The 142,366-nt window shown below is 40.0% G+C and overlaps 9 protein-coding genes and 4 long non-coding RNA genes across 18 annotated transcripts; 6 read left to right on the top strand and 7 right to left on the bottom strand.

Annotated features, from left to right (window-relative positions):
* Positions 1 to 969: 969 nt before the first annotated feature.
* On the bottom strand, positions 970 to 3,760 carry LOC104603809 (glycerol kinase). The gene is made up of 4 exons (XM_010267964.3): positions 3,476 to 3,760; positions 2,542 to 3,191; positions 1,849 to 2,049; positions 970 to 1,333 (listed from the first exon to the last, which is right to left on the bottom strand). Exons 1-4 carry the CDS (start codon positions 3,687 to 3,689, stop codon positions 1,289 to 1,291), a joined length of 1,110 nt encoding a protein of 369 aa, XP_010266266.1. The 5' UTR covers positions 3,690 to 3,760; the 3' UTR covers positions 970 to 1,288.
* Positions 3,761 to 3,893: 133 nt separating this feature from the next.
* On the top strand, positions 3,894 to 9,478 carry LOC104603810 (uncharacterized). 2 transcript variants are annotated; one of them, XR_736272.3, is made up of 2 exons: positions 3,894 to 4,245; positions 9,293 to 9,478. It is a non-coding gene; the product is annotated as an uncharacterized LOC104603810 (long non-coding RNA). The 2 variants fall into 2 exon arrangements; XR_736271.3 differs by having other exon boundaries at positions 9,289 to 9,478.
* Positions 9,479 to 12,049: 2,571 nt separating this feature from the next.
* On the bottom strand, positions 12,050 to 14,873 carry CUC3 (NAC (No Apical Meristem) domain transcriptional regulator superfamily protein). Its single transcript, XM_010267966.3, has 3 exons — positions 14,134 to 14,873; positions 13,241 to 13,515; positions 12,050 to 12,864 (listed from the first exon to the last, which is right to left on the bottom strand). The coding sequence occupies exons 1-3, from the start codon at positions 14,333 to 14,335 to the stop codon at positions 12,232 to 12,234; spliced, it is 1,110 nt and encodes a 369-aa protein (XP_010266268.1). The 5' UTR covers positions 14,336 to 14,873; the 3' UTR covers positions 12,050 to 12,231.
* Positions 14,874 to 28,583: 13,710 nt separating this feature from the next.
* LOC104603812 (uncharacterized) lies at positions 28,584 to 29,436 on the bottom strand. Its single transcript, XM_010267967.3, has one exon. The coding sequence runs from the start codon at positions 29,278 to 29,280 to the stop codon at positions 28,792 to 28,794; it is 489 nt and encodes a 162-aa protein (XP_010266269.1). The 5' UTR covers positions 29,281 to 29,436; the 3' UTR covers positions 28,584 to 28,791.
* A 2,642-nt stretch (positions 29,437 to 32,078) lies between these two features.
* Positions 32,079 to 34,014, top strand: LOC148791172 (uncharacterized). The gene is made up of 2 exons (XR_016076691.1): positions 32,079 to 33,349; positions 33,485 to 34,014. It is a non-coding gene; the product is annotated as an uncharacterized LOC148791172 (long non-coding RNA).
* Positions 34,015 to 47,946: 13,932 nt separating this feature from the next.
* On the bottom strand, positions 47,947 to 51,518 carry LOC104603813 (plant intracellular Ras-group-related LRR protein 4-like). 2 transcript variants are annotated; one of them, XM_010267970.3, is made up of 5 exons: positions 50,998 to 51,518; positions 50,004 to 50,667; positions 48,785 to 49,698; positions 48,494 to 48,686; positions 47,947 to 48,206 (listed from the first exon to the last, which is right to left on the bottom strand). In XM_010267970.3, the coding sequence occupies exons 2-4, from the start codon at positions 50,647 to 50,649 to the stop codon at positions 48,540 to 48,542; spliced, it is 1,707 nt and encodes a 568-aa protein (XP_010266272.1). In that variant the 5' UTR covers positions 50,650 to 50,667; positions 50,998 to 51,518; the 3' UTR covers positions 47,947 to 48,206; positions 48,494 to 48,539. The 2 variants fall into 2 exon arrangements, with proteins under 2 accessions (XP_010266272.1, XP_088744670.1); XM_088888544.1 differs by having other exon boundaries at positions 50,004 to 50,908; positions 50,998 to 51,517.
* A 7,980-nt stretch (positions 51,519 to 59,498) lies between these two features.
* On the top strand, positions 59,499 to 65,225 carry LOC148791171 (uncharacterized). Of its 2 annotated transcripts, XR_016075992.1 has the most exons (4): positions 59,499 to 60,518; positions 64,088 to 64,150; positions 64,299 to 64,392; positions 64,492 to 65,225. It is a non-coding gene; the product is annotated as an uncharacterized LOC148791171 (long non-coding RNA). The 2 variants fall into 2 exon arrangements; XR_016075991.1 differs by having other exon boundaries at positions 59,503 to 60,518; positions 64,299 to 65,225.
* Positions 65,226 to 65,358: 133 nt separating this feature from the next.
* LOC104603814 (exopolygalacturonase-like) lies at positions 65,359 to 67,695 on the bottom strand. Its single transcript, XM_010267971.3, has 6 exons — positions 67,329 to 67,695; positions 67,046 to 67,186; positions 66,755 to 66,931; positions 66,359 to 66,648; positions 65,999 to 66,227; positions 65,359 to 65,879 (listed from the first exon to the last, which is right to left on the bottom strand). Exons 1-6 carry the CDS (start codon positions 67,548 to 67,550, stop codon positions 65,652 to 65,654), a joined length of 1,287 nt encoding a protein of 428 aa, XP_010266273.1. The 5' UTR covers positions 67,551 to 67,695; the 3' UTR covers positions 65,359 to 65,651.
* Positions 67,696 to 70,364: 2,669 nt separating this feature from the next.
* LOC104603815 (uncharacterized) lies at positions 70,365 to 71,909 on the top strand. Its single transcript, XR_016076813.1, has 3 exons — positions 70,365 to 70,749; positions 70,979 to 71,051; positions 71,371 to 71,909. It is a non-coding gene; the product is annotated as an uncharacterized LOC104603815 (long non-coding RNA).
* A 1,961-nt stretch (positions 71,910 to 73,870) lies between these two features.
* Positions 73,871 to 77,497, bottom strand: ER-ANT1 (endoplasmic reticulum-adenine nucleotide transporter 1). 2 transcript variants are annotated; one of them, XM_088887120.1, is made up of 3 exons: positions 76,994 to 77,497; positions 74,755 to 75,165; positions 73,871 to 74,337 (listed from the first exon to the last, which is right to left on the bottom strand). In XM_088887120.1, the coding sequence occupies exons 1-3, from the start codon at positions 77,258 to 77,260 to the stop codon at positions 74,026 to 74,028; spliced, it is 990 nt and encodes a 329-aa protein (XP_088743246.1). In that variant the 5' UTR covers positions 77,261 to 77,497; the 3' UTR covers positions 73,871 to 74,025. The 2 variants fall into 2 exon arrangements, with proteins under 2 accessions (XP_088743246.1, XP_010266275.1); XM_010267973.3 differs by having other exon boundaries at positions 74,755 to 75,144; positions 76,994 to 77,493.
* A 13,364-nt stretch (positions 77,498 to 90,861) lies between these two features.
* Positions 90,862 to 98,681, top strand: LOC104603818 (NAD(P)-binding Rossmann-fold superfamily protein). Its single transcript, XM_010267974.3, has 5 exons — positions 90,862 to 91,355; positions 93,856 to 94,198; positions 96,064 to 96,332; positions 97,091 to 97,287; positions 98,008 to 98,681. The coding sequence occupies exons 1-5, from the start codon at positions 91,166 to 91,168 to the stop codon at positions 98,452 to 98,454; spliced, it is 1,446 nt and encodes a 481-aa protein (XP_010266276.1). The 5' UTR covers positions 90,862 to 91,165; the 3' UTR covers positions 98,455 to 98,681.
* A 138-nt stretch (positions 98,682 to 98,819) lies between these two features.
* Positions 98,820 to 101,960, top strand: EXPA20 (expansin A20). The gene is made up of 3 exons (XM_010267977.3): positions 98,820 to 100,418; positions 100,558 to 100,876; positions 101,296 to 101,960. Exons 1-3 carry the CDS (start codon positions 100,289 to 100,291, stop codon positions 101,597 to 101,599), a joined length of 753 nt encoding a protein of 250 aa, XP_010266279.1. The 5' UTR covers positions 98,820 to 100,288; the 3' UTR covers positions 101,600 to 101,960.
* A 1,060-nt stretch (positions 101,961 to 103,020) lies between these two features.
* On the bottom strand, positions 103,021 to 108,808 carry LOC104603820 (AT-hook motif nuclear-localized protein 10-like). Of its 2 annotated transcripts, XM_010267979.3 has the most exons (6): positions 108,556 to 108,808; positions 107,339 to 108,003; positions 106,160 to 106,212; positions 104,853 to 104,984; positions 103,848 to 104,009; positions 103,021 to 103,604 (listed from the first exon to the last, which is right to left on the bottom strand). In XM_010267979.3, exons 2-6 carry the CDS (start codon positions 107,793 to 107,795, stop codon positions 103,365 to 103,367), a joined length of 1,044 nt encoding a protein of 347 aa, XP_010266281.1. In that variant the 5' UTR covers positions 107,796 to 108,003; positions 108,556 to 108,808; the 3' UTR covers positions 103,021 to 103,364. The 2 variants fall into 2 exon arrangements, with proteins under 2 accessions (XP_010266281.1, XP_019054392.1); XM_019198847.2 differs by lacking the exon at positions 108,556 to 108,808 and having other exon boundaries at positions 107,339 to 108,316.
* Positions 108,809 to 142,366: the final 33,558 nt, after the last annotated feature.

Raw genomic sequence — 142,366 nt, 5'->3', positions numbered from 1 at the left:
TTTTTTTTTTTGTCGGATAGACCTTGGAAGGGGAAAAGTATGAAGATTTTGATTGTTGACATGGAGCTTTTACTGTGTTCCATACCGAGAGAATGTAATAGCCACTATTGGACGGAGGATCGAACTCTAAAATAGGGCACATATCATATAAGGTATATGACAATATTTATATAGGTGGTGTGCAAATTGGAAGGTGAAAGCTCACTTTGGACTGTGGTGCAGGGTTTTGACTCTAGAGCAAGGTTTAAAGTATGGATACAGACAAATGTGTGTATCATGCATTTTGGGTGACCAATACACTAGTTTTTTTTTTTCGGAGAAGTATGGATTTGCCCAATGCAGATTTCTGATTTACACTGCAGAACTATAAACATTCAAAAGGACCACAACCTACACTCTATGCACCAACTCCCGCCCGTGAATTGGCATCAATTCCGAGCTGGCACCTACCCCGACAGTACTTTGAGCCTATAAATTCTGACCCTGGGCTGATTGGTCATTCTCCTTTTTTTTTCATATTTTTACAGGGGGTCTATAATACAAGTCTACTGGCCACCACACATTGATGTACACGTTGACTCAACCAAACACACAGGAATATTGGTGATATAAGGTACAAGACATGTTTCCAATGTGTGGCTGGTGAACATGGCCAGAAATGTGTTGTGATCATCAGATCCGAACTCCGATAATACTCCCATTTAAAGTTTAAAAACATCAAAAAATAAAAACCCCTTAATATTAAGTGTTTCGGTGACTCCCCTAAAAGATACTATGCACCTTACTTTGAAGTTTGAACCTAGGTCTAGAGATCATCTTCATGGTGTTTTGCTAAATTTTAGTTTTGGACAAGGTCACAAGGCCATCAAATTTAAAAATTAATAGAATAGCATAATAATGAAAATACATTTCTCAAATTCTACATCATGATGTCTTGACCACAAACCAAGATTAGATGGACTCCAGGGGTAAGAATATGCCCTTTCTCTGGTTTAACCTTAGCCATTCTATATGATTTTGTAAACCTTTTTTACACACACATTGAATATAAGTGACGGTAATATTTGATGGTGTGTACAAAAGAAGAAAAAAAAAAGATGGTCTGCCGGCATAGGGTCATTTCCTCTACCAGACAACAATGTTTCTTGCGGTACATAATAAATTGGTGCATGATTAACATCAGAGAAATTTTAGAAAAAGCATCCTTACATGGCTTTACTGAGCGTGCCTGTGAATACAAGTTGTCAATTTCATTTATTTTCTTGTGAAATTGTGTTGATATCATGGGCTATTCATCCTCTGAGGCTACAGTTTCATGTCCAATAGCAATTTCCTGTAAGGCGGAACTAGTGTCAAAGAAGCCAGAAATACAACTAATATTTCTTCAGAACTAGCATACATGCACCGACTTTAAAGACGAAAAATCAAGGCTTTGACCTTCTTTTTTTTGGGTCCGGTCTTTTGGTCTAGTGGGCTTTCACTTGCCAAACGGGAGAATACCGATTTTTGGTCTAGCAGTCTTTGAAAAGTCCACTAGATCTTCTGAAGAGACTTACCAAAGAGGGCAGAAATATTAGGACACCAAACAGCAATGCAGAAAACTAAATCCTAATTGTCTTGGATTTTACAGAATTGGAGTGACAACAGAGCCAACCTTCTGTGTGATCATTCATAATTCATGGTTCCAATTCTGGTTGCCTCAAAAGCAGGAGGATTTAATAACCCCTAAGAGGGAACACTGAGACCTAAAACTTGTTTAGGCAGGACGCAAGATGACAGTGCAGGTGGTGGTAGGAATACCAACCAGCTCGCTATGAAGTAAGAAGACTGAGTATAGAAAGAACTTGCCTTCAGCTTTCCATCTTTGGAGAAAACACATCTTGATGTCATAGTGTGCCCATTGTCTAATAACCATCCCACTTCCCCACAAACTTCACCATTTTCTCTTTCTGTCAATGAACTCCATAATTGTTTTGGGAGAAGTATAAGACCGTGTTTATCTCTTACTGTTCTTTCTGCTTTCTCATCAACAAATTCTTGGAGAATATTCTGTAGGATTCAGGACTAGTTAGAACTACATATGAACCTTGAAACAAGTAACTGTGTGCATGTCAAAATACCCTTTTCATTAGTCAAGTGAATGTTGAATAACAACTACCCTGTGGTAATAATTAGAGAGGACCTGAAAGCATAAATCCTCGTACAACTACAACATTTAAGGGGCTAACCAATTCCAAATGGTCTTGCAATTCGCAACATAGGGCCATTTATATTCAAAATAAGAAACTCTGAAGAGAGGTAAAATTGGACTGTGACTTTGATTCATCAAAAGCATAAACATAACGAGGAGAAGAGAGGACCTCTGATATGGCTTTTTACAAACTACTAAGCACCAAGTTTTTTGAGTTCGAGTTCTTAAGCATGATTCATAATAATGAAGAAGTTGATAATAAGGCATGGCCAATATATCAAAAACAAAAAAAAAAAAGAAGAGAAAGGAAAAGCAACCAACCGAAAAAAAGGGGGAAATATTGAACTCACAGTTTGGGAACCTTGGAAGCTCGCAACAGTCTTAGAACCATTCCATGTGCCGAGAACTTGAGAATCTTTCAAGGCATCGGTGGAAGCAAATCCAGAATCGCGAAGAGCACACCCACCAAGTTGTTCCCCATTTCTGAATGGGCCATACCACTGCTCGCGAAAGACCCTGATATTCTGCAACGATGAGACCGTATCGTCTAAACGCATAACTTGAATTATCCTCACACGCGACTCCCGATTTAGAGGATCAACCAAGCAATGCTCCAACTCCAACAGTCTGTGCATATCTCGGTCATCATCATCCTCCACAGGCCACATAGCTACGTAACATCCGCTAGGGTGATATGCAAAGGCTGCAACTTTGTTATCTGGTCCTCCCACATTCCTCTCATCAACGCTATACCGTGTTGCAGCATCAGCTTCGCACCCAACAGTAGGAAGTAGCTTTATCAATTTGTACGACAGAACACGTTCCTTTGATTCTGCTAGTGTAGGGCATTGCGTCTGCCAATCAAACACCTGAACTTCCCACTCCCTAAAGGCTTCCGGTACGACGGATTCAGGAAGTTCAATTGGTTTTCCTTCCTTTGTGAAATCTGCTCCGTGCCCGTCCCATTCCCCAGAAACATTTCTAGCGAACTCTGCCCAATCTATCATCGTATATAGACAGAAGAAGGAAATAGAAAGGAAACAAACAAGAAAATCATTAATTTTAGTATTATAATATATTTACTATAGTAAACTTGGACTCGGCTAACACTATCATATGTAATTGGGGCTTGTATTGGTTTACAGTTTTGGGATGACAGTAGATCCTAAATAAACACACGAACACAACAACAACAACAACAACAGCATCATCTTGAGCTTCAGTTGTGGTTAACAGCACAAAGCAAGGAATCGAAGGAAGAAATTAGAGAAATGAATGACTTACTACTGGAAATCGGATCCGATATCTTTTCCTCAACTTGGAAATCAGAGGTGACCTTCACTGCAGAGGCAGAAACAGAAACTAGTTTCTTACATGGGAGACGTCGAGAGGGAGATGCAGACTTGAGTATGAAATTAGGGTTTCGGAGGTTTAAAAGTGGGAAATTGTGAGCAATTAAGGTTTTATTGCGGGGAATAACGTTTGCAGAAACTACCATTTGCACACTCTCGAACTCTCTCTCTCCCCGCCTCTCCGCAAAACAAGAGAACGAGAGGGAGAGATAAAAAATTAGCAAAGCAAAGGTAAGGAACAATGAAAGGGGAGCAGCCAGCAGAGACACGAATGCGACACGTGTGAAATATTTTCTGATGATTGACCAATTGACCATCCTATCCATTCATTGATGATCAGCACACAATCGAATGGAGACCAGCAATTCCGTGCACGTGGCAGTTGAACTTTTTTCTGACATTTTACATAAGTACCGGGGGTTATGTGTCCACAAAATTCATTGCCATGCCTTTGACACGTATAAACCTGATAGTTCGAGCTCTGACATTGACATTCACCATTGTTGGAGGAGAGAGAAATAGGGGCTCCCCAAAGCAATCTTTCATGGCGTTTATGAGAGGAGAACCGCTGGTGGCAAAGCTCGCAGTGCTAGCGAGGTTCGTTGTTCTTCCAGGAGCAATGGCCGCTGCTCTGATCTATTCTCCTCAACAGGACCCCAACAAGAAGGGCCATACAAAGTAGTGTGATTCATCCCTTTCCAGGTTCGGTCTTTGGCTCTCCCGTTTCCATTATTTTGTTTAAGAGTTTGGGTTATGAATTTAGTTATCTGTTGCTTTTTAATGGTTTTGGTTCGTCTTTGTCTCTGGGTTTAAACGATCTTCTAACTAGGGTTTTTGTTTATTCTTTACATGGGTTTGGCATTCATTTATTTGCAAATTTTCTTCTTTTCTTTATTTTTCTGTGTATTATGTTGGTACATCAGCTTGTTATTGGTACTGCGACTATTATAGATTTTTCAATTGTCGAATCGAAAATAAGAGGAATGAATTAAAGGCGGATATTTCTATTTTAGAGTTGAATTGATCCCCAATTTGGCTGAGCTAATCAAGAGGGCTGAATGTGGTTGAAAAATTCAGAACAAGAAGGGTCGTCCTTCCGCACGGGATAACCTGGAAATAGCAGTAATATAGACTGCACCATACACTTCTTAAACTTGGTAAGATGAAAAGTAATCCTTAATTGTGTTCTCAGTTGATATAGAACCATGCTTTAGTTTGAATTTAGAATCTTGGGTCTCCGGGCCAGGCTAATAATGCTCATCCCTCGTCTTTTTGTATCTTTGTTCATTCTATTTTACATATTAATAATTTTTTTTTGGATTACTCACAAAAAAAAAGTTGAGGTACATATATGCTTCGATTGTGTTTGAATCTATAATAACCCAGAACTTGCACGCCCCCAGTGTATTGGTTTCAGACACAATATGTCTTGGGCCTTGAGGGGAGTCACGAACCATGAGGAGTTGTCAAACCGGGGGCTTCGTACACATACACGCACGTAAGACTTGTACACTAGAGATGGACACCACTTACAACCCAAAAGCCTAAGCTTTTGAATTATGGGCCACTCTTGTATATGTCTTTTGCACTTCTTGTGTCTTTCCAATGTGCGACTCTCTTTCATTCCTCATTCCATACACCTACTCACATGTGCATCCCAACAATATGTTGCCAATATGTCACCGGATACTGCATGTTGGTATCCATGTCACCGGATTGCAGGCATAGATAATTAGATATGGAATCAAATTCTACTAGAGCCATGCTTTCATGACTTCAAATGATTGTTCCAACCTAATTAGTTCTAATTCTGCTACAATGTGGATTTTGAATGCTAAAATCCCACATTTTTCTAAGTTTGCCCTGTTGTGGTAATGGTCACAAGTAATGGAATACAGGCTTCGATTCTTCCACAAATCCCAATTCTGCCCTGATCCAAACATAATCTTGTCATCTTTTGATCAGCAGCTAGCCATTTTAATTTGTTGTGAAGAGAGTGCAATCTTTTTGTCAATTATAATGCAGAGAAAGAGAAAAGGACAAAACATTAGAAAAAAATAAAAAATAAAAACCACACACACACAAAACGATTTTGTGGTTCTTAATTTGAGCAATTGTCCATGGACAAAACAAAATCTGAGGCCTTTGATTAGAATACAAAATCAACCTGTTAAACCTACAAAACGAAGCTACTCCAACCCCAGCTCCATGGACAATTGCTCAAATTAAGAAATATACCTACCCTAGGGGTATAGTTAGATGGCAGATCTATACCAGTTAAATCAACCTGTTAAATAGAAATCATACAATTTTTAGATGGCAGATCTATACCTACCCTAGGGGTCATGGCTTGGTGTAATGGTAAATTTCAGGCTGAAAATCAGGAGAACACTGGTCTTATCCAGTCCACCCTCCCAAGACCCCAAATAGCTGAGACCAACATTGGGTAATGGCCTTCTTATATGTCCTTTTCCCTGTCATTGTTATTACGAATCTGGAAAGCATTAAAAACTGAGTGAATTATCCTTGGTATATGGGGAGTCATCCAGTGGACATGATTAGGTGAGTGTGGTTGGGATCAAGTAGGGCCATATGCAAGTCTTCTGAAGGATCCATCTGCTGCAGTAGCATGAGGTAAATTATTGAGTTTTCTGCAAAAAGAAAGACATTGTTGTCATCATCATCCAAGTCTTATCCCAACTATATGGGTCAGCTACACGAATCCTATTTTGCCTATCCATTCTGTTTAATGCCGTATCCATTGTTAAATTATTGGTACTTAAATCATTCTTATTGCTTATACCCATGTCCTTTTTGGTCCACCCCTTGGCCTTCTAGCTCCTTCAACTTGTAACAAATCACTTTTTACAAGTGTTGTTGATTATCTTCTATGCACATGACCAAACCATTTTGGTCTACTTTTTTTTTTATCAAAAGGCGTGCCTCTAGCCACTCAGGTGGGGCGCATTTGAAGGTATGCACCTTGCCTAGGTGCTAGGCGCAGCGCTTTCAAAAGACGCATGCCTAGGTGCTAGGTGCCTTGCCTAGACACACTAGGCATGCACCTGGTGTGCCTTGCACTTCAGCCTAGAGTATGCCTTTTTTAATTTATTTGCGCCTTTTTGTTCTTTTTTGAACCTAACGGCTAGGCTGGGTGCTCCGCTGCTCACCAAATCTCCAAGAACTCCCTATTTGCTAATGTTCATTCATTTATCCTAGTAAAATATTTTCTTAAAAGACAATTAATATTATAAAGTCATTTATTTTGTGTAAGGATTAAGCATTTAATACCCTAACATGGATTTGTTTGGGCTTGCCTCGAGAGGCTTGGTACAAAGGTGGCTTGTAGAATCAAGAATGCAAGATGTTTTACATCACACTAGCTATTTGAACTAATGCAATTGAGGTAAAAGATAAATTGTGGGTTTTACATGCTTGAAAATGTTTTATATATTTAATTTTCTTTTTAAATTTTCATTTGAATACACTTTACATGTTATGCGTATGTATTTTAATTTTAGATAATAGGTTTTTTAAAGCATTTATTTTGAAACTAAAGTTTATATTTTTATTTATATTGTGATTAGTAATTTTTTTTTTATTTTTTTTATTTTTAAATTTTTTTGAAAAATTTTGCCATTTTTTGTATTTTTGCACCTTGCTTCGAAAGGGCACACATCTCACGGGTGCAAATTGCCCCTTGCACTTTTAAAACATTGATTTTATCACCTATTGGAGCTACTCCTACGTTCATATAAAAGACTTCATTGGAAAAGATATCACCTATTGATTTATCAAAAAAAAAAAAAAAAGACATCACCTATTGGAGTTACTTCTAAGTTCCTACAAAAGATTTCATTGGAAAGGGGAGACTCCTATACCCCAGATAGTTGCATTGAAGGCTGAGTTGCGTTGAATTGAGTTGAAATGAGTTGAGGGAGACTTTTTCATGCACTTAATAAGGACCATTAAATGGCTAGAATCTTGAAATAGTAAGGGGTGATTACCCGGTGATGATGTCAAGTTCTTTCAGAAAATCTCTTTTTTGACCCATATCTATATGTACCGCAAGAAAATGGAGTGCTGATCGAGTGTCTTTTAAAAGGGGTGAATGGGTGTTTTTGGTGTTTTGACACTTCTCTCTTTCCCTGCCCCCATTGTGGTTGGAGATTTTTTCCTGGTCCCTCTCTTCCCCTTGCCCCCATCATGGTTGGGGATTTTTCCTGGTCAAGGATACTTTGAAGGTGTTTGGTTCTTTTCTAAAGATTCATTCTTTCCTTGTGACATTGGATAAGATTCTTATGGTGTTTCTCATCATTCTTAGCAATGGAGAGTGTAAGGAGGAAAGTATTGGCAATCAAGATAAGTTCTATGCACATAACTGGCATGCATTGAGTTATGTTCCTTGAGGGATTGCTTGACAACCTGTAATGGAAAGGGAACTCTTGTTTATTTGAGAACAAAGCTAATGATGTGGAGGTTATTGAAGAGAGGTCAAATGGCTCTTGGTGCAGTGGTAAATCCTGTTTCAGTAGATTTTTGGAAGCCCTTCCTTGTAGGGTTTTGTGTGTATTCTCATCTCCTTTATCTATGATAGTAATAGACCTTTTCTCCTTTTGGGTCATTTGGTGTTAGTAAGTTGTAATTACAAAAAATCCTTTTGTTTTCCTTCATAGTCATGGCTCAGTATGATGTGTACCTATTGTTCCAATGTTTTCCCCCTCTATTTGTGTCTCCAAACTGAACTGGATCTTAACTGTTACAGTTGGTGGTTCATGGCTCAGCATTTCAACCATTTAGCCCAGACAGTTCATACCATGTCTCCATCCCTATGCCACTATTGACTGTATTGAATATTTCTAAGAGTTATATAAATCTATGGTAACTGTGGGTGTTAATGTTTTTCATATAGTTGATGCACGTGTAGTAGAGAGATCCCAAATGGGTTTTAGGAACCCCAATCTGTCACCTTTGAGGCCAGGGTTCTAATTCCTAGCAAATGGATGTTTAAAAAAAAAATCCATTTTTTAATACCTCTCCCTTAATAAAAGATAAATAAATAAATAAAATAAGAATAAATAAGAACATGAAGGTCAGTGGCTCCAAATCTTGGTTATTAGTATTAGTAAAGATAGAACTGACAACCCTTGCTTGGAAAAAGGGACCGATGATCATAATGCTACTGCAAAAGTAGTATGACAGTAACTCAGTAAGCTCAACTGCAAAAGTAGAAGAGTACATCTAAACTGTTTGGTTGTTCAGTCTGAACTGATTTGGTACCAAGGTATTGATTTCAAATGTATGATAGTTCAATACAGTTGGGAATGAAAATTCTCTCAGTATGAGGTAGACAAGTAGAAGTAAACAGCATGTAGTTTGAAATCTCCTATGCAGATGTTATAGCAGAAGTGAAACGGTAAATTGAAATCCTCTCCTTGTATGCTTTTATGCACAGAACTGTATGGATACACATTACACAGATTGAATTGTTCAACAGAAGTATGCATTTTTTCTTGATAAATAATTCCCATACAATGTCATTGCCACTCCAAATAGGAGCAGCTCCTCCATTTTCCAAAGGGCTTTGAAAAGAAAAGGTTATTTCTGTTACAAGTAGGTGTCGTAATTTGTAGTTTAGCGAGAAGGATTTACATAATCCTCACTTGTGCTGTATAACCGTATCTATATTTCACCCTGAACATATTATAGCTAACGGTGTTTTCTTTTTATGTTTTTTGTTTTAAGATAGGAATTTACAGCCACATAGGATGCAAGTTTCGACTTTGGAGTGCCTGAATAATTTTTTTGGGATGGCTGTGGTTTCAAGGTTATTTTTCTTGTTTTGCACCTAGGTTTTTCATTTTAGATGTGGGTAAAAAGACTAGTGCTTGTGTTGAGATTTGAATAAGAATGAAGACTTAAAAAAGTTTCTGCATTTGCATCTTGGACAAATGAAGATGATGTTCAAAATATGTATCTTTTTTTTTTTTTTTTGGCTTCGAATATTGAAAATGTAGATCTACTCTTGAAAACATCAATCGAATTGTAGCCAGTAACACCATCCATAACAGTTATCAACTACTAATGCCCAGAGAAACAGCAAAAGAAAAAAGAGTGGGGATGGGGTGTGGGAATTGGGCACAGCAAAGTGTGAAGTCATTTGTAGGGCCCAATTAGGTTGGTATTGGGCATATTGATATGGCAGGGAAATCGCATCTAGAAAAGTCGAAAGTTCGCTAATTTTGAGAGACACCCCCTCACGTGTTGCCTGCCAGAGAACGTGTGCTTTGTTGTTGTCGCCTTCCTTCTTGTGTTGAGAGAGAGAGAGATGAACAGAGTGTGTGAGGGAGGAAGATGCCAAAATGGCAAGTTCGTAAAGCCTGTGGGGATTCGTATCAAAAGACCCTGTATTCTTTGGTGAAGTGAAAGTATACTTTTGCTGGGGGGCGGGTTGGGGTTCGTACTACTCTCTCTCTCTCTCTCTGATTTGGACCCAGCTTCAAAATCCCGAATTCGTATTTATTTTTATGCGCTGATGGATGACTTCCACTACTAAACCAATGGAAAAAAGAAAAGAACAAACTGACATAAAGTTATTGGTGCATAATTGAATTGTAAATGGCGACAAAATTATGTGTATGGCAGAATTGTTGGACTTGGGCCTTTTGGGGTGGTTGTACACAGCAGATGGCTGCTGTTCAAGTCATCAAACCCAAAGTCTTTTCAGATTTAACTCATTGGCTACTACTACCAGGACACAGCACAAAAGAAATAATAGGCCCTCTGGTTTCTTCTTTTCTTTTCTTTTTATTTTTTGTTGTCTTTCAACTTCAAGCTCAAATTCTGCTATTTTCTATTCTTTACTCTTTTTTCCCCCCTTCTGATCTAATCTATCTATTGACTTTTAATCTAATATGTCTGAATCCAACTGATGAGTCTGTGTGTCATCTGATTATTTCCACTGATATGTGCTGATCAATCTTTACCAGATGTCCTGTTTGTGTTTCGTACTAAAAATGGTAATATGTGAGAATATCGTATAACAATTCTCTCTCTCTCTCTCTCTCTCACGCACATTTGAGGTGCTGCTGCTATTTACTAGCAAATGAAGAAGCGCCCATTTTGGCCACTTCTTAGTAAGGAAGGAATAGGAAGTGCCGAGTACCGACTAAACCGTATGACAATTTTGATTTAGAGGTTCCCTTCCCTGCCACTTCCATCATTTAATTTTCAAAACAGACCCAAGGAAGTTTGTTATGCGAATGATCTAAGGCTTGTTTGCCCCCTCAAACAAGTAAATCTCGAAGTCCAACCTAACACCTAAAATGCTGTATTGATGATCGACTGATATGATGCTTATTTACTGATACATTGCAAAATTTTGATCCATGATGATGATGATGTGTGGAAGAGAAAGAGTTATTTTCTTAAATAAATAAGTGATGCCTACCTGACCTGACAAGCGTCTGCAATGTGCATGTAAGTTTAGACGGAATTTTGTTTCAAGCTCACAACCATTTTGTCTGTACTGTAGGCCTGTAGCCATTCTCACTCACTCCAAGTCCCATGCCCATGTTCCATGCATGCATGCTTACTAATTCCACAATGCTATGCCCTGACCTAAATTCCGTCTCAATTCATACCCCCCAGGAGTGGGAATAGGACTCCCCTGTCCTCATTCGGTCATTCCTGACTTATTTTTCATGTTTTTTGTATGTATTGTATCATTGTATGGCCCCCTTTCTTTAAAACTTTGATCCACTCTCTTTAATTTTGTCAGAATCCTACGGTCCACAACTTGGTACTCAATTCGGTCAATCAAGTCAAGGCTCATGAAAGCCCATGTCCATTTATCCCAACCTCCGGACCTACATGTCATGACTCATGACTTGAGAAGCTTTGTTTTGCATGGTAATGTAACACTTAACAACTTAACCATTAATGAATGCCATATCCCCCATGCATGGTGCATGTGCATGTGCATGTAGCATGTCATTCACACACACACACACAAAAGACATGCATATTCACTTTTCCTCCCAAACAAGTGACAAGGTAGGCATGAAGAAATCTTCTGGTCTTGCTTAGTCCTTTATTACTTTACCCTCCAATCTCCATGTCTTTTTTTTTTTTTTTTAAGTTCATATCCTCAATAAATCACAATCGACATGCATGCATGCATGTGAGTATATATGGTGGCATACATCATCGACATACGATTAGAAGAAAATAATGGCGATGGGAGAAAGGGAGGAACATACGCATTATTATGCCACACCCAATTCGCGTGCTTACATGCATTCATTGCAGCTTGTGACTTGCGAGTTCAAACCATCAATTATCTTACAAATTTGAGGTGACGTCCAATGATATTACGCCAATCCTATCCTATCGTTGCTGTCACATCACAGTCACAGACACCCCAACCCTTTCACAGTGTACACAGGCAACAGTCGCGCAGAACAGAGAGAGAGAGAGAGAGGAGTAGCCGGAGCAGGCCCAGCCAAAATCCAAAGGAAGCAATATCAATATATATAACTTGCGACAGTAAGTCCTAAAAACAGCGGAAAGTCTCCAAAATACATATATAAGGAAGGATAGATCAAAGAACAACTACTCCCCACATTTACAGTAACAGTACAATCAACATAGTGATATAGATTCTATAGATGGAAAGCAATCCGCATCCTAAGGTCCACATTCTCCAAGGCTTCTGATGGGAGGATCTAGCACCATCTCAAAGCCGGCTCTGTTGAAAGCAACTGAAGTGGACGTCTCATGAACACTGTCTGCAACAGCCGTGAACCCCACCACCCCACCACAACCCATCTCGAAAAACATGGGGTTTTGACACGGGCTTTGGTGAATTTTATCCCCCCAGTGTAAGTTAGCATCCATTGGTTGAAAATGGGAAAGCATGGACTCTGTCTTGCACTGTTTGTGAACAGCAGATTCCTTCAAACTGCACTCTTGATGTGAGAGAAGCGACTTGATCAGGAGGTTGGATTGTGATGGGTTGTTGGGGTTTATGGTGTTTGGTGAAAAGGAGGCCTCCTGCAAGCTACTCATTGTGGAAACTTGGGGCTGATGAGTCACGACTGGGTTTATTAGGAATTCCAGCTCAGTAATTCCCTGCTGCTGTGTAACGAAATAAGGGTTTTGGAGGCTCTGAATTCCCATTAGTGTCACTTGGGGTTCCATCTGTGGAGGCAAGGAGGTTGATGGGGACGAAAATGTTTCTAAGAGGTAGCTTTGTGCTTGGAAAAACGAGCTTTTCTTCTCTCCTGTTTTGTGAAATATTCTGCAAATAACCCATTCCTCCTGCAATTTTATTTTTGCTTGCTCAAGTAAGTCAAATGGATGTTCAACTAAACCTTTTTTTTTTGTTTTGTTTTGTTTTTTGACAAGTATTAAACTAAAACTTAAAAGACATAATAATTAGATGAAAAAAAGGCAGGAAAAAGTGAGTGGAAGTGTAAAACTGAACTGAATTTTTATTTATTTTTCCTTTTTTTTTTTTTCAAAATCAAAGCAGGCCAACCAGAATCTAAACAAGCCAAAACGAAAACTACGAATAACAATAATAACGATTTCTACTACTAACGTCTTGCATGTGCCAATGAGCACAGCATAAGCTACTTTTGTATTATTGTCTAAACTGTTAGGCCGAGAGAGAGAGAGTGAGTGATGAATCTACCTTGCACGTGTGATGATATGCGAAATCACCATCTAGGCGGTACTCGTGCATGACCCACTTGGTCTTCTCACCTCGGGGAGCTCTACCCTTGTAGAATACTAGGGTTTTCTTCATGCCAAGCAGAGCTCCATTTGAGGCACTGTAAACCTCCCTGTCTTTCCCTGTGGCTTTCCAATACCCAGCTTCGGTTGCTCGGTTAGTCCTCAAGCCGGTTGGGTACTTTCGATCTCTCAAGCTGAAGAAATACCACTCTCTCTCCCCCATCTTGGCTATGTCTGAAAAGTCAAAATAAAAAGAAGGAAAAAAAGAAAAGAAAATAATGACATAAATAACAGTAGACAATGCTATAACTATCTCTGTCTCTCTCTTGATTTGGTTGTGGTGTCAGAAAATTTTCCCAACTTTGAGATGGATTTTCATTCTAAAAACGAAAAAAAATGGAGAGAAGAGGATATCAGAACTTCAATAGTTTAATCCATACTCTTGACAATGACAGAAAATATTAAAGAAATAATGACACAAGGAAAGAGAACCAAGTTATCAAGATATTCTTAGGGTTCTTGCTTGAAAGCTCTCCCGAGTCCCAACTTAACAAGAAACCCCATATACAAGAAAAGGGACAAGTCATTTTAAGTTCTACATGCTTTGCAGATAAAGAAAGTGAAGACATAAATCATTCTCTTTAGTCTTTACACTTTACAGAAAAAGATGTCTATTTCAAATTTTGGAATGCTATCACGCGAAGTAAAGATATAGACCATAAACGAAACACAAACAGAAGCAGTTTCATGTAAGCTCTTAAAACCCATGAAATAAACAAAGAAAAGAAAGAACATGAAGAATATTTATTTCTTCGATTTTGTTTTTTTTTTCACTTTCTTCATCAATCATACCTGGAAGCTCCCATGGTTCACATCTATTAAGGTCAACCTCTGCAATCTCAACACCGGAGAAGCTCCCTTTAAACACCTTTGAAGCCAAATAAAAGGTTATAAGCTCTTCATCAGTTGGGTGAAACCTAAACCCTGGAGGCAACCCTTGCTCGTTGGTATCTTCTCCATGCACTTCACATAGGATTTCTTCCATGGCTAACATCAACACAGCGACACTATACGCTGCTCGCAACGCAAAAAGCTATCGAGAGAGGGAGAGAGAGAGAGAGAGAGAGAGTACGCTTGCGATGTAAAAGCGAATATAAACGAATGAGTGGTAGTATATATAGAGAGAAGCACTGAAACCGAAGATAGGGTAAAGTTATTAGGCTGGGCAGATTTGGGTTCATTAAAGGCTATGAAGGGCCTGCAAAAGTGCACCTGAAACTTGAAAGGATCCCAAAGAGGCAACAAAATAGAAAAGAGAAGGAAATTAAACCAAGAAACAGGGGGGATTAGGAAGTAAATGTAGAGTTGGTTGCAGAGATTATATATTTATGCGTGCGTGTGTGAATGAACATGGTACCGAGAGCTTTTTCAGAGTGGAGTTACACATTTACACGAGGGAAGCTGCAGCCTGGAGATGAGATGAGATGAGATGAGATGATGACTGTTATTAGTCATTGCCAACTAAAATAAATAGTTGATAACAGTAGCTCCTGTTGTTTACTTGTTTACTCATCAGTACTAAGTAGTAATGTGTCGCAGAGGAGTTTTGATCTTTATAGAAGTTGGCCAATTCCCATTTGGGGTTTTGGGTAGGCCTCGGGTTGACCCGGTTAGAAAAAAAAATGATGACTGTGACAGAGCTGACCCACTCTCTCACTTCCCGCGTTGTAAAAATTGGGTGACAGTTGGTCCGAACCGAACCCAGGCCGACGTGATCTGCGAAATGGGAATGGCACTGGACCATTATTTTCATGGGAGACATAGGTCTTTGAAGTTTGAAGTGGGATCTCTGGTTAAGGTGGTTGATAGTGATGGATTTCGCAAATGTTAGACAGACAGGGAAGCTAGTGTGGATCCATATATAACTTTTTAATTATAGAGTCAATCAGTTCGTGCATAGGATCTGTTATCTGTATGTTAAATGTACCACCCAGACCCAGACCCAGACAATAAGGTTACTTACTTTCTCAATGGGCCACACCCGCCATCATTCTCTTCTTCTTTCTTCTTTCAACTCAGTCTCAAACAATTATTAATTTACTTTAATTAAATGTTCCCCAAACCACCACCTTTTTTTTTTTTTTCTTTTTTCTTGCTTGAATAATATCATTTCTTCTGTGTTTGTTTCGACTTTGGACGAAAAGGAGGGGGAAGAAACTACAAATTGGGATGGGAATGATGGCGAATTCCCAATGATCGGAGAGAGAGAGAGAGGGTGGGGGTAAGGGAAGGGGAAACTACAAATTGGGATGGGAAAGGTAATAAATGAGGTAGCAGTAATTCCGTACAAGAGGCAAAATTCCCAATGATCTAACCGTGGGATCCTTGATTCCCAGGAAGATTCCTGGGGATCTAACCGTTGGATTTTGGTCCCTTCCTCCCGTTCTCCCTGCTGCCTGCATTAACTTGCATTGTTGTCGTTGGTAGCAAGTAGCGATAAGTGGGGAGATGGCCTGGTTGTAGCAGGGGACCCAACCTCATCAAATGGTCAATGCATGGTTTCAGATCAATATTTAAGCATTCTATTCTATCCTTTTCCACTTGAATTAGGATGTCTGATCTGATGCATGTGTGAGTAATGAAATGACGAGTAGTAGTGGAGATGAGATGGGCATGTAAATATCAAAAATTAAAATGGGTTTACGCACACTATCAAGACGGCCGGGGGGCTAGTAGTCCGTTATGGAAAGGTTCCCCTCTGTCTCTGCTGTGGCCTGTGTGTTCGGATCCATCCCATATGGGGTTGTGCTCTTACAAAAGCCTACACAATTAATACATGGTAGTAGTAGTTACAAGCAGTTTGTTTTTCTTTAATTAATGTTCGTTTACAGCATAATAAATAATAAAATAATATTAAATGTGTGACAGGGATGCTTCGTGTGCAGTGAATTTGTATAATCAGACCGTGTCTGATTGAACTCGAGACCCACCAGCAACTAAATAATGGGTCCAGAGACGAGAGAGGCGGTGGACTGGGATGTGTCGTCAAGTACTGCATGTTTTGATGTATGTATATATATGGCAGTTCGCAAATGGCATGAGGTTGTAGAGAAAAGAAAAGGAACAGGAGACTGGAGACGGAGAGGGTGGTGACCCAACCCAAGTGTGTTGGTAATTGGTGAGGGTGAGGGTGGGGGTGGGGGGCCACATTGGGCGAGGGGGTGGGTGGTGAAAGGCAATAAATACCAAGGATCTGTTGGAAGGACGGACTGGCACACCGCCACCACCTGCTTTTCACGGTACGTAAGTCCACACACAGAGATAGAGAGAGAGAGAGAGAGAGAGACGGTGGAGGAAGCAAAGTCAGATCCCCACATTCAATTCTTCCTTTTCGTCTTCTCTCTCTCTCTCTCTCTCTACGTGGATACACTCTACGATGCATACACAAATAATGCGGTGTTAATTTGCATGCAGAATTACATTACAGATAATCGAGATTGGATTGTAGATTTCAATCATAGACCTCGATCTCTCTGCAAATCCATCGTCCCTCGGTGCCCTTTTGTTCCGTACTTGTCCAATAAAGAAAACGACCAAATGAATGAATATCCCATTTTGTTATAAGTAATCTCTCTCTCTCTCTCTGTATTATATATATATAAAGAAAAAGTAAAACGCTTTCGGCTTTCTAAGACACTTACAAAAAGAAATATCATTCCGCTGGAACTGGAAGCTTTATAGGCCTGTTGAATAATGACGTGCCGGCCGATGCAGAGATATGATATGCAGCCAAAGACCGACAAAGCCCAAGCGAGCAACAACTAGACATCTCTCGTGGGGCCGAGAGTTTGAACTTTGAAGCCAACTGCATGCATGATCAGGCTCTCTGATCCGACGACCCAGTTGATAGGGCTGTCCACATAAGCATTATGGCCTGTGGGTAGCCTACAGGAAAGCCTGCTTTCCTTAAGCCAATAGTACTAGAAATGTGAATTTTAGATTTTAGAAAGCCCTCATGGTCAAGCGGCAAATTTTTAACGTTGTCTTCACTCAACATTTCTAGTTTCTAGATAAATAACGAACCTATTATAGAACTTGCTGAATTTTCTATATCAATCTATTATGGATCCTAGAGGTTGAGGGTACATACTGTATATATGTCCACTTGCCTAGATAGGTTTAGGAAATATTTTCTATGTGGGCTTCTGGTTCTTTATTTCGATTCTTTACAAACAATGTATAAGTATCTTTATCTTTTCCTTCAGACCAAACATAGCATAAATGAACTTAATTCCTTACCGGCCTAGAAATGAAAAATCCCATACAGCTAATGGCCCAGGAGCCAGGAAGACGTCTAGTCAATTTGCAGAATGTACTGTCTGATATCAATCAACCAACCCTTCTTGCTAAATGCTAGGTGGCCTTATCTTATGTGGTTAATAAAAAAAAAAAGTTAACTAGAATTAGAGACACAAGGTGAAATATGGTGGGCTTCCCTAAATTGTAAATTCATTAACGCACTTGGGCAGTGATTGAAGAAGCTTTTCCTTGTCAAATCCCCTAAAATTAATTAAGTTGGTAAGTGGCCGCCCTAACTAACTCCCCACCAGACTATGGCATTGGCATTCTTGCTCGCTAGTTGCTGCAGGTTGCGTGTTGCATGCAAATGTCCATCATATCTCTTATCATGCCTGGATTTGGAACCAAATACTTGCTGTCATGGGGTTAAGCCTTTCCAATAAGGATTCAGGAGCCTCGATCTCGATCGTCAGGACGTGTGGTTAATTAGTTAGCAATAGCATGGCTTATCATGTTCCTACCTAGCTACTCCTTTCTCAACTATATAGACGGTAGATCTGCCAACCTCTAACCCAACTAGAGCTCTAGCTAGCTATGTGAATTGTCTCTCAAGTCCCAACGTCCCCCCAGGCCCCAACCCATCAACTCTTATATATAGCTAGGCCTGATTATGGGCTACGGCTCAAACAGATGACTACGCGCTCTGTCGTATGTGGTAGGCCAAAACAATTTGAGTGAGTGGGATAAGAATTAGATATCCCACTTCATAAATTCTTCTTACTGAGACGAGTTGGGATTAACCAATGTGTTGGATGCCTTGGAGACGCAAAGGAGGAGGGATTTCCAAATTCCGATGAGCGTGAGGGAGGGAGGTGCAAGAGAGCTCGCAATAGGGTGCATGTGCCAGACGCCAGAGGCTGGGCTTAGAATTTAGAAGCGACGTGACAGGTCGGATACATTCGTGCACACGCCACATCCATACTAGGAGCATCAGTTTACGTAGGCATGGAAATGCAACCCATTACCATTAAACCTAAGATTTTTTTTTTGAATAGTAAAAACCCTTAGGTTTATATATAGGTGGGGTCCATCTATCTTTTTTACTAGTAAAACCCCATTACCATTACTCTCATCTGTTCTTATTTCGTCGTTTGGTTGTAACGCCTTCTAAGTTCTAACAGCTTTTGCTTTCTTTTGTCTTTTTTTTTCTTCCCACCTGTATGGCTGTATCTATATCTTTATTAATGTACAGACTGACCTGGGGCAACCTAGACAAAGAATAGAGAGACCAAAAATCTGTTCCTAGTCATCCTCTTCTCCTCCTCCAACAGTCCAACCAACCAACTCCTTTCACCCGCCTTTAATTCTCCAACGGTCAATCAATTTACTGTGAACTGTTCCCCCTTTCTATCTCCTCCTTCCCTCCCAGTCCCATTCCCATATAAACGTAGAGGAATGAAAAACATAACATAATAACTAGGAGATCAATGTCCCAAATCGTTCAAAGATACTCCACATTTAACATTACACCTGCCTGCAGGAGTGCAGGGTCCATAGCTTACTAACTAATTCCTAAGTTATACTTGGAAGATGGAATTATTAGGATTCAAAACTCTCCACATGGTGGTTTCCCTTGTATCAAGTTTCAGATGTTTTGCCATCTGGCATTATTTGAAGAAAAAAAAAGACGAGGTGATTGAAGGAAGCTTAAGGAATAATGTTAATATAGGATTTGTAAGGGCGAGTTAAAGAAACTAATCCCAATGGGAAGAAGGCAATCTACGGATTCTACTATCAGATAGACTGACCGACTGGTTCTGCCATGTCAGTATTCCAGATGGAAAAAGGTCTCTGTTACATAACAGAGTTGAGGGAAGAGAGAATTCACTGATGAGTTTTGAACAACAGGCATTCAAGTGGATGGGGGAGAAGTAGCTATCATAATTCATCGATGAGGGTCAAAATTCAAGAACAAGGCCGTGTAAAGCATCAACTATCTTCTTGGTTTGTACGACAGTATCTCTGTAACTAAGAATGCAGAAAGTGTATTAATGGCCGCTCTGTTAAAATACGACAGAAACCTAGACAGAGATTGACCGGGGTATGGTACAAAATATGGATGGAACTCCCACATTTATTACTGTTATTATGCCACGTAACCACTCGGAGTCGGGATCTACTGCTCGTTTTGCTGTGTATTGGTGTGTAAGTTAGGGAGCTTCCCTACACCAGCCCACCTATGTTCCTGTGGCCGAACCACAAATTTCAAGCATTGAAGGAAGGCTATTCACGATGTGAGGAATGTTAGTGAACCGACGCAACAAGATAACAATGACCAACTTGCCTATATTTGCCATATCTTACATTGAGCTTCTCTCATTCTCTGTAGAGCGATTTGGCTTATAATTCTTTTGGCGGAAGTTCGAGATCCCAATTACAAAGTTGGGCCCAATCAAGCCCACAATTAGCAAGCTCATAAAACCATGATTCAAAGCTAAAGGAAGTAGGGAGCTTCCTAACTGTTTTTTGTTACATGCAGGGATCTAGTTACCAATGCAGAACATCGATCAGATAGGGGGCCCAGTGGTGTCAACGGACCGGTTTTGGATTGGATCCCATCCAAAACAAAATTAATTTGGATGGATTGGACAGACCAACAAGACATATCGGTCAATTGGACCAATCCAGACATTATTGGATTGGATTGAACCTAATCTATCCATAATGAATTTATATTGGATTGATTTGGATTGAGGGAATATCTGGTCCGTTGCTAGAAGATAAGAATATAGGTGTCAATGGACCTAGTTTGAATTAGAATTAATCTAAATTAGAACACATTTAAACAGATTAGATGGTCCAAGCATTGAATTGGACCAGTTCAAAATGGTCCAAAATATTCATTGGACAGGATTGAACCTGATCCATTTGTAATGGACTCACATTGGGCTGGATCGGATTGAACCAAATCCAGTGCCATTGACACCCCTAGATTGGCCGCGTTCAATTGCATAGTATATGCATTGGAGCTTTGAAAAAAAAAATACTACAGAGAGTGTTTGTGGAGTTGAATGGTGAAATGCAAATGGTAAGAGGTTTTACATTGTACTAAAAAAAACCTGTGTGACGCATCCGTTGTGACTTTTGTGAAAGCAAGCTTGGTCAAAAGAAAGATCCCAAATAACCATGTTATGTGTGCATGGTTTAGAATTTGTCTAGGTCTAGGATGTGTTTGAGGACCTAGATCAGTTGAATCTAGGGTTGTTATAAATGGCGTGCTTAAGAGGAATGGAAATGCTGCTTTTATGTTTTAATCACACTTGGGGTTCGTTTGGGAGGGCTGAGATGAGGGTTCAGCTGCTTTTAAGCGCTCCAGATAGATTTGGGCTCTCCAGATTTTTTACCAAGCATAGCATATAACTTTTCTGTGAGAATCCACCACACATAGCCATGTATGGTGAAAAAATGACCATTTCAAAACCAAAAACATGATTTTCTACCGAATCTTCTTTTATTGGCATCTCCAATGCTGCCCAGTAAAAACAGCTCAGCCACTGCTTCAACCCTCCCAAATGACCCCTTGTTTTACTAATAGACTAATGGGCCCTTATGCAATTTATGAGCTTTGTTAAGAGAAATTAAAACAGAAGGAGCCCTAAACGGGTCGTGCTGGGCTGGTATGGTACGGTTTACAAAGAGTGTGGGTTGGGCCCTAACGGTCCGTGGGCTATGCCTTCCTCCCCTAGGATATTTTGGGGGGTCGGCCCGTATCAGGCCAGTCTGGTCTGTGGGTCAAGCCTTGGGCCAGGTCAGGCCGTGGATCGGGTCAAAGTTATTTATTTAAAAAAATAAAAAAAAAACTTAAAATTTTAATTTTATATGAATTTTGATGTATACAATTGCTTATATAGTTATATATACAATAATTAAATAAATGGGTTGTGTCGGGTCGTACCACGGGCTGGGCTGGGAGGCATGGCATGGTAGTGCTGGCCATGCTGGCCCGGCCCACTGACCTGAAACCCCAAGCCCGACATTGCCCAACGGCCTAGACAATCGTGTCGGGCTGTGGCACGGCCTGTGGATTATTGGGCCAAACCGGCTTAAGATCATGCCGGGCCACAGGCGGCACAGCCTAATTTACACCTCTACCTAAGCCCCCTAACATGATTTGAAGAGAGAATCTATATCCAATTCAAATATCATTTTTTGGGTTTATGTCTCTCTTCTCTGCACTCAGGAAATGGAATCTACACGTGCGAGAACCCATTTCCAATAATTAATTACTAATTAATAACAATAATTATTAACTAATAACAATAAAAATAATTATTAATTAATTACAATAATTAATAGTGTAATAACATGCACCCATTTCCAATAATTAGTTACTAATTAATAACAATAATTACTAATTAATTACAGTAATAATATAATTACTGTAATAATAATTAGTGATTATCACAGTAGTTTAATAAATATATAATTAGTGATTATAATTAATAATTACTATTATTATAAATATTGTTAATAACTAGATATTTACTTTAATTTTACTTTGAATTAAAATTATAAATATTGTTATTAAAAAATGCTGTTAATAAATTTAGTAACCCAATTTTAATAATTACTGATTATTACAGTAATTTAATAAATATATAATTAGTGATTATAATTAATAATTACTGTTATTATAAATATTGTTAATAAATAGATATTTACTTAAATTTTACTTTAAATTAAAATTACAAATATTGTTATTAATAAATACTGTTAATAAATATAGTAAATATTGTTATATTGAAAATAATTAAAAATGTTATTAAAAGTATTGTTATTGATTATTTAATAAAATATTATAATTACTGACTATTACTAATAAATATTGTTAATTTAATTTAATTTTGGTAATTATTAATTTAATGAATATTGTTAATAAATCCTATTTATAAATTTAATAATTACTGCTATATTAAAAATAACTAAACAAAATTATTAAAACTATCATTAATGATTATTTAATTAAATAGTATAATTACTTACTATTATTGATAAATGTTGTTAATAACATTTTGACAATCGACTGTTCGGCCGTTCGGTTCGAACGAATGGCCCGTTCTGACAACAAAAATTACAAGCAAAAAATTACGGAACCATTATGGCCACCGGTTTTCGGGTCGATGGTTTGATCATCCGACAGTTTGTTCTAACAAAAATTATAGGCAAAAAATTGAGTTTGTGAGGTCCATTAAGTAGTATCATACGTGTTATGTCATTTGAATGTGTGACTCATACGACCCGAAAATGGAACCGTTTTGACCACCAATTTTTGGATCGATGGTTTGGCCGTTTGGTTCGAACGGACGGCCCGTTTTAACAACAAAAAATTATAAGCAAAAATTTACTAAACTGTTTTGGGCACCGGTTTTCAGGTTGATGGTTCGACAGTCCAATTTGAACGGACAATCCGTTTTGACAACAAAAATTACATGCAAAAAATTGAGTGTGTGAGATCCATTGACCAGTATCATACATGTTATGTCATTTGAGCGTGTGACTCATACAACCTAAAAATGGAACCATTATGGCCACCGGTTTTTTGGTCGACGATTCAACCATCCGGTTCTAACGGATGACCCGTTTTGACAACAAAAAAAAATAAATAAATAAAAGCCAAAAACCATTGAATGAGTCAATGGGTTGACGGTTCGACCACTTAGTTCAATGGGTCGTTGATCGATTCAATGGTTTTTGGCCAGGGACCAGGATTGGGGTAAAATGGAACTAGTTGCCTAGACAGTTTCAAATTAAAAAAAAAAAAAAAAAAAAACTGATGACCCATACAACAAAAATTACATGCAAAAAATTGAGTGTGTGAGGTCCATTAAGCATTACTATACGTGTTATGTCATTCGAGCGTGTGACTTACACAACTTGAAAACGAAACCGTTCTGGCCACCGATTTTTGGGTCAACGGTTCAACTATTTAGTTTGAACGGATGACCCATTCTGATAATAAAAATTAAAAAATAAAAAAATGATAAAAAATCATTGAACGGGTCAACTATTCGAGTGCCTGGGTCAATGGGTCATTAACCGATTCAACAATTTTTGGATATGGACCGAGATTAGGATAAAATGGAATCGATTGCCTGGATGACCGATTAAAAAAATAAAAACAGCCAAAAACTATTGAACAGGTGGACGAGTCAATGGGTCGACTGCTTAGATCAATGAATCATTGACCGATTCAACGATTTTTGGCCAAAGACCAGGTCAACGGATCGACGAATTGATGATTCCATTCCAACCCCTGTGAAGCAGGCCCCTCCGCTAGTCTAACCATTATCCAAGTTAGAGCCCCAATGGAAAATGCTAAATTTTGCATTCATTTTTATTAATAAATAGAAATTTGGATTATATGAATCCCAATGATTCCATGGTTTCAACTTCATATACATCTATAGACTTTATCCGGAAGGAGTACAAATACAAATATATAAAATACAAAAACCTTGTATTTTGTATTATTTTTTATGTATTTATAATGCACATAATTTGTATTTGTACTCTTTTCAAACTAAGCCTTAATTGTTTTCGATGTAAAAACTCTATAGTCCGTGTTTTGACATATTTACTACAAATGTTTGTCTCTTATTTACTACAGAAAAAGAAGAGAAAAGAATGTATACAACTGGATTGACTAATGAATGCAAAAGCTACTTTGATATGATGGAGAATGAAACACAGAACCAATAAAAGTAACGCGTGAATTGAGATACTTTGTACAAAACCAGAAAGAGGGAGGCGGAACAAATGTTTTTCTTACTCTATGAATCCAAAATAAAAGAACAACAATCAATTATTAAGAATGAAAGATAGGAAGTATATAACACTGTCTCCAAAGATAGGAAGGAAGAAAAGAAAACTGTGTTTAGATTACTGTCTTGAAAGTATATAACATTATTTATAATTAATCACCTAGCCTTTTCTATCTTCTACATTATGCATCTCAACCAGTTCCCAATCGTTGTTTGATTGATTTCTCATCAATTTTATTTTATCTTTGGAGACAACTATGTGGCTTTCTTTAGAATTATATCTTTTATTTTTTTGTTAATTGTAAATCAGTTCAATTCACATGGGACATATGATTTCTCTCTTTTTTATTCATATTTTATTTTCTGTTTTCTATGAGGGTATTTTGCTTCAACTTGGTCAATTATTGGGGTAGAGAAACAATTAGAATGGAAGCATCGTCTTGGTCCTAGTCCTAAACAAATATATCATACACCAATTAAGCTCCATTAATGCAATATAAAGGAGTCCTATGGCATTCTCAATTGAGTCAATGACGTCCATGTCCAATTCAAGCATTATTTCTGAGTTATTTTGTACAAAAGCTACAATATTTATAACTAATAATTAATAGAAGATTATATAATTAACTATAATTATTATAATAGCATTAATACTATAGTATTATAAATCCTAATATTATATTATCATATATTATTTATTTATTTTTGAATTATAATTAAATTAAGGAAAATTTTCATATTAGTATCTTGTACTTCGGGTCTAGTGACACTTTGGTCCTCGAACTTTAAAACACAACAATTTAGTATTCGAATTTTCAATATGTGCCAATCTTAGTACATGTCATTAACCAACCTGTTAAATAGCTATTAAGTGTCATTTGACAAGACACAAATACAGTTCGAATGCCATCTAATTCTCTTTATTAATCACTCAAACGTTGACAAAAAATGAACAGTCTCAAATCCTTGTCTCTTCTATTCAAGAAAGTTGGGGTCACCAGAATACCCAATAAGATAGTAACCCCAACTTTCTTGAATAGAAGAGGCAAGGATTTGAGACTGTTCATTTTGTATCAACATATGGATGATTGATAAAGAAAATTAGATGAGACTCAAAAGGCATTTGTGTCTTTTAAACGTCACTTAACGGTTGGTTAGCGACAGGTATTGGATTGACACACTTTGAAAGTCCAAGTACTGAATTGCTGCGTTTTAAAGTTTGGGGACTAAAGTGGCACTAGGCCCAAAGTACATGGTACTAATCGAGAATTTTCTACTATTGCTATTAATTAATTATTCTTGAAACTTTATATTTATTACTTAATGTTAGATGAAATTCTTATTAATCTTAAATTTTAAATTTAATGTAATTATCTACATCAATTAAATTTAATAAAATGAATTTCACATCTTTTTTTAAAGGCATTTTTATTTGGAGTTTAAATCGAATTTCAAATTATACTTTTTAATATTTTATTAGTTTTTAATATAGGTTTTTAAATGAAATATTAAAAAAATTTATTAGTAACAAAAATAATTAATAATTATCATCATATTATAATTATTATATTACTTATTTATTTAACTAATTTTATGATAGTAATCATTTATATATACAAGTAAATAACTAATACTGCTATATTTAATAAATATTTATATATTATTTAATTACTACTTTTATGATTAAGTTTATTTTAGATAATTGGATTTACTCATAAAATAATTAAATACTACTATAACTTAGCTCTTTTTGTGTTAATTGTTATTAACTAAGTAATGGTTTAATTTGCTTAAGTTTTATATTTTAATTACAAGTTGCAACTAATGAATTAATATTAATTAATATAGAAATTAGAACTAAAATTATTATATTAATCTTAAACATTTAATTTTCTTTATATATTAACCAAAACATTAATTTTTATTAAAATTAGGGTAAATTGGTCCAGTCCGGTTTTGGGGTAAATCGGAACCAATCAGGTGACCGATTCCCGGTTTTTCCAGTTCAACCGTTTGGTTCGATCCAATTTTGAAAAACATTGATTTGAAAATTGGAATGAACTTCACCCCGGGCTCGGTATTGGCTTGATGAGTAGTTATGGAGACCAGATCTGCTCCTAACACCTGGTGCCTCACACGGGAGATGTTCTCAATGCACGGTGGATGTGCAGATCCCGTCTCGTGGTTATGGGCCGGTGGTGTAGTGATGAACAATTTTTGTTGCATGCACTATACTTCCATACTTCCAGTACTAGTTTTACATGTGTGGTGTGTACGCATGGGTGTTTATAAATACGTGGATATCTATGATGTATCAAATGCTCAATGCAAGTGCAAGATGCCAAGATGGGTGAATCAGATCCGGATACAGCAGCCGGCAGGAATTCCTGTTTTAGTTTTTCTTCTTTTGCTGTTTGCTTTTTCTTTTTTTTTTTTTTATTTTTTTCTCTTTTTGGTTCATCTGGTTTAATTTTTGTACGCTTTGCCACTGTGTTTTCTTTTTCTATGATGTTTCAGTTCTTACTTTTGAGTTGTACATTATTGCGATGAATGTTGGAGATCTGAGGTCCCTGGACCCTGGTGAATGGTGATTGAGTTGAGTCCACAACTTCTTCACGGGCCGGATGTGAGAATTTCGATCCAAGTCCAATTCATCAACTCCCTACAGAGTACAGGCTACACATCCACATCCCAACATATGACTAATGACTCAATTCCAATTTCCAAGCTGGGATGGGAATAAAAAGTAAAAGAGACAACAGATTCTCCAGACCTGAGGAACGGATCAACCGTGAACTCTACTCCACATGCCACATGCACATGGGGGGCATGTGAACTTGGCTTTCTTAGGAAGCTACCTCTACTACCGCAATTGCGTAGGACCCATTCGTACTCATACATGTATGGGGGTGGTAGCTATATTTATGGCAATGCCACATCCTTTTTTCTTTTTCTTTAATTTTTTTTTCTCCGTGTTCATGTCGGTGGCTTTTTTTTTTTTTTTTTTTCTAATGAATTTTGTATATGGTCGTCGGTAGCTATATTTACACCTAATTTTTTTTACTTCTGTAGTGTAGGCTCCGTTTGGTTGTTTGTAAAAGGATGAAAAAACATTTTTACAATATTTAATTTGGTTATTGCCCATAAAATAGCCAAGCAGTGAATAACTATATATTTTCAGTACGTTATTGTTCAAAGTTCAAAGAGAGCCAGACGTCGGCCTTCATTCTCTGTTTTACAGTTATAAGCAAAATATTTGTTTTCTAAGGGTTCAAACTGGTTGCAATCCAGTGATCAAATTGGTTGATACAAGCACTAGCGAATTAGGGGTGTCAATTGGATTGGATTTGGTCCAATCCGATCCAGTCCGATGTGAATCTATTATAAATGGACCAGGTCCAATCTAATCCAATAAATGTTTTAGACCAATTTGGATCGGTCTAATTCATTGTCTGAAGCATCTAATCTGTTCAAATTCATTTTGATTTAAATTGATTTCAACCCAAAGCCAGTTCATTGATACATATATATTCTTATTTTATATCAATGGATCAGATATTAGCTTAATCCAACCCAATCCAATATAAATTTGTTAGGAATGGATCAGGTCCAATCCAATCTAATAAATATTTTGGATCAGATTAATCCAATCCAATATGTCTTGTTGGTCCGTCCAATCCGTCCAAATTGATTTTGGACTGGACGGGGTCCAATCCAAAACCCTTACTAGCGATTAGCGTTAGTGTTATGCAATTACTGAAGCAATCGCTACATGCATCGATCACTTAACCCTTGTCATCAGCACCTGTCTCGTCCTAATTGGAGACAGCGTGTTTCCCGAATTGCTGCATCCTCCAGACAATTTTATTATGTGCAAAGGGAGTAGTGATTGAGTAGACTAGCTTATTCCATAATCAGCTAAGGCAAACAAAATAAAGAAATTCCCCACAACCGATATACAAATTAAAATTTTCACATTTTTTAATACATATCTGGTTTTGATTTTGAGATCCGAAAATATTATAAATCAGAGTCATACAACTAAAAATTTGTTAAAATGAATAAATTCGATGTAGCTACACTAAAAATAACACATGCAACGACCTAATCGATCCCATCCCCTTCTTCAATCTGTGATAATATAATCATCTCTGTCCAACTCCGCATCGTTATTCCCACACGTTAAAAAAAATTAAACAAATATATTTGAATAATCTATTTATAAAATCTACTTACAGCCAATAAATTTCCATTCAACAAATAATGACAATATGAAACCCCAAAACAGAGGAGAGGGATGGGAAAAGAAAAACAAAAGATAACACAAAAATAAAAGAAGGAATTACTAGCCTTAAATCTTAACCTTAGGCGAGAGTCTGTTTGGTTTTAATTAACCTTGAAAACTCTTGCCGTCGTCGAAATTCTTGGAGTAACTATAGGAATCGTACCTATAGGTTTGAGGTAAACCAACATTGTCGTAACCGACAAGCCGTCTGAACTCGGACCTGACCTTGTAGAAGACATGTCTCCAGCTACCTTTGCTGTGGCACCCAAGAATTGCCGTTTCTTCTTCGTTCATCTCCATATCTTTAGCAAAAACAGGCTTTCTTGACAGTATCCAACCCCATCCCCAATCCCACCATTTCCGTATAGAATTGCCGGCCGATTCTCCGATGGCTGACATGGATTTCGATCGAGGAAAGGTCCATGAAGTGGCAGGAGTGGATATCGGCGGAATTCTGAGTGAGATAGACGAAAGTCTTCGACGTAAGCCATGTTCATTAGTGCCTGCTGCTTGAGAGACTGGGAGAGATTGGTTGGTGTGTAAGCAAGGGAAGAAGCTTCGCTTCTTCTGAATGTTGTCGAAGATGGAGCTCATGCCTAGAGCTAGCTATCTAGCTATTGAAGATAGAACACAGACGGAGGAAGAGAAAGAGGAAGAAGAGAGAAGAGATTGGGTTATTGAAATCAGTGTTATAATTAAACCCAAGACTAGAGAGAAGGAGAAAAAAAAAAAAAAAGGGGAGGGAGGTGAGTGGTGAGATGTTGTGCTCACAGCTCTACTACAGGCTGTTTTATTCGTTTTTGTGGTCGATGGGACCATGCTGGATTTACATTTGGGCCAATTTTATTTTTATTTTGTTTTTTATATAAAATTAATTATTTAAACAAATGATGGATTAAAAGGTGGAGAGTTGTATTCCGTCCCTAACAAATTAGCTAGCTAGTCATGAGATGTGAGAATTTCTCAACACGTTGCCAATCAGGAAATGAAATGTCCCGTGAAATGTACGATAACCTCGCTTTCTCTGCACTGTGAAGTGCAGTATAATTTTTCTCTCTTTCCTTGGGTTTCATTCTTTTTTTTTTTGGTGGTGGGGGTAAATTATAAAGACGCCGTCATGCTGTGGCATCCATGGCATTTACCCCAGTAACTTTTCACTTTTGCACTTTTGCAGTAAATACCCAGTAAGATGAATGAATTTATTAAATTAAGATATTTTTTTACTGTTCAATCCATCCTCAGAATTTCTAATTCCACCGCACAGGAGGGGTAGTGGGGTATAACTGTAACATGCATGTAAGAATAATTTAGAAAAAACAAGAGAAGACAAAATAATGGGAGAAGCATTTAAATATATTCCATAGCATATACAGACATGGCTGGCTACCAACCGAAGGCTGGCTCAATTGATCATTGATGTGTTAGCGCTGGTTTATTTCAAACAAAACAGGGAATCAAAACCCAAAACCCGCAACCAGCACTTTAAAACATAAAAAAGAAAATAGACATGGGTGGGTCTGGGGTGATGCAACATGGAAGAGGTCCGTCTCTCCCACGGAAAAAGTACAGACAGAGACAGGGTGGTGACGATTGGATCCCATTAAGGGTGTTTAGGAGCTGCCACATATGTTAAAACCTGACGTATATTGTAGTTAAAATTAACATTGCAAGGATGATATGGATACGCATTATACTAAATTCATCCCGGCTCAGCCTGTAGTAAGTAATAAAATGGCGTTGCCCGGACCCCGGATTGAGAAAAATAGAAAATTTATTCATCTTTCGCCATGATTCCATGAATCACGGTGACGACTGACTCAGCGCCTGTATGAGGTATGAGTTAGCCATCGCTTCCTTGTCTTGTCTTGTGAGCTGTGGACTACGGTGGTCCACAATCAATTGCACAAATAGCTCTGTCGGTTCAGTCGTCCCCATCCCTTCTCCATGTTACGTCTCTCTCTCTCTGACTGCCGACAGTATGGTAATTTTTCCAGTAGAGATTCTCTACTTGTGGTATTTGGTTAATTCATGGAAAATTCTGCCGTCTGGTTCTCCATATAATTAATCTTGATTTGACTCTCCGAATAATTAAACACCGTTGAATTCAAAGAAAAAAAAATGATAATTGATCTTTAGGTAAAACTTATTGTTGTAGCAAACTAGCAATTAGCAGAGCAAAACCAGTCACTAGAATCTCAACGACACAGTCTTACTTCAACTGTCTGAGTATCAAATTAAATGCACATTAAAATTGCCACTACCATATATACCAACCAGGGGAACAAAAAGAAGAAATTCATGATCAGTTTTTAAAGAGGTCGATCCGCTGAACTGATCGATTTATTATTGCATTGTCCCTTCATAAGTAACTTGTTAAGGAAGTTGGATTGATTACTCTTCTACTCTTCAATATTTTTGTTATTTAAACTACAACACACATCAATATATTAAGTTATTTGGTTCATGGTAATTCAGCTGTTATTAAACAGATAATGACTAAACAGGTTGAACCGAATGACTAGTTTGTTACTTTGTCTTCTAATGGATAAGAAAGAAATTGGGGAGTTGAGATGTGTTATCAAACGACATTACCACACGAGGATCCAAAGCAAAGATTCTGATCACCTGGGTTTCAAGTAACTTGATTTGGTCAAGCGTCATACCGATTTTCTTTTTTCTCTTTTCTTCCTCCATTAACGTTCTACCGTTCAAAGAAGCATGATAGCACATGGAAGCAGTAGAGTAGCACCTACTAGCACCTATTCATTATACCCCGCTTCCTCATTTTTTGAGACGTAAAGTCTGTCCATTTATTTCATCTTCGGTTTTTTTTCCCCTTAAACATGTTATTTTGCTCAATAAAACCCAGGCCAACTTTGTGTTTGATTTGAAAGAAAAGATAGAAAAACCTCTAAGTGCAACCTGAACAGAACTAATTAGGCTTTTGCAACGTTAACGAGCAACCATTAAGGAAAGATGCAGATTGTAATACGATACAACCATAATGGTTGTAGAAAGGATTGTGGGTTCATGTGTAAACCCCAATATTATATATTATATACCTGAGAATAATCTTGTCTCATCTTCTGCCTACAATCTCCCAAAATGTTGGCTGGATGCATCCTATCAAAGTATCAATAATCATAATAGTGAAAGCAGCAGTAAGCATTGTTAAGTTTTCATTAAGGCTGTATATGTTTGGTTTAAAGGAAAAGTGGGGAAAGGAAGGGGAAAACGTAAGAAACCTTTATAAACCTTGTATGAATTTTTCTAGCTTTCTTTTCCTTTCCCTATATTTTCCTTCAAACCAAACACAGCCTAAGAGTTCATTTGGTTGAGCCATAATGTTGCAATCATTCATATATGGTGGTTGAGCATCTACTTAGAATAGCTTCATTAATTTTAGAACTGAACCCATATTTTTACTCACTTTCTGATGAGGGGTGATTTAGCCCTCCAATCATGAAGTGTCAGGTTGTCACGGGGGTAGTTCTACAGCGGAAGAAATCCGTGCGGCATCCTGGCCAAGGCAGGCCAGGATAAGCCTTTATGCGCTTAGAGGCTACGAGTTGCCCGATGGGATGGCTCCACCAAAGTCAGTAGCACTGGATCAATGACCTCAAGTCCAATGGCCGGGGCACTCTTCTGGCTCAGACCGGTCCATGGGAGGCGCCACTTACATGCTAAAGGGGGACAACCATAATGCAAGGCAACCATGCGCCGAAGAGGTGACTTGGCACCGACGTGAAGGGACTCCTGAATGCCTATGATGACAGGCACCTGTGTGCCATGATGATAGGCAACCGCTTGGGCCGGAACACACCCGTGCGCTAGAGGCAACGGGGTAGCTCACTCAGCTTGGGCAAGGGGTTGGCGTGGTGAAGGACATGCTTGAGCCACGCCCGCATGCCAAGCCTCCCTTGAGTATCGGTAGCGCAGTGCCGGTCCAACACTGTCCCCATGAACAAGTGTGCGCCCATGAGGAACCCTGGTAGCCATGCTGACCGTTAACCAGGGCCGCCCCGCAAGGGGATGAAGGTCTAGGAGTGCCAAGGTTAGGGACCCAAGGAAGTCGACCACCCCCCTCAAAGAATACGTTAAGCTTTTGGTGGTCTGCCTGAAAATGACATCAGTTCTCCCAAAAATCTTACAGGCGAAAATGACGAGCAATGTCCCTAACGTAAGCCTGCCAAGCATAAACAAGGCTAAGCCTGTTTTGAACCATAACAATGTGACAAATTTGAATCGTTTGATTACACCTCAATGCCACAAGAGGGCAGGTCGGGTGGATGTAGGATGACCTAGGCCGACCTACCTGGCCTATATCCCAGCATAAGAGAGGCTAGAAAGTTACTCCATGACAAAGCGACACATATCACCTAAGGAGGACAAGCTAATGGCCTCCAAGGCCGGTACAACCTCCCCGACTCGGGAAAACAAAGACTTGAGTAATAAATGGTCTTCCGGTGTATCAATCTTCCGACTTATGTGGCAGAACGTCCCTATCTGGAGTAGCATGCTTATCAGTTTAGAGTTGGATGACAGCATATCACCTGCTTGCACGATTTAAACAGTCCAGATGTGGATCACCGCCAATGTAGGATGGACGTATCGAAACAGGGGTTCCGACACTTATACAAGGACCTCACTATTCCTTCAGAAGGTACGCGCAGTCTGTGCAATTGACTCTCTTTCTCTCTCTCTATTCCCTCAAACTCTCTACTCTCAACACTCTCATGGCTAAGTTAAGCATCGGGGTTCATCACTCCGGGTACTCTGATATTCTGTCCTTTTATAGTTCATCAGTGGATCGACCTCATCAGCCCGTCCTTCTGAATTGTTATCTAGCAAGGAGATCAACAAATTTGAGCGACATCACTTTCTCTACCCACAATAGACTACGGCTGCACATCCCACAATACAATATGTTGATGTGTGATTGCAATTCAATGCAGGTAAAGTGTGGATAGAGGGTTGTGAGCAAGGAAAATCCAGATTGGACGTGTTTTTCTCACATCTGAAATGCGAAAACAACTTCTAGTGTTCCCCGTGAGAGGTCCAACTGGAAATGCCAGAAGCCAGCTGCATCCCAGAATCGACTCTGGGTCGCTTGTCCACCAAAAATCTGCCTACGCCTACCCACAATATATTAGTTCCCATGAAATAATACATTTTCCCTATATAATACTATGTAGATAATGAGATATTCTCCATGTATAACTGCGATAAACGTGAACAGAATTCTCGTGAACAGCAGATCCGAACTCCTCATAATCCCTCGCAAAGGGGGCACTAATTGGAACGCCACCAGCACCACCCTTTTATTAATCGCTGTTGAGAACTTTGTGCACACCAAGAGAATGTTGCTTGACCTCTAAGTCTGATCTGGAACATGCATGCCAGCTATAAGTGATGGGGCTACAGAGTCTAGTAGACACCACCATTGAGTCATGAGTCATGACCATGCATGTGTTGCAACACCTCATCCATCAGCAGCCTACCTCTTATTTGCTTGCCACGTCTTAGCAAATTCAGGAGAGGCTTAGCACATGATTTGAGCGTATATATAAGGGTAAGTTATACATAGGTACTTGTATTTTGGGGTAGCGATACAAATTTTGAATTGTAATATTTGAGTATCCTGAATTAAAAAAAAAAATAGATATTTGGGTTATTCATTAGTACGTCAATTAAGCATTACTTAATGTCAAAAATACCCTCTTCGTGTATTTTTTAAATAATTTTATAGAATAAAATTATCATTAGAGATTGCCGTTAGAAAATTTGAATATGTTATTTGCAATCTATGTGAAAATGTCATTATGGGGAGACATTCAATTACTTGAGAATGATCTCAGAAATACATAAAAAGGGTATTTTTTATACTATATACTGTTTAATTTAACTGCCGGAACAGTGATGAATGGACCTAAGTGTCTATTTTTGAGAGTTAAGGGTATTCAAACATTACAATTGAAAGTTAAAAATACCAATACGCCACTTTCCAAAATATAGCTGGTACCTATCTATAATTTACCCCAAGGATTAATTAATGAGGTAGGGACATCAAGTGTATGATGCCAATTAATGGTGGTTCAGTTGCTAGGATGTCTGATCATGCATGATACAGAACTACAGGTATATTGATGTGGTTGTGAGGAGTTCGACTTCAATCAGGGCAAAGCCAATTCGAGCATCCTTTACTATCTTGCATTGAGAATATCTCCATGCTTGTATGCTTTATTTTAAGAGGAAATATTCCCAATGCAAGGGTGAAAATGACTGTTAGGGAACGGTATAGGCACAGCTTTACCCTAATAGAAGCCGATCTCAGTTGTGAGTTATTTTCCTAAATATATGCAAATCTTTAATTAAAAACAGTTGTATTGGAAAAGAGTTGGGGTCAGACCGAGGTGACTAACTCCTCACGAGGCTTAATAAAGGACAAGTGTCTCTCCTCCTGTATCCTTTCCTAACGTAGAAACATCAAAACAGTAGTGAGAGAGAGAGGGAATAATATGATATAATTCACGCCTTTTGATACGAGTTAAGGAAATTTGCCCCACTTCGAGCATGAGGGAAGCTCCATAAAGAGGGAACAGAGGTAAGAAAAGAGAATGTTGTTCTATCTCCCTATCATTTCCATTGTAATGATATTTATAGTGATGCTTAACAGAAAGACAATTACGCCAGAGAGGCACGATGCATAACTAACTAAAGCTGCCTTGAGCTGTTTTTATTCCCTAAATCGAATGGGCTTGGCAATATTCCTTCAAGGTCGTGGTATCCCCTATTGTGGCAGAGCATGATTACCAGACCATTGCAGCATGTATGTGGGGTCTTGGGTACCAACGGAGCTCCTCCTATCATTGCCTTGTCCTACAAGACGGACCTTGTCCTCAAGGTCAAAGTCAAGGAATTGTTGGACTATGTGAGTCAACGGTTCCCATGTAGCATCTTCGATGGGAAGGTTGATCCACTTAATCAGTAGTTGGGTCTGCCAGCGATGGTTCACCTTGATATTCCGAGAGTCCAGAACCCGTTCAGGTACATAGAGTGGATGGGTGTCATCAGTGGTGAGCGGGAGAGGGAATATGGCTGGTAAGGAAGGGTTGGGGCATAGCTTCAAAACGGAGATGTGGAAGACTGGGTGTGTCTTTGCAGTGGGAGGGAGTTAGAGGCGGTAGGCGACAGGGCCAATTCTCTCCATGATTTTGAAAGGTCCAAAATAGCGTTTTGAGAGCTTGTGTGAGGGGCGAGATACAATGGATGATTGTCGGTAGGGTTGAAGCTTAACATAGACCCAGGAATTAACTAAAAATTCTTTATCCCGTCGATGCTTATCCAATTGGTTCTTCATGCGAAGTTGGGCACGGGCAAGGTGATGCTTGAGCAGTGAAAGAAGTTGGGCATGTGGAATTACTGATGTAATCAACCAATGAGTGGAGGTATTATACCAATATTCTGCCCAAGGGAGTAGTTGTACCCAAGATTTAGGTTGATCTCCCACAAAGCACCTCAAATAAGTTTCTAAGGTTCTGTTGAGAACCTCTGTTTGGTCGTCTGTTTGGGGATGGTAGGCACTGCCAAATTTCAGATGCGTGCCTGGAAGTTTGAAGAGTTCCCTCCATAAAGTACTTAGGAAGAGCTTGTCTCTATCGCTGGCGATAAACATAGGAAAACCATCCAAACGAACCACCACTTGAACGAAATGTCCTGCTAACTTCGAGGTCGTGATTGTAGCGGGAAGGGCACATAAGTGGGCATACTTGGAGGGTCGATCAGCAACTACCCATATCATGTTCTTTCCTTGAGCAGGAGGCAAGCCTAGGATGAAATCCATTGAAATGTCATCCCAGACTTGTTAAGGAATCGGAAGCGATTGTGAGAGACCCTTGGGTGTTACTGGTTCATACTTATTCTGGAGATAGATATTGCAAGCTGCAATATATCTCTTGGTGTCCTTGGCCATGGACGGCTAGTAAAAAGAAGAGGATAGACAACTCAATGTTTTGGCATAAATAGAAAGTCCTCTTTGAAGTGAGGAGTGGAATTCCCGTAGGAGGCGTAAGCGTAGGTCAGCTGTAGCAGGGACAAAATGTTTTCCTTTGTATAGTAGCAAGTCATCCCGTATAATATAATCTGAGTAACCCTCACGATGGTCATGGAGCTCCTGTAGTAGTTGTTGGGCCTTAGGATTTGTGGTTATGGCTTGGCATAGATCATAAAAAAAATCCACTTGCTGCTGTTAAAATGCCATGAACAGTGAGAGAGCTAGTTTGGACCACCGGGAAAGCGCATCAGCTGCTGTGTTGGACGAACTAGGTTTGTATTGGATTGTAAATTCGAAACCCAATAGCTTAGTCAACCACTTTTGCTACTCTAGTGTTTGTATTGTTTGGTGAAGAAGCTCTCGAAGGCTATGATGATCTTTGATAATGGTGAACTTCCTTCCATGTAAATATTATCGCCACTTGTGTACTGCTGCGTATTAGCGCACATTTCTCAGGCATAAGTGGAGGCAGATTGGAGTCGAGGGCCTAGTCGCTCACTGTAGAAAGCGATGGGATGATGGGCCTGGGAGAGGACTGCTCCAATGGCCACTATGGATGTGTCTGTCTCAACTGTGAAAGGAATGGTGAAGTCCGGAAGTGCTAGTACCGGGATTGCTGCCATAGCAGTTTTGAGAGCAAGGAATGCCTCCGTTGCTACAGGGTGCCAATGGAATTGATTGTGTTTTAAGAGGTCAGTCAAAGGAGCAATGATGGAAGCATAGCCATGAACAAACTTGTGGTAATATCCGGTGAGTCCCAAGAATCCACGAAGAGTTGTGACAGACGAAGGTTGTGGCCATGAAAGCATGGCGTGAATTTTCCGGGGGTCAGCTTTAACACCATTAGTTGAGAGAAAGTGCCCAAAATATTCAATTTCAGGATGGCCAAAAGAGCACTTAGAGAACTTTGCGTAAAATTGATGCTGGTGAAGAAGAGAGAATACTGAGCGCAAATTGTTGGAGGTGATCAACCCATGACGTATAAACGAGGATATCATCAAAGAAAACCAAAACAAATCTCCATAAAAATGGTCTGAATAGAGAATTCATCGTAGCCTGAAAGGTAGAGGGGGTGTTGGACAACTCGAATGGCATTACGAGAAACTCGTAATGTCCCGTGTGTGCGAATGTAGTTTTGTGAATGTCTGGGTCATGAACATGAATTTGAAAATAATCGGAGCGTAGGTCGATCTTGGAGAAATATTTTGCACCATGGAGCTCGTCCAAGAGTTCATCGACGGTTGGAATGGGAAAGCGATCCTTGACGGTCACTGCATTGAGTGCATGGTAGTTGACACAAAAACGCCATGATCCATCTTTCTTTTTGACGAGGAACACTGGGGAAGAGAAGGCGTTGGTGCTGTGACGAATAATTTCTGCCTATAACATGTCATGGATCTGTCGCTCTATCTCGTCCTTCTGGAAGTGGGGGTATCTGTAGGGTCTCACATTAATGGTGGTGGTGTTTGGTTGCAAGGTAATGTGATGTTCAATGGGGTGGGGGGGGGGGGAAGATAGGTGATTGGGGGTGGAAAAAATGGTTGCAAATTGCTGGAGTAGGTGGAGAATGTCCAGGGCAACGGTGGACGAACAGTTGAAAGGGGAAGAGTCACAGTCAGGGGAAGGATGGGATGGTTGGGCTTCAATGTGGAAGAAGGCAATTGTGGCTTGGTTCGGAAGGAGGCATCAAAGCTAGTTATGGGTAATTGGGATTGGTTGTGTAGGTGATGGAATTCCATGAAGGGCAACAGGTTCACCATTGAGGCTAAAGGACATTGTCAACACCTTATGGTTAGTGGTGATCGGTCCCAACTATTCGAGCCATTGAACACCAAGGACGGCATCAGTGCCGGAGATGGGGAGGAGGTGAAAATCAACGGGAAAGTGGAGTACCTTGGATGAACAAGGTGACGGTGGGGCAAGTTCCTATGCATTGTAGTTGGTCGCCATTGCCGACGGTCACTGATGAGAAGGTGGAGAAATGAAGCGATGCGGGGGTGTAGGAAATTGTGTGTGCTCCCAGAGTCGACAAGGACGGAAATGGGATGGGAAAAAATGAATGTGAGTAAGCGGAGAGTACGGGGGGAATCGTTGCCGTGGAGTGAGATTTCAGGGGATGGTTGGCAGTCGATGTCGGGGTAGGTGAAATTGGTGAATTAAGGTCGAGAAATTCATAATCCTCATCAAGAAGGAGGAGTTGTGGAGTTTTGCACCGATGTCTGGGACAAAATATTTCATCACAGTTGAAGCATAATCCTTGGGCCCATCGTGTTTGTTGCTCAGCAGGGGTTAGGTGACGAATGTTGGGTGGTAAGTTCGGAGGAGGAGGTGGAAGGCTCAACAAGGGTGGTTTGGTGGAGGGGGGTAGTGGCGAGGAAGGGAGTCTCGGGTTGGTGCTCGGAGATGGAAGGAGAGTGATAGAGGGAGGGGGAGGGAAAGATGGTTGAGGGCGACGTTTGGGTGTGGTGTGAATAAGAGGGGTAGAGGATAGTTTATCCTCTCTCAATTTTGCAAAAGAGAGAGCAGAAGAGATAGTGGTGGGTTTGACAACGGCTAGCTCTCGTTGTATTTCGGATTTAAGTCCAGAGATGAAGCAGTTAAGGATTGTTTGAGGGGATAGGTCGTCGATGCGGTTGCAAATGGTCTCGAAGCAGGACTGGTAATCGGTGACTGAGGAGGTTTGGGTTAGCTTGAAAAGGGCGGCCTCGTGGTTAACAAAGGAGGAAGGCCCGAAGCGTTCTTCAATTGTGGTGGTTAGATTGGCCCAAGTGGATAGCTGCTGGTTGTGATGCATCAACTGAAACCAGCTAAGAGCTTGACGGGTCATGAAGAATGTGGCAATGTCAATTCGTTGTTCGTTTGGGGTACGATGGAAGTTAAAATAGCGTTTAGCCTGAAAAATCCAGTTCTGGGGGGTGGAACCGTCAAAGTGTGAGATCTCACAGCGGAGGGGACAAACAGAGATAGAAAGGTTGGTGGCAGAAGATGAGGAAGTTGTTTGAGGCATGAGGATGACAAGGGGCTTGTCAGGGCGAGGAAGACGATGGACCAATTCATTGAGGGTGGATTGAATGTTGTCGAGCTTGGTCTGGTGGTCTGTGCGAGACGAATGGAGTTCTTCGATGGCATCCTCTAAGGCTTTGTATCCGGTTTGGACACTAGCGGCGACTTGGTCGGCCATGGAGGCAGAGCGCGGAACGAAAGCACCAGTGATACGAGTTAAGGAAATTTGCCCCACTTCGAGCGTGAGGGAAGCTCCATAAAGAGGAAACAGAGGTAAGAAAAGAGAATTTTGTTCTATCTCCCTATCATTTCCATTGTAATGATATTTATAGTGATGCTTAACAGAAAGGCGGTTACGCCAAAGAGGCATGATGCGTAACTAACTAAAGCTGCCTTGAGCTTTTTCTATTCCCTGAACCGAATGGGCTTGGCAATATACCTTCGGGGTCGTGGTATCCCCTGTTGTGGCAGAGCATGATTACCAGACCGTTGCAGCATGTGTCGGAGTCTCGGGTACCAGTGGAGCTCCTCCTATCACTTTTCTATTGTCCTTGTCTTTGAACTAGTTATCTTTCCAAATGGGCCAGCCATGGAGTGGAAACTAGAAAGAGTGAAGGTTGAGATGTATTTTAAGATTAGAAGTAGTCCAAATGGGATTAGGAGGTTAATTATGCAAGTTGGATGAGGACGAGGCTACCTAAGATGGTGTTTGGAAGTGTGGGTGTTTTTTGGGACCGATTCTCAAGAAAAAACTCCCATGCTTCTAAAACCCATTTTTCACAAAAAAAGAAAAAAACGTTTTGATTTTGTTTAGAAGTGTTTTTGTTACATAGGCAGTGAACAACACTATGCTCTTTGATAAGGTGATTTTCATCACTGTTTTTCATGTATGTACTGACAGGTAAGCACCACATAAGATACACGTAATCGCCAATCAGTCAACCGTTGGGGGCAATGATTCACTGATGCATGAAACGCCAAATTTAACGTTTCATGCATTGGTGGGGTCCCGATTTACGAGACATGCCTATGGTTCAAGCATTTTTTCAAAAAATGCATTAACCAAACAGTCATATATATGGGCGTTTGTTGAAACGCCTATATAATTCCAACATGACACCATTTTTCAAAAAAACGGCCCTGATTCCAAACATCCCCTAAAGCCTCACCCTTAACTTGACCCAAAATTACAACCCTACTTAATATGCACACCAGTAAGACAACGAGTACCAATAACCAAGATGATCAGTTGCTAACCACTATTCTTATCTCGTTAGAATTTAGAAATAAGGACGATCATCTTACCTTGTTCCTGTAAACAGAAGAGTTTTTTTTTTTTCTTCTTGAAAATTAAGTCCATGTAAAGAGCGAATGCAGACTTGCTGTAGACCCAAAGTTAATCCCTACTTAATCCGCTCCAAATTAATTTGAGAAAAACCCGAAGTCAAAATTTTACAGTGGTTTGTAATGGATGCATAGGGCCCGTAGCCCATCATAAATCACCATTGGGGGTGCGGGGACACAGCCCCCGCGGCGGTATGGACCCAACTCATATTCATCTAATAGGTCCGAACCGAATACGAAGAGTCATGTATTTTGGGGGTTTTCTCTCTTGTATATTGAAGACAGAGTCTTGTGAGTAGACTTGTTCATGGGCCGGGCCGGCCCCCGCACGGGCTTGAACGTGGTTATAGGCCCGCAGGCTTAAATTCATGCCAAAAAGCCTGGCCCGCAATAAATTCGAGCCGGGCTCGGGTTTTGTCAAAATAGCCTGCCTCGAGCCCGGCCCGACCCGACCTAATATTAGACTTAAAGTGAGTAATGTGATTATGTCCATTTGAATAAATGTTTTGATTTAAAAATATAAAACTGTGTTTTAAAATATAAAAGAAAGGGGAAATAAAACATCTTATAGGCCCATTGTTCATTTAAATAGGAAAAAAAATATCTGAATTTTTAATTCTAATTTGAATAGGGATAATTGTTTTTTTTTATTAGGTCGGGCTTCGGGCTTTTTATTATGGCCGGGCCCGGGCCCAAATTATAGACCCGTTGGTTGGGCCGGGCTCAGGCTCGGGCCTACCATATTTCCCTTAATGACAAGTGAAAGCCCGGCCCGGCACGGCCCATGAACAGTTCTACTTGTGAGAGAGGAGTGAGACATTGGGTGTATTTGGAGCTTAGGGTTTTCTATGAGAGCACAACTCTTTATTTCTTTTCCATTACCTACTTCATAGTAGATTTTTGTTCCTCCTTCGCCCGTGGACGTAGGCTATAAGCCGAACCATGTAAATGTATGTATTCTCTATGCTTGTTTTTTCTTTATCTCTGTTTTGTTTTTGGTTGAGTGCCATTTCGAATCTATTTTCTTGGGGTTTTTTTGCAACAAATACCTAAAGCAGCTTATTTAAACTGAAATCTGCTCATTGTGCGCCTAAGAAGAAAGATAAGCTGCAAGCATATGAACGTCATCTTATACGTATTCAAAGAAATTAAAATTCGCAAACAGCAGAAAAAACAATAAAAGAAAGAGGGAATTGATTTACGTCGAAAAGCTTTGTAATTTGGCAATTAGTAGCACTTATTTTCAAAGGAAGGTTGAAGAAGACATACTTTAAGAGCTTAACTTAAGAGTGCAGGTTATATTTTCAAAAAGCTAACTGGTTGGATGGAGGAATTAGGATCACCTGCCAACAAAATACTTTTCGACACCTTACCATCTCATACATGATAGGTTCCACTTTTATGGTGGGTCTCAATCTTATAGTGAGATATGTGGTGTTGGACCATGTTGGTAAGGAGTTAGAATGCATTTTGTTGACAGGTGATCCAACTCTGGATGGAATGTAGGGAATTAGATAGATTTTTCGTTTCGCTCATTGTAGGAGTCAGAGATGAAGCCAATAAGCAGAAACAGTAGTGAGTACTCAGGGCTAATGCCAAAGCCAGTAATAACTCGTCTAATTAAGCTAAAATCTGTTTTTGGTTGGGGCTGAAACATTGTAAAATGTAAATCTTCAGATAACAAATGGTGAGTTTAGTTGTTTAAAAAATAAATAAAAACGGGTTATTGGGATAATTTGTATTTCTGTAATAGAGCGTTGTGCGTTGGCCACAGCTATTGGTCTACAGCAGATCCGACGAGTATATGCACATGGAATTTAAAGCCTACCTAAGGTTACGGTACTCGTGAAAATCCCAAAAAAAAAAAAAAAAAAAAAACCGAAAGGGATCCAAAAAGTCCGGGTTGCTGAACCAGTTCGGCCTCTATTCATTTTTTCAAGGAATAGGTTCTCCGATTTGGTTTTGGTTAACATTGGAAAAATCATCTGTGATTTGACCAATATATCTATTTTTGAAGGCTAGAGGTCTCTACCAATAGAGTGCTAGTGACCAAATTCATTAACGGAACTGCTCAGAATTACAATCTATTAATAATGTTTCTAATAAAAAGGATGGAGAGGAAGAGCAAGTGTAAGAATGAGCAATGTTGAGTGCATATGCTTGGCCAATAGATGGGTTGCCTTGTTACTAAAACGACAAGACCAGTGAGGGATTTGTGATATAAGGAGTTCACAATCAGAAATAGTGTGTTTGATTCTTCACCAAGGAGGAGAAGAATCAGCTTCAAAATAACACTTGGGGTTTTATTTGATTGTATTTAGATAAATATTGTTGAAATGTTATTATAGGCTTTGTAGACTTTATTTTCTTTTGATAAAGGAAAAGAAAAAGAGAGAGAAGCCAAAATTGTGATTAGACAAACATACATGGGTAGGACAACAATAGTGTGGCAAAATGACTGTCAAGTGTGAACGGTTTAGATGAAGATCTGGATGCCGTATGTCCGACTATAGTGGTTGCAATTATTGAAACAGGTGCAACACATCTTTCAATTGGGACCCTATTGGCCTCTTAGACTGTGCCACGGTGGATATCCAACAGCTACATCAACTCAGTTGGATTCTTTGCCCCACGCTAGGAGGGCCTTCCGACCGGTTGGGGTGAGTATTATTCAGTTAAAATCTAAACTTTGAATAAAAAAAAGCTCCTTGTAGTGATTCCTAACAATACATGAGATCGATAGAGCGTAGACCATTAACATCCAAAGAAGCATCAAAATTTATCTTAATAACTTCCCACCAAGAAACTTCCATTGAACATGAATGGGAGGAAGTGAGAGATCCGAAAAAAAGTGGAAAGCTCTCAAATAGGAATTGCATCTCATTATTACCCATACGATTCTTATATTTCCAGAATCCACACCACCAATCCCAAATCGAGTTATCCACAGACCTTAGAGAGATCATGTTAGTGCCAATAATACTTCAAAATTGTTGGGGGGGAGTAAGTACAATCTTTGAATATATGATTCACATATTCTTTCACCTCACCTCCACAAATAACACATATAACACATTTGGGTTATCCATACCCAATTCAGCATCTTTTACTTACCAATTGGATTACTACTGGGTTTATCTATATTTATTTCTTTATACATTCTTAAATATAAGTAGAGAGAGAGAGAGAAAAGAATCTTTAAGTCTTAATTAACACACCGACGGAGCAAGGTGCACGTGAGCTCTACACCTCGTGTGAGTGGAGAATAGTGAAAGTGAATTGTCAAGTCTGAAATATCGGTTTTGTCGGGTGAATTTTTAAATTATTCAAGCCGAAGGTAAAGGTTTTTAACTTTTCAGGATGATTAAATAATGATTATCATAATAATAAAGTAATTATTATAGTGGACGGCCCTGATTACATTTGACTAATACTTAATTCATTTATGAGGTCACTCCATGTCCATGTGTTCATGTGTGTCTCCAATCAATTCCTCTCTTTTCTCTGATATATACTATGTGTTTGGTTCCGTTTATGTTTATTGAATAAACGTTTGTATTTTATTTGTTGGTAAAATCAAGAAATGCAATAATTATAACCGTTTATGACAATTAGGCGCCACTAGCTCTACATCAGCATAACAGTAAAAAAGCGCTTGACAGTTTGTGAAAGCTTTAAAAAATAACTTCCATATATATCTGACGTGCACATAAATTAAAATTGATTTTTTTTCATTTTCGATGCATGCAAAAGAATAAGAGAGAGAAAATGCTGAAATGACGTTTATTTGATACCATCAATAAACATTTACTGAATAAACATAAACAGAACCAAACACTCTCATAATTATATTCAGTAGAGTGTGGAAGACATATTAAAAGATTGGAAGTCCAAGGGACCTTGGGCTGCACAATCTAAATGATCCCCGAGCTATAATCAGCACTAGGGCTTGCTCCACTTCAAGTTTTCAACCACATGGTCTTAAAACCATGGGTTATGGGTATGACTTCTGAGTAGAGTATCTCTTCTTCAAACAAGAAAATATACGACATCCGTTCCGTTCCAACTTCCAATACACACACACACACTCTCAAGAGCAAGTAGGACTGTTGAGTCAGTGAGAACAAATTTACCACTTTAGCTTTAATGGGTTTGTCTGCAGAGATCAAACCTAAAAAGCTCGTTCTCCTTCCTTATGTAAGCTTCTAAACTGAATGGGATCCAGTCTTTAATTTGATCCCCAGTTAACAACCGAGTCCATGTCGATGCATACATACATAACAACTCCGAAGTAAGTAACCCCCACTTGATCCAACGCAACTCAAATTAGTGCCTATTCACGGTGGTTGTGACTTGTGAGGTAAGCGTAAACACCAACTAGCCCGCAGACCAGTACGTTCTAAGATGCATACAGATTGCTTTTTTTTTTTTTTTTCTTTTTGTATTTTGTCGTCGCTTCTCATTTTTGTGTTACCTGGCATAAATATTGTTGTCTCATCTTTTCCTCGTACTATGGATTTTTTTTTTTTTTATTTTGGTAATAAAGATGGATTGGTAATGGTGGAAAGGTGCCTTTTATGAAATTGTTTTTATTTCAAGTCCTCTCTACTTTATTGTTCCATATTTTTTTGTCCCCCACCGCCCAAAAAAAAATAAGTGTCATTTCCCTATAAGGAGTGGAGTGAAATTTTATAAGATCCAAAAAAAACAATATATTCAAATATCAAGGAAAAAAGTCTTCAAGTGGAATGAGCAGACGTTCTTCTTCCAATCTGTGGACCCAAAAACTTTTAATTGCCAGCTTTCACTGGGCACTTGTCAGACAGAAGCCAGCCAGCTGCCCAGACTCGAGCTGACATTTGAGTTGTTAATTGATTCTAGCGGTCAGCCCAGCGCCCAGATGCTTATCACTCCTTCCCCACTTCTTGTTGCCTTGTGCTAGTTGGTAACTCAAAGGAAAGGGCCATCTCACCCCATTCATCATTTTACTGGAGCTTTTGTATCTTATTTTCTTTTCACCTAGAAATGATTCCATAAAATTGGCATCCGGAACGCAGATAATATCACCTTTAATTTGGTATGTTGAGAATTGAGGTGATATCACCATATTCCCTACTATTTCTATCTTCATCTTTCTTTTTCACGGGTATGGATCTATTGAATTGTGGGAACTTGCATCCATCTTCATCTGTCTCACACACACAAAACAGCAATAAAGGGAAATCAAAGGTCACGTCGTTTTCTGCATGATCCAGTGCTCAAAACTTTTACCTTAACCGTTGGCCTCACCCTTTTTCAAAAAGCCTTTGCCTTGGTCTATTCTGATGAGCTTATAGAGGAATCTCTGATGCTGGGGGTAGCTTTTTATTGATGTCCCTTTTCATGGATGGATGGACACAGTACTACAGTACAAGCTCAAGCAAACACTGGGTGCAATGTTTCAAAGATGTTACTTGAGATCTATTTTGGTAAATCACAGCAAAAAGTTAAAAAATTAAAATAGATGAAAAAAAAAAGAAGCAATTTTAGATGCATTAACCCCAAAAGTGAAATTTAGTGCATGGTTTGAGCTATTTAAGCAGAGACCTCCTCTGTATCAATGAAAAGGTTGAAGCCTTTTGGAATTTAAACGGATTCCATAGTTCTTCAAGGTATATTTACGTGAATTGTCCATGGCAGGATAATGTAAAATAAACAAAATAAATGACATATGCTGAAAGAAAAGGTCAGGCCTACAATAATCTGATGGCAATTCCAGTTCAATGTACCTTATAACAACTTAAATACTGAAAGCAGGAATACCAACATGTGATAGGCGGCTTCCATGATGCAGAAACTCTTGTACGCTCAAGATTCTTCTATCCACTAGTTCACATGATACAGTCATTTTGCAGCAACATATATAGGACAGTTTCAGGTGCACATGGTCTGCCCCAGCTGGAATTTTCAACAAATATTACCACTAGGTTTCTGTAGCAGCTTACCTTACCCTCTCATATTGTAAGACAACTAATATATAATTGGATTGGAGTAACGAGTCAACTACAGTGATGTGCCAATACATATGATTTTGTTTTGTTAAAACAAAAATAGCATCCACAGCAATTTGTTCTTACTGAAGTGACAATTTTTTTTTTTTGTTTCAAAAAACACAATCATACATATTAGTGAATACCCCTTGGCCCCTGCATTTGCACAAGACCCATGAAATCATTGGTCTCAATCTGCATTGCATCAACATGAAATGTGTAATATAGGATAAATACATCTATATCTATATCTATCTATCTATCTATCTATCTATCTATCTATGTGTATATATATATATATATATGCAATAGCATTAGAATCTGAAATTTGGAAGATGATTAGTCATATTCATCTCTTCAAAGGGGAAAAGAGTATAAAACTGGGGGTTGACTGATATTCACATGATCTGAATAAAAGAAACATGATTTCGTTGTCAAGAAAATTGAAATTTGTTACTTTTATTATCAGTGGTACAAAAAACAAATGTGCTGAGAATGCTAGAAGATATTAAATTGGAAACTGCAAGATGTTGAATTAAAGATGCCACTGAAAACTTAACCCTAACTACTAAACCTTGTTCAAGAAGATCAGAAATAATAAATATTTCTAAATCTAATACGTTCTGATATTGCATTATCATTGAAGTCTTGAATGAATTTGTTTCACTTAATATCCAGAAAATCAGGTTCTCTTTTCAAGTTACATGTTCAAAGAGATTCAGAAACCTGACTGACCAATGGAAATTGATTCAATGTAATTGAGTTGGATACCACGATTATCTTCACATAGAATGGTGAAAAGGGTGTACAAATTTAGTTTAAAATAATGGGTGTAGAATGCAACATTCTCTTTTTGCTTCCTTTTTTGCCGCTTAAAAGTCAATGGTACATCTCATTGTGAGTTAAAGAATAATAAAAATACAGGGGAAGGAGAACTAAAGATCATGAAAAGTGGTCTACAACTCTACATTACAAGAAGCAAAGATGAGAACCATATCTGTATGGCCCTTCAGCTTCTATGATTGTGGAGCTTGTGGCATGAAGTTCAAAGTTTCAGCTCATAAATCCTCCACTGGACAAGCTAAAAATATCTGCAAGAAAATTAAGTTTATTAGAAACATTTTAACAAAGATAATTAAAAAAAAAAAATGAATGAGCAGATGAGAAATCAGGTTATAACATCATGGAGGTTAACATGCCTCACATTGGTAAAACTATCAAAGCACCTTCTTTACTGATCACGTTTCTTACCAGTATCAATGCATAAAGAGAGCCACAAAATCAAGCTAATGCACAATTGAAAGATAAAAGGAAGATTTCACTAAGTCAGAAGTTCTATCCAGTGGTGAAAGGGACATAAAATTTCAAAGAAACCTACCTAGAAGACTATGTCATATCTTGTTTCTCTAAAAATTCCAAAAAAATCAGGCTTTCACATAATCGAGACCATCATGCTTCCTTTTGTTAGGTCTGGAAAAGAAGCAGAACTGAGCCCATGACTTTTTTTGCTTAAGTGGTTGAACCTTGACATCCCTCTTTGCAACAAGTTCAGCCATGTATTGAACAACTGCCTGAAAGCCACAAGACCATAATTAGACTTGGAAAGAAGCATGGATCCTCAATAAAAACAAAAGTACAACATTAAAAAAAAAAAAAAAAAAAAAAAAACCTGTGCGCCCATTTCTGCTATATGCCTTGGTGGAACTTCCAGAGGATTTTCTTCCACATGGAGCACCCGTAACCGTGATAGCATCCCAAAAGAGTCAGGAAGGACTCTTATCTGATTATTGCTGATATCCAACTCTTCTAGCATTTCAAGGTTTCCAATGGCTCGTGGAAGTGACTGCAGATCAGCAAAATTATTTCCTATGTTCATCTTGACAAGTGTGGTTGCAAGGCACAAACTCTCAGGCACCGATTCAAGCTCATTGAAACTGAGATCCAACTCCTTCAAGTTGGACAGAGATGCCATTGTGGTTGGCAGTTGTTTGATATTATTATACCTGAAAGAAAGAATCTCCAGTGACTCAATCCGCCCTAAAGCTTCTGGCAGTGCTTTAATCCGGTTGTAGTCTGCTCTGAGCTCAACAAGGGACAAGCACTGGCCAATGGTATGTGGGATTTCTTCAATATCATTAGTCTCCACATTCAATTTCTTCAGACTGACAAGGGTCCCAATTGACTCCAGAAGCCATGATAGCCGGTTTGAGCTCAGATCAAGCTCCTCAAGGCGGGCTAGTTTGCCAAGCGTAGCAGGTAGTGATGTTAACTGGTTTCCTCTCAGATCTAGATAGACCAGGCAAAAGAGATCTCCAATGGATTCAGGGAGTTCCGAAATCCTGTTTGAATGCAAGTCTAGCCTTGTTAAGGAAGAAAGGCCTCTAATTGTGGTTGGTAGTGCTACAATCCTGTTTTCGGATAAATCGAGAGTGATCAGGCCTGATAACTTCCCTATTGAGTCAGGTAACCACTCGATTTCATCTATCAACTTGTTCTGGAGGTTGAGCTCCCGTGTTCCTTTCTTTGAAGAGACCTCGATCAAACTGGCCAGTTTTATCAGACTCAACTTCTCGTGTTCTTGACCTACACAACTCATGGTTAAAAAGCAATAAGCTTACAATAATAATTATTTGAAAACCATTGAAGGACCAAAATTTGTGAAATATATGAAATGTTTATACAGTTGAAAGAAATGGACGTAATATCTGAAACGTCAAAACTCCAGATATCCATTTCAAAACAATTCGTGGGAGAAAAAGGTCAGAGCATACAGGTTATATTTTCTTTTTGTTTTTTCAGCATACGGTTTTCCAAGTAAAAATAACTTGAAAGAAATAATAAAAGAAGAACATAATAACCGAACAAGCTAACCAAAAATTCACACTCACCTGAATTGCTTACAGGTTTGAGTGAGGAATCAACGATTTTAGGTCGAGATAAAACAGCTTGTCCAACTCCAATCCCATCAACAAAAAAGTTGGGCTTTGCTTTTTTGACATAACTGTCATCCCTTGTAAACAGCTCGGAACTTCTTACAGATTCTTTCTCAGAGAAGAAATCCGATGAAGCCACAGATGAGGACGCCGAAAAATCCAAAGCAGTTACTGAGGCAGAAGCTGTAGTTGTGGAGAAAATGCTTGAAACTGTAGAAATAGAGCCATTAGAGTAGTCAGCTTGGTTAGAATTGGTAGTGGAAGGAAGGCATTTTGACGCTCTTTGGACCAATTCATCAAACAGAACATGGACGTTTTCGAGATGGAGCAATTTCATAGCTTCTCTTTTCTGCTCTTTGCTCTGAAAGTAAACCAAACTCTTCTGCATCTCTTGCAATACAAAGAATAACTCTTCAGGGACTTCTAGACTCTTTCTCTGCTTTGAAATAACGTCCAACCTTGCCTGTTCTTCCTTGTCGACATTCCGAATCAAATCCTTGGCAGCTTCAACCTCATCTATACCAGGTCTAGTGGGCAGAGATCTGTGAATTCTCATGATCTCTTCAACAACTTCATCCACGGATTGCGGAGTAGAGCCCATGTTGTTAAACTACAATAACTAAGAGGAGGAAAACTAAGGAAATTCAATAAACCTTCCAAACGGAAAACAGGAATTCGTATAAAACAAATTCAACGTTGTTCACTAATATCCAACGTTTCCTTTGAAATTTGGTTCAAATATATAGGGAAACGAAATCCAGCATTTATGAGCTGAAGAACAAAACCCCAGATCAAAACGGAGAAATTACGTACAAAAGAGAGCCAATCAGTCGAAACTCTTCCCACTGAGTTCCTAGAAACTGCTTTAAGTAAAACACCCACACTGTAAACGGATTACCAACTATAAAGAACAAGAAGGAAAGAAGCTAGTTTTGTTTGAAGAAATTACCTAACTAATATGAAAATTGTGTCCCTTTGGCTTTGGGTTCCTCTATCCTCCAAAATTTCTAGTAGACTTCAAACAAACCATAACAAAAAAGAGAAAAACCCACTCAAATGTATTTTTTTATCGTATGTGCAGTGCACAGGTATACATACAGCCAGGTAAAAGTGTAAACCGCAGCTGGAAACCAAGTCTCTGTCTTCCTCTCTACTACTCTCTACTGCAAATCCACACTAGTTATATTATATATATCCAGTTCCAAACTTCCAGTGTGCTTTTACATCTCTCCTTTTCAAAATTAAACAAATAAAATAAAAATACAGCTATTTCAATCCTCAGGAACAGGAAGTTTTGTTAGCCGGTTTCAGATTTTCTATTTTTTACTAAAAATAGCATAGGAAGGAAAACCGTGAGAACGGTTAAGACCCAACTGGAACTGGTTTTGGACAAAAACAACAACATGGAACCTTCATTTTTGGCTTTCTCTTTCTCTGTCAAAGAGATGAGATGATGAATCCCGTTTCCCAGAACTACCCTGCTTTTGTAGGTCTGGTTTAATCAGAAAAACCCCACTCGTTAAATCGCTGTGTTGGTGGTCCATCCGTCCATGTGAAGTATGTGGGTGTTTTAGTAATTAAACTACCTTTTGTATATATAAAGACGCATCAGAATTCAGACATCACACATGAAAAAGCAAAGTTGTCGCAGCAAATAACTGGTTCATTGCCCATTTGCCCCACCCCCACCCAAACCCACGGCCCAAGGCCCAAGGCCCAAGCCCCAAGCCAAGAATACCTTATTGCCAACCTGTCATGATTTGATAATTGATTAATTGTAATTTGTGTGTATGTCTGTTCCGTTGCGGTTTAACCGTAGGGTTGGTGTTACCTCTTACCTGTTAGGTAGGTCCACGCGTAGGCCTTCCATCCATGAATAATATGAATTATCCATTCCATCCGCATCAATTTCCCTCTCTCTTCAATTTTGGAACAAAAACAAGTGGAAACCGGAAAGTGATAAGGCCTGATTGCTAAAAGCAGTCCCACGTGTTCATTATATGACACGTGACACATCCAGGTGAACCATCCCACTGTCGGCCAGCCGCATCCAGCTGGCATTGCCAACTTCCTCTTACACTAACCAACTGCTTCCCTCATTTCGCATTCCGATTGTGCCCCTGCCTTTTGCAATTTATTGGAAGGAAAATTGTCTAAAATTCAACATGAGTTTTCAGTATTTCTTTTAAATTCATCACAACTTTTTAAAACGTTTGAAACTTACCATGTCAGTAAGTTTTTATTTTCTAAAACTCATCTTCCGTTAGTACATCGTTAATATTTCTTAATAAAGGTGTCCATGTCAGTAAAAATAACAATTTTTATGACTAAATCATCTTGAATGGCGAGTTAGAGGAAAATGGTTTTTTTCATTTTTCAATTTTCATTTTTTTTTTTACGTTTTAGTGTTTTGTTATAATTTCTAATGTTTTTTACATTTTTCTACTTTCTACAATCTATAAAATTTCTTGTATTTTTTTATTTATTTGCAATTTCTGTGTTTTTCTATAATTTTTATTTTTGATTTTGCTTTTCAATTTCTATAGTTTCTATAATTTGAAAATAATTTTTATTTTGTGTGCAATTTCTATAATTTTTTATATTTTGTGAGCAATTTCTATAATTTTTATATTTTTTGTAATTTCTGTGTTTTTATGTATTTTATATTTGAAAATGTTTTTTGAACTTTTTGCTTTTTTCATATCTAAATATTAAAATATATGTATATATTTTATATTTTTCTATGAAGATTAAAATGGTAATATATTAACAACCGTTAGTCTCTTTCACGTCAAGTTAGTAACATGGTAAGTTTTAGATATTTTGAAAAGTTGTGATCAGTTTAAGAGATGCTGAAAACTCATGGTGAGCTTTTGACAATTTCCCTTATTAAAACTTATTAGAATGATTTACCATTTACCCAAATTACACCTAAAATTCAATATCATTGCATCTTGATTCTCCATTTTTTTTACCTTTTAAATAGCCACGTGTCTTATTACTTTGTCCAAATTGGCACCTTGAATGCCAACAAATAAACACATTGTCTATCCATCTCATTCTTTTCTCTTTTTTTTTTTTTCTTGACAGATTTGTTAATTGAGATAACCCAAATAAAAAAAAAAAAAGAAGAGATTAATAATTGAAATGATCGTATTCATTCTAGATTCTACTTTGTTTTTTTTTCCTTCCCCATGCGCGTTGGGACCAACCGGGTTGGATCACATCACATGGACCGGATCAAATCATCAATGTGACTCCCGTTTGTTCATTAATTAATTCACATTGAAGCAGGTGGAGATGAATTTACATTTGGCAAATGTTTGATGAAGTTATTGGAGATGTAGGACACTTGTATGGAGACAATAGTTTGCTGATCAAACTCAAGTCGGTTTCACAGAGATCCATCCCCTCACTCTCAACAACTACTTCCAGAGATAATCCGTGAGAGATTAATTAGCCTAGCTATCCTTCCTTAGAGATAAGACTATGGATCATGAAGGTAACCAACCAAGAAAGGGAGTACTTAAAACGTGAAGTGAAAACAATATATAACTAATTAATTGTGAGATGTATGTGACTGTTATACGTAGTTGTGCAACACTACTTATAGCCTGAACCCATCACGTTAATTCAAATTAATCTTTCTTAATTAATTAATACAACAGTAGTTTCTACTTTCTAGTGTAATAGACTAAAAAACTAATAAACCTTAACCTGCTTACAACGAAAGGGGTAGAAATCGTTACAGTTTTTTCATGAAAACACAAAAGCAAAGAAACAACTCCCTAACATTTCTGCTAATGGGATTTAGGAATAATTAATGGGGTCTAAGCAATTATTAGCTAGATCTCCTGTTATACATTTTTATAACCTTTATTAAGCATTCAAATTCCTTGTTACAATAAGGGTAGCTAGCTGCTACAACCTAGCTGCTGCTAGAACCTAGAACTCTCTTTTGCTTGCAGATTGCCAATTAAAGGCAGGTCTTTTATCTGAGCTTACGACCCTATCTAGAATATATCCTTAATTAATGGTTTGTCGAAATAAGAGACCCGCCTTTCTGGCTTTTGCTTTTATATATATATATATATGTATATATTGCATTTTCAGTGTTCTGGTCCCCTTTCAAATCCAAAATAACTTTATAATATATGAGATTCCCAGCCAACATGTTGTGTTGATTGATAAACCCCAATCCACTTAGACTAGACAATTGACTACAATGTTTTTCTTTTTCCTTTCACTTTTAATCCACAGTGTTTTTATTTCCCAAGGGGGGCCCACATCAGATCAACTTAAACATTTAATTTAATTTAAAGACGATTACACATCTAGGAAACAAGAGTCAAGTTCTTTCCTTATACCTACGTAGGCAGCTTTTGTGAAGGAATGCAGTGGACATTGCTTTCTTCCTTGCTAAAAACACCAAAAGAGAGAGAGAGAGAAGAAAAGCCCATTCATTCAAGAATTAATGGGTCCTTTTTTGTTGCAAGATTGCAACCCACATGACAACATGCACACATGGTCCATGCCCCATGCACATCATAAACGACAAGTTCCTTTCAATGCACCCCTGCATCACAACACTTGATTCAATAATTCAGTTCTACTTGGAGCCTTGGAGGACGTATTCAAGTTGGATTTGTCGGAGTTTACATATATCATTATCAAGTTGGATTTAATTTCCATGTATGCCTGTAGAATTAATAATGTCTAGTTTCAACACCACGAGTTACTAGCCATGTATATATATATATATATATATATATATATATATATATATATATATATATATATATATATATATATATATGTCTTGTCTGTATATTGGTTGGTTAAACTCACTCATTATTCGCTTGATCCACCTCAACCCTGGCCAATATTTAGGAAACTCTGTGTGTTGCTATTTTTTATTCATTTTAGTGGTGGAAATCCTTGGCAGGTTGGTAATTAACAACGATGGACGATAACGACACCTTGTGAGGTTTTATATATGGTGGGAGCGAAGAAGAAACAAATATGGTGTCCCACTTGCAGAGTTCATCAAACATGTAACATGAAAACATCTTGGAGGAGAGACAGAGAGAGTTAGTTGGTTTTCATCTGTGTGTCTAATATATCTTTTCCAATGTTATGAAGTGGTTTCATGGAAAATCGTGTTATGAAAAAAGGAAAAATTACGCATGTGTAGGGGATGGTAAAACCCAACAAGTATTACGATATTTCATGCCCAAACCTCCCATGAAATCCATAAAAAGGGACTTAGGCTATGTTTGTTTTCGCTGTAAACTCAATCCATGGAGTTCAATGCCAATGGATTTAAATTTTCATGAACCGTTGAAACATTTTTAAACATTATAAATCAATATAAAAGTACATCCATAAAATCGTTGTATTATTTACATCAATTATCAATGCAAATGCAAAACTCAGCCGATGGGGAGGTTTTCATTGCAAATCTTACACTGAAAACAAACTCGTAAAAATACAGACCGGGGGGTGAAGTTTTACACCAATCTGTATTTATACTAAAAACAAATACAGGTAAATGTGAACCAATAGTAGAGTTTTACATCGATTCACATTTACACCAAAAACAAACTCAGTCCTAAAAATGATAATAGATTGTGATCTGAGATTATATAGAGTGGTTGATGGAACTAACAGCCCCACTTCCTATAGAGTCCATATCTGCTCCTCACATAAGATATGCCTGTGAGGTCAATGTGAGGTGCGTTTTGTGAGGAATAAATCCCAATTTCACTTGCCAAGGGTTTCTAATTGATTGTAATCAAATTTGACTGTCAGTAAGGTGGTGGCTGTGGGGTTGGAGACAGACTTAGGAATTTTAATTTGCTCCTCACAGAGTATTATTTACACCAATCTCACAAGATGTTACAGTCGTGAATTGGAAAGATATCCCCATGAATAACTGTCCAAAAAATGGGTAATATTATGAAGTTCACGTCTCTACCTCACAAAAGTCCCACAATACATCTCCGCCATGTATTAAAAACATCTTCCCATGATGACATCATCAATTTTATACTATCATCGGGAGACCGATACACGTACATTCATAAACTAGAGACAAGAGTTCGAATCTACTCTCAACACACTTCGACAAAACGTTTGGGAATCATACGTTCCCGCTACACGAGACAGAGTTCCATCAGTGGCCCACAGGCGCCCCCACAACCAAATATCGACAAGTGTCCTCACGCATGAGTTTCATCCTTAAAGCGTGCGGAGCTAACGGGACAGACTACGTTAACCCGTCCATTCCATTAGCTCCCAAAAGGCCAAAATCCCCCATTCCCGCTCGATCCTCTCTCGACTCTACTTCGGAGTTCGGAGTACCCTTGTACACTCTCCTTCCGACTTCAGAATCCACTTCCTTCTCCGGCGCCGATGATAATCACCAGAGGTCACACCGTCGGGAGATGTTGGTTTAATTAGATTACTGAAACTATTGTCATTCCAATAAATCTGTGGGTAGCACCTGCGTCTAGTTTGTGGGACAAGCTTTAATGGGGGAGCAACTATAGATGCATAATCCATGGAGTTTGAACTTTGAAGAACCGGAACACACAAATTGAATTAGAATTATGAAAAGGATGAATTCTCTTTTCACTTGAAATCAGATCCAAGATCCGAATTAAATCATCAATGTACAATGAGGACAAATAATACATGCTGTTGTAAAGGCAGAGCTTATCGAACCCTGAATTAGAATCCCAAAATGATGAAAATGTTGTTCACAATTCCACTGAACACCCAGCATCTGTAAAAACTCTACGTGACCAGCAGTCTCCCTACACACCAACTTTGCCTCAGCAGCTAATTTCATGCTCTTGGGTCTTGACTATAACTAATCCTATCTGACTGTGTGTAGATGCCGGCTTGTAGCCACTGCATCCTCCTCCCTCCCAAGCAATAAAAGCTTCTCTGGCTGGGATAACATTTTCCCACCAGAACTCCCGCAGAAACCCATGTATCAGCTCCCAATATCCACGTCCACGCTCACAAATCACAATGCACGGGGAAGATTGTGCTCCCATTAGGAGCCCAACAATACAATTCAAACATTCCCTGTCCATGATTTCCATCTGACCCTGCACTTGTCGTTAGGGGTGCCAGGTGGATTCGATCCGGTCCAATGTAAGACCATTAATGAATATTTTGGACTGACTGGCCCATCTAATTTGTTTTAATTATATTCTAACCCAAACCCGAATCCACTGATATGATCTCTATTCTTATCTTTGATACTATATCAATGGAGCAGATATTGGCCCAATTCAATATAAATTCATTACGGATGGATCAGATCCGATCCGATCCAATCCAATAAATACTTATTATCCAACCGATTCAATCCGGCCTACCTGAAGCCAATACATACATAGATGAAGTAGTCATCCACTGCAATTTGTTGAATCTATTACCATTTAGCATTTACCAACCAAGAGCCACATATGTAGCCTGTTGGCCTGATGTGAAAGGCCAGTTGGAATTTTGCTGGTGATGAAACAATGGAAAAACGCTGGTGAGTTCATACGCTATATACCACTGGCACTGGTGAGAACAGTGACAAAACACCAGTGAAACAATCGGAGAACAATGGAAAATGGGATCTAAGAGGAAGAGGTGTTTTTCATCATGTTGTGGACTTATTGGGAGCATGTTGAAATCCGAGTCCTACTTGCTTTCGTATTTATGTATGTAAGTCATAAAAATTTAATTAAAGTATCATATACTTATATAGATATAATGTGGGCTGCATCGGGCTAACAAAGAACGATTTTGTTATGCTGTTCGCACTGTAGCGGGCTGTGTTAGCACGGCATGACAGAGAGAGCAGTGGGGCTTGGCATGACAGACACTATAGCACGGGCTGGGCTGGGCTGGCCCAACCGTCTTACACCTACACATATATATAAGGTTATACTTATATATGGTAGTTGCCCAAATAGTTTCATTTTAGACTCAACTAATGAATATTCATTAAATTAAAAATTTTATCAAAATTTAAGGGTTTGCAGTGAGAATCTGAATCAAAATCGGCATCAGAATGGTTTATTCCCAAAGTCAATCTGATTCAGACAGGAATGGGAATGAGAATTAGAATCAGCAGGTATGAAATTTCATTCCTGATGGTGCGCGATCTGGAAGCTCCTAGCTGGAGGATGATCTAGACCTTAGTCGTGTAGCGAACTGGACCAAGCTGCAAGACAGAGGATTATAGCACCTAGGGCGATTAACCCAACGAGGTTGCTCTTATGCTTAAGTAAGTACTATGTTGTGATTGTGAGCTAGAATCTGAATGCTAGAGGGCTTGGATGCAAGTAATCGCGCGTACCAGGACCATGGAGGGGTTGACACCTTTATATAGCCGAGTTTTTGCGGCCTGAATGGGCGAGATCCGTTCCCGCTTTAGTCAGGGAGTAACGTATCAGTCAATGAACTTCATTATCGCCGCTCGATTCGGACGGGGAGAAGATAAGGCTTGCCATTATGCGGTATGATCCCGCAATATCCGAAGTCTGCTGGGAAGCTGCTGGGATTTATTACGTGTCACTTCAGTTCCTGGGCCCCGAACTCGATTAGCAGCTGAGGTGGCATTACGCCGAGGTGAGTTGTTGCCGAAATGACTTTACGTCGAGCTTCACATAGCACTGACTAGGCTCCCCTTACTGAGTTGTCATCATACGTGCAAATCGCGTCCACGTGAATTTTATTTACTAGGTTGTGCCAAATTACTCCTCATCAATTCCCAAGGAAGGGACAGAGAATAGCCATTCCCTCAAATGGGGGAATATCATTCCAACAGAAATAGGAATGAGATTCAGATTCCGCCCAACTAAACAATCAGAACCGGAATAGCCCATTCCCATTCCGATTCGAAACCCTTATTCCAGCAAGCTTTATTTGATTTGGAGACATAAGCACAAATTCATTTTAGACCCACATACCTTCTCGGTTGGGGGCATGGATTGGGATATTGGCATATTTCTAGTCCATTCTCTCCGAGATCAAAGCTTTTTGTTATGAAAGCAACTTTAAAGATGATCAACACCAAAGAGATTCTGTAAAGAAGATAAACTAGTCAAGTCTTACAACATTGGTGCAGTAGATCGATGTGTAAAACAAAGTGTTTTTTTTTTTCATTTTGTAGCTTGCATGTCAGTTTTTGGCTCTTTACATTTCCCCTTTGCCTCCTTTGGCTTCATGTTGAGCTGTTATTTGATTTATATTAGGCATGAGCCTTTTTTTTTCTCACTGAAGGTACCCTCTGGTTCTTTTTACCCAAAAAAAAAAAAAAAAAGAACAGAGAAATAAACACTTTGCATAGTAATGAGGCATGCATTGCACATGGTATTATTATATTATTATTGGTAGTGAGAGAGAGATATACACATGCCTAATCCTACAAGTATTGGGCCTGATCGTAGCGCATAAATTTTTGGGCCTGGGCTTGAGCAAAAATTAGAGACAAACCCTCTTATCCTTAACGGAATTTTTTTTCATATTAACCAAGCTAGGAAAGAAGGTGCCTTCCCTTCCCTACGTAGATTTTTTTGTTCCCCAAAAGTTAAAGAAGTTGGATCGCGTGACTCCAAGATGGCAACATCAACTTTCCCTCATCTCTAGTCAGTCTAGGGAGCAAAACAAAGCTACCCATGGTGTCCGAAAGAGGGCGATCTTCTCTAAGAACCTTTGCTTCCTTTATCCCTATATGGGTGTTTTAGACTGACTTACCCAAGTTGGTGATTTCCTTGTTTAGTTTGTTTTAATTTCGCTATGTTAAGTCCGTTTTTTCTGTTCAGTGTTGAAGTTTTGGTATTTTTAGTTAAGTTAGTTTAATCCGTTGATCTTTCTGTGGTTCCTGTAGCTTGGTTTCTCTTGTTTAATGGAATTTCTTGTCCACCAAAAAACCAGGATGGCTTAAAAAAAAAAAAGCTATGCAGCCACGAAAGCCATATAACCTCAAGGACAATTTCAAATAGTAAAGAGAAAAAGAAGCAAAGAAATAGCCGAGACAATCAAACCACATGACGGGAGGGGAAATCTTTCGCTTCTTCTCGACAGAGCCATGTTCTTCATTCCAACGGGTACTCGGCTTCCAACTTCACCGGCAACTTATTCCGACACGGAAAGAAAGAGAGAGGGACAAGTGATGGGTTTGTTCGTGCTGCAAAAGGATGGATTCGTTCTTCATCTACCTGGTACTCCCGAGTCCTCTTTCCAGGATTCGTTCGTGTTGCTGTTGCTGCTATTTACTACGGTGATGATTATTAAGCTCTGCATCTGGATGGCTTAAAACAAAGTTCTTTGGAATCTTCATCTCCTTCCCCCATGGTTCTCTAATGCATTCTTCTCTACTTTACTTTTGGACGGATAGGGGTGTCTATGGACCAGCCTGGTTTGGGTTGGATCCATTTGAATCAAAATCAATTTGAATGGGTTAGTATTGAATTGGACTAATCCAAACTTAATGGTCTAAAGTATTCATGAGATTGGATTAGAACTATTATAGATTTATATTGGATTAGGTTGGATTGAACCAATATCTGTTCAAAGATAAGAGTATGGGTGTCAATGGATCAGGTTTGGGCTGGATCCGTTCTAAATTGAAACTAATTTGAACAGACTGGACAGTCCGGTCCAGACATTAAACATAATTGGAACAGTGCAAAATGGTCCAAAGTATTCAATGCATTGGATTGGACCTGATCCATCTATAATGGATTCATATTGGATCTAGTTGGATTGAATCAATATCCGGTCCATTAACAGTCCTACGGTGTATTGTATTAGAACCATACATGAAGAACGATCAACCTGTTTACTTATCTAGTTCAGGCCTTTATTCGTTGTTTTACAGAGAAAGCTATCTTTGGGGCTTGTCTAGGTCAGGTTGAAACTTCACCGGTGAAACTTGGTTTAACCATGAGATTACTTCATGTTTCTGGAAAAGGCAAGGATTCTATAGTTTTTAATTGGATAAATTTCTTAAACTATCCTTACTATTTGTGAAATTGGAATAGTATATCCTTATTGTTTGACTATTTTCTAATGCAATTCCTATTGTTTCTTACAATTGACTAACTCCATTAGAGCACCATGATCTATGCACATGTGACCCCATGTGACCTATAATTTTTTTTCAAAACCCAATATTACCCTCACCCCCTGAACCCCCACTCTATCTCGATTCTCAGACCTCCCCCTCCGCCTCTGGTCTCTCTCTCCTTCCCTCTTCTTCTTTCTGTAATTCCGCTATAACCAAAGTTTCGAAACCTTAGAACCGGAAAACCTTAAACCTTCGCCTTTGATCTTACCGAGTTCTCTCAGCGCCCTGTGAGCTTTGCGTCGATGGAAGCTCTCCTAGTACTCAAGGGATCACTGATATCAGCATCGGAATCATCGCTCAGGCTTGCCCAGGCCTGAAAACACAGTCACTCTGGAACTGCACCAAGGTTGGAAACAAGGGATTTGAATCTATTGCGATAGGTTTCAATTCACTCGAAAAGCTCGATCTTGTCAACTTGCCAATTGTCGATGATGGATGTCTCCTCGCCATTGCTAAGAACTGCCCCAGTATATCTTGTTTGGCTATAGACTCATGCCCACTTGTCGAAGACACGTCCCTTGAAGCTTTTGCAAGATATTCTTCCAAGATTGAGTGTCTCTCTGTGTCCAAGTGTCCCCTAATCAACGCTACTAGGGTTATTTTGATCATTTCAAGCTTGCCCAACCATTCAAGGCTTAAGCTTGTTTCCCTGACTCTGAGCGACATCGTGCTTGAAGCAATCGGAGGACATGGAAAATGTCTAAGTTGCCGCTGCTAGAAGTTGCAGCGCAGTTCTCTGTTAAACTGTGGCATCGAACAATTCTGAAAACTATCATGGGTTCGTTTGCTTGGGACAAATTCAGACAGGCATCCAAATCCTGGTTCTTAACTAGTTGGGTCCGTGTATTTTATGGTTAGAGTTGAGGGGGGAAAACAAACTTTTGGTCGGTCTGCCTGGCATTCACTCGGGTTCTCTGGTGAATTTACCAAAGTTTTGGTGTGTAGGAAGTTGCAGAGCCAGTCCTGAGATTGTTCTTCGGGAGGTGCGGTTGGAAGATTGTTGGGAAGTAGCTGAGACGCATTGTAGTTCCTTCTTCCCAAACTACTCTTTTCCATTGGATTCGGTACTGAGGGTTGACAGGCTGGTGGCAATGCTATCTGGGTTCTCTATTCCCAACGGTTGTAGGAGATCGTGTCTAGTTGCTGTTGTTGGTGGCTCAGTTGATGACAGCTTTGCCTTGGGAAGTAAATAATCCAAAATAGGAGAGTTTGAAGGGAAATTCAGCTTCAACAGGGGATATATTGCTGGAATATTAGCAGTGGATACAGTGGCTGATTTCCTTCCTCGCAAAGGACCACTGCGGCAGAGAAGGTTAGATTTTTTAACAGTGGTTACGGTGGTTGATTTTTCTCTCTTTTTCCTCTGGGTGACGGCACCGCCCTGTAACTCCACCCAGCGGCGGATCACCCGATCATTCTTCCCTTTCTTTTCCTCATCCTCTCACTATTCTCCCATGTCCGTCTCCCCTTTCCAATTGAAACCGACTCCTATGTTTCGTGTCCCCTTTCCAATTGAAACCGACCATCCAAGTTGCAGCGGCAGCTCTTGATTTCGTCGTTGACCAGTCAACGGAGGAGGCCAACTATGTTCGATTGTTAGGGGCCCGAGATCGGAAAAAGACTTGACAGATTCCGCAAGATTGAAGACTGTTTTTGAGCTCTGCATTTTTTAAGCCGTAAGGCTCTGGACGCCATTGCAAAACCGAATATTTTGGATTCTAAAGGGTAGTTTAGACATTTCGCACGAATTTTGATGGAAGTTAAACCATAAGGGTATAATTAGTCAATTGTTGAAAATGAAAGGCGTAAGGTCAGTCAATTTTCAAACAATAAAAATATAATTAGTCAATTAGCTAAATCATAGGGGTAATTTAAGAAATAAACCTTATGTGTGAGTTTCCCGGACTAGTTTCAATTTAATTTTGGTCATGCATCTTGCTCGAGCATAGGTAGGGATGACAACGAGGCGAGCTTTTCATGAGCTGCTCGAACTTGGTTCGGCTCGGTTTTAACCGGGCTCGAGCTCGATCTCGAACGCAATTCATTGGCTCGATTATTAAACGAGCTGAGCTCGGCTCGTGAGGCTCGCGAGCCATTTAATATATATAATAATATTATAGAAAATAATATATATAATAAAAATATTATAATTCTTAATCTTTTAAATATCAAATAAAAATATTTATATATAAATTTTTTTATTTTTATAAAATATTTTTCTCAAACTCGAATTCGAGCTTATGAATTTTTTTATTCGAACCAAGCTCAAGCCTAGTACTATTCGGCTCGGCTCAACTCGAATCCACCCCTAAGCATAGGCATTGCATTTCTAAATAATCCTTCATTATGAATCCGGTTTCCTTTAGTCTGTTAATGTCAAATCTGCGATATAAGCGCTAGAATTTGGTTAGGACTAGAAACTTTTGAATCCCATCCGACGTTAATGTTAATGTTAATGTTTAGCATTAATTGTCACTTAAATTTCTCTCGTCATTACTTTAGTTGGAGATGCATGTTGAATTTAAAGCTTGAAGGTGCATCTAAATTGAAGAAATTAAAAGGCATTTCATGCAGTCATCTATTCATTGATTTTCCATCTAAGGCCCTCTGGTACGTGTCTATGCTTTCATTATATCTCTGTTTGTAGAGTTTGAAATGGTGGATCTTTTTTTTTCTAAAGTTGATTACCAGGTTGTAGGTTGTTTCAACGTCTTAATTAGATAAAACAAGAGCTGATATCACTTCAGGGGTCTCTTCTATTAATTTGGAAGTTTGGAATCGTATTCATGGCAATTAGCTTAAGTGGATTCAAGCCTTTTTGTTTGCTCAGAACATTGTGAGTCTGTTTTAGAATTTGTGCCTGGTTTGGGCTGAACTTTCCAAACCGTGTATCTTGTAGGATAAGATGGGCATACAAGCGAAACTGATATAGAAAGCTTAAACGAAGAGTGTCCTTCAGCTGGTATATATTTTTGCTACAGTATACAACAATCTCTCCTTGCTCTTTATTCTTATGATTCTAATCCATTAATATAATTCTAAATGCAGTTTCAGTAATATTGATAGAAGTTTTCTTTAATTTCTTGCTTCCACTTCTGTTGATGGTGTAGGTAAATGCATGGTTGCAATTGCTTTAACACAGTCTGGACAAAAAGAGCTGGAAAGTATGAATAATATTATAGTGTGACAAGGGCAAATTTCTCGGTGAGAAGTTAGATATAATAACTTTTATTGGTACTTCATTGACATATCTTCCATATAAAGCTGGATCGTAATTCACGCGTTATACATATATGGAAGCAGATGTTACTATTAAAGCTTTAAGATGATGGTGGCAACAGAAAAATGGTGAATATGTGAATCCATGTACAATATTAATAGAAGAACATTTCATCCTTGTTCCATCTCCCGTTTCAAAGTTAGGTGTGGATCGAGGCTTTCGAAATGTGCAATTTCACTTGCAGTCCTCTTTAGAATTTGGAGAAGTGAAGATAGCAAGTAAGCTTTAAGGGTTTCTGTCTTTTTGAGAGAGCTAAGGGTTTATTCTTCTCTTCTCTTTCCTTCAAAGCTTTCTCCAAAAAGTATTTTTTTTAAGTCTATTTTAAGAAACCTTGGGATATATATTTAAAGTCTTTTACCTAATAATAATATACTCTATATATGTATGTTCTTATTTACAAATTATCAAACAGAAAATGTAAAACAACGTATGAGTATCAATCTTCTTCCTCAGCATGACACATTACCACCCCTACCTCATTTGGCCAACAAAACACAATTTAACCTAATTAACACCTGCCATGTATTGTCAGATGATGTTGGTAGGCTCTTGAAATGTTTTTTTGTTGGCGGGTGATCCTAACTCTTACACAATATCCGGCCAGATCTCCTGCTTACAAAACATTACAGCCGTAGAATGGGAACATCTTTCCCTGAATTAATGATAACATGCAAAATACAGGATATGTTCTCATTAATGTACGCGCGGCTGCATGTTGTGACGCACAGTACCGATGGCGGATGGGATGGGTGAGTGGGTCATTTTATGGAAATATGTATATGTATGATGGCGGAAAAGTACAAGTGTGATATTGAAACGAAGAACTTTGACCCTCTCCCATCACATCAATTTTGATGAAAACCGTGGCTGATTAATAATTAATGTACCACTTTTATGATTCCAGTTGATAAGTTTAATAGCACATCATATCCATACCATGGTTAATAATAAAAACAAATGAAGTAGTGTAGAAAGTACGTAGAACCACAAAAACAAAAAAGGAGGCAGCTCAATACTAAATTAATCCTTAAATGTCAATGGTAAGGCTAAAGTTACTACAAGACTATCCGTCGGGCCAACCCAAAATGTGAATGGGAAGTAAGAACACACAGACACTGGTTACCAAAGTTTATTGGTTAAAAGTAGCAACTAGTGCAGTGTGCATGTGAATTGAAGAAGAAGCCTAAACAGGGCATGGCGCAGGAATCTGGGTGCCACTGTATGTTGCTTTGATGTTTTGGCAGCTGGATTTGGCGGTTCCACCCGTCATGAGCTCTATGTGAACGTCGTGAAGGTTCACATTCTGGCACGGTACTCCTTTGCTGCATTCCAGCATCACTGCCACAGGAGACGACGACGTTCCTCTGATGTTCTTGAAATGCAAGTCCTGCAGCTTCACCCGAGATGGTGCCTGCAATATCCAAAAGATCAAACCCGCCAGAAACAGAGATGTGTGTGTGTGTGTGAATTGAAAGTTTGAAATCCCTATGGCCTATGTTATGCATCAGCTGATGCTTCTTAATTAATTACCGTGGAAGAACAAGAAACATAGGGACAATATGTCTGATCGATTATGATGGGGTTGGCCACATTATTAACCACAATGTCTTGGAACGTCATGTTGGAGGCAACGGTTGAACTGGGTGAATTTTCCCATGTCTTGATTCTGACGCCATTCGTTGTGCCGCTGATGGTGCAGTCTCTCACTGTAACTCCTGTTACGTCTCCTTCGTTCTGGTATCTTCCCAAGCTTCCAATACTAATTAAATTATACACAACATCATCACATCAGTTCGGCCATTTGCAATTAGGATATCTCGGAATAGCTATTATAGAGATTAACTACTAAAAATGGATTCATTCAGTAATATAATTAAACCAGCAATTTACCTGATGCCATGACCAGGGCCGCAAGTCACACCACTGATAGTGACTTGAGAATTGCCATGTCCGATGGAGATGCAATCGTCTCCGGTTCCGATGGATGAATGATATATTTCGACACCGGTGCAACGCTCAATGTGAATCCCATCAGTGTTGGGACTGTTTTCTGGGGCCGAGATCCTGATCTCACTCCCCACGAAGTTCTTGCAATCAATCAATCCCATGTGGAAGAACTTGCTATTCAATGACGTTATGCCTCTCACAACCGTGTTCGTCATCGCAACAAATTTCACATTCTGCAAATCCCCCAAAGAAAAAAGAAAACACCAACATCAACATCCATCGCTTCTTCGCTTTTTTCATTCGTCAAATCAAATCAAACTGTACGTATTATTCACATACCGTAGGAAGAACTTGGCAATTTTTGGTGACGGGGCATTTATTGAAGGACCACGATTCAGCTCCTTGGCCATCAAAAGTCCCATCTCCCGTCAAAGTTAACCCATCCACCCATCCAAATTCTATCCAATCATCCGTTTTTCCATACATTTTCAGGTCCGTTGTGGCCTTCAAATAACCCTATATGCAGAGAGATCAGAGATGGAGATGATGCATCATTATTCATCAAAAATAAAAATACTTTTTATTCTATTTGTAGAAGAATTCAATTCCTTATTAATTCTCTTTTCTCACCTTCATGTCGACGGTGATGGATTTTACATTAGTGCAGGGCCCCGAAAACTTAACAGGACCGACCAGGTACGTCGCTTTGGGGATCTCAAGCGTCACCGTACCTGAGGCTCCGCAGGCTGCCTTCCATGCTTCTGCGAATGCCTGCAATCACAATTCACAAACGCCAGATCCACGGATAACGAGTAATTAAGATGATCATCGTTTATTTAATTCTAATTCATTCTCTTCCAAGTTCCAACTTCCAACACATAAATAAATAACTAAAACAGCTATATCCCATAACCTGACTATCGTCATGTTTTCCGTCTCCTTTGGCGCCATAGCTTATCACATTGAAGGTGCCGCTGGAGCTCTCATTCGCAGTCAAGGTGCGGACTGGGCGGCCGTTTCCGTCAGATGATTTGGTTCTTCTTGTACGGGGTGGCGATACTTTTCCTCCTGAAACGATTTCATTCAACACAAACAAACACAACAACAACAAACAAAACTCGATCTTAACCCTCATGTTCTTCTTCTGGTTTCTCAATTAATATCAATAATAACAATTCTGTCTGTAGATGGTTGCTGACTGTAACTCAGTGGTGCCTCTCTCGTCGGTTGTGTGGTTGATCTTATAAAGGCAAGGTGGAAGTTTTGGATTTCCTTATTTGTCGTCGTAACTCCCTCCTTCCACTACGTTAACTCCCACAATTCCTTCAAAGTTGAAACAAATATTCACTCCGGGCGCCACACTACACAACTTGATCCCCTTACTTCCCTCCCCACCATTGATTTTTAGTAAACAAAACAAATGCCCAATAATAGAACTTAGTCAAGTCTACTTTCATAAAAAAAGTGCTACATTCTCTCAACGTGTGGCCAACTATGAAAACAAACCCACCTGCAAAGACGTTGACACCCATATTAATTAGTGTGTTTCTATCAATTTAATTTCTAATTCAAATAAAATATAAATTATAAAACTTTCAACGTGTGAGTCTCATTATTTTAAATGAAACACGGTTGTAAATTACAGATTCAAGCTAATTTAACTTTTTTTAAATAAGAAACTCAAATTAAATATATCATATAAATAATAAATTTCAAACAGAAAATCATATATAGGTGAAGCTGCCCATATATACTTGGTATGGAATCATTCTCTATTATATAAATTAAAAAAAAAAAAAAAAATCCCTTAGACCATAGCCCATCTCAGAATTGGATGCTCCCACTCTCAAATCAAATCTATCATGCCATTATCAAATACAAATTTACTGGCTTAAACACTTAGCCTACCACTCTCTTATAAAGTAATGGTAGTTAACTCAACTTTCATGAAAATACAAAGATGCTTCTACTCTTAAAAAAAAATGTGTAAGTGGTTAACTAAATTTCTTATAAAACGATTACAATTTCCTAATTCGAATAAAAATAAGTACAAGTAATGTGGCACCCACACTAAGCCTATCTAATTATAGTTTCTTGATTAAAACAATAGAATAGGGACTTTTGTTGGCAGGAGATTGGGAAGTGGTTTATGCATGATGCGGTCACATTAAGAAGAAACCATGCTTAGGGCCAAGTGATAGATAGAATCTGCTCTTTCACTCATTTATAATTAAACAACTACTAATTTTAAATGAAAGGTGTGTGTGGTGGAAAGACATTTAATTTTATTTCAGTAAATAACGAAATTTACTAAAATAAATCATAAAATGATAAAATGAAAATGGCCAAATAAATAAAAAAGCATTACAAGTATGATAAACAAATTTCAGAATTAATAAATTTATAGAAATAAAATGGCTAAGACTAATAAATGTAAATGATAAATAACATTTATCATTAATGAATAATAATGATTGAGTTATTAAAAGAAAAATGATTAAATTAACATAATTAATTAAATAATAAAATTATTGTAAAATTAATAATATAAAATGATTAACCAATAATAATTCACAAATTGATAAAAAGGAATAAAAACGGGAAACAACTGCGAACTTAGCTTATTGGAACAAAAAGAAACCATTAACTTAGCTTATTTTACATTAAGCCATTAATTGAATTCAAACAAAGCCCTCAAACCAGAGGGCTTCTCTTTCAAATCGAGGGGCTTTCTAGACACAAAATTTAATTTTTTTTTTTAAATTAAATACCAAATAAATAAGAAGATTTCTTTCAGTTTCAATTTATTGATTGTGTTGAGATCGAAGCTTCCAAGTCATGACCAGAATCCCATATCCTTAATTGACGCAATTCCCAGGAAATTATGGCTAGAAAGTGGAAATTCTGTTATCCCAAGTTACTTGGGCTTGGAATCTTCTCCAAGAATCTTCATGTTTTTGCTTCCTCTGTAATCTGTTCTCTCACCTCACCTCGGCTCATAGATGCTTCCAATTTCCAAAGCAGATGGGTGAATATCCGTACGGTCGCTTTTCCCATTTTTCTCTTCTTATTATTGGGCCATCATATTATGAGCCTAGATTCATGTGAAACATGGACTGGACTGGACTGGACTGGAGGTGGGCTCTTCATCAAATTAGTTCTGAATCTATAAAGGGCCATAGGATCTTATTTGTGGGCCGGCGTGAAATGCCTCTTGGTCTTGGATTCTTGGTGCAAGTGGACTCAACTGACAGCTCTCTCTTGTTCAGTTTTATTTGCATCCTCTTCCTTGCAAATCAATAACAAACTAGATCGATAGAATACTTGGTTTTGACACGTGGCAATTTGGTTTCCTAACATTTGTAGATGGAGCAAACCCCCACTTTCTTAAACGGCCCTATTTTATTATCTTCGTCAAAAGCTGTAAATTGCCCACAGAACGTGAAAGCATGACATATGCTATAAGCCTATAAAACATACTAAGCGATAGGAAATCAAAAAGAAGAACCAAAGCCAAAAAAAAAAAAAAGAAAGAAAAGAAATACCAAACTTGTGCTATGGTTTTTTTGTGGAAACAATTTTTCTTTTTCTTTTTCACTCTTTTTCCCTTTTCTCCCTGGTGTCCGGTGTGATTAGGACAAGAGGATCCTATGATTCAGTGAAATCACACATCACACATACCGTACATGGTGAATCATGAATCATGAAAGAAGAGCTGAGAGGCTTTTTTGGTGGGTCCTCTGCCTCTGCAGATGGGCGATCGCATCCATCTGAACAGAAGATGTTTTGTCTTATTTGGAGTAGATTAGTGGTTGCGATCATTCGATCTTGTTCCGGAAAAGCTAAGTTAGACCCGTCAAAGCCCATCATTTCGAATAGTTGAGACTTGAAACTCTCGCATTGCTTTCCTCAGCCTTCAGACTTCAGAGTGAGTAGTGAGTAGTGAGTGAGAGGGAGGAGCTTTGAAGCTTGAGCTCATGTCATAATCCCATCCCTCGATATAACCGTTTTCTTGTTTTCATGTTTCGTTTTGTTTCTCTTTGAAAAAGAAAACAAAAGAAGATCAAATCTAGTTTTGATAGAAGACCCCAGTCGCCAGTCCCCAGACCTAGACCAGCGCGCTTTTCTAGTGTTTATTCCATCTTTTGATTCTCATGTCCGGATGTCCCCCTCTACTATATATACCAACCTTCCCCTCCTCTGTTCACTCCCTCTCCTCATTCCAATTGTTTTCATCATTTTGTCCTCTGTCCCCTTCTTTATTCTTCTTTTCCTATCAGTTCATAACATCATCATCAGATTCATCATTTCTCAATCTTGAGATCTTCATGGAGGTATAATTTCCATTTCTTTCCTCATGGGTTTTCTCTATTTGAGTTTTTGAGTGAGATATGCTCCAATCAGTTTGAAAATTGTGGGGTGGGTGGTGGAGAAACTTTTGTTTTTTTTTTTTAAGTTTTCTCCATAGTTACACTTACACAACACAAAGAAGAATAACATTGATCAATCTGGATCTGAATTCATTTGCTTTTCCATCTAAACAACTTCATACTTGCACTGCAGGCTGTCGACTTGAAGGTGGAGATGGTCGGCATACATGAGAAGAGACTTAGAAAATGTTTGTCGAAAATAAAGGGTATAATATTTTTTTTCTTATTATTATTTCTTTTTGAAGTCTTCACCATTTATCATTACACTTTATACAAGCTAAGTTACACTTCTTTTTATGCTTTGCCCAAACTCAAAATAAACAATATCACTTTACTTAACACCAACATCTTTGTCTCAACTCCATTTACCAAAGTATTCTGCTTCCACCTACAGAACATCATCTTCTTCTACTGAACCGACAGAACCATTAATGGATCGAACACCTAAATTTTGTTGAAATCTGATGTAACTAAGCTGATAAGGCAGTCGAGGTGAATGTCTAATTTATGGGTTGATCTGCACAGGGATTGAGAAGGTTGAAGTGGATGCTAGCAGTCAGAAGGTTACGGTAACAGGATACACGCATCGGAACAAGATACTCAAAACTCTCAGGAGAGCTGGTCTGAAAGCTGAGTTTTGGTCTGCGCAAAATGAGTTCCTTACTGCTTACGCCTGTGCCAGTTATGGGTGCCTGAGATTTAATAATTTCAGTTTCTTCTAGTTTTTCTGTTTTTTTTTTGGGGGGGGGGGGGCGTCGTCTTCTGTTTTCACCGATTGCTAATTAAGAGGCTGTGTTTGGTTTATCAGGAAATTAGTGAAGAAAAAGGGGAATTGTGGGAAAGACATTTTGTAAAATTGTTAACTACTTCGGCAAAAATTTGCCTTTCTCACTTGTATTTTCATGAACCAAAGACAGCCTAATATTTGTGGTTTTATTTATTTATTTTCTCTTTGCTGTTCCCTTCCTGTTCTTTTACAAAGAAATCGTCACGTCAATTGTTCCTTGCATAGAATGCAGTGAAGAGGCCCTAGTTTCTTCATTTATGAAATGTCTTTTTGTGGGCTAAACATTATTATTTTTTTTTTTTAAGGTGCACCACCTCCATTTTGTTTGACCAATACGTAACCGTATGGCTAGCTTTAACACATTTGGACTGGATATTGGTGTGGACCCCGGGTCCCCATGCCTTGTTTTGTTGGGTTGGGTCCCCCCATTACCCTGCCCCACAAAGAATCTTTCCACCACTCAATGGGTCCCATCCAAGCAATATCCTTTCCTTAGCAGATGGTTGATCGGTGCAAACAGCAAACGTTGTTGAACTTCCAGACGGCAATTAAACACGCCCGCCAGGGCCCAGGGCCCAGGATAGCTAACTGCATTGCAGTCTGCACTATGCACTTCTGCACCACATAAAAGAAAAAGGTTTTGGACCCATCCAGAGCTGGCCCAGTTTGCAAGCACAACCTTACCTGGGGGTTTTCAAATTTAAAATTAAAAACAAGAAAAAGAAAACGGCATTATAATTGAGAAAAAAACACTGGGCTTCTTCTACGGTCTTGAGATAGCCCAACCCATTCTATCATTGAGCACAGGCATTCCAATTTTCACACCTGGCCATGTGTATCAGTGTGTTGTATTGTATTTCTGTGGATTGTGGAGGGTGGACTCTCTCAGCATGGTACTACTACTACGAGAGGACTTTTAGGCCCTGTTCATTTTTTAGTAAATTATTTACCCGGTTAAACGCAGTTATCTGGGTAAGTTTTTCCTAGGAAACACTTACCCGGGTAAGTGTATTTATCCATATTGTTTTATTTCTCATGTAAATAAGGCAATGATTATTTTAGCCATAAAAATCCATTATGAAAAGGGGTATTTTTGTCCCATTCAAGTGTAGGCAACTTTCCCCCTAGGTGGGAAAGTTATTTCCCACATAGGAGATTGATATCACTTACCCGGGTAAATGGTATCTAGAAAAATAAACTTTCCCTGGTCCCCACATAAATCTAAAAAAAGAACAAGAGATTCTTGGTCAATGGGAACCAAAATCCCATGAAACAACTTTCTCCCTCTCAAAATCCAAAAAAAGAAGGCCCCCTTAAAGGTAACAAAGAGCAATGACAAATAATGGGGGAACCACCAATAAGAAGGATTTCTTACGAAATATCTGCTAGTGCGAGGTATTAGCAAGTATATTTCCTCTAGGGAGAAGGTAGTAGTGGGTCAAATTACTTATTTATATGATATGGGAACCACTTGGAAAATTTTATATAGTGGATTCTCATTCTCCTTAAAATTGGAAGGGAATATTCGAAGCCAGATCTTTATGTTGGAGTGTTGGACCATTGGGAGGAGAGGGGCATTGCAGGGGAAAAGAACTTGGATTTTTGTGCAAGCAGAACATTTTTGTGTTCAAAGCAAGCATCTTTTTCTATTTATCTAGAAATCTCAAAGACTTGGATCGAATAAGAGACTTTAAACCTTAAGTCTGCAGATCTCAAATAAGAGATACATCAAACATGGAAATTAAAGACTGTAAAAGAGATGAGGAAAAAAGAAAGATTATAAACAAGAGTTCTAGCAAGAACAAGTGCTGCTTCACGTCCAGACCACAAGAAAATGCACCTGCAAGAACTACTATCGGTTGTGGGAGCTTAAAATTAAAGCCGCCCATGAATCTGTGAGTACAAATTAAAAGTCCAAAAAAATCAGGAAGGGAAACCTCCTGACGGTACAGCTACAAGATTACACATTTGATAACCTTCACCAGTGGCATCAAGCTCAGCTTTAATGGTGTGCTCCAGTGGTTTGACTAACTGATAGTAAAAAGCTCAAATCTATCAAGTGAGTCAAATGAACCTGACTGTTCCAATGACGAAAAAAGTCCTATGCATGCTCCAAGTGACAAATCTGCAGACACTTCATAGAAGTACAATTTTGCACCAATGAAAGAATGGGTATAGAGTCAAAAATGGTATAAATTTTGCACCAGGTCAAGATTTGCACCGCAAACCAAAACAACCTTATATAATATTTTTTTCATAGCCCAAAGAATCAATTTAATTGATTGTGCTGTACAAATTATATACATGGAAGGCTTTCCCTTGTCGTCTATATGCATTTACTGAGAAAGCTCAATCCCTAATAAATAATCATAGCCTATGTATCACGGGATACTTCACTTCAAGGTTCTCCTCCGTGGCTCAAAGCCAGAACCATGTTTGTATGCAAAGCGGTGCAGCTGATCATAACCTGCAAGGACTCCAGCCCCTGCCATACCTAGAAGCATGTTTGCAGTTACTCCTCGGAAAAGAGCAGCAAAACCCTCCTGGCGAACAATCTGTTGGAAGGCATGAAATGCATTACGATATTTGGAGGATTGTCCAGAGGTCAGCATCATTCTTCGCCTCATGGTATCAAAGGGGTATGCACAGAATCCAGAAACTGTTGTAATACTCCAACCTAAAAGGAAACTGGCAAGGAAATTTCCCTGTGAAAATCAAACAATATGAAAATGTACTCTGTCAAAAAGGAAAATATTGAAATATCATCACCCAACAAGATATTTTCATCATAATAGGAAACTTCTGCAATCATAATAATCTATAATACTCAAAGAAAAATATATACATATATATATATATATATATATATATATTGTTACTTGATTCTATGGCTCTAGCTCCTGAGTGACTAATAAATGAAGCAGATAGCAATTACATCAACCTTCACATATGTGAATGCTCAATGACCATCAACTCCAAGCTTCCCCCAGAATCAAATATATCAAAGATAAAACCAAACAGACTTCAAAATTGTTGCCTAAGTACATCAACGGAACTCCCGTGATTCTTAACTATTCAGATATATTAACTAGATTTATTTCCATAACAAGAATAGTTGTTACCTCAAATGGCCCCACCAGAACAATTGGCTTCATTGTGTCATAGATCCCAAAGTACATTCCACGGTAGAGGGTAATCCCCAAGATTGAAACACCAAATCCCCGATACAGGCCTACAACCCCATCACTTGACAGTGTCTTCCTATAAACATCTAATAGCCCTTTAAACTGGCGCTGACCATTAATTGAGCGCTGACCATTAATTGAGCATTCCTTTGCATCAGTTCCTAGTCGAGTACGTGCATAGTCCAAGTGATATAGAAACAAGGAAGTGGTTGCTCCAGCAGCACTGCCAGATGCTACATTTCCAGCTAACCATTTTGCATATCCATCTTTCTCTTTCGAACATCCAAACAGACTCTGGAAGTACCCCTTGAACGCAAAGTTGAAGGCCTGTAGGCAATACAACAATGTCTATTTGGTTATGTTAATTACGGGGTAGTTTTAACTTTTAATATATAGATCAAATTAAAACCTAATTTTTAATGTATCAATATACATGAGAGATCAGAAACTTTTGGTGGCATCTGGTATACATGATGTTGCATGTGTCCATCTCATTAACCATTGGAAGAAACCTCATTTTTCTTTAATATATTTTAGCTAAGTTGTTGGTCAAGAGGATCTACTGGGTAAAATTTGGCTAGCACCTGATGCCAGGCATGAGTAATAGTTACTAATTTACGAATTATGAACCATAAACCAAGAATCATAGACTACACCCATATTGATATGGATAAACAGCCTCAGTGCAGTATTAACTGAAAGAAATGTTATAATGGGGCAGAATTAATTTCCTTCTCCAGAATGAAAGTCTATAAGATGTGTAGTAAGTCCCTTACAGTACTAACTGAAGGAAATGGTATAATGGAGCAAAAGTAACTTCCCTCTCCAGAATGAAAGGCTATAAGATGTGTAGTAAGTCCGGCTACATTTCAGAAAAACGCCAAGGGAGGTAATCCATGTTGAAAAAGTGCAGCCAGAGCTCGAGAAAATCATTCTTGCACAAGATGTTATTTCATTCTTCCTTATCAAACCTTGCTTGACTTCCCTTATATCCAATATTTTTTTTTTTGATAGATCCCTCATGTCCAATATATGGTTCATTATATAAATTACAAAGACCAGAAACACATGGATTGTGACATTAAAGGTTGGTGCCTATACATTGACTTGTAAAACTCAAGGAAAAACAACAAAACAACAGAAAAAAAAAATGCAAGAAATAAAAAGTGGTGTTCTCCCCCTCCTTTTCTTTGTGTTTTTCAATCTATAGGAAGCTTTAATTTTAGTTGGATAAGCATATATTCTTTTCAGGTCAAAATTAAAATGTTGTTGGAAATTCTGAAACAAAATGTCACTTTTTTCCAAAGTAAAATAATAATAATAATAATAATGAATTGATTTAACTTCTTTCATGGCAATAGAATTTAGGCTTTAGGCTGTAAAGTGTAACGTACAACTTTAAGTAATAGGTAACTGAGATTTGGCCTCTTGGAGGGTGACTGACTGGAGCACGGAGATGTTCCCAATGTACAGCAAGCTGTAGTATCATGTGGGCAGACGTGTGTAGGATTCTAGTGGGCAGGAGATCCGGAGTCGACTGACTTCTCCTATAGTCCCCTCATAATCTCCGGAAACATTTAAATACGTGCATAGTGCATTAGATGAAGTAACTGAAAACCAGTTATAAACAGATCGAAGGTAACTCAACTCAACAATTGATAACCACTGGTAACCCGTTAAAACCTTGTGCAGGACTCAACATATGACAACTATCAGCAGAACTACATGTAGTAACCTACTAAAAAAGAACACAAATGAACAGACCTAACTAATTGAGCTTCTTTTTTTTTTTATCAATAACTAATTGAGCTTCTCGTAACCGATGATACGGGAAAAAGAGAGAATCAATTGAAAATATGAAGAAAACGATTCACATATCAAAAAATCGGAGAAGTTAAAGACCGAACTCCCAATCCGCACTCAAAACTAAAGACCATTTAAACCAGCAAAATGAGGCAATTTTTTAATTAAAAAATCAACACGGGAAATTTCAAGAAAAAAAATACAAATAGGTAAAAAGGGAATGGAAACGAAGCATTACCAGACTGGTATTAAAATCTTTAAAAGAGAAATTTTACCTAAAAAAAACACCTAAAAGGGAATCAAAAGGTCCGATCAATTCGATTAAATCGCATCAGAGAAGTATGCATAGGCAGACAAAAAGAAAAGAAAATACCTGGGTAGGGAAATAACGGATGACATTAGCCTGATTTCCTCTCCAAAAAGACAACACACCCTCCTCCCTGAGCACTCTCTTAAAGCAGTCTCCAATACCAAGATAAGGCCTCTGTAGATTTCCTCTCTTCAACATCTCTCCTTGGTTCTGTAATAAAAGCTTCACCCTTTCGATCGGTGCCACCGCGCTCTTCGATATCGATGCAGCGACTCCTGCCATTACAAAATCCGCGGAAAATCTCTCTGACTGCATACTCGGCTTCCCCATCTCTGTCTTTGTCTCTCCGCCTTCCTCTATCTCTCTCTAGTCTCTGGGAGAAATGAAAGAATCGACGGCAAAGGAGAAGACAAGGCAATGGATAACCGAAACTGACTGGTGCCGGATACACGTACACACCCTTGTTTCAACTTAACCCAAAATACTCATACAGAACCCAAAATGGCATTTAACTCAACTTTTTCAATCGCATAGAATCCCACGCCAACTCTACTTCTTTGTTTTGTGTATGAAGTGGTAATCCAACTTTGATTCTCCATCACAATTTCCCTTATATTTTTAATTTGAAAGTTACTAATTAACGTGAAGACTAAAATGACCCAGTTGGGGCCCACTGTTTTGATCTCTCCCGCTCTCCCTATCCCTCCTCTTTCGTTGTCCCTCCCACTTACAAGTGTAAATCGGACCATGCCGGGCCGCACAACGGTCTACAGGGGGCCTAGGATTTTAAGTTCACAGGCCGATACGGCATGGCATGATCGAGCGGGTCATGCCGCCCACGGCCCTCGTGTTGGCACAGCCCAACCCTTAGCCCGATCTAGCATGGCCCATATATATATATTTATATATTTTATAATTATATAATAATATATTAATAAAATAAATATTTTTTAAATTTTATTATACTAATTTATTTAATTATTGCATATATAAGCAATTTTATATATAAAATTAAAATTTTAAGTTTTTTTATCAATTTTTTTAAATAAATAGATTTAGCCTGATACACGGCCCAACTTGACCCAAGGTTCAGTCCATGGGCCAGCCCGGCCCGTGACACAGCACGACACGGGCCCACCGTGGGCCAGGCCGGGCTGACCCCCAAATTTTTCATCAGGGAGAAGGCCGTGCCCACTCTCAACTCTCCTCTTCCTGCAACGTTCCTCCTCCCAAACCCAGAACGCCTCTTTACTCTTGCAGAGTCAGGATTTCCTGCACTTGGTTATGTTGCACTCCCAATTACATTGAAACACGTCAGGCTTCGCATGGTATCCCAAGTCACATGTGCGAGTCATTTAACGGGACCGTTCGCATTATTTTAATATCTCAATTTTTTTCAAACTAAAGAATAAAAATAGATACTTTGACTGCCCAGCTCGATAGACGGTAAAAAATATAGAGAAAACTGTTCAAACCTAGCCCTTCTATGGAGCAGATGCCATTAACGAACGATTGTAGGGGAAAAAATTCTGGTGTTGATTTGTTTATACTAAAGTGCTAGCAAAGCTCCTCTATGGTAAACTTGCTTTCTCTAAGTCAATGTTCAGTGTTTCTTATTCTGCAAATGAGAACTGAAGCAACAAACCGGCAAATCTTGTTGTTTTGATGACTTTATAGTGTATACTCTATCCAATTGATTGAGGTAAAGATTCAGAAATCTTCAAGTTGAGATAAGTTAAAAAGCAAAATTAGTAGACGTTAATTACTCTGTAACATGCTTCCTAATTTGTGAAGTCTCCATTGTCTTTAATTCTGTTCATGATTTTTTTCTCAATACCATCATTAGAAAATAAAGTTGACATTTTATAAATTTGACTTAAAAAGGGAGTCATTACCGAATCCAGTTCATAATGGGTTGCAAGTGTTTTGAAAAAGCAGAGTACTCAAGTGAATAAGAAACGATGGGCACCAGGTTAGAGCTGGTTTTGGTTTGATTTGAGTTGGAGTGCTATCCAAATTCTAGCGTGTCCCAATTTGATTGGGAGTGCACCCTTGCACACACAAAACCAGGTGCAGGAAATCCCAACTCTCTTTTGCATTCTCATTCTCTCCTCCCTCCTCCTCCCTCTCTCTGCCTATGATGTCTCACTTTCGCTCTCCCTCTAAGATTGAAAAAATTGAGTTTAAATGTCATTTTGGGTTCTGTATGAGCTGGTCTGGATTTCAGAAACCCTAGAATATTGCTTAGAATGCACGGAAACCACTTTGTAATCGCTGGTAAGCTGTTTTCTGACTTTGCAGCATATGGCCAAGTATACGAGCTTAGTGCGACAACACGTAGACCTCAACTGGTGCAGACCGGCTAGAAGAAGGGTGGTACAACAGTTGCAGCAGCAAGTTCTTCCGTGATCTACTACTTCTGTTCAATAAAGCCAACGTCTTCTTCGCCAATAACTCCCCAGAATCTGTCGCTGCCATTGCATTAAGAGAGCTCGCCACTAGAGAGATGGTGAGCAAACATACTAGAAAACCAGATAGATCAGTTGATGAACCATCCATTCTTCTTCCATCTAAATTGAGTTCCGAGCTGACAGATTTGTTGTTTGTAGAACCTAAATCAACTGGTCCCATCATTGCTTGCCGAAAACACAGCTCCATATCAGCTAAGGCATCCACGGCAGCTATCGTGAGGAAAGGAGATCAAAAGTCGTCAACAACAGGAACAACAACGGCAATGATTGATGAAAAGCTTGTTATGGATACGAAGCAAGCCGAGGGCAACCTCTACTACTAGCAAGAATTTAAATGTGAATTCTAGCCAAAAACCAGGACATAACTCAAGCCATCCATCGAGCAAAGGTGGTGCAGCTCCTAAAGACAATCATGAACCCAAGGTGGAGAAAAAGAACAATGACACAACATCTGTTGCCAAGAAGCCTAGCACGGTGAATTTCTTGAGTAGGATGAAACGGAACTCTTCATCCAATGAAACATTGTTAGAGACGTTGAAGAGTTCAGTAAATGGTTCAAACAATAACAAAGGAGTTGAACAAAAGAAAAGCAAAGCAGCAAAAAGAGTGATAGATGGAAAGATCAGGCTACCCAACAAGGTCCGACAGAAAAGATGTTACATAACAGAGGAGTCAGACAAAGAAAAGTGTTGGACGTCCACCTAAAAGGGCATTGAGACAAACATCTCTGCCTCCTCCCGTATCGTCGAAGCGGGCGGGGAAACGAACGAGGAGGTGATGGCAAGTTCTGTAAATTATGTAGCGCTTTGAGTTGGCGTGGGAAATTTGTCCTAAGATTGAAAAAACTTGAGTTTAAATGCCATTTTGGGTTTTGTATGGGCTAGCCTCGATTTCAAAATCTGAAATGGACTTATCTGTACTTTTCCCAACAAAATAAGCTAAAATTTGAAATAAAAATAAGTCAAAATTTACACTTAAAATAATTTGTACTATCATAATTTTGCATCAGTGCAAATTTATTTGCATTGCAACCAAACACAGCCAATATGAACTTTTCTTATTTTCTAATTCTCATCCATTTTCTTTAGGTTGAGACTAGGGATGTCAATAGTTTAGGTTTGGCACAGGTTTGCCTCAACCCTAACACGACCCTCTAGTGGCCCACCCCAAACCTGACCTGACCCGGTTTAAAATGCATAATTTTTTAACCCAACTCAACCCTATAGGGTATAATCCGATACCAACTCAACCCAATCTGCAGCATTTCAACTATACTTTTTTAAACACGTTTTGAAGACTTAGAATTCATTAATTTAAGTTGGAAAATTCTTTTATAGATTCTAAAGTACCACTTTTACTAAACCAAAATCAACATGCAAATAAATCTTAAACTTTAAGGTTATAGAGCTAGAATTCAATAAGTTACAAGAATACTTTGTATATATAGGGTAACATGACTTGGCGGGTGAGCCAGTCAAAATCCCAACCCAACCCTAAAGCCAAATATTCTGACCCTAACCCAACCCTCAAGCCGGTTTTACCATTTAACCCAACCCATTGGCATCCTTACTTGAGATATTTTTCCTTTATCACATAAAACTCAATCAATGAAAAAAAAAAAGCATTTCTTTCAGAAAAAAAGAAAGTAAAAACTAAAACCATAGATATTGGATAAAAGAAAATTGGACAACCGAGCAAATGTTACAAGCATCTTCACGCATTTGTCATCCTTCATTAATACTTTGCTTTGCAATAGATAGAATCTTTATTTTCATAAGGAAAATTTATTTTTAGAACTATGGAGAAAAGTACTAAAAGAATCTCACAATATGAGAAAAATGCACTTTAAATATGTTCATCCACTACAACCCTTAGAAACTCAAGTTCATTTCATGAAATTGCAATAGTAATTTCAATATGAAGTTCATCATAGTTTAAAAGTTCAGGTAAATAGTATTTTTCTCTGGAGTCAATCATAATTTAAATGTTTAGAAAAAAAATAATCTACTTAAAACTCCAAATGAATATCTCTCTTTATTAAAATATGGAAATACCCACTCCTTTCTCCAATAAATCAGAAAAAACCAAATTGATGAGGAGTAATTTGGCACGACCTGGTAAATAAAAGTCACGTGGACACGATCTGAATGTAGGATGACAATTCAGCAAGGGGAGCCTCTATGCGAAGCTCGGCGTAAAGTCATTTCGGCAATAGCTCACCTTGGTGTAATGCTACCTCGGCTGCTAATCGAGTTCATGGCCCAGGAACCGAACTGACACGTAATAAATCCCAGTAGCTTCCCAACAAACTTCGGATATTGCGGGATCATACCGCATAACGGCAAGCCTTATCTTCTCCCCGTCCAAATCGGGCGGCGATAATGAAGTTCATTGACTGATACGTTACTCCCCGACTAAAGCGGGAACAGATCTCACCCATTCAGGCCATAGATCTCGGAACTATTCTGGGAAACCCGCAATAACTCGGCTATATAAAGGCGTCAACCCCTTCATGGTCCAGGTACGCGTGATTACTTACATCCAAACTCTTTAGCACTCAGATTCTAGCTCGCAATCACAACATAGTACTGACTTAAGCATCGGAGTGACCTCGTTGGGTTAACTGCCCTGGGTGCTCTAATCCTCTGTCTTGCAGCTTGGTCCAGCTCGCTACACGACTAAGGTCCAGATCATCCTCCAGCTAGGAGCTTCCAAATCGCGCACCATCAATTGGCGTCATCTGTGGGAACACGATCGAAAGGTCATCCCAATCTCTTTATAGTTTCAAACTCAATCTCAACCTCAATGGCATCTTCCAGCCACAACGGTAAGGGTAACATGAACATCACAGGGGGGCAAGAGCAACAGATAGTCACACACCAAGGACCCTCGGTGACAATTGGCCAGTTCACAGTTTTGAGGCATCGAACAACGAGGCGGAGTATGAGGCGCTAATTGCCGGGCTCAACTTAGCAAAGGAGATGGAAACGAAGCACTTCATCGTCTATAGTGACTCTCAACTGGTAGTTAACCAAGTCAATGGCGACTATGAAACTCGTGACTCGACCATGGCAACCTACTTAACCAGAGTCAAAGAGATCCTGCCGAGCTTCCGTTCCCGCTTTATCAAACAAATCCCGAGGTCTGAGAATGCTGAGGCCGACGCCCTATCACAACTAGCAAGTACGAGTGACAACACTATGCGGACTGTGTACATAGAGGACCTACCTCGGCCCAGCATTCTCAAGGGGCAGAAGAGGCCGCTCCCATGTTGCAAGTGGAACCGAGCTGGATTAACTCGCTCGTTGATTATCTGCTCCACAGGACCCTACTTGCAGAATGCAATGCAGCTCGGAGGGTAGAGCGACAATCGACCAAGTACGTCCTCATAGATAAAGGGTTGTATAGGAGATCATTCACGCTCCCCTACCTACGTTGCCTACGATCCACAGAAGTTGAGCTTGTACTTCATGATATCCATGAAAGTCTATGCGGAGGACACCTGGGGGGTAAGGCCCTTGCCCAAAAGGCATTAAGGCAGGGCTACTATTGGCCCACAATGAAAGCAGACACACTCAAACTCGTCAAGAAATGCGGCAGAAGTCGGAGGCATGTCAACATCCTCCATCAACCTGCTACTGACTTAAGGTATCTTACTAGCCCGTGGCCTTTCGCGCAATGGGGAATCGACATCCTTGGTCCATTTCCGCCAACAACCAGACAAAGGAAGTTCTTAGTCGTGGCGGTAGACTACTAAACGAAGTGGATGGAAGCCGAATCGCTAGAAAGCATTACAGCTCGGAACATGAAAATTTTCTTTTGGAAAAACATCGTATGCCATTTCGGACTCCCCAAAATCTTGATTTTGGATAACAGAAAGCAATTTTAATTTATTAAATTCCAGAACCGGTGCATTGAGATGGGGACTCAGCAGAGCTTCACCTCGGTAGCACACCCACAAGCAAACGGGCAAGCCGAAGTAACAAACAGAGCCATCCTTCGCGGGTTGAAAGCTCATCTTACACGAGCTAAAGGGTTGTGGGTGGACGAGCTACCCAGTGTTCTTTGGGCCTACCGAACTACCATCAAGACAGCGACGGGTGAGACCCCCTTTAACCTCACATATGGTATAGAAGCGGTGATCCCGGCAGAAATTGAAGTGTCCACGTTGCGACTTGAGGCTTATGATGAGGAAACAAATAATGATGAGCTTTGTACCAACCTGGACCTTATAAAAGAAGTACGAGACCCGGCCTACATCCGGACTGCGGCATACCAGCAGAAAGTAGCTCAGTACTATAATGCCTGGGTCAAGAAGCAGCAGTTTCGTGCTCGCGATCTAGTCCTATGGAAAGTTATGGTACCTGAGCCCAGTGTGGGTAAGCTCGGACTGAATTGGGAAGGTCCGTATAAGACAGGTGTACGGGAAAGGCACATATGAGCTGGAGACTTTGGAAGGAAAGCTAGTACCTCAAGCATGGAACATCGACAACTTAAGAATATACTATGTATGAATCCACAACTCCAAGTATAAGTCACTCATGAAATCACCAAACTGGTCAAATAGACGACGAGCTGGAGAGAGAGGACCATAAGTCACTCCCAGAAGCCTAAGGGCTATGGTGCCAAGCTGATAACAGACCTCGGCACGATAAAAGTCCTAGTCGCCTCTTCGGCACAGGCAGCTTAAAACTCAGTCGCTTTGGCATGGGCAAAGCAAAGTAACCCAAGCACAGACAGGTTGGGTATGTACCCTACAGTGTCTACTCGCCCTAGCATACAATGGCGATTAGATTATTCCTACTAGTGTCGAGCTCGCCAGTTCAGGAGTAATCTATACTTGGAAAAAAGTTCACTCCTATTTGGTTTAGTTCGCCAGTTCGGGTGTAATCTACACTTAGAAAAATTTGCACACAAAGATTGCAAAACACTTGTATTTCATTGATAAAGGACTTCAAGTACAAAAAAAAAGAAAAAGATTACAATTGGCCGAGCTCGGAGGCTCAGAACATTAAGCATTACAAAAGGAGGGGGGTCCAAGAAAAGAGGCTTCAATCTGTTTGAGGCTCTTCATCCTTATTGGAGACTTCGGCAGGAGGATCTGTCTCCATACGGTCCTCACCAATACCGGTCTCCTCTTCCTCGTCATCAAGCAGGTCGTCATCACTCTCCACTTCGGAGTCCGGATCTTTAGCAGCTTCGATGGCCATCTCCATGGTGTTCTTCGACATGGTTATGGCGCTGAGGTCGAGGTGGGGAAATTCACGCCAGGTCAACCACTTGCTGAGTTTGAACCCCTTGCAATAACCCGTTATCCCTGTCTCGACCAGCCTTTCCCGAAACTCCACTGAGGACTTGTACTCCTCAATTGCCTTAACCTTGGCCTCCTCCATCGCCTGAAGCAGTAGTTCGGTTCGTTCCTTTATGTGGGCCTCGAGGTTCTCGACCTCCTTCTTCAATGTCATTTTGCGTTTTTCGAGCTCCTTCTTCTCTGACATCAGCAAAGTTAGCAGCTTCTTAGCTCGTGTGTCGTTCTTCAATTGGTTGATTTCGTTGTGATCTAAGTTCAGTTCAACGTGGGCAATTCGGGAAGACTCCTCGGCTTCAAGAGCCCGCTTTAGGTTCACCTCGAACTGATAAGCCAAGGAATGGATGGAGGAGTTCACCTACCAAGAGAAGAAATCGAGTATCAAAAAACAAAAAATCTAAGTACAAGACAATTTGGAAGACAAGTTCAAGAACGTACCACCATACAGTGTATGGCCGCTCGGGCCCCGAGCTGAGCAACTGGTAAGTTGGCCCAACGAGCGATCTCCTCAGTGAACACCGCATCCTTGCTTTTGAGAAGGTCGAACTTCAGAGTCAAAATGCTCCTAACTGGAGCGTCGTTGCCCGAAGAAGTGGCGGTTGCTAGGACAGGCTCTGAAGATGTAGCCTCCTCGGGCATGTGGGGTGGGGTGGCCTTGACCGAGTCCTCCTCAACCAGATCGATTATGGGAGGCTGCTCAGCAATTGGTGGGTGCTCAGGCTCGGGAATGGCTGCCTTAGTTGTGGCTGCTTCAGTCTCGACGCGAGCCTTTTTGGAGGCTCTCTTCTTTTTCTTCCCCTTCTTCATGCTCCCGAAGAGCTCATCGGCAGGGATGTCGTCCATGGTAGCTGCGATAAAACGAGCTAAGTCACATACAATACCAAAGTAAAATGAATAGGAAAAGTATAGCAAATAGCGACCTACCAGGAGGACTTAAGCTGGCCTGAACGAGCTTCTCCTCGGTCACGAAGTTTTCAAACTTCAGGTCGAGCCCCACCCAAGACCGAACCTCCTCCCTTGTCTTCAGGTCTAGTCTAACGTTGGGGTCCTGGATGGCTGCCCTCCAATGAGTCGGGAAGGGTCACCCCTCGGTGTTGCGGACCACGAAGTAATGCCTCTTCCAGGCCAAGACCTTATTAGGGAGCTCATACAACAGTTTGTATCTGGGACGAGGTGACAAGTAGTAAGTTCGCCTATACTCGGATAAAACGTAGGACAAATTTATCTTAATGGAAAGGATCAAAGAGAAGACGTCGAGGTCAAGGGGACGGTTGTAATCATGAAAAAGAAAAATGGTCCCTACGATATTACGGATAGAGTTCGGGTGTAGCTGGTCTATGGTAATGTTAAAGAATTTAACGGTCTCAATTATAAAGGGTGAAGTGGAAGACGCAGACCAGCTACGAGCTGCTTCTCAAATATCACGATGTCGTTGTGATCATGATTCCAAGGAATGTTGCCTAAGGGGATGCTATATACAAGGTCGTTAGGGAGTCTGTACCGGGCTACTAAGGCTAGGAGCCCCTCCGCCTCATTATTGACGGGCCGAAGTTGTCTGGCAGGCGACCTCAGTGTGAGGTGGAAGCTGATTTATCGAAGGCCTCTCACTCTCGCTGAGGTGAGTTCACCCCGAGCGGATTGATGACCGTGTCCTGTCCTAAAGTGACCACCTCGGTAGGATGAGGATCCACGGTCTGAGCCGAGGTACCCACCTTGGCCCCAGCGGACTCACCACTCCCGTCTAAAAGACTATCTATGCTAAGGCTAGACATATTAAAAGAAATGACAACGGAATCAAAAGGAAAAAGCAAATGAAGGTGGATTCACCAAAAGGAAGACCGAAGAAAAGGAGGCAACCTCAGACCTAGAAAAGGCTGATACCAAACTGGAAGACTTGAGTGTGACCTCAAAGATTGCGGATTTGCGAACTTGTGGTGAAGAAAATGGGCCCTTTGGCCCCTATTTATAGCTAGTATATCCGGGAATCAACGGTCAAGATCAACACTATCCGATGGCTCCTAGGAAAACCAGTTGCACGCCCCCCGAGGTTGAAATCGATTTAGCGTGTGTTTTGACGTCCGCAGAGTCTATAAACAGCTTGATGTTTGCGCGAACAGTTGAACGGGTCCGACCAACGAATCCCCCTCCACATCACCTAGATTTCATGCCAAATCCACTTAAGCTCGTCGTGAACTCCCCGCCGGGTTAGGACCCCTGCCACGAGGAGTGGGGGGCAATTGATGAGGAGTAATTTGGCACGACCTGGTAAATAAAAGTCACGTGGGCGCAATCTGCACGTAGGATGATAACTCAGTAAGGGGAGTCTAGTCAGCGCTATACGAAGCTCGGCGTAAAGTCACTTCGGCAATAGCTCACCTTGGCGTAATGCCACCTCGGTTGCTAATCGAGTTCGGGGCCCAGTAACCGAACTGACACGTAACAAATCCTAGTAGCTCCCTAGCAGACTTCGGATATTGTGGGATCATACTGCATAACGACAAGCCTTATCTTCTCCCCGTCTGAATCGGGTGGCGACAATAAAGTTCATTGACTGATACGTTACTCCCCAACTAAAGCGGGAATGGATCTCGCCCATTCAGGCTGCAGATCTTGGAACTGTTTTGGGAAACCTGCAATAACTTGGCTGTATAAAGGCATCAACCCCTCCATGGTTCAGGTACGCGCAATTACTTGCGTCCAAGCTCTCTAGCACTCAGATTCTAGCTCGCAATCACAACATAGTACTGACTTAAGCATCAGAGTGACCTCACCAGGTTAACTGCCTCGAGTGCTCTAATCCATTGCCTTGCAGCTTGGTCCAGCTCGCTACACGACTAAGGTTCAGATCATCCTCCATCTAGAAGCTTCCAGATCGCGTACCATCACAAATGAAACCTTCAATTTCTATCTATTAGAAATAAACCTCTTCCATTTCATTTGAACATTGAAGCTAGCCAAAAAATTGAAAGGATTTATTAAAGTAATCGAGAATACTTTAATATTATATTTATAAAATTAACCAAATCACGAATCATTAAAATGAATAAGGAAAAGGTAGTTTAGAGATTTAAAAAAAACCGTAAACTATTTAATGAGAAGATATTTGAGGGAACTCTAACAGAAATGGGTATTTATTGCAAAGTAAAAATTCAAGGGAGTCATTGTTGCAAATGAAAATTTAGGGGTACTTGGTACTGATCCCACATTACAAGGGGGTCTTTTTAATTTACCCAAATTTATTTTATACATTATATAATATAAAAACACAGAAAATTAGACTCCCTATATTAAGAAAACTAGCAGGTCCCGTGTGGTGTTCAGAAAAAATATGTTAGGACTTAAAGGGCTTAAAACTTATTGTTTTATGGGGCTATACAACCTAGGGGTAGGGATGGAAATTTTCCCCATCCTCGTTAGGTACCCGACCTCCCCGACTAGGCAGGGACAGGGAGTGAAGTCCACACCCTACCCCAACCCTAATTATATTTACATGTGTGTGTGTTATATTAAATATATAATATTGTTTATGTTATATATTAAAATATTATTTGCATTTTAACTTTTTCCTATATTTTAAATAAATATTTTTCTAGAAACAAACTTTTAATTAAAAAATTTGGGGATTTGGGTTCCTAATGGGGAACCCGTCTCCATTGGGGACCAAGGGTGGAGGCTAAAATTTTTCCCCAACATCGATCAAGCTCAGGGACGAGGTATTAATTTAAAACTTGGGGTCAAGGACGGAACTATGATTCCTTCCTTGAACCCACTCGTTGCCATAGGGCCATCCCCTGAACCCATAGATATAGTTCTAATAATCATGGCAATTACAAATGTAGTATTTAATAATTATGGAAATTATTAAAATTTTCCAATTATTTGTTTAATAATTAGGAATTTTATGATTTAACTTTCACTAAATTTAATTACCAAAATTATTGCAAGTTGTGAAACCGTTCCCTCTCTACAAGTCGCGACACCGTTATCTGTGTGTGTGTGTGTTTAGAGAGAGTTTTTCTCTCGAGTTTTTCAAGGTTTTTATCCATCTCTCTTTTGGGGTGGCTCTCTTGAGTTTCTCTTTCTGTTGTTTCTTTTCTTCCTTCCTCCCCTGCTTTCATTCTTCATTTTTCCTCCCATCCGATTCTCTCCATTCTTTCCATTGTTGTTCCTCCCATCTATTTCCCTCACCTTTCCCATCTAGTTCTCTCCATTATTTGCCTATTTTTTTTTGTTTTTTCTTCTTTCTACAGGCGTTTTGACAAGTGGGTTACTTTCTCTTGGATCATGTATTGGGCTTTTGATACCAATGGATGTTGCTTGACGTTTTGCCATCCATGGTTAAATCTGTCCGCAATTCTCCGACAGATGCAATTCATGGTCAATTCCGTTCGCAACTCTCCTGTGGATGCAGTTCTGGAAGGCAATTACAGTCTCTGGTAGTGGTTGTAACATTTGGGCCTTTGCCGTTTTTTGCAGATCTACCCCACCCATATTATTACCGGCTCTTTATAGTCTCTTTTGGGAGCTTCTCCTATCATTTCTCTCATCGTTTGTGGTGGATTGGAGTTGTGCTTATATACTTTTGTTGATGATTTTAAGTTCACCTTTGTTTGATTGCAGAAGTTCATTATGTTCTCCTTCATCCATTTATATATTTTGAGAAATTGTATCTGGGTTCTGATTGGCCTTGTTGGCAATTCTCTATAATTGTATCAATTTCTTAAATGAATGAAATATGTTTAAGCCTTCAAAAAAATACCAAAATTAGTAATAGCACTTCTCACGTGGCGAGTATTACGTGACATGCATTTAGTAGAAATTAAAAGAAGAGGGTAAATTATACATGCAATTAATATCACTTGGAATTGCATTTAGTATGACTGTTTGAAAACCTGGAATTGCAATAAATGCAGCCTCTAATTCATATCAACTAAACCAATAATTAATGGAAACAAAAAATCACTAAAATTAGCCTAAACATTTGTTTCTAGAAAATCTTTAGAAAAGAATAATTTAGAAAAAAAAAACAATCGCATGAAAGGCTCAAAGTATTTTTTTGGGTAAAATACAAAAACCTCCCTTATAGTTTCATTTTAACAAATACTTCCTCTAAACTTTTGGGAAACTCAACAAAAAAACCTCCCTTTTGTCACTTTCTCATACAGAAACCATTAGACTTATGCATCATTTTTTCTAAATACCCATTCTACCCTTTTATACATTATTTTACATACAAAATTATTGAAATAACATTGTTTTAACTTGACAAAAACCTCCTTTAACGGCCATCTTCTAATGTTGTTGTCAAGTTAAAATAGGGCTATTTCAGTAATTTTGTATATAAAATGATTTATAAAAGGGTAGAATGGGTATTTAGAAAAAACCGATGCATTAGTATAACATTTTTTATCGAAAAGGTAACAAAAGGGAGGTTTTTGTCAAATTTCTCAAAAGTTCAGAGAAGGTATTTTTTAAAGTGAAAATATAAGAAAGATTTTTATGATTGTCAAAAATTTCGAAGGAGACTTTTGTATTTTACCCCTTTTTTTATAAAAAAAGGTTTAAAGTATCAACAAAATATGCTTCAATATAAGCTATCTTTCAATAAGTTCAATTCCAAAACTAACTGTTTTAAATGTTAATAATGGTGCGCGATCTAGAAGTTCCTAGCCAGAGGATGATTTGTACCTTAGTCGTGTAGCGAGCTGGACCAATCTACAAGAGAGAGGATTAGAGCACCTGAGGCGGTTAAACCAACGAGATCGCTCTGATGCTTAAGTTAGTATTATATTGTGATTGCGAGCTAGAATCTGAGTGCTAAAAAACTTGGATGCAAGTAATCGCGTGCACCTAAACGATGAACGTGTGAAACGGTGCTTAAACCTACCTCTTCCTATTAAAAAATTAAGATAATGATATACATGTGGTGTAAATTATAGATAGATTACCTCGGCCGAATCGAATATAAGATACTTTGGATCTTGGTTACAAAGTAAAAAAAAAAAAAATCAGTTTAGACTTTAGAGTTTAGAGGGGTCTTTATCAATCTAAAAGTTTAGAGGGTATTATTGCAAATGGAAGTTTATGAGTAATTATCAAGTACAGGGTCACGATACTAATCTATAAATTGTCCCAAAAAAATCGAGTTGGAGTAACTAATTACCACTGCCCAAGTACAACGCGGTATCTGAAATGAGGATCATCCATCCGTGTCATTGTTTATTAAGTTCCCATCTGATCTGATTCTGAAGACACAAGTAAAGTGTGAGTACATACTATATTCCCTTCCCAGATTTCCAAGTTGCCATTTCCCAATGCTGATGACAGACAATTAATAAGAGGAGTTGGCGCCACAACAAACAAACAAACCCGGTCACCAGTCGCTCTTCTCTACTACTTGCATTTAGTCTTCCACGCGAACCAAAGAAGTCGAAGGAGCATACAAAGCAGAAGAAGATGCACTTGAGCGAGAACGAAGGCATAGAGGGAAATACGTTCGTGGTAACGGGCGGGCTCGGATTCGTGGGCTCTGCTCTCTGCTCAGAGCTTATAAGGAGGGGAGCTCAACAGGTTCGATCTCTTGATCCTCGACTAACTTCTCCCTGGTCCGACGATCTCAACAAGATTGGAGTTCACTGCATCCAAGGTACTTCACCTATATCTCTTTCATCCATTCCTTCTCTTTTTCATTTAAGGATTGGATCTTGGTGGCTTCTGCCTTCTGCTTCTGATCCCTTACTCCGTCGACTTCCCTTTGACGATTTTAGGGTTTTGAAAACTGCTCTCCAATTGAACTGTTTGGCTTTCTGTTCCTTTGTTTTCTTTTTAATTCAGTTGTTTCATAAAAATTGTTGTTATCTCGTCAATGAAACTAAAATTAAAAATCCAAGTATGCTTCTCCAATCGGTAGGAAAACACTTAACAGTCAACCCCAACCACCCTCATTAAAATAAAAATAAAAGGAACAACCGTCCTGTCGTCCACTCACCATAAATAAAAGGAAAATTACTTATACATTCTTACCAAAAATTAAAAAAATAAAAGAAAATTACTTAAACATCCTTACCAAAAAATAAAAAAAAAAAGAAAATTACTTAAATTAAACGTGATCTATATCGCAACTGGACGCTTCCAACGCAGCTTCCAACATTATCCATAGTCGCACATCTCAAACATGATTGCCGTATAAGGTATAACCCATCAATGTCAACACATGTTAAATATATCTGAGATGTGCGACTATAGATGTTGTTGGAAGCTATATTGGTAGCGTCGTGTTGTTGCTAGCAGATCCGGGTTAGCTTCCCTTCTTTTCAGAAATGAAATAGGCTTAACAAATGTCTATACGTCCCTCACGTCACGAGTTCACATCTGCGCCCTACATGTGCACATCTGGGAACATCTCCGGAGATGTTTCCAATACACGGTTGGGATGTCCTGTGAGATGACTGTGGGGCGCCAATGTCAACTCTCATGTCACACGACCTTTATATTTTTTTTGATAAATGACCTTTATAAATTTTTCATAAATCCAAAATTCCCTGGCATTGCAAGTCTAGATGTTATCTTAATGGGAGAGTTAATAGTAGATGCCACCTTTCCTTTTTCCGTTAGTCTGTGTTTGTTTGAAAACAAAGGGAGGGAAAGGTAGGGAAACCTGTTATCAGATTCCGGTCAGACGGACAACTATTTTGGTGATTGGGTGAAAGATGGAACGGTTTGATCAATTTGGTTCTAACGGTTTGATTCATTCAAATATCAAATAAAAACCTGAACAGAAAAAAAGTTGAAAATGGTTCTAACTTATCATTTAAACAAAATTATAACAAGATAAGCTTACAAAAATAAATATTATAGGGTGTCGCCCATATTAACACATGTAAATTAGTTTAGGTTGACCAAGTAAGACTTTCTAGAACCAGGCAAACAAAAAATTGTTTTGGCTGATGTTTCCTGGTTTTTGCAGTCCTACTGTCTGGTCCAGTCTGAGTCTGGAAACAGTAGGTGAATATGATCCCTTTTGGTGAGGTGGCTGCAGTATGGTAAGGTGTAATGTTATTTGGCACATAAGAGTACTTTTTGGATTTAAATTGCATGTGTATTACATTATGTTGCATATAGATACGCTTATATTTTTTTTTCACAAATTCTTACAAAAATTGTATGTACAATTTACATAAATATATTAAGACAGCCACTTTGGTCATTATTGTATTTATAATCCAAGACTTGCAGGGTCATGCCTCATGGAAGTCATATGTCACCTATGTCCATGTGTATGTAGGGAGGCCAACTATGTGGCTAAATCAATTAGCCAATTGTAGTGCTACTGCTTTCCTAACGGGTGACAAATACACACAGTCCCACTTCTGCACAATGGCTACTGCAGAGGACAACAATTTTTGTTGTTGTCAATAACAAAAAAAAATGGAACCATGGAAGTCTTTCTTTTTAGGTTATCCAAGATTAGCATATTTAAATCCATCATTTGGATGGGATAGTTCCTGGTTTATTGGTTAGTAGTTAGTATTAATGAAGTTGCGAAATGTTGCAATAAATAAGGTGGGCGAACCAAATCTAAAGGTTTCGTATACTGCCTCTTTCCCTAATAGAAATTTCCTGGGATCCAGGACAGATATGGATGCATGTATCCCATTTAGTAGCTGATGCCATTCTTTTCTGTTTAGCTTGCTGCTTTTTGAACTGTATATGTTTTTCTTAATACTTACATCATCATCATAACCTTGTCCCAACTATATGGGGTTGTATGTTTTCTGACACAAACTTTTTATTTTTTGATTTGTTAAACCATTACATATTTTGGAATTTCTCAAGCAATAAAATACATTTTCAAATATACTCCTGCTGAAATGCTTGGGATTTTCACATGGAGAATTTGGAGCCCTCTGTAATTTGCATTGACATTTTTGTGGTCTAATACCATAAGACCAATAGTTAGTGGTAGAAAGTAAGAACCCTGGATGTACAGTGTACTGCTAGGGATATTCAAAATGGCTCTTGAGCACTCAGGCAAGATCTTCATGGGATCAAAAGTTGGACCACGCTGTGGCATTCAGTGATTAAACCTTTTCCTTTGTGTGTGTGTGTAACTATTCTAATTTCCCTTCAATTTTATACTTTTGCAGGGGATGTTAGCCAGAAAAAAGATGTTGAAAGAGCCCTACGTGGAGCAGATTGTGTTTTTCACCTTGCCTCTTATGGCATGTCAGGGAAAGAAATGCTTCAAGTTGGACGTGTTGATGAGGTGAATATAAATGGAACATGCCATGTATTGGATGCATGCCTTGAGTTTGGAATCAGGAGACTTGTCTATGTGAGCACTTACAATGTTGTGTTTGGGGGAAAGGAGATTCTTAATGGCAATGAAGCCTTGCCTTATTTGCCCATTGATGATCATGTTGATCCATATGGCCGTAGTAAAACAGTTGCTGAACAGTTGGTATTGAAGAGCAACGGTCGTCCTTCCAAGTAGGTGATTTTGCTCTAGGAATTTCACTGTTAGGGCATTCTCCCTTTTTCTGATCTACCTTACTTTTACTTGTGTGCCTGACGTACAGATGGGTTGCAACATGCCTTATGTTTCTATTAGAATTGGAATAATTGGATGATATTAAGCATCTTCCTTGTTGAATTTCTTCAGGACCATTTTTATATTCTGGCCATGCAATTGAAAATGCTTCCATCCAAAAAAGAAAATTTTGAAACACAAATGCCTTAAAATGGGTTTCCAACAATAACAGATACCCACCTCATGTTTCTGAAATTATAATTATCCCTCTGGTCAGAACTCAAAAGACAAATGCAGAAGGACAAAAGTACCCCTATCATTCTCCAGAATTCTTATTCAAAATTTTCAACTGTGCCCCAACTATTATATTATCAATAATGCCCTCACTCTTTCATGTTTAATATATGGTTACAAAAAACCAAAAGAACACTATCATCTTCAATCTACTTGGTTTCAATGTAATTTTACTTTAGCTAGATGTCCTAGACAATTAAAAAGTTTGAAGGTACCATATGATGGGGCAAGGTTAAAACAGTCATCATGAAAGTCTGAATATATCATGTGGCAGCATGCTATATGACAAAGTGAGGGTATTTTTAATTATCAAATAACTTGGTGCAGAGTATCTTAGAAACCCAGGGTGGGTGTTTGTTATTATTGGAAACCCCAAATAGGGTATTTGTAATTTACCCAAAAATTACAAGTGAAAGGCCTGAACAATCAAATTTGGCTTGTACTTGGAAGTCAAATAACATTATTTGACAGGGACGTTATGTTGCAACAAGGGGTGCCTCATTTATTTTGACATACCTTTTTTTGTTTTGTTTTTTGGTTCATTGGTTTCTATCTGTCTTATTAACTTCAGTATTAATCACATGTTTTTGTATGTTTCTCCAAAAGAATTCTTAATCTTGGTAGATTCTATCTAATGAAGGAACCTTGAGTATTCTTATGAAATCTAAATTCTTGTTTTCCTCCACTCAATATCAAACACATACAGCCTAGGAGATCTCTAATGCCATAAAGGACTACTATTGAATAGTTAGTTGGTCATTATAATCCAAACCATGGATCTTTTGTACTGTGTGCTTGCTGCAATTGAGTAGACAATGCTTTAAAAAAAGAACAAAGAAAATTAGATTCTGCTACCATGAAACTATTAGACCACGCTGAGTCTTACAAGTGAGGTCCTAATTTGCACCTCTTGAACAGTGATATAATTTGCACCTCTAGAGTCCAGAACCATACAAGTTCTCTCATTTAATAAAAGAGTGATCTCTAATATCAACCATGTAGATGTGTTGGTTTGCCAAAATGTCAAGACTCCAATAAGGTAAATTATCTCAGCTGTCTTGATAAAATACCAATTGCCTTTTTTTTCTTGATCAGCAACAGCAAAGAGAAACCTTATTGAATATAGAAAAAAGGAACACCCCTGCTTTCCAAAGAAATTGAAATAAAAGGGGGTCAGTAGAAAAAAAGCCAAGGGCTTGGGGTATTGTTTCCCAGGATGGGAAATCATGCATATTAGCAGAAATTTGGAGTTAGTGGTACCCTTCGTTTGGTGTTACTTATCCTTCCTGATTACACATTAAAAAAAAGGAGGAAATGTGGAGCTAGTAGGGTGGGTTGCAGGGGCTAGCCCAAAATAAAGGGGGGGCTGTGGCACATTTCTGATTTTATTTAAATTCTTTTAATTTTACAGCAATGGAAGTCTGATTTGTTACTGATCCAAGAAAAAAATCTGAAGGCTGAATAATGGGACTTATTTTTATACTCATGCAAGTTGCTGAGTCCAGGTGGCTTATGTTTTCATGTTGAATAGGAAGAAGAATGGGACCCATCTTTACACTTGTGCAATTCGTCCTGCTGCTATCTATGGACCGGGTGAAGAGAGGCACCTTCCCAGGATAATTTCTCTTGCAAAGTTGGGTCTTTCGACATTCAAAATTGGTGAATCAAATGTGAAGACCGACTGGGTTTATGTGGACAATCTTGTTCTTGCTCTTATATTAGCTAGCATGGGACTCTTGGATGACATCCCTGGGAAAGGACACCCTATAGCTGCTGGACAACCATACTTCATTTCTGATGGTAATGTTTGATTTAGTCTTTGCAACTGCTTTATTTTTTCTTGATTTAGTAACTATCATTATTACAATTGTTAATTTGAAAGGTTTCCCTACCTTTCCCTTCCTTTCCCTTCTTTTTCCTTTAAACCAAACAAACATAGCCTTAGGATTCAACACCTAATAGCTTTCTGAAGGACTTAGTAACGTTTACAAAATTTGGCATCAACACCAATAAAACAAAGCCAAAGGTGAAATTTCATTTCAATTCTTGTAGTCCTCTTTTAGAGCAATAATGTGGACATTATATAAACTTGTTTCCCAATCTAAATATTCATAATAACTCTCCAATTCAAATGTCTTTCAAAATTTGGCTTTTGACCTATTATAAGTCTCATATGGATTCTAAAGAGGAAATAACTTTGAATAAATACCTTCCAAGATAAATCTTAAAACTACCAGAGCTATAATTTTAAACTAAAAAAACCGAGATGTAGAAATCCTGTTGCAGACTGAATATGAATCTGTATAACGACTATAACTTATTCAATTCATGTGCCATTGGTGTAATCCTGGGCTTGTTGGACTGGTTGAAGTAAACTTCCTAATGATACTAAAATTATGCCAAAGCAAATTTTGACACCTCAAAGCTAGGTTGCATGATGATGAGCTTGATATGTTTTCTCTTTGGTTTTGACTTTTCGGTACCAACTTTTGTTGCTTTTTATCAATAATAATGCTTTTCTCGTCATTAGACATTCATGGCTATCTTTAATCTTACAGGTTCTCCTGTCAACACATTTGAATTTATCCATCCACTTCTTAGAAGCCTGGGGTATGACTTGCCAAAAGCTACACTAGATGTTCGGCATGCTCTTTTCATTGGACGTCTTTTTTCTGCTATCTATACTTTCTTATATCCATGGTTGAACCGGTCCTGGCTTCCACAGCCATTAATCCTTCCTGCTGAAGTATACAAGGTTCATTTCTTTGAACTTCCTTTAGTTTATACAACTATAGACATATTAGTTCCACAAGGGACCATTACTTGGTGTAATGGTAAAATCTCAGGCTGGCAATCATGGGAAACGTGTTCAAGTCTGAGACACTGGCTGCTTTGTGCACAAAAAAATGCCAAAGGTTATGATCTTTATAATCTTATCCAGTCTACCCCTCACAAGACCCCAGATCACTGGAACCAACATTGGATAATGGCCTTCTAGACATATTAGTTCCACAACTGCATGCATTTGTCATCTTAGATGAATAAGAAGATGCAAGTAATGAATATTGTATATTATTGTGAGTCATTTAAAAAATGGAAACTACAAGAACCTATCAGAGACCAAATCTTCAGCCTTACGCCCTTGCATATGCAACTAATCTGTAAGCTCTGCACTTCATGGTGGGCCAAGGATGTCAGATTACCTTGGCCCTTCAATTTAGAAAAGCAGAGTTCAAGATCTGGAAATTGCCTTTGCAATAATGCCCTTGGTAGATGTAGGACTAGGACTGCCTTTGTTTCTTTAGAGGGAATTGCACATCATTATCTATTTTAGGACTTCCCTGCCTTTTTTGGGCATATTCCTACAAAATATTATCATTCAATCTTGTGGATATGAAAAGTTCATGCCTTTTACTACCATTCATTCTTGTGGACATTGATGAACCATTTATCCTTTTAAGCTGCTGCCCAACAGGTTGGAATCACCCATTTCTTCTCTTTCCTAAAAGCAAAAGAGGAACTTGGGTACATTCCTATGGTGAGTCCCCAAGAGGGCATGGCCATGACCATCTCATACTGGCAAGAGAAGAAGAGGAAAGATCTAGATGGGCCTACCATATATGCCTGGCTCTTCTGTGTGATAGGAATGACTGCATTGTTCTCTGCTGCTTGGTTGCCAGACTTTGGGCCTGTGGAATTCATAAGATCCATTTCCCTTTTCTTCTTTCGGTCAATGTTGATGGTACGCTTGGTGTTCCTTTTGGCTGCCATGGTTCATGTAGGTGAAGCAACATATGCATGGTACTTGGCAAAGATGGTGGACCCTGCAAATGTAAGTGGATGGTTTTGGCAGACATTTGCCCTTGGAATGTTTTCACTGCGTTTCCTGCTTAAGAGGGCAAGGATGAAGAAACTAAGATGAGTTTTCCCTTTGTGAATTGTTAGTGGTATGTATTTAGCTAATAATACATGTATTAGATTTGAGTGAGAAATGAAGTACAATACACATAGTTGTTTACATTTTCTTATCCTGAGCCAAGTCACATAGGGGAATGCTGGTCTGAAAAAACCGAAGCAATACTGATTTTGTAATGGTGCTCTTAATAGCTTAATGAATGTGATAATAACATGGTCTGAATTTAGGCTGTATTTTGGATTGGAACAATATGGTTCCAAAACAGAATCCTGAGAACTGCGGAGCTTTTAACCTTAATCATGTCTCCATTATATCCGATTTTGGGATCTGTAGGGGACATAGTAATCTCATTAACCATTTGTTTTGCGTTTCCGTCTAGTGGTCCCATCTGTGAAGTTCTCATCATCTCATGTTCTCTTATGCAATTCAATCTTTATTCATTAAATCATTTGAAACCATAAGGGAGGTTTTTATGCTTTAACCCTTAAAAAACAAAGAATATATATTTAGAAGATTCCATGGGCAGATTACCAAACTTGACAACCAAAACGCGAATTAGGGAGGATCTTCTGTCCTCCAGTGATTTCGATCTATGAGAACAGACTAACGGAGAACAAAATCAATAATGTGGGTGTGCTTACAGGTTGAAAGTCGAAAACGGGTTGAGGGGCTAGGATGAGTTATGGGACCCACAAACCATTCCGTCTCTCTTTATTGATCGGATTACATTTTACACTTTTCTCGATTCTGAATGGTTTGTGGGTTGGGTTTCACCCACTACTCTAGGCAAATAACTTAAAAATTGGTTGGTTTTTACTCGGCCCACACCAAATCCCATCCAATTATCACCTCCAATAAACCATTTTAGCTTGGACGACGGAAAAGTTTTTGATCCGGAACCCACCGTTCAAAACCATACAATACAATTATACAAATACAATCCAGTTAGGTTTTGAATTTATAGTTTTATACCAGTCCGGATGAGGCAGGCACACATGGTGAACATTTTGAGTAGATAGTTATTATATTTATGGGTGAAGTTACAACTTACAATTACAAAAAATCATCAGGGACAGAGAATGCGGGCTTCCGATTTCAGAAAGAAACTAAAGAGTGGGCTAGGGCCTAGAGTCTTGACTTCCAAAATCCAAATCCCATAAAAGACCTAAAATCTCAATGAAAGTGGTCAGTAGTGCCCCGTAATTTTGTGAAAAAAAAAAAATAAAAGTGAGCAATATGTGCATTTCCCGCTAACTTTTGATCTTGTCAATGCATCTTCCCTCTTTCCTGTTTCCCCACCGTCTCAAAAGAAGAGCCCAACAACTAAACAAGCAAAAGAAACCCTAACCCAAACAATAATTCAATCCCTTTGGATTCTAATTCTATCTCTTTCCTCTTGAACCTTGATACTCACACAGACACGGCAATGTCCGCCATCAAAACGGAGCCGAAATGCCGAATACAGGCGCCAATCCTTTTTGACTGTCCATTTTTTTTTTCCAGAAAAGGCCTTTGCTAGAGTCTAGAGATCGATATACTTGTGCTCTCACCTCATCAGTCACTCCTATGGCCAGGCTTTGAGATCAGATGTCATAATGTGAACTGAGGCTGAGCGTCAAATAATTTTCAGGGCCAGACCCAGAACCTCCTCATCAAGTGCTAACGGAGTTTTTTATCAAGCATCAAATAATTCAAATCAGCCCAATCTCTAAGGAGATTTAAAGTCATTTCCTAGAAATGACATATGAAGGAGCTTATTAGCATCACAGTTTATAAATCTACTGCTTCTCAAGAGTCAAGAGTCCTCCTTTCTCATAATCATTCATAGTTCATAGATGAGATGGTTATTTTCCGAACTGCCGTTTTCTCCTTTATATTATTAAACCTAAGCATAACAACTGCCCAAGAAGCTGAATGGAAGTCCGCCACTGCAACATATTCTACAGAAACAGATGGGTCGATTATCACCGGTACTTGCTTTGCCTTTTAAACTTCTTTTTACAAGGTTTCTGCATAGTGGTAGCTTTATAAAGCAATGTTCGGTTCTATTAAACATTGATTAAAAGGCATTGTCACCATTGTCAATCCCGTCATTGTTCGGTGTTGCAGAAGGAGCTTGTGGTTATGGGGACCTTCACAAGGCAACCTATGGAAAATACAGTGCTGGTCTTAGTAGTTTGCTATTCAACAGAGGGCGTACCTGCGGAGGGTGTTTCGAGCTTAGGTGTGTGGATCACATCCTCTGGTGTCTGCAGGGAAGCCCATCTGTCATCATTACTGCCACGGACTTTTGTCCCCCAAATTATGGGCTGCCGGCCGATTATGGTGGCTGGTGCAATTTCCCACGAGAGCACTTCGAGTTATCTGAGGCGGCTTTTGCTAAAATAGCAGAGAGAAGAGCTGATATTGTGCCGGTTCAGTACAGGAGGTGAGAGATTCCAAACTCCAAACCCATGGATTAGATGATTGTTTCAGCTCCACCTTTATCAATATATGAATGAAATCTTAAGTCCCTACGAGTAGAAAATAGAAACGGTAGAAGTTTATAAAAACAAACAGAGACCGTATAGGTGTAGCCATTCATTCAACTATACTGTAGTTCACGAAGGAAAAAAAGAAAAAGCAAACCATCAATCAGCAACCTCTTGCATGGGCAATACCTAAGAAATCCTGATGATTCAATGGTCCTAACCTTGTAAAACATAAAATGCAAGGCAGGGCCATTATTCTGTGTAATTGTGTATTGTGTATTGTGTATTGTGTGGAACCATTTATTTAATTAGGAATCCTTTTGTTAAGATTTCGGTGTTATAATAAAAGAGAGCTCAATTTCGTGTGTGGGTGTAGGGTGAAGTGCACCAGAAATGGAGGGTTGAGATTTACATTGAGCGGGAGTTCTTACTTCTACCAAGTCCTGATCGCTAATGTTGGGTTGGATGGCGAAGTGGTGGCAGTGAAGGTGAAGGGGTCAAAAACGGGGTGGATACCCATGGGAAGGAACTGGGGTCAAATCTGGCAGTGCAATATCAACCTTAAAGGACAACCTCTATCTTTTGAGGTCACAAGCAGCAGCGGGAAGACTGTTGCATCTTACAATGTTGCTCCACCAAATTGGCAGTTTGGTCAGACGTTTGAAGGAAAACAGCTCTGAAACTAGGAAAAACTTCCAACCCAGAGTACCGACCAGGCAAGTTGGTAAGAAAGGGAAGAAGAAACCAGAGTCCAGAGGGGACAACTTAAAGAAAGAAAAAAAGGAAACCGATATTAGATCTTATGGTCCCATTAATGTAATCTCCTTTTCAAGAATGCAGATTAGAGAGATACTGAGGAATGATGGCAAATCATGATTGATATCAGGGAGGAAAAAGTGTTGTGCCTTAACCTTACCAATGACTTTTTCTTTCTTCTGAATTTGGGCTCTAAATGTGTTTTTTCTACTTTCAGTTGGTAGACAGAGGGCGTTATTGTTGTTTAGTTTAAAGATGGTTTAATATTACTGTTGTAATTTGTAGTAAAAGCTAAAAGCAATGCTCTACCTCTACTTAAAATTAAAAGCATAGACTAAGGGCACCAATCAGTACAGACTAATAACACACGCGGTAGAGGAGAAAGATTTCAAGAGAGTCTTCACTCTTCAGTGTAGGTGTGTAAGGGTTTTTATCTACTTTTTAACTTAAGCAACTATGCATATGTAAAAGGGGATTTATACTGAAGGAGGATATTGTCCAGAAAGCCTCTGAGCCTCTGCCACCAAAAAACTAAGGGCTAGGGTTAAGGTGATGTGTTATATGGGAGGAAGTAAAGCCCCGTCCTTGACTCCTGACTCTTTGGTGTAGGACTGTAGGGTGCATTTAGCCAGTTCATTAAATTGGTTATGAAGATTAAAGATTTAAGGCTCAGGCCATGACACCTTTCAATACCAAGAAAACAAATTTGGCATTGCCCACCCAGGCTGTAACGTCGTCCATCGCCTTGTTCTCTCCTTGGACATGACATGGCCCCACCACGATCATTAGGATTTAGGTTAAGGAATCAAATTCACTGTAATCAGCGGATCGAATCGGATAAGGCAATATTTGAATTCGAATTCAATTAGAAAATCCGATATTTAAATTCTATATCCGACGAATATTGAAAATTAATATCCGAATTCAAATCCGATTAAATATTTGAATATCCAATTCGATTCAAATTCGATTAATTAATTATTTTAAATAATTAATAAATATACAAATTATTTATATAACTTAATTATTATATAAAATATTTTATATATTATATATATAAATTAAATAATCGATCAAATTCAAATATTTATTAAATCGAATCAGGTCATATCCATATTTGAATTCAATTAACTATTCAATAAGAATAGAATATCCATATTCGACCTATTAATAATCGAATCATCCAAATTCTTCAAATTTTCGAATACCGTTGACACCCCTATTCATGACCTCCTCCAGTCGTCGTCCTTGATAAAGGAGAGAGAGATCTGAATCATGATTTTGATTCATGGGGTGGCACCATGATTGCGTGAACCGCAGCATCACAATTGGCAGATAACCGACAGAATCTGAATCACCACATTTTTTATTCTAATATATCTGAAACAACACAACGTTCCATTCCATGGGGGAAGGATAGAATCATCACACACACAAGCTCGCCAGTCGCCACCAGCGATCCTTCCCCATTAAACTCAGCGCCACCTACAGGCTACAGGCTACATGGCTACATGGCTACAGGGCTACATAACATATAAGTTAGTAGAGAGAGGGAGAGAGAGAGCATGGGATTAAATTACAAATTGGGGGGGAACAGTGGAAGTAAGCTATGACATACAACGGAGGATCACATTTCACATTCCTATTACACAAAAGTGTGGGAAACAAGCTGATGTTTTTTGATACTTCTCACTTCCACAGCATGTTCGCCATTCCCTGTGTATTGTTATTATTGCATGCCCCTGTACTCTGCTGGTTAAGGGGACTTCCTGGTCCACCTGAGGACTCACTGAGGGTGCCCCGGGATGGTGGACTCCCAGCCCCTGTTCCTGTTGGCCCACCACCCCCCGCTCCAATCTTTGGTGGTTCCGATGGGTTCATTGCCTTTGACTCTTTCCGCCCTTCTGCAATAAAACTTCCAACCACCACCTGCAGCAGCAGCATTACCCTATTCACGTCACATTTATATGCTGTATGGTATAACAAATTATATGCTGCAACAATACCCTATGCATGCTTTACCACATTCATTCTGTAAACACATTTCTTATTGCCCTATATTCTGCTCAATGAAACATTAAAATTAATTCATAATTAACCATAGCAACAGTAGGAAAAAAACTGTTGGGAAGGGAACAGGGTCCTAGATTAGAGCTAGGAATACAACTATACCTGGACAGGGGATGCTGCAGTCAAGAGCCCAGCCACACCACCACCTAACACACGCCCATCTGGACCAGCAAGGGAAACACTCAATCCACCAGTTCTGCTGCGTTGACCACCACTCTCTGACAGAAGGAAAGAACCAGAGAGTGACAGGATTTCAAATCGCCCCTGCATTTGAATGAACAAATCAGCTTCAGATGGGTATAATATTAATTAATATACAACAAGCATTAACATGTAAGAGGTAGCTTCTCCATCCACAGCTGCCACCTCTCCCCCCTCAAAAAATGAAATTTTGCAAAAAGCAATTATGTAAGAATCATGGACATTGTTCATAGGATTTCAAATCGCCCCTGCATTTGAATGAACAAATCAGCTTCAGATGGGTATAATATTAATTAATATACAACAAGCATTAACATGTAAGAGGTAGCTTCTCCATCCACAGCTGCCACCTCTCCCCCCTCAAAAAATGAAATTTTGCAAAAAGCAATAATGTAAGAATCATGGACATTGTTCATGTCCTAACCCTATTTGGCAAACAAATAACCCATTATAATATCATTTTCCTATTCAACTATCATGAATCTAATACCATTCAAAGTTTGCAAGCATATATCCAGAGGTATCTACCAGGAAAACATTTTCAAACATGCAAATACATGTCAAACCAATTCATAGTTTTAATCTAGGAGTGCAAGAACCAAGGCCACACCAGTCGCAAACTCGTAACTGTATAAAATCTCTCTCTAGATTCATGGGCCATACAACAGGGGTGGGTTAGCCCACCCCCATACTGAACCCTCCCAACTGTTTTTTTCTTTATTAACATATTTTGACAGGCCACTGAACCATGCCAAAGAAATGGCTGATGTTAGATCCAAACAAACAAAACAATAATAATAATAATAATAATAATGATAATAATAATAATAATAATAATAATAATAATAATAATAATAAATGGTTAATCTAAGACAAAGGCAAGTGTCACATATATTAATAGCGAACCTCATAAGTTACAGTTCCACCAGATGTTGCTGCTTGACGCAGTGTTACATTAGATATAGCACCATTTGCTGAAAGAATGCACACAGCCCGTGGACCATTTTGTGAAAATGACATTATTTTTGACGACACATCCTGGAAACAGACAAGATTTTTCAGTGGAGAACTAGAATATTTACAGAAAGACAGTAGTCTACAAAATGCCACCAGGTAAAACCTACACGCTATGAGCAGAGTAAATTAAAATTTTATCAACTTCCCCACAAGTATACAAGAGTGACTAGCATTTTTAACACTAATACCACCATGTAAAACCTGTGCATGATTCATCAAGGGTAGAATAAGAAATAACAAACAGATCATGACTATCAACATAACGAACCCAACTGTTTGGTTATATTGCTACCTCAATATAAATATAATAAGAGTAGAAGGATGCCTGTTTCAGTTCATCAGGGGAAGATAATAATAGATGATGTCTACAAAATGGGGCTATTAAAGCGCCTACTATGCAGAATGGTATGCCTTGGAGGAAACAATTCAAGGAGGGCCCTACCATGTTAAAAGGGCAGCCAAGTGCACGACGCTCCCGCCAATGCGGGGTCTGGAGAGGGACAGATGTACAGTCTTACCCCTGCAGGTTGTTTCCAAGATTTGAACCCTGATCACAGAAGTTGCAATGGAGCAACCTAACTGTTGCGTCAAGGCCCACCCCTCAAGTGATCAGGTGCCTACCATGTTCTTGCAGCCAAATACACCCTAATCTTCAAATCATTTGAATTGAATTCAACAGCCAGCAGAAGTTGCAACAAGGTGTGGGGTACAAAATCCAAGGTCTAGAAGCGAACACATGGTTTCACTGTCACCAGTTGATCAGTTTAACTGTCCAATATGATCCATGTCTGACAACATTGGTTTTGATTGGCTAGATTGTGCCTCCATATAGCTGAAATATCATGCTTATATAGACAGAGAAATCTAGTATAGAACCCAATCCATTTTACCCTTCAGATGAATATCTGTTGTTCCCGATCAGTACATTTTCAACCATAAGAGTAACTACATAATAAATTCATGTCTAGGTAGCACAAAAGCAACAGAAACATTTACAGTTAAACAATTGCTCCCGTAAGTCAATCCCTTGACAACAAATCATAGCCACCATCACAACAGCTACAAGTTAATGGTATTAATAATGATAAAACAATAACAATGAAAATGATTATTATAGTTTCTATGACAGTGACAATAAGAAAAATTATAACAATGACAACAACAGCAAATTAATAACAGCAACAACAGACAAGTACCTCTCCAGCTTTAACCGTGATAACATGAGGTGTAAATCCAATACCAGCTGATCCTGCAACCCAAGACCTTGATAAGGAATTTGAGGAAAAAGAAACACTGTATAATAATTAAAGCAATAGAGCAGCGGAAATGAAAGAAGAATAACCTTTCCTTTTTATTAGCCAAAACAAAATAAGAAAGAGAAACAAAGCATTAATGTTTTGAAATTAATTAAAAGCAACAGTTCTAACTGGGTGGTATTTTAAAATTAAATCATTTCATCCCACAGAACTTTATAAAATAAAGTTTTCCCTTTTTTACCATATTCTGATTTTTACCGTCTCTTAGCAAGATTGGGCCCCTATAAATGATCATAGCATTAGTACCAGATAATTTATTTTGTATGATAAAGTTATTAAAGGGAAACAAACAGAACCAGCAGTGTTTAGTGTTTACTATACATATCCCAGTTAAAATTAAAAGAGAGAGAGAGAGAGAGAAGAAGAAGAAGAAGAAGAAGAAGAAAACAAATTACTCAGAAACAGAATAAGATCTAATGACAAATTTCTACCCAAAAAATTAAAAATAAAAAATAAAAAAGAACCTCCAGGAAGAAAAGAGAAAATCCATACTTAAACAGGATTTATGGACTGCTACGTTAAGGAAAGACATAAAAGTAGCAGCGTGGCATAAAAAAAAAGAAATTCAACAACCAACAGAGTCAATAATCAAAAAAAAAAAAAAAAAAAGAAATAACAAGAAAGGGCATATATGTAATTTTGTCAAGTCGGATCCAACACATCCCAATTTCCGGCAAAACTCTCAATTGCCTTTGTTTTCCTGTTTTACAGAGTCATCCATTCATCTCCCCCGTATCTATCAACCCCACTTCCCCGTCAGAACCTAAACTAAATAACCACCCCCACTCCAGCGGATAACAAGCAAAATTCAGATCTCATCTCAACCAAACATTTAAGTCAGAAGGCCTGTTGCAGTATAGTAAGATTAATAAGATTTCATCTCAACAAAATCAAATATTCCCCCATCTCTCCATCCAAATATCATCCACCACCACGTGACAGACAAAGATAACGAGAGAACGTCAAACACAATCAAACTGAACCATAGAATAGAAAGTAGAAACAATACAAAAAAAGAAAAGAAAAACCACGCGTATTTGAAGGAAAGAGAAAAGCTACCCAGTGCAGCCATTTGCTGCTTCTTGCCCGAGCCTGGTGGTCGACCCCTATTTTTCTTTATGGACGACGATGGCGAGGCCGCCGAAGAGGAAGAAAACCCGCCGCTGGCAGGGACACCGCCACCGGGTGATGTAGGTGTCAATGCGAGAGCCATGGTTCCGTCGGGGCCATACTTCCTGGGCCTTCCTCGTTTCCGCTTCATGGGTTCCCCCATGTTCATGTTAAGGCCGTGCTGGACGATCGCGCCGGCAGAGCTATCACCACCAGAACCTCCACCGCTGGTTTGGTAGGAAGGAGTGCTGCTTGTAACAGGTTTGTACACTGCTGTCCCGTCGGAACTGAAAGCTAATCTCATGTTCGGTATCCCCGACGGCTGAGAAGGGACTGGGCTTTTTTGAATGCTGACACCGAACGATTCTCTACCCGACATGATTCCCGGTTCAGATCCGGACATCATGCATGGAATAGGAGATTCCTATACACCATACAAACCCCCTAGATATCACAAGAACTTGATAAATGTGAAAATTGGACCATGAACAAACCCAGAATTCCTACTACTCGGGTTTCTTCTGCGGTTGTTTCGGTAAACTCGAAAGAACAAACTTTCCTGATATTGCCTTCAAGAACCAAATGCTCAGATGCTTCTCTGCTACTAATGTTAGCTGCCAAGTTGAGAAAAATCCCTTTAGACTCTGACTTTTGTAAGAAATTGTTACAAAACCTCTAAAAACAGTGACTGTACTAAAAAACTTAACCGCAGATAACTCAAAACACGAAACATCGAAGAACCCAAAACCCGATATTTATTAAACCCTAAGCACACTCTAAACAAGCCCTAAACCCTAGTACAGGAAAAAACTTGTTCTTTCACTGAGAAGTAGAAGAAGAATCAGAGGACTCTGCAACAGAAACCCGAACAAAAATCTAGTACAGAAAACAAGAAATACAAAATCCTAACAGGAACCTAGAGAAGTTACGAACCCTAATTTACAGAGGTAGAAAAAATTGATTTTTTCGAAATCCAAGGCAAGATCCTACAAAAAAGCAAACGAAATTCATATTCTCATCACAAAATACGTCTTCCCCTCAGAAATTACCAACAAAAATTCTCTCTTTTTTCGGGTTTTATGGAATTAAAATATAAAAAAAATCACCCAAAAAATAGCAAAAATCCGGAAATTCGAAAATGAAGCAGAAATTCGCTATTTTCTTACCTTAAAAAAAGAAAAAAATACTGAGAACCTGTTACAGAAATACAGAGATCGAAGGAAGAAAGAAGGAAAAGATTTTTAGAGTTTGTGAGGGAAAACTGAGAAAGAGGTTGAGAGCACTCTATTAGAAATGTTAGGAATTCAAGAGTATTTCGTTATATTTTAATTTTTTTTTTTCTCCTTTTTTTTCATGCCTTCTCTCTCTTTGGGGCTTTAATAAAAAAGCAGGGTTAAAGCAGGCCGAAATTGCTTTCGTACAAAAATATTAAAATAAATAAATGCATTAACTCCAACGCCCTCCCCCTTTCAGCCTTTTTTTTTTTTTTAACCTACCCTTTTTTACTAATATTTCTTTTCCTTTGCTTTTTTCGTTCTCTCGTATTTCAATAAATAAATAGATTTTTTCTTTTTTTCCCCGTTTTTTTCGGCAAAAAAGAAGACAGAGATTTCAACTTCTCTATAAATCGGCGATGATTAAAGAGATTTCAAAAGATTCAAGAAAAGAAAAAGCGATTAATTGGTGCAGTCCAAAATGAGATAAAACGACGGCACCATCTACAACTGATTTGGACATAGCAGGCCAAAATTAATCATTGGTAGGGTTAGTGAGGACCGTTGGATCATTTAAAAATGGTGCTGCTGAAGTCATATTCGTTGGATAGAGCTCCGGTTCATGAGACTTTTCTTGGGGGAGATATGGGATCCATTTTTAGCGCCGGATCACTGCAATAATGCTTTATCATTTTCAACAGAAGAAATTAATTCTAATACTCTCTTGGCGTGGCATTACAATAATCATAATTAATGAAGGAAGCGTTGCTGTAACTTCAATAGATGAAAAAAAGAAGTAATATTTTATTTTATTTAATAAACTTTTCAAAGTTACCGGTTTTTAAATTAAGTTGATTATTCAAATTTTATTGCAAAGAGCATTCGCGTGAAGTCGGTCACTTGTGCTTCTTTTTATTTATTTATTTTTTTCTTTGTTGAATGTTGGAGATCCCACCCACCGTAACACTTCTCCAATAACACAGTGACTGAGTGAGTAGCTTACTACGTGTGTGATTGCAAATCAGCAATGAACAATATAAATCGTCATAATTATTTATCAGTAAGAAGAAGCTAACATCGAATCTTCAATTGGTTTGGAGGAGGGGCGGGTGGGGGGTGATGTGCAGATGACTTTTTTTGTTTGAGTGGAGATGATAGTTTGCTCTAACCAAACATATATCTCTTAACTCTAATTAATTGTAACAGGACCACACTTGGACAACCGCCAAAATCTCAGGCATTTTTTAAGTTTTTTCAGAGAATCTTTTCGGCAATGAGGAAAAAGACGAGAGTAATGGACGGCTTTATCTTTTTTTTTTTTTTTCCATTCTTTCTTTTTACAGCTGGAACAGATTAGTTGAATTAGTATTCAAACATTTCTTCATGTAGAAAATAAAATAAATTATTGAGGGTACCGTATCAGTATGGGTATGGACCTTCAAAGCTTTATGAAAATCCAAATCCAAAAACAAATTAAAAAGCTTTTTTTTAACCCCCAGGCGGCCAGGCCCCAGCCCAAATGCCCAATGGTTTCAGGTGTGTGGCGTCGTTGTGTGTGTTAGGACTTGGGCGTATTTTATCATTATCAGATGCCGGGCCTTCCTTCTCCCAAATACAAATATGCATTTTCATATTTGACTGATTTTCGTTTAGGATAAAGACAAATCACCCACACCACACCACTCCACTCGCCTGACCCATGCATCTCTCTCTTCTCTCCTCACGAGCCAGCAGCCTCTCTGTGGAGTGTGTATGTAGAGCTGATGGTGGACCCCATTTTGGACGACAAACGGACAAAGCATCCGTCCGTCCATCGGCCCACAGGCGCCTCCAATCTTCAACTCTCTATCAACTTCTTCACCTCACCTCTAGCAAGTAGCAATCAGCAAAGCAAATAGCAAGAGCCAAGAACTCGTACTTGGCTCTGGCTGTATCTGGCTTTGCGCTTTACAGAAGCTGGGACCCTGCGACCATGGTCAGCCTTCATGCACCGTATGATCATAGATCTTTTCATCATTGCATGGTCGTCATGATCCTATATAGCACTTTCTCAGGCAAAACAAAAAAAAAAAAAAAGCATCATGATCAAAGCACTTCAGCCATCTAATCGGAGTTTTCCTTTCCTTCAATTGAACGAAAGATAAAAGAAGGAAATCATTCAACTTCAACTAACGGATAACTTTCAAGGATCTTCTCAATCAACCTGTAGTCTCTTTAGTTGGGTTTTCCGTTGACAAGGTTTTATCAGAGAAGCGAACAGATGAAATTCAACTAATTCACGTAATTTTCTAACACTCCCAATCACTATGGAAGTGGAAGGTATTACATAAACTGTGCTAAGTGGTAGGTATTATTACTCAAACTCCAATAGAAGCAGATGTTTGTTGTTGAATACAGACAGTGAACGTCCAAGTCCAACCCTAGAATTAGAAAAAAGAGGACGACTTCCATTTTCCAATTCCATACAAGAAGATATCATATTACTCAAAATTCAAGTAGTAATGAGCCTAATAGTAATGGCCTCGCCTCCTCTCTGTTTTTACTGGAGATCAGAGGAGGAAATTAAAATTTAAAACCTCAAACTCAATGGAATATCTTACAACGGTCATGGTCGGTCACACGGGAAGTTTCTACAATGTTGGAGATCGAGCCCAGAGTCCACCAGCCTTGATCAAAAAAGAAAACTGTTCATATAGCAATTCATTACAACTTTAGAAGGGCTTGGTCCATTGGACTTCCGTCTCGTTGCTTCACACTACTACACTACATGAGTCATGACATTCCAATCTCATCAACTTCCAGTCTTCCACTTCAATGGACAAGGATATACTCATTGAAGTCTGAAGAGGAAACTTCAATGCTGTTATTTTGCGCTATAATGATGAGGCAGCCACTTTTATCGATATTCAATGCTACTGCTATTGACTGCTCAGAATCATAATCATAGGCTTCCTTTGCATCTATTTGTTGCTGAAAGACTAGAAGCTCTGCAGAGAAAAAGACGGTGACTCTGGTAGGATCACCTTGGATTAGTCCGTGATCTTTCTTTTTGGCATTTTGTCGATCAACCGATTAGTCCGTGAAGCTGATATCTTTATTGAAGATTTGTAGTTTATTAAAGGACTTTTGCTGCAAGTATTTCCTTCTCTGTTTTGTTTAGTGGAGAAGTTAGGAAAAGGGTTGACAGGAGGAAGTTCTTAGAAAAGGAAAAGCACATATTGGCATTAGTAGTGGCTTGAATTTCTGGTAACAAGTGGGGACTTCTAATAAAACAACTTCTAGAGAAAAAAAAAAAAAAAAAGGTTGGTTTTGCACTACTACAATAAAGACTTGTATAGGTTGGGCTTAACACTGAAAAGTTCCTTCACATGTCCCAAGTTTGGTTGAGCACCAAAATTTTCAGCGTTTTGGTCTTTGCATTGATTTATATCAGAGGGCTTGTCATTTTTAGGTCCAAGGGTGGCAAGTTTATACTTAGAATAGAAGACACCAGCCTGGAGATATCTACTAAAGCATCTGAGGAAGTGATACTACAAGATCTATCCTGGCTTGTTCTTAACTGGGATGAAGATAACGGTCCTACTAGCAACTTAACTATGGTTCTGGAAGATGAAAATAGTATTTGATTTTTGAGCTGGAAAAATCTGATTTCAACTCTTCTCAGTTTCCATGCAATTTTGTTGTCCATTAGTATATTGGCTTGGGATTTTTGTCAACCATTTGGAATAAAAGAAATGATGGTTAGGAATTAAATATGAGAATCAATTGATGGTAGTAGGAGGGCATGCTTGGAGTGGTAATGTGTGACTTAGCTGTTAGCTTCACTTGTAAGATGTTAATTCACTATTTCTGCCTGACTTGATAATTTTCTTATATGTTTTCATGCATATTTAAAGTTCTGCATATGCTTCAAATAACTGCAGTATTTCTCTATTCAACATGTAGCATATGCTCAAATCAGCATATTTGTTCAAGTGTGGACCCTCCAAAAGTATTGGTTTACCTTATAGTGATTGATTTGCATTCCATCATTATAGACAAGCAGTTGGCTGGCTATATGAAAAGTCTCCCAAATCCCTTCATTTTTGGCATAAAATATTTTTCTAACAGTTGAAAGAGGCCCTAGGTATACAAAAAGGAAAATTCTTCAACTGGTATGTTAAATAGGTGAATTGGAAGAACTTTGGGAGAATATGCTTTTCTATTCTTCTTTCAATGTATAGAGTTTATTATATGCACATGCACATATGGTGCACACTTGTCTATCCTTCAAACCAAACACAGCCTAAGTTAAAACAATTGCCACCAGCATACAGGAAAGCAGGCAATAGCAATGGATGAAGAAGTACAATAAGAGCCTGCAAAGGGAACACCATACACTTACCGTTTTCATGTTCCAAAAGAAGGGACTTCGAAAACTGATGACCTTATTCATGGTGAAGTAAATATTAAACTTACTTCATTGAAACAAGTTTGATTACAACAGTTCTCTGTTTTCATTATTGATGGTTCTTGCCCTTGTGATGGAATAATGATGGACATTGTGTCATTAATATATTTTACATGCTCATCTGATGCCTGTTGGCCCTCTTTTTACACTAGTTAGTAGTTGTACTTGCTGAGCTGTTTTCACTACCACTTGCAGTTGTTATAAAATCCTGGACTGGTAAGCATGAGAATGTGGATTGCAGGGGTCTTGAGAGGGGTGGAGTGGGATATAGACCTACCCTTCAGCATGAAGTGGCCTCTCTCAGGCTCAAACCCGCATTTTCACACTTGTTAGCCTGAAATGTTACTATTGCATCAATCAATAGCCCCTTTTGCATACAGTTATATATTTCTATTTTGTATATCCTGTTAATTTTGTTTCTTTTAAGATCAGTTGGAACTTAGACACACTTGGAGACTTTGCAATTATGAGAAGCAATGGCCAACCAGATTACAACTTCTGTGTCACAGTTGATGATTCTACCATGGCCATTTCACATGTTATAAGGTAAATTTATTGAAGTATAGTGCCACCCTGATACCATGATAATAATGTTTGTGGCTTTGTGCCAACATTTCTTGTTTCTAGATTGTTTCTTACTATTTTCACATTCTTTGCATTTCAGGGCAGAAGAGCATTTGCCAAATACTTTAAGGCAGGCATTGATATATAAATTATAAAGTAATTATTTTTCTTTAATTTTCTGCCTGATTCCCCTACTATCAGGGTTGCAACTTGGGCGGGCTCGGGTTGGGTTCTTGTCAAATTTTGAATGGACTTGGCCTGAAGGCCCAAGTCCGAAACCATGTAAAATGCTAATTTGGGCCAACCCGAGTTGCACCCCTACCTACTATTAGTGGCTCTTATCTTTCAGTTAATGCAGGGAAATTGGTAATCAAATGTTTTATCATTTTAGAGGCTCTAAGATTTCCCATGCATCACTTTGTGCATGTTTCTCTAATTCTCGCTCCTGATAAAAGAAAACCATCGAAACATCATGGTACAACTTCAGTGTTAATAAATGTACTCAGTCTGTTAACTCCTCAATAACATATGTATCATTTTGACAGTTCAGGGAGGAGTATCTGCCTCGGGCCATGGTGAACTACCTAGACTCCTGGGTTGGGTGTTGGTACTGAAAATGAATTTTTTACCCTTGAACAGCTTGGTTAGTGTTTTGCCCTAACTTTCTCCCTAAGAAAACTCTGCACTTTTATCATTATGGTTGTTAAAATGCAACTTTTTTAAAGCTAAAGTTTTTTAACTCAAATTAGCTGCTGTGATTTACAGTGGAAAAGCTTTCCATTAATCATGTCATGAATATAAGCAACCACCAGGCTTCCAGCACCCTTTATCATGCTATTCTCTTATAGTTATTTGTATAGAATATGTTCCTTGGTGACTAAAATGATATTCCAGATATTTTGATGACCAGGATAATCAGTGGACTGCTCATTGGAGGAGGTAGGGAAGGAAGGCGCATATAAGTAAAAAGGTTAAACTAACCCTTCTTTTTCCATAATTACTGTTTATATAAAGTGGGACCAGTGCTAACATCCCTTTGAGAGCAGGAAGATTAGCATTCCCTCTGATAAATGTAGCATGTGTCAGGAAACAGGTTCCAAGTGTTTGATCTGTATTTGGTTCATTGACTGCACAAATGAGGTTGCTTCTATACAGCATAGATATTATTCCTCTGCTGTGTTATTGGACCTTGGCAGCAAAGAAATGTTTAATTTATTAGGTTTCTGGGACAGTGATTTTCCACTATCTATTTCCTAGAAATTAAAGGTTGATGAATGGTCAACATTTAAGAATTCTTCCATCAGAATAGTCGACGAAGCTTTTAGGTGAATGCTGGAAGAGTGCTGGTATCCTCACTGAGTCAGGACTCTTCATAAACTTAAGCATTTTTTTTTCTTTTCATAAGTGTTAGGATCACCTTTCCAATTTTTGTTGAGTTGTAGTTAGACCTGTTCATGGGCCGGGCTGGGCCAGGCTTTTACTCTTTATTAACAGAAAAATGTTAGGCCCGAGCCCGAGCCTGAGCCCGAAGCCCGACCTAATAAAAGAAATTCGAATTTTTCCCTATTCAAATGAACATTATCTATTTTAATTCAGATGTTTTTTTCCCCTATTTAAATGAACAATGGGCCTACAAGTGAATCAACAACCTTCTTAAATCAAAAAATTTATTCAAATGGACATCACATAGGGTTTTTACTTAGGTTTAACTATAGGTCGGGCTGGGCTATTTTGGCAAAGCCCGAGCCCGGCTCGAATTTTATGTGGGCCGGGTTTTTTGGCCCGAGGTTAAGCCCGCGGGCCAAAAAGCCTGTTCAAGCCCGTCTGGGGGCCGGCCCGTCGGGCCACCCGGCCCATGAACAGGTCTAGTTGTAGTTTAGACTATTATCTCCCAAATGAAAATCATACAGTTTTACAAGACAACCAACAAATAATGTAACTCTACACCTCTAGTGAACTTAGTGAATGGTCTGGAACCTGGATGAAAAAGAGGAGGCTAATGAGAAGACTACAAATATCTAAGATATTGAATATTATACATTATTTATATCATGTGTACTTTGTTTTAAAGTTTAGTCATTGAAATTTAAAAGATCCAAGGGTTTTGAGAAAAGAATAGGAAGGATAAAAAGGTTTCTTTTATTTTTTTTCTATTCTCCCCCTCCCCCCCCTCTTAGATTATCATTTTCTTTACTTACTGATTTGATATGAAATTTCTCTATTAAATATGTATTGTATTAGTTTTATTTTTTTAAGTATTGAAATTAATATTTATTAAAATACTTTAGTCTTTTAGTTGTGATGATTTTCCATGTTTTGAAAGAAAATTTAATGTTCTTAATAAAGAGATTTGCTATCTTTTCAATTAAATGCATGCTGATTGGTAGGCAAAGTGAGAAAACTAACCAAAATTTAGTTTTTTTTTATTTTAAAATTCTTATTGCCTAGGTGCCCAACGGTTGCCCAAAATTACCTAGACACCTTGTCAACTATGATCAGAGATGGGAAGGGCTTCGGAGGGTGGTGACACCACACCAAAAGATGTTGGGGTTCATAAATTATATATGAGGTCTGTGGATGATTTATGGTTTTTTTTCTAGAATTGTGCTTGAAGACCATCTAAGCGCCTGCTCGAAAAAGTGATCTGTTACAAGTTGAAGGGCTAGAGGAGCTAGGGGTAGACTGAAAAGGAGTTGGGTAGAAGTACTAATAAATGATTTGAGCACATAATTTAACAATGGATATGGCATTGAACAGAATGGAATGGTGAAACAGGATTCATATAGCCAACCCCATAATGTTGGCACACAACTTAGATGATGATAATATTGTGAGAAGAGCCTAAATTAATGGAACTTACAAATTTATGCTGTTTAGGTTAGCTTCACACTGTAGTTAGGGTTTTAAGGAATGGATAGTTTTCTTCTGAGAACGAAAAAAAATTCTTCCTTTAGCATGAGTTACATGCGGAAAATATGAAAGAATGAAGAAATTTTGAGAAGAGAACAAGAACACAAGAAGGAATCAAGCATTATCATGGCAAATGAAAAATCAATGAAGAACCACTGAGGATTCAAGAATGCAGGAAATGAGAAAGAGAAACAGAATGCAGAAAAATACAATAAATCAGCAAGAAAGCAAAGATTTAAGTCACCAATAATTTAACAATGAATATGGCATTAAACAGAAACAGAACAGACACAAAACAGGATTCTTGTAGGCAACCCCATATGGTTGGGATAAAGCTTGTATAAGCAAAGATTTCACCAAAAGAGATGAGAAGATATAATAAAATTTCCAAGATTTTACCAGAACTATTAATTCTCTTTAAGAAGTTCAGTTACTTGGACTCACCATAAAAAAACAACTCAGACATCCATTTACAAACTCTAATTTAGGCTCAAAACTTAAAAAAAAAAGTGATTAAAAAATAACTCCTAATTGCACCAGGAAAATCAAAGTATTTCTAAAATAATTATAACAACCCACTACAAATCCTACTATAGTTAAATAAATGATTGCACTTCCAAGATAGAAGGAGAAAAGAAATACTCAAATCCTGTCACAACTTGATTGACACCCCATTAGTAAAACAGCCATAGAAAGTCATTACCCAATGATGACTGATGAGTACCTGATATGAAATATCTGAGGTCTTTTCCGGGGGGGGACTAAGATATATTGTAACCAATTTTATGGATATGAATTCGATAACAAACATTATTATGGATTTGGAATCAATGGCAATTGAGTTGTTTGAGAAGATTGTGGAAGAATTCAGATAACATAATGTCTACATACATGAGAAATATTTCCAAAAGCACAAGGAAGGGAATATTAGATTTTTATGGGAGATCACCACCTAGAAATATTCTTTGATTGGTTAGTTGCTTTGGAAGAATATTGTGATCAATATGGAATGCCTAATGATCGAAGAGTTAGAATTCCATGTAATAAATTAGTGAGTACTGATAATACCATGGAGGATCATTTTAGATGCAAAAGTCAGCAACATATTGTTACAAGGAAAGAGATGAAAAGAAAGTTACTAGAAAATATATACCTTTTGATTGCCTAATTGATATATTTGAGATGCTTTCTTTTAAGCAAAAAAAAAAAAATGTATGTAATTGAGTACATGAAAATATTTAAAAAGTTTGTCGTTCAATGTGATATAGTTGAAAATGCAATGCATGTTGGTTTGTTTTAAGAATGGCCTAAGAGCAGACATTAAAAGGGAATCGGAAACTTTGATAATATATGATCTGGAAGATACTTTTCAACTAGCTCTTAAGGTATAAAGGAATTTGAAGCAATTTGAAGATGTAATAGATGATGACATCGGAGATTTTGGATGATTCCTTGTATTTTCAGCATGCATATGCTGGATCTTAAATATGTGAATAAAGCCAATGAACCAAAGCATCATTCTAGAGATATTTCATATATTGAAATTCAAGATGATGATCAGGTATGTGTTTAAATTGCTGAAGAAGAATGTTCCAACATTCATAATCAGCTTGAGATTCTTGTTCAAGACAATGCAGTGTTCAAGCATTTTGAAGAATTTAAAGTACAAGATGTTGATGCACTGGCTGCAAGACAATAATCCCCCACTCAAAATGTTTGTGTTGATGCTAAAAATAAGAGCTCAGCCTCAAATATTCAACTTGAAGATTCTAATTTACAACCAGTTGATTCCATTAAGGAATATACCGTAGTTGAATTGGAAATAACAGAAGAGATTTCCATAGAAGTTAACCCAATCAAAAGTTTTAAGTTGATCTGATAGGAGAAGTTCAAGCAACACCAATATTGAAACCAACCTTGGAGTTTGTTGAAGAACCAAATCTGATTCAACATATTGGGATGGCAATTCCTATTCTAGAGGTTGAAGGCAAAGTTTCCTATGTTGCAATTGGAATTTCAAGCTTGAAGGTTTATGTTGAAGAGTACATGGAAGATTCAACAAAAACTAAGCTGATGAGTGATACAAGCGTAAGAAAGAAGGTGATGACAACTTAGCTAAGAAGGTTATAGACAAAGATGCTTCATACATGCATTGCTTTGAAGATTCATTTTGGTCATGTGCATGACAGATGTTCTACAGTCCAAGTGTGTTGTAGTAACCTTGGGAATTCCTACTTGCTTTGTCATTAAAGCAGATCAGTATTTCATCTTCAACTTCTTTAAACCTCAAGGACTTTTTCTTTTGAACCAGGGACAATGATGAAGGAACTGAAGAGTCAAATTTTGGATTTTCTGAATTTTATGTTTTTTTGTATTCTTCGGACAGTAGGGGTAGTTTGGTCATTTTAACATGTTTCTGTGGGATCCAGTATATTGGTTTGATTTGTCTAGTTATAAGTAGTTCAAAGTTTTAGAGTCATTAAGTAAGTAGTTTAAAAGTTATCATGTCTTTGTTGAATTGAAATAGGATAGTGGCAATTAAGTTTATATTTTTGAGTCTTACTAGGATTGTTAAAAGTCTACAATCTATGTGCATGGATGTTTTATGCAAGGATCAATGAAGTTTATTCGAGTTCTTACAGCTTATGCTAACTATGGTGAGTAATTCCAGATTTCCTCTCCCTATTTTCTTTCTTAATCCTTCAACAAACCAATACAGTCATCAACAACCACAAAATTCTCATCAAAAGCCATTCATTCATTCATGTCCCACATCATAAAGTGGCCACTCTCAGACTCAAATCCACACCCTCATGCTTGTCTGCCTAAGGTTTTACCATTGCATCAAGAAATGGTCCCTTTTAGTAAAATAGACATAATTTTCTCTAATGACATGATTTGCCAAATTTTGGCCTTATTGAACAGGTAACAAGAAAACCTGTCTTTTAACATTAAAATCAAGTCAAATAAACAAGTTCTTACCCTCTAGATTTGAGCTTCACAAAACATGAAACCCACCAAGAAATGGAATTTTTTTTCTTTTGTTTTTCCCTTTTAAATGGGACACAAAATCCAAATTCTAGGGGATCTTGAAAGCGCAAAACCCACCATGCTAGGGGGGAATTTCAAATCCCTCTGGAGGTAGTTATTTGAAAAATCTTGGGTGGATCTTAGAAATTCTTTTCCATTTCTGATCCTTGTGTAGGAAGTAGGATTATTGTCTTCTGATTAGACCTGTTCATGGACCGAGCCGGGCCAGGCTCGGGCCGGGCTTTCACTCTGTATTAACAGATTTTTCTAAGGCCCGAGCCCGAGCCCGACCCGACCATCGGGCCTACAACTTGGGCCCGGGCCTGGCTCGAGCCCGAAATTTAGCCCATGCTGTTACTATTGCTGAAGCGGCTGAATAGAGAGAGAGAGAGAGAGAGAGAGAGAGAGAGAGAGAAATTATAAAGAAAAAATAAAAAATGTATATATTAAATTATAAATATATATATATATTTCAATAAATATTATATTATTTATATATTTTATATAATATATAAAAATACACATTATGTATTTTATAAAATATATAATGCTGAATCGGGTCGGGCCGGGCTTTTTTGACAAATCCCGAACCCAGCCTAGAACACAGTCGGGCTTATTATGTTAGGCCCGAGGTCAGGCCCACGGGCCTAATTACATGACCAAGCCCGACCAGGGTGCGGGCTACCCGGCCCATGAATAGGTCTACTTCTTCTGACTCAACTTGATGGTATACAAATGTAGTACTTGTCAGATTACGATTTAGAGTTCATTATCAATAACAATTTCATCATATTATTTTGTTCGTTTCACTTATTTCCTAATCCATGCATTGAGATCCTTAAAAATAGGAAGCTGTTGAGCTGCTCAAGGTTGGGATTGACTTACTAAGTGATTCGGATAAAGTGCTCTCAAACTTGCTGTCTTATCCTCTTTATGTTACTTTGGCAAGGTGTGGCATTTGACCTTCTTTTTTTAACATTTAGTCATATTATTCTAGTCAAAATTTATAGGCTTGAAAATCTGTTCACGTTTAAGTACCTAAGGCTGAGTTTGGAAGGAGTACAAATGCAAATATGTACAGTGTAAATACATACAAAATAATACAAAATACAAGGCTTTGCACTCTACATATTTGTATTTATACTCCTTAAAAACTCAGCCTAAGGGGCTATTTGATAACAGCTGGAGCGGTTGAAGAATGACTTAGTGCTTTGCCTTTTATCTAATAAGTTATTAAGGAGGTTGTGAGCTCCTTAATGGTAAGCTGAAGTTGGGTTGATTACTGTACCATCAAATATACTATCATTTAATCATCTTATTCACTAAAAGTCAAAGCAACAAATCATTCAGTTCTGGCACTCCAGCCATCATCAAACAGCCCTTGAGTGAATTAAAACTTGTGTGTGCTTATTGCAGATGGTGCAAAGCTTGATTTTCTTCTTCATCATTAAACGATCACCAAGTTTTTTTCTAGTTTTTAGATAACTAGTTAATCCCTCCTATGCAAGGCACTTGGATGGCCACTTTTGTTTTTGGAAATTTATGCACTAAGGCTGCATTTGTCACAGCATAAAATGGACAGAAAGTTTCCAGGCTGAAATGTTTGATCTATATTTTCTCCCTTTGTACAATAAAACTTTGTTTTCCTTGCCATTTACATCAAAACAAATTAGAATGGCTGGAAAAACAAATTTTCGCTATAAAGGAGGCAGAAAACAAACTTCATTTTCCTTGTTTGTGGTTCACTGAGTTGGTTCTCTAATTCATTAACACGAAAAAAGATTGACCACACAAAGCAAACCACTTTGCTTTAGGAGGAGTAGTACAACATCAATAGTTTCTGCTTATTTTGGCAGTATTGAAGGAAAATCTGTTTTGGAAGACAAGCTTTCTGAGATTACAGCCAGCTTGCCTATGATAGTGGAGAACTCCTTGGTGCAATTGAAGAAGGCCATGCCATTTTGCGAAGGAGGGTCAAAAGCTTCATCAAATCATTGAAATGCAAGGTTGGTTCTAACTGGATGAATGGAAAGAATTGCCCTTGGCAACCTCTGGGTCCTTTCTTCTTTTTTCATAAGAGGTTTTTTTGCTTTTCAGACTTAATAGTTCAGATTTACTGAACGCCACCTTACTCTCTAATAACGTTATTCTTAAATCTCTCTGGGGTGAGCGTAGTTCTGTTTAAACCGAATAGCCGAATTGAAATTTTGGTTTTGGTCCATTCCGTTCGGTTTGATCGGGTATCCAGTTCGGATTCGGTTTTTATTTCGGTTTATAATCTTCGGGTTTCGGTTTCGAGTGTGGCATTTAGAGGTTCGGTTAATCGAAAGAACCGAACATATAAGGGTATTTTAATAATTATATAAGCCTTTAACCCAAAACCCTCAAAGGCTCAAACCTTTACAGTTTGATATATCGACTATCGAGTACTCGAGTCTTCCTCTCCATCTCCAATTCTTCGTCTGACCATCTTCCGACGCGGCACCAACAGACGACGAAAATCGGCAAGTGAAGTCTCAGCCTCTCGGGTATGTAATATTTATCATTTATTTTTTTCTTTCTCTTTTTCTTCTCTCATTCGGTCATTCCCTTTTGACATTCTGAATATCTAAAGCAGCAAACTCCAGCACTGACTTCCGACAGAAGGCAGCAAGTGGACGGCGGCAACCAGCAAGTGAATCTCTAAAGCTCCGGCGGCAACGGACAAGTGAATCTCTGAATCTCTGAAGCAGCAAACTCCAGTGGCAAGTGAAGATAGACGGCGGCAAGTTTAGACTCTCATGTATTAATCTTTTATTTTATTTTTCTTTTTCCTCTTTCCTGATTTTTTTTAACTCTTCTGAGAGTCTGAGAGTTTGAGTGAACTCAGTGAAGGAAGGTCTCGACAGTAACTTGTGCATTATTCCATTTTGGTTTTAATCGAAACAACCGAATTAATAGGAAAAAACTTTGGTTTGGTTTATTCGGTTTAACCCAACTTCGGTTTCGGTTCAGTTGCCAATTTTCCATTTCGGTTTTGAAAAATTCAATTTATTCTATTCAGTTTTAAACCGAACAAACTGTTTGCTCATTCCTACACTCTCTCTCACACACATACAATTAAGAGTGAATGTTTGTAACATCTCCCCTTTCCATTAAATCCCTCATTTTCTCTTAAATCTCTCTTAATCCCTTTTGGATCTCTCAATAATAAGGTAGGGGTGTGACGGATTGGGGTAGGTTAAGGGCCAATTTAAATATGAACTCTAGATTGCACTTAAACTAATGTCAAAATCCAAAATTGCCCACCTAGTACATGGGGTGAACCAACCCTCTTATTGTATAAATCTAAAAAAATAATTGTTCTTTTCCATGGGTTATCAAGTTTTTCTCTTTTTATTAAATTAATGTAGAATTGTTTCATGGATTATTCTGGTTATATAATAAAATGCAATAAAAAAGCACTTAACATGATCATTTGGTTATCTTCATCGGTTCAGTTTTGAAATTGTTTTTTTTTTAATTGGTTTTTTATCTCATGCTAAACAATAAGCACATATCTTGGCTTTATAGGGCTACACAAAAGGGGAGCCTATCCTCCAAACCCTTAACCCCCAACCCTAGGGACAATAGGATTTGATCTAATGTCTCCACCACAATTGAATGAGAACCTATCAAATGAGCCACTCATTAGGTGATTTTCATGCTAAGCAGTTATTTTTCATAATATATAAGCTATATAAAAAAGAAATAAGTTTGAACCTCAATAACTAAAAAAGAAAAGGAAATTATTTTTTCTACTATTTTCATATGTAAAGAACTAGATATGTATAAAGACTTTAATGAATCACTAATACGTAATTTTTCCCTTAAAAATACATTTTTAAACAGCAGCCCGTGCATTGCACAAGCCACTACTAGTTCATCTATAAGTAGAAACACAAAATTGTTGAATGTTTTTGTACATATTTCAAAAATACCAAAACACCTAGGGGTGGATTTTTGTCAAAATTAGAAGTAGTTCAAATTACATTTTAAACCTCAAAATTAAATGGGGATTAAAATAAAAAATATTTTAGTCAAAAGGAAGTTTCACAATCTTATTCATATTTTAATAATAGTGTAAATATAGAATTATATATGTGTTCAATTTTTCTATAATGTTTTTTTGTTTCTATGTGTGAAAATATTTTTTGTTTAATATAATAAATATGCGATATTGTATTTGTGCCAAATGTTTTTTTTGTAAAATTTATGTATTTTTCATTTTTGTGTGTTTATATTTTATTAATTTTTATTATTTAATTATGACATTAAAGGTTGACACATTTGGCCCAAAAGTTGTACTATTGATCTCCGTCAAACATGAAAATAATTTCGTTTTTCGGTTAGTTTTAGATTATGCATTTTATTTTCATCATCAATAAAAATAAGGGCAAAATTCTTAAATTACCTTTATGGTTTAGCTAATTAACTAACTCTATCCTTACTGTTTACCTATTATCTTAAAGTACCCCCAATTTTTCTAACAATTGACATCGCTATGGAAAAAAAAATAAAAAACAAAATAGCATATTTGCCCTCCGCTATTCATCAAATTTTCAAAATAAAACCCAACTTATGAAAAATTTCAAGAGCTGGAATAAACCTATCAAAGGCCATCATCTTTCCCTAAGTTGTTTGTTGTTTGCAACTACAATATTGAAAAAATGTCCAAGCGAGCTGGGGTGTTTCCATGAAAGGGTATTGGGGAGTCATCTAGGGGGTGGCTCTAGTTTTCCTTAGACACCAATATATTCCATGGTTTTTTGTGTTTTAGACGGTGTAGATTGCTTGATCAATATTCAAAATTAGAAAGTTAATTATTTAGAAATTAGTTCTGAAAGCAAGGACCAACATGCCACACTCATGGCCTGATTGATTATTATTGTAGGTTTCGAATCTTAGACGACTAATTGATTCATAGTAATTTTTGGTGTTGAGTATTTTTGGTTTTTGGTTCTATCCATATTGGAGTTGTGAAAGAAAAGACTCTGAAGCTGATTTTCTGGTGCATCTCTAATGACAAAAAAGTTCATATTTCTCTTGTTTGCTCAAGAAATCAAGTTGGTAGGCTTACTCGTCGACTAACGAGTGCCGCATGGGGCCCTAACACATAGCCTCGTGACAGTTGGTATCAGAGCTTCGTTGACGCTAGTGGTTGTCAAGCCCAACGAGTCTCTGTCGTGCCCCGCAACAACACCAGCCCGATGAAGAAGTGAGATATGCTAGATGAGATCCAGGAAAGGATCTCACAGGTTTATGATGAGGATGAGCCTAGAGGTAGTTCTCCCAAGGACAAAGGCGCCAGCTCAAGGCCTAGCAAGCGTGACAAGTCGGTTGACAAGCTTGCGACCATGGACAAGCGCATCATGCGTTGTGAAGCAGTGGTTGGTGAAACTCGTGATCGTGTGGACAAGCTTCAACTCAACCTTGAGACCGTGGTAGCGGTCGTTGGAAGATTGGAGGACCAGTCCGTCGACAGCTCCAACAGGCCAGGCAACCCACTAGAAGACTTGGTGAAGGGCCTACAAATCCAGCTCGACGACTTGAAGGGCGAAGTGACTCTTTTGAAGAGACTGATGGCTAGTACAGCCAATGCCCCTACTACTCCAGCCCCTTGAAAGATCAAAGTCTGCGAGCCTACCCCGTATGTAGGGACCTGAGATGCCCGGGAACTTGACAACTTCTTGTGGCAAATGGAACAATACTTCACCGCCGCCAAACTTGTTGAGAAGGCGGCCAAGGTGCGTATTGTTGTTATGTATCTTACTGATGTTGCTATGTTATGGTGGTGCAAGAGATGTGCCGATGTGGAGCGTATGCTCCGTTGATACCTGGTTCGTATTTAAGAGCGAGATAAAGTGCTAGTTCTATCCAGAGAACGTGGAGTACCAAGCCCGTCAGAAGCTCAAGAACCTAAAGCACACGGGCTCATTGCATGAGTACGTGAAGGAGTTCTCCGCACTATCGCTCGAGATCATGGACATGCCAAACGAGGATTTGCTCTTCAACTTTATGGACGAACTGCAACAATGGGCGAGCTTGAACTCTAACAATGAGGTGTGAAGGATCTCGCCACAGCCATGGTCGTTGCTGAACAATTGATAAACAATAGGCGACCAAGCAAGGACGGCCCTAAATCCAACTCATATCAGGGCCAAGGGAAGATAGAAGGTGATAAGAAACCTTACTATGGGCCCAAGGGAGACTTTGGGCCAAGTAAATCCAACACTTTTAAGGGAAAACATTAGACCAAGGATTTGGGAAGAGGACACCTCCCTCACCATGCTTCATCTGTAAGGGAAAACATTGGACCAAGGATTGTTTTAGTCGGGGGAAGTTCAATGCCTTGCTTGCAAAGCTTAGTGATGATGAGCACAACGATGAGGAAAAAGAACCAAAGGAGACAAGAAATGGGGGCTCTATGAAGACTCAATGCAATGAAGAAGAAATGTGAGTCCGCAAGAAGCACCAAAGTTCAAGCCGAAGGGACTGATGTATGTAGACATCCGCTTTAATGGTAAACCCACAAGAGCCATGGTGGATACAAGTGCTATACACAACTTTATCTCTATGGAGGAGGCATCCAGAGTAGAACTTGCACCTACCAAGGAAGTTGGATGATTGAAGGATGTGAACTCTAATGCCAAGCCCATACAAGGTGTAGCTCGTGGGGTGGTCCTGCAACTTGGTGACTGGGAAGGGAAGATGCTCTCAACATGGAATTCTTAACTCAAGTAAAGGCGGTGCCCATGCCCTTCCTCAATTCAATGTGCATATTCGAATATCAGGCTCCTTGCATGGTTCCAGTTGTGCCAGAGACCAAGTCCACCCCAAAGATGCTCTCAACATTACAACTCAAAGATGGAGTGTGGAAAAGATAAACCACTTAGCCACATTGGTGGACTTCGACCCGCCTAGCCAACCAACTTGGCATATCCTGCCAGCAATTACTATTCAAGGATGTCATGCCTCCCACATTGCCAAAGAAGCTTCCCCCAAGGAGAAAAGTTGATCACAAGATTGAGTTGGAGCCTAGAACCAAACCACCGGCACGCTCGCCATACAGAATGTCTCCTCCTGAGTTGGCTGAGCTCCGAAAGCAGTTGAGTGAGTTGTTGGATGCTGGGTTGATTCAACCTTCTAAGGCCCCTTTTGGAGCACCAGTCCTATTTTAGAAGAAACATGATGGATCTCTTCGGCTTTGTATTGACTACCGAGCCCTCAACAAGCTCACCATCAAGAACAAGTACCAAGTACCCCATACCTTTGGTGGCCGACCTCTTTGACCAGCTCAGCCAGGCCAAATACTTCACCAAGCTAGACCTGAGGTCGGGGTACTATCAAATGCGTATAGCCGAAGGTGATGAACACAAAACAACTTGTGTTACCCGATATGGGTCCTTTGAGTTTCTTGTCATGCCCTTTGGGCTCACTAATGCTCCAGTCACCTTTTGTACATTGATGAATAGGATATTTCATCCCTACCTAGACCAATTTCTTGTTGTGTATATTGATGATATTGTAATTTATAGTAGAACTTGGGAGGAACATGTTGACCACCTTCGTACTGTTTTCCAGGTTTTGCGAGACAACAACCTGTTTGTTAAGAAGGAGAAATGCTCTTTCGCTACAGAAGAGGTGGCCTTCCTCGACCATGTGATTCGAACAGGCACTATCAGCATGGATCCAGCTAAAGTCAAGGCCATTCAAGATTGGGCACCTCCCACCAGGGTCACTAAGCTTTGCTCCTTCCTTGGCCTCGTAAAGTATTATCGAAGATTCATCTCTGGATTCTCAGCACAAGCCACTGCCCTCATCAACTTATTGAAGAAGACTAGCACTTGGACCTGGAATGAAGTTTGCCAATCAGCTTTTGATGATTTGAAGAGAGTTGTCTCGGTAGAACCTATCCTCGACTTGCAGACCCTAGCAAGCCATATGAGCTACATACAGATGCTTCTAACTTCGCCATTGGTGGGGTCTTCATGCAAGAAGGGCATCCCATCGCCTATGAGAGCCGCAAACTGAATGACATAGAGAGGAGGTACACTGTGCAAGAGAAGAAGATGACAGCCATTGTCCATTGCCTTCGTACATGGCGACACTACCTGCTTGGCTCCAAATTCGTGGTCAAGAATGACAACATAGTTACTAGTTACTTCCAGTCACAGAAGAAGCTGAGCTCTAAACAAGCTTGATGGCAAGATTTCTTAGCGGAGTTTGACATGACTCTAGAGTATAAGCCAGGGCTGATGAACAGGGTTGTTGATGCACTTAACAGGAAGGCCGAGCTTGCAGCCTTATCCACAGATGAAGGTCCCTCTATAAGCCAAATCAGACTGGACCTCATTGAGCGCATCAAGGAAGGACTTCAGAAGGACCCCATTGCTCAGAGTTTATTGACAGCGGCTCGTGAAGGGAAGACTAGGCGATTTTGGGTTGATAAAGGCCTTCTTTTGACAAAGGGAAGGCGAATGTTTGTACCGAGAGTTAAAGACTTGAGGAAGACTCTCCTACGTGAATGTCATGACAGCTTATGGGCAAGGCACCCTGGGTGGCAGCGTACCTTAACACTTCTACAACATGCCTATTATTGGCCTCATATGGAGGAAGATGTTCGGGAATACACGAGGACGTGCCTGATTTTCCAGCAAGACAAGCCTGAGTGCGCCAAGCCACTTGGACTCCTACAACCTCTTTCAACGCCCTCACAACCTTGGGAGAGTGTTTCCATGGACTTCATCAGCGGTCTTCTTAAGGTGGGAGACTATGCATCCATTGTTGTTGTTGTTGATAGATTTTTCAAGTATGCCACTTTCATCCCAGCACCAAAGCACCTTTCAGCTGAAGACACGTCATATCTTTTCTTCAAGCACGTTGTGAAATATTGGGGTCCCACAGAACATTGTTAGTGATCGAGATCCCCGATTTACTAGTGCTTTTTAGACAGAGCTATTCAAGCTTCTTGGTTCAAACTTGAACTTCTCCAGCAGCATCCATCCAGAGTCAGATGGGAAAACAGAGCGAATGAACTCACTCATTGAAGAGTACCTCCGCCATTTTGTATCAGCTACATAGAAGAATTGGGTTCGATTGCTGGACATTGCACAATTCTCCGTCAACACACAGAAGAGCTCCTCCACCAATCAGAGTCCTTTTGAAGTCATCACCGGCCAACTACCAAGATGTCCGCACAGCATCGTCGACGACCATCAAGGAAGAAGCCCTCGAGCCTTCACTTTCACCAGGGAATGGAAAGAATGCCTTGACATTACAAGAGCCTCATTAGAGAAAGCCTCCAAAAGAATGAAGAAATGGGCCGATTTAGGTAGACAACCCGAGAACTTCCAAGTAGGTGACCTGGCCTTATTAAAACTCCATACCCATTGCCTTTGGTTCGTCGTTTTTTGATTTTTGATTTTTTATAATATATATTATATAAATATATAATAAAAAATTATAAATATATATATTTTGTATATAATGCATATTTATTAATTTATAATATATAAATATATAATATACATAAATTTATAAAATAAATATAGAAATATATATACTGGTCAGTTCGGTTAATCGCCGGTTTTTTATATTGGTTAACCGAAACCAAACCGGTACCTTTGGCTTATTTTAAAACACTAAACCGATCAGTTTGGCTAATTGATTTTTCGGTTTGGTTTAGATCGGTTTTTTTCGACCGATTTAGTCTTCATTTTTTTTCTTTTGTTGCTCACCCCTAGTTGAGCCCCTCACTACATTTATGCTTGATACTTTGGAATCTCCGATATAATAATTGACAATTTTCAAGGTAAAATATGACCCTCATGGAATTAAGGTTGAAGTATTGAGATAGCTTGATATGTGTGTATTGGGCATTTCTCATGTACTCTATTTTTTTTTAGAGTAGGTCGGTCTTAGGCTTGCCAAATATCTAGTTCTTTGAGTCCGGTTCGTCAAAATAATGTTAGGCTCGAACTAGAGACTTAAGCTTGAACTCGGCTTGGCTCAAAAGCTCGTGCATTCGAGCTTGACTCGGCTTGAGCTTGATTGTGAGCCAAGCTTCCTATAAAAAACAAAAATTATACATATAAATTTGCTTTTTTTTTACATACAACATATAATAGTTATAACAATTATTTATTATCATTATACTTATAAAATTATTTTTATTTTATATATAACAATAATAAGAAATATATAATTATTTATTATTATACATAAAAAAATTATGTATAAAAATATTAGTGTACATATAATAAAAAATTGTTTATTAATATGTGTGTATGTATGTATGTATTTGGTTTGATTAGACTCAAAGGCCTCACAAGCCGAGCTTCATTGGGTTTGAGCTTGGCTCGAAGCTCGGTTTAAACCAACCTGAATCAAGTTTTTCATAAGCCAAACTTGAATAACTCGTGAAAAGCACATTTTGTTTCCGCCCTTAAAAAACAAAGTATCTAGTGTATCAAGGTGTAACTGGAAGAATATGACATGCTTGATACACTACAATAAGTTGTAAAATTTTGATCCTTGCATGGAACATAGCCAACTTCTTAGCATAATTTAAAAGAACAGTGCAAGAACAATTAGTTCAAAATGAATACTATCACATACATAGAATATAGAGAGGCCAACCAAGCTATAATCACTATATGGTAACTTGTTTAGACTTTTCTTGCCAACAAAACAGTATGATAATAAAATGAAGGAAAGGATTTGTTCCAAGCTGGTGAAAACTAAATTCACTCTTTCCCAACCAATTTAGTTACTACCTACATGTAGATATATGCTTATTTACACATGGAAACAAGTTCTAAATGTACAAGGCACAAGAGCTAAATTTAAAGAAGGTTCATCATTTATGTACAGGGATTGCATTGCCCTCCCAAACTTATCTTGGAAAATTTTGGGCATAGGCAAATGTTTTTTATATTTTTTTGAGGCCCCGTTCATTTTTCTTGAAGTTATTTACCCATGTTATTTCTCAAGTAAATAAGACAATGGCCATTTTAGCTATAAGAAACATTAATAAAAGGGCAATTTTATCCTATCCAAATGTTGACAATTTACCTATCCAAGAGATGAGTATCACTTATCTAAAAAACAAATAGGCCTTGAGGCCTAATTTGGTCAAGAAAATCTTTTAATATATCAACTGGTGATGATGCACGATCTGGCTGGTCTTAACTGTTGATGATCTTGCCTCTGAAATGGGTAACAGGGACCTGAAACGGGAGGAGAAGAGAAGCTCCGGGGAGAACCCGGCGTAAGGGCTCCGAAGCTCAAGTTAGAATCCTTCAAAGGCAAGAATAACCAGATAGCGCGAAAGTTAGCATCCCTCATCCCTGGGGGGGTAGAAGCCTTTTATAACCACTTCGCGCACTCACTTCCAGGCCTCCGTCAGGTCGGACATGATTACTTCTGAACTCCTGCCAGTTCGGGCGTCACTTCCTCTGGTCGGACAGAACCGCCACTGTTCCTTCTGTCAGAGCCGTCTCTGCGGCTAGTGACGACGGTTGCAGGTGGCGGTGGCAGGAAGCCGTTTGAAATGCGGCTGTCAGGCGTCAGATCCCAAATCAGTCAGGTACGCCGCCCTTGGATAGGGACGTCCTTGGCATCGGGTACGTCTGGCGGGCCTGGTGTTTTGGAAGTGAAGTGTTGGAGTGGCGAGCGAGGTGCCTTGAGTTCGGTTTGGAGTGTTCCGCGCTGCCACGGGTCAACTCGGGTCAGCTTCGTGAGGCTTGGGGCCCAGTACAGTTCGTGCTCCTTGCAAGGAGCTCGGGTTCTCAGGAGGGAGCTCGGGCTCCTAGTAGGGAGCTTGGACTTAGGAAGCTTAGGTTCTTTAGGGAGCTCGGGTTCTTTAGCTCGGGTTCTTTAGGGAGCTTGGGTTCTTAGTACCGAGCTAGGACTTAGGGAGCTCGGGTTTTAGGGAGCTCGGGCTCCTAGTATCGAGCTAGGACTTAGGGAGCTCGGGTTTTAGGGAGCTTGGACCTTTAACAGGGAGTTCGCTCCTAACAAGGAGCTCGGACTAAACACAGCGATCTGGAGTTGGGGCTCGGTAGTGAGTTTGGACTTGCTTCCAATGTTCGCTTTGGGTGCTCTACTGTCCCGAGCTGCTTGCCTTTGCCACGCGTCGGGCGATCGCGAGGTCGGGCCAAATTTCCCTTCATCAATTGCCCCCCACTCCCTGTGACAACGGTTCCGTCTTGGCGCGGGGAGTTTGCAAGGTAGTGGGAGGGTTTTGGTCCGTGCTGAGCGCGCACCCCTTTTCAAAAAGGGGTGCGCGTTCGGAAGTCGTGACGGCAGTTATTCGGGAGTTGCGCTGCAGACGCTTTTATTGCGAGGGGACGTGCGCCGTTACTCCGTCAGTTTCGGGAAGACGCGTGCCGACACCTGTCCTCTGACAAGACGTGCGCGACGTTCCGTCAGTCTCTGAAAGACGTGCGCCGATTGGTTTTGGAAGACGTGCGTCTTAGCGCGGTTGTGGGCCGTTGGATTGGCTTCGATCTGGGCCGTCGCTTTTCGTACGCTGTGGATATAAATAGTGTGCGGGGGGGCCCGTCCTTGCTATTGTCGTATATCTTGAGCTCGCGCCTTAAGTTTCATCTCGCGTCCCAGGTCTTGCTTGTTCGAGTTCTCGCGGTCTGCTTCAGTCTTCTTCCCGGGTGAGTATTTTTTGGAATCCCATTCCGTTTCACGATGTCTGGTTTGGAGGGTTCAGACTGTTCAAGCGGGTCTGATGTGGGTTCTACGAACCAGTTTGCGTCCCACGGTAGTTCAAGCGAGCCCGATGTAGGTCCTGAGGGAGGGGTCGGGCCTACCACCCGAGGTGCTTCGGGTAGGTCGGCATCCACCTCCCGCCGTGGCCGGGTTGTAGATCAGTTCGGCCCTTCGACCATGACGCTTGAGGAACTTCAAACCCTCGTAGACTACTATAATTTGCCCAGTGAGTACGGTTATTTTATCCCTACGGGGAGCTTTCCTTGGGAACATGGTCCTGATGAGATGGTGATTTTCCGGGAACAGCTCGCCGCGGGGCTGCGACTGCCCTTCCACCCTCTTCTTGTCGAGGTCCTAAACCACTTCGGTGTGACGGTTGACCAGTTTCACCCGAACTCTATTAGGAACTTAGTGGGAATGATCTCTTTATTTCGCGACGAGAACTTCCCTCTGGATCTGGAAATTTTTTCTTCTATCTTAATGTTGAAAAAGCAAGTGGGTCCCCTTCCTGGGCGTAGGCGGGCATACTACCTGTCCCCTCGCCCGGGCTTCAAGCTCTTACACGGACTCCCCAATAAGGTCCCGGCGTGGAAGCGGGACTATTTCGGGGTGCGAAGTGCGATGGGGTGGCCGTTTCAGACCGGCTGGGGAGTGGCCGCTCCTGATTCCGGCATCACACTTGATGAGGAGACGGCGAAGGGCCTCCGGCAATGGGCGCGGCTTGGGCTGGATTGCCAATGGTATCTGACGGAGGCCAAGCTTATTGCTGCGGGCCTGAGTTCGGGTAGGTTATTTTCCTAGTGATCTTGTCTTGTTCTTCGCTTACGTCTTACTGATGCCGAACTCCTTTTCGCAGGTACAATGGATTCTCGAGGGTCACGAGGTGCGCACTTGTTCGAGGGGATGAAGAGGAGAAAGCGGGTGGCCAAGCGAGCTCGCGCCGAGCCATCCCGAGCTGCGGAGCCTGAGGTGCCGGACTGTCCGGCAGAGGAGCCTGAGATGGTTCCTCCTATGCAGGGGCTGGCGGGGGCTCCTTATGCTGAAACCACACACATGGGGGCTCCTTATGCAGAAACCATACACACGGGGGCTCCCGCCTATTCCGAGTCCGCTCATATGCGAGCTGGGCCGTCGGGCTCGGAGGCCCCGGGGGATTTCAGGAGCGTGCTGTCGCCTGTGCATGCTCTTCAACGGAGTAAGGAGGCGATGTTTCCTGAGGAAGTTGCGGCGTGGACTGAACTCCCTCTGCACCAAGTGGCCTACCGTGCCGTTACTCATGCCATGGTGGTAAGTGATCCCTTCTTCAGAGCTTGGCTTCTATTTTTACATTCGTTTCTCTGACCTCGTTTTCCTTTGATAGGTGAACTCCTCCATTCACGCCTTGGCGAACCAGGTGGAGAAATGCTCGCGGCAGGCGCGAGCTGCCGAGGAGGCCGCTCGGACTGCCGAGGAAAATGCTCGTGCTGCTGCTCGTCGTGCGCGGTCTAGCCAGGCGAGGTCTCAGAGGGACGCCGAGGCCATGGGGGTGGTGGTGCAGCGTATGGCGGAAATGAAGCTGGACCTGGAGCACCAGGTCGAATATCTTCAGGAGGATATCAGGGAGAGGACTCAGATCTCCTCTCAAGGCATCGAAGACGCGAGGAAGAAGGCTGTCAGCGATTACATTGCTTCGCCGGATTTCGATGACCTGATGGTAGACTCCTACAGGAGGGGTTTCAAGCTGAGTCGGTGGATGATCCGGAATACGTACCCCGATCTCGATACCAGCGCCATATCCACTTCGCGCATCACTACGGAGATGGCAAATGCCGCGGATGCCGAACCAGACTCCGAGGGGGAGGCAGGTCCTTCGGGCGTTGTCGGAGAGGCTTCTGATAACGATGAAGTAGCCCCGGGCTTGTGAAATGAAATGAAATGAAATGAAATGTACACATCTGTTTTGAAATGAAAAGTCTTTTTGTTCATGTACTGGTGTCTTCGAGCTATGTTTTTTTCCGAACTGACCATTTCGGTCCCTCAGTTCGTTTTATGAAATGACTTCGGCGTACTTGCTTTGGTGGCCTACAGATAGTACCTTCTCAAGTTGACAACGTTCCATGCTCGGGGTACTTGTTTACCCTCTAGGGTTCCGAGCTCGTACGCTCCCCCACCGAGTGTTTTCATTACTCTGTAGGGTCCTTCCCAGTTCGGCCCAAGTTTCCCTACGCCGGGTTCCCAGCTCGTACGCTCCCCTCAGCGTTCTCTGACCTCGGGATTTGCTTGATGAAGTGTGATTGGAAGTTGAGCAGAGCTTCCTTTACTTTTGCCAAGTACGCAATCATAGTGAGTTCGCGTGCTTCGTACTCGCCTGTAATTTGGTTGACCACGAGCTGGGAATCACTGCAGATAACCACGTGCTTTGCCCCGACCTTGCGTGCTAGGTTTAGCCCGGCTATCAGTGCCTCGTACTCTGCCTCGTTGTTGGATGCCGCGAACTCAAAGCGTAGTGCGTATTCCAGTTTTGTTCCGCCCGGGCCGCGTAGCACTATTCCAGCCCCGCTGCCTTGTTGGTTCGAGGAGCCATCTACGTGAAGGATCCAGGGCTCCTCATCCCAGTTCGCGCTTGGTCTAACCAGGAGGGAAGCCACGCTGGCTGCTACTTCACGGGGCTCGGACTCGTTTGGCTTGAGAGCTCCGAGTTCGCCCGAACTGGGGACCTCGGGTTCGACCAGTTCAGGGGCTCCGGGGTTGAATGTGCACTCCGCGATAAAATCTGCCAAGGCTTGGGCCTTGATGGAAGTTCTTGGCTTGTACTGGAGATCGTACTCGCTGAGCTCGATGGACCACTTCGTCAGCTGGCCGGAAACCTCGGGTTTGAGTAAGACTTGCCTCAGAGGTTTGTCGGTCAAGACGATGACGGTGTGGGTCTGGAAGTACGGGCGGAGTTTCCGTGCTGCTATCACTAGGGCATACGCTAGCTTTTCTATCTACGCCTTGGCGAACCAGGTGGAGAAATGCTCGCGGCAGGCGCGAGCTGCCGAGGAGGCCGCTCGGACTGCCGAGGAAAATGCTCGTGCTGCTGCTCGTCGTGCGCGGTCTAGCCAGGCGAGGTCTCAGAGGGACGCCGAGGCCATGGGGGTGGTGGTGCAGCGTATGGCGGAAATGAAGCTGGACCTGGAGCACCAGGTCGAATATCTTCAGGAGGATATCAGGGAGAGGACTCAGATCTCCTCTCAAGGCATCGAAGACGCGAGGAAGAAGGCTGTCAGCGATTACATTGCTTCGCCGGATTTCGATGACCTGATGGTAGACTCCTACAGGAGGGGTTTCAAGCTGAGTCGGTGGATGATCCGGAATACGTACCCCGATCTCGATACCAGCGCCATATCCACTTCGCGCATCACTACGGAGATGGCAAATGCCGCGGATGCCGAACCAGACTCCGAGGGGGAGGCAGGTCCTTCGGGCGTTGTCGGAGAGGCTTCTGATAACGATGAAGTAGCCCCGGGCTTGTGAAATGAAATGAAATGAAATGAAATGTACACATCTGTTTTGAAATGAAAAGTCTTTTTGTTCATGTACTGGTGTCTTCGAGCTATGTTTTTTTCCGAACTGACCATTTCGGTCCCTCAGTTCGTTTTATGAAATGACTTCGGCGTACTTGCTTTGGTGGCCTACAGATAGTACCTTCTCAAGTTGACAACGTTCCATGCTCGGGGTACTTGTTTACCCTCTAGGGTTCCGAGCTCGTACGCTCCCCCACCGAGTGTTTTCATTACTCTGTAGGGTCCTTCCCAGTTCGGCCCAAGTTTCCCTACGCCGGGTTCCCAGCTCGTACGCTCCCCTCAGCGTTCTCTGACCTCGGGATTTGCTTGATGAAGTGTGATTGGAAGTTGAGCAGAGCTTCCTTTACTTTTGCCAAGTACGCAATCATAGTGAGTTCGCGTGCTTCGTACTCGCCTGTAATTTGGTTGACCACGAGCTGGGAATCACTGCAGATAACCACGTGCTTTGCCCCGACCTTGCGTGCTAGGTTTAGCCCGGCTATCAGTGCCTCGTACTCTGCCTCGTTGTTGGATGCCGCGAACTCAAAGCGTAGTGCGTATTCCAGTTTTGTTCCGCCCGGGCCGCGTAGCACTATTCCAGCCCCGCTGCCTTGTTGGTTCGAGGAGCCATCTACGTGAAGGATCCAGGGCTCCTCATCCCAGTTCGCGCTTGGTCTAACCAGGAGGGAAGCCACGCTGGCTGCTACTTCACGGGGCTCGGACTCGTTTGGCTTGAGAGCTCCGAGTTCGCCCGAACTGGGGACCTCGGGTTCGACCAGTTCAGGGGCTCCGGGGTTGAATGTGCACTCCGCGATAAAATCTGCCAAGGCTTGGGCCTTGATGGAAGTTCTTGGCTTGTACTGGAGATCGTACTCGCTGAGCTCGATGGACCACTTCGTCAGCTGGCCGGAAACCTCGGGTTTGAGTAAGACTTGCCTCAGAGGTTTGTCGGTCAAGACGATGACGGTGTGGGTCTGGAAGTACGGGCGGAGTTTCCGTGCTGCTATCACTAGGGCATACGCTAGCTTTTCTATCTACGGGTACCTTGTTTCTGCTCCCTGCAAGATTTTACTAACATAATATATGGGTCGCTGGACCCGGTCTGCCTCCTTTACTAGTACCGAACTGACCACCTCGTCACTGGCTGAGAGGTATAGCTCCAAGACTTCGCCTTCCTCGGGCCGAGCTAGGGTTGGTACTTTGGCGAGGTAGCCTTTTAGCTCGTCAAACGCGAGCTGACAGTCTTGGGTCCATTCGAACCCTTTGCCTTTGATCGCTTTGAAGAAGGGTAGGCAGCGGTCTACCGATTTGGACATGAAGCGGCTTAGGGCGGCTATGCGGCCGTTTAGCCTTTGGACTTCTTTTATTTTCCGAGGTGGTCTCATATCTAGGATGGCTTGTATTTTGTCTGGGTTGGCCTCGATGCCACGTCGATTGACAACGTTGCCCAGGAACTTGCCCGAGGTGACGCCAAAGACACATTTGTTGGGGTTTAATTTCATGTTATACTGACGCAGGGTTTGGAAGACAGAATCTAAGTCTCGTATTAATTCTTGCGAAAACTGTGTTTTGACGACCATGTCGTCTACATAGCACTCTATCTTTGTGCCGATCAGGGGCCGAAACAGCCTATTTACAAGTCTTTGGAAGGTCGCCCCGACGTTTTTTAACCCGAAGGGCATGACCTTGTAACAGTATATACCGAATTCGGTTATGAAGCTGGTTTTTTCCTCGTCGGACTGGTCCATCCGGATTTGGTTGTAGCCTGAGTAGGCATCCAGGAAACTTAGCAATTCGTGTCCCGAGGTCGCGTCCACTAGGCGGTCGATCCTAGGAAGGGGGAAGCAGTCTTTCGGGCAAGCTCGGTTCAGGTCGGTGTAGTCGACGCACATGCGCCACTTGCTGTTCGCCTTTTTCACCAGCACAGGGTTGGCCACCCAGCTCGGGTAATGGACTTCCCTTATGAAGTCCTCCGCGAGGAGCTTTTCGACTTCCTCGTTGACCGCTTTCCAGCGCTCCGGGGCTAAGTTCCGTTTCTTCTGTCTAACGGGTCTAACTAGAGGGTCAGTGTTAAGTTTGTGAGTTATAAGACTAGGGTCAATACCCGGCATATCGGCCGCGGACCATGCAAAAACATCTAAATTTTGGAGTAAAAAACTTACCAGTTCGGTCCGTAGGGGTTCCTTGACAGAAGCACCAATCTGGAGTGCGCGAGATGGGTCCGTAGGTGAGGTCGGGATCGCGACTGTCTCTTCTGTCGGCGAGGCTCGTTCTTCGCCTTGCTCCGTAGGCCGCTCCAGGTCGAGGTCGCCGGCCAGCTTGGACTTGCCCTTTAGGGCGGCGACGTAGCACTTGCGGGATTCGAGCTGGTCGCCCCGCACTACCCCCACACCGAAGTCCGTAGGGAACTTCATCGCTAAATAATAGGTAGAGACCACCGCCCGTAGGATATGCGTGATTGGCCGTCCTATTATGGCGTTGTATGGGGAGGGGGTCGCGACTACCAGAAAATCGTGGTTGAGTCTGACCGCACAAGGCCACGTGCCGACTTCCACGGGCACCGTTATTTTTCCAAGGGGCCTGACTTCCTCCCTGCTGAAGCCCACCAGGGGAGTGCTTGCAGGTTTTAGGTCGCTCCTTGGCAGCTGCAGCCGATAAAATGCCGACTTGAATAGGATGTCCGCCGAGCTGCCTGAATCTACGAGCATGCGCCTAACTTCGAAGTCGCTGATCCTGAGTTTAATGACGAGTGCGTCGTCGTGAGGGTAGCGAACTCCCCGCGCGTCGTCTTCTGTGAAGAGGATCGGCTCCTCGGTCTTCGGCCTCTTCGGGGGGTTCCGCTCCTCGAGGACCGCTTCGCGAACTGAGGTTCGAGCTGCCGCTGATGTGCACCCCGCCACCACTGAACCTCCCACAATTACATGGATGGTTCCCCGAACTGGCCTTTCTGCCGGAGGCTGTCGCTGCATTGGTTCGGCAGGCCTGCTGCTAGTCTCCGGGGCGTCTTTTAAGTGTTCGCCCGGCTGATCCGCTTTATTGCTATTATTGTTGTGCTGTACAAAGTTTTTCTTAAGTATCCGCGACGGATGAGCCCCTCTATCTCGTCTCGGAGGTTATTACATAGCTCGGTACTGTGACCGTGGTCCCTATGGAAACTACAATACAAATTCTTGTTTCTTTCGTTCGGATTTCCCTTTAGGCGAGGTGGCCACTTCACGAAGGGGGCGTCCTTGATCGTCATTAGGATCTCGGTCCGCCTTGTGTTCAGTGGCGTGTAATCCGTCCGAGCTGGGAGGGGAGCTCGGAATGACTGGTTCGGTTTCGGGTCCCGGGCCGGGTTTTTCCGGTCGGCCGAGCTAGAGGGCTCGCCGTCCCTCTTTCTTTTCTCGTTTCCGCCCTCGGTTCTTTGGTTGATTTCTTCCTCCGTCCTCATGAACTTGTCCGCGAGTTTGAGGAACTCGGCCACGGTTGCAGGCTGGTTAGCTACCATGTGCCACTTGAATTCCTTGTGCGTCACCCCTCTTTTTGCTGCGGCAAGCTGTACCGCGGGGTCTAACCGAGGTATCTGTAAGCATGCCTCGTTGAATCGTTTGATGTAGCCCCGTATGGGTTCTCCTTCCCTTTGGACTACTCCGAAGATGCTTTCCTCTGCTCTGGGGCACCGTTTGCTGGTAACAAAGTGTGCAGTGAAGACCTGCACGAACTGAGCCCAACACTTTATCGATCCGGGGGCCAGGTTCCTGTACCAAGTGCGGGCTACCCCCTTGAGGGTGGTGGTGAAGGCCACGCACATGCATGATTCGCTGGCCCTAGCGAGGTGCATTTGGGACTGGAAAGCGTCCACGTGGTCGTTGGGGTCGAAGGATCCGTCGTACTTGTCTAGGGGCGGGAGCTTGAAATCTTTAGGCAAGGGGACTGCCAGGAGTTCTGAGGCGAGGGGGGAAGGAACTGAGAGAATCGGGGCGATTCCTACCTCGTCCGAGCTCGCCTCGCCTTTGCCTCTGAGCTCGGATAAGACGCGGGTGGCGGTTCGTCGACTTCGACGGCGTCTCCGCTGCTGAGTGGGCCTTGTGCTGGCGCTGTTGGCCTCCGTGTTGCCGAGCTCGATGGGCTCGGAGTTCTGGTAGTCCGCTGCCGTTAGTGCGCCGAATCGGTTTCCCACCAGTGGGGACTCCGGTTTTGAGACCCGAGGTGCTGACCTCGCGGGCGAGGTTCCTGATCCGCCTATGAGCCGCGAGGCGGGGATGACTTTTCTTTCTCTCCGGCCTGGGGACGAGGCCTGGCTGTTTGGGGGATTCTGGGGCCTGGAGGCCTTTCCTTGGTGAAGGCGCCCATCTTGCGGAGAGGCCTTTACTGGCTTCGGGGCAGGGTGGCGAGGTGGAAGCGGTGGTTGGTTCGGTGTCAGTTGGGGAAACTGCTGCTGATAGTGGTATTGGGAGAGGTTGTGCAACACTTGGTGTTGGTGAAGCTGGTGTTGCTGGAACTGCTGCATCTGGGCTTGCATTGCCCGCATGCATTGCATTAAGTCGTCCAACCGATTCTGGCTAGCTGCCAGGGGGACGGCGGTCGGTTCGGAGAAGGTAGTCTCGATGGGAAGAGGGAAGGAGATGTTTGCGGAGGGCAGGCTTATAGGTGCCACTGTTTGTGGCGTAGTCAGGTTGGGGTTCCATCCACCGTGAGGGGGATGGTGAACTGCCCCACACACACTACGGGGACTTGGGGCTGTTCCCCGGTGGTGTTTGTCTTTGTGTCGCGTCCGGCGTTGCTGGATGAGGCCATAAGTAATGAGTTCTTTAGAGAAGAAGGAAAGGGTATGAAAATTTTGGAGGGAGGCTTTTTGAAGCGTATTTCCCATAGACGGCGCCAATTGATGATGCACGACCTCACATCCGGATTAAGAAGCTCCGGGGAGAACCCGACGTAAGGGCTCCGAAGCTCAAGTTAGAATCCTTCAAAGGCAAGAATAACCAGATAGCGCGAAAGTTAACATCCCTCATCCCTGGGGGGGTAGAAGCCTTTTATAACCACTTCGCGCACTCACTTCCAGGCCTCCGTCAGGTCGGACATGATTACTTCTGAACTCCTGCCAGTTCGGGCGTCACTTCCTCTGGTCGGACAGAACCGCCACTGTTCCTTCTGTCGGAGCCGTCTCTACGGCTAGTGACGACGGTTGCAGGTGGCGGTGGCAGGAAGCCGTTTGAAATGCGGCTATCAGGCGTCAGATCCCAAATCAGTCAGGTACGCCGCCCTTGGATAGGGACGTCCTTGGCATCGGGTACGTCTAGCGGGCCTGGTGTTTTGGAAGTGAAGTGTTGGAGTGGCGAGCGAGGTGCCTTGAGTTCGGTTTGGAGTGTTCCGAGCTGCCACGGGTCAGCTTGGGTCAGCTTCGTGAGGCTTGGGGCCCAGTACAGTTCGTGCTCCTTGCAGGGAGCTCGGGTTCTCATGAGGGAGCTCGCTCTTATCAGGGAGCTCGGGCTCCTAGTAAGGAGCTTGGACTTAGGAAGCTCAGGTTCTTTAGGGAGCTCGGGTTCTTAGTACCGAGCTAGGACTTAGGGAGCTCGGGTTTTAGGGAGCTTGGACCTTTAACAGGGAGTTCGCTCTTAACAAGGAGCTCGGACTAAACACAGCAATCTGGAGTTGGGGCTCGGTAGTGAGTTTGGACTTGCTTCCGATGTTCGCTTTGGGTGCTCTACTGTCCCGAGCTGCTTGCCTTTGCCACGCGTCGGGCGATCGCGAGGTCAGGCCAAATTTCCCTTCATCAGCTGGGATCCATGCGATGCACAGCTTTGAATCAGAAAGCATCCCATGAAATTACCAATTGAACCTAAAAAAAATAAAAAAATTTGAAAGACATATTTTTTTAGGCCCATTCTGGGTAGGATTTTTTTTAATATATTAAGATATATAAATATTCTATAATTTTGATTATAAATTTAAATTAAATTTAAAATTGGCTTTATTAATTTATACGGACAGACTTCGAATTGGATGCTCAGCTCTAGGCTCTAACATAGGGGCTGTTTGGCATCATTACCGTTTCCTGGAGCAACGATGTCACATCAGCGCCACATCGGAAAAAACGGTGCTCCAAGAAACATGCATTTATTTGGAATCGTTTTTTTATAAAAAACGGTGCTCCAAGTCACGCCTCGGAGATCGGGAAACCATAGCTTGGAGCAACACCAAATTTGGCGTTTCCTAAAGCTGCAGCTCGTTGTTGCCAACAGGGTAGTGATGTGGCACTGGATAATGGGTACCAGTGCTGAAAACGTTTCCTGGAACAATGGTATCAAATAGAAAAAGTTGCTGTTGCTCCAGGAAACGTCCTACCTGATAGCAATGATTCCAAACAAAAATAAAGAAAAAAACGATGCTCCAAGCCACACATCAACAATACTGTTTTCTTAGAAAACAATGCAACTGCAGCATTGATGCCAAACATATACATATATAATTAGGGTCAAGATGTATAGGTCAGATTGGGCACAGACAGATCCTAAATGCTATAGAAGGCTCTAGCCCATGATCAATCCTTAAACGC

The sequence above is a fragment of the Nelumbo nucifera genome, chromosome 5 (assembly GCF_055504915.1).
Source record: "Nelumbo nucifera cultivar China Antique chromosome 5, China Antique-T2T, whole genome shotgun sequence".
In the NCBI taxonomy this organism is placed as follows: domain Eukaryota; kingdom Viridiplantae; phylum Streptophyta; class Magnoliopsida; order Proteales; family Nelumbonaceae; genus Nelumbo; species Nelumbo nucifera.
Note: the sequence above shows the minus strand (reverse complement) of the source record. Positions and strands in the feature narration are given on the sequence as shown.

Coding starts and splice junctions, on each gene's coding strand:
- LOC104603812 (XM_010267967.3), bottom strand. CDS start 29,280: ATGAGCTCCATCTTCGACAACATTCAGAAGAAGCGAAGCTTCTTCCCT.
- CUC3 (XM_010267966.3), bottom strand. CDS start 14,335: ATGTTAGCCATGGAAGAAATCCTATGTGAAGTGCATGGAGAAGATACC. Junction 13,516..14,133: donor TGAACCATGGGAGCTTCCAG/GTATGATTGATG, acceptor TTGACTTTTCAG/ACATAGCCAAGATGGGGGAG. Junction 12,865..13,240: donor CATATCATCACACGTGCAAG/GTAGATTCATCA, acceptor ATAAAATTGCAG/GAGGAATGGGTTATTTGCAG.
- ER-ANT1 (XM_088887120.1), bottom strand. CDS start 77,260: ATGGGGAAGCCGAGTATGCAGTCAGAGAGATTTTCCGCGGATTTTGTA. Junction 75,166..76,993: donor TCCGTTATTTCCCTACCCAG/GTATTTTCTTTT, acceptor ATAACCAAATAG/ACATTGTTGTATTGCCTACA. Junction 74,338..74,754: donor TTCTGGTGGGGCCATTTGAG/GTAACAACTATT, acceptor TGATTTTCACAG/GGAAATTTCCTTGCCAGTTT.
- LOC104603820 (XM_010267979.3), bottom strand. CDS start 107,795: ATGATGTCCGGATCTGAACCGGGAATCATGTCGGGTAGAGAATCGTTC. Junction 104,010..104,852: donor GTGGAACTGTAACTTATGAG/GTTCGCTATTAA, acceptor ATTCAAATGCAG/GGGCGATTTGAAATCCTGTC. Junction 103,605..103,847: donor CTGCAGCATCCCCTGTCCAG/GTATAGTTGTAT, acceptor CTGCTGCTGCAG/GTGGTGGTTGGAAGTTTTAT.
- LOC104603818 (XM_010267974.3), top strand. CDS start 91,166: ATGCACTTGAGCGAGAACGAAGGCATAGAGGGAAATACGTTCGTGGTA. Junction 91,356..93,855: donor TGGAGTTCACTGCATCCAAG/GTACTTCACCTA, acceptor ATACTTTTGCAG/GGGATGTTAGCCAGAAAAAA. Junction 96,333..97,090: donor ACCATACTTCATTTCTGATG/GTAATGTTTGAT, acceptor TTAATCTTACAG/GTTCTCCTGTCAACACATTT.
- EXPA20 (XM_010267977.3), top strand. CDS start 100,289: ATGGTTATTTTCCGAACTGCCGTTTTCTCCTTTATATTATTAAACCTA. Junction 100,419..100,557: donor AGATGGGTCGATTATCACCG/GTACTTGCTTTG, acceptor TCGGTGTTGCAG/AAGGAGCTTGTGGTTATGGG. Junction 100,877..101,295: donor GTGCCGGTTCAGTACAGGAG/GTGAGAGATTCC, acceptor GTGTGGGTGTAG/GGTGAAGTGCACCAGAAATG.
- LOC104603814 (XM_010267971.3), bottom strand. CDS start 67,550: ATGAGGGTTAAGATCGAGTTTTGTTTGTTGTTGTTGTGTTTGTTTGTG. Junction 67,187..67,328: donor GAAAACATGACGATAGTCAG/GTTATGGGATAT, acceptor TTGTGATTGCAG/GCATTCGCAGAAGCATGGAA. Junction 65,880..65,998: donor ATGTTTCTTGTTCTTCCACG/GTAATTAATTAA, acceptor TGGATATTGCAG/GCACCATCTCGGGTGAAGCT.
- LOC104603813 (XM_010267970.3), bottom strand. CDS start 50,649: ATGGGCTCTACTCCGCAATCCGTGGATGAAGTTGTTGAAGAGATCATG. Junction 49,699..50,003: donor CAAACCTGTAAGCAATTCAG/GTGAGTGTGAAT, acceptor TGAGTTGTGTAG/GTCAAGAACACGAGAAGTTG. Junction 48,687..48,784: donor TAGCAGAAATGGGCGCACAG/GTTTTTTTTTTT, acceptor TGTGGCTTTCAG/GCAGTTGTTCAATACATGGC.
- LOC104603809 (XM_010267964.3), bottom strand. CDS start 3,689: ATGGTAGTTTCTGCAAACGTTATTCCCCGCAATAAAACCTTAATTGCT. Junction 2,050..2,541: donor GCTTCCAAGGTTCCCAAACT/GTGAGTTCAATA, acceptor TGAATCCTACAG/AATATTCTCCAAGAATTTGT. Junction 1,334..1,848: donor CCAAAGATGGAAAGCTGAAG/GCAAGTTCTTTC, acceptor TCCGCCTTACAG/GAAATTGCTATTGGACATGA.